The 144,179-nt window shown below is 43.6% G+C and overlaps 7 protein-coding genes, 3 long non-coding RNA genes and 1 gene segment (V, D, J or C); 6 read left to right on the top strand and 5 right to left on the bottom strand.

Annotated features, from left to right (window-relative positions):
• Nucleotides 1–3,780: 3,780 nt before the first annotated feature.
• On the bottom strand, nucleotides 3,781–7,917 carry LOC125722694 (kelch-like protein 10). The gene is made up of 6 exons (XM_048998897.1): nucleotides 7,786–7,917; nucleotides 6,762–7,251; nucleotides 5,773–6,384; nucleotides 5,114–5,263; nucleotides 4,124–4,480; nucleotides 3,781–3,990 (listed from the first exon to the last, which is right to left on the bottom strand). Exons 1-5 carry the CDS (start codon nucleotides 7,914–7,916, stop codon nucleotides 4,175–4,177), a joined length of 1,689 nt encoding a protein of 562 aa, XP_048854854.1. The 5' UTR covers nucleotide 7,917; the 3' UTR covers nucleotides 3,781–3,990; nucleotides 4,124–4,174.
• Nucleotides 7,918–24,940: 17,023 nt separating this feature from the next.
• On the top strand, nucleotides 24,941–27,353 carry LOC125722735 (uncharacterized). Its single transcript, XR_007386557.1, has 3 exons — nucleotides 24,941–25,216; nucleotides 26,347–26,439; nucleotides 26,847–27,353. It is a non-coding gene; the product is annotated as an uncharacterized LOC125722735 (long non-coding RNA).
• Nucleotides 27,354–37,863: 10,510 nt separating this feature from the next.
• LOC125722682 (uncharacterized) lies at nucleotides 37,864–41,763 on the top strand. Its single transcript, XM_048998881.1, has 6 exons — nucleotides 37,864–38,085; nucleotides 40,239–40,318; nucleotides 40,478–40,506; nucleotides 40,683–40,773; nucleotides 40,846–40,984; nucleotides 41,638–41,763. The coding sequence occupies exons 1-6, from the start codon at nucleotides 37,864–37,866 to the stop codon at nucleotides 41,761–41,763; spliced, it is 687 nt and encodes a 228-aa protein (XP_048854838.1).
• An 8,411-nt stretch (nucleotides 41,764–50,174) lies between these two features.
• On the top strand, nucleotides 50,175–66,151 carry LOC125722681 (uncharacterized). Its single transcript, XM_048998880.1, has 7 exons — nucleotides 50,175–50,190; nucleotides 50,662–50,724; nucleotides 50,818–51,003; nucleotides 53,615–53,755; nucleotides 59,879–60,094; nucleotides 60,648–60,718; nucleotides 66,089–66,151. Exons 1-7 carry the CDS (start codon nucleotides 50,175–50,177, stop codon nucleotides 66,149–66,151), a joined length of 756 nt encoding a protein of 251 aa, XP_048854837.1.
• Nucleotides 66,152–70,020: 3,869 nt separating this feature from the next.
• On the bottom strand, nucleotides 70,021–70,975 carry LOC125722714 (serine/threonine-protein kinase PLK3-like). Its single transcript, XM_048998934.1, has 4 exons — nucleotides 70,828–70,975; nucleotides 70,539–70,662; nucleotides 70,314–70,446; nucleotides 70,021–70,131 (listed from the first exon to the last, which is right to left on the bottom strand). Exons 1-4 carry the CDS (start codon nucleotides 70,972–70,974, stop codon nucleotides 70,122–70,124), a joined length of 414 nt encoding a protein of 137 aa, XP_048854891.1. The 5' UTR covers nucleotide 70,975; the 3' UTR covers nucleotides 70,021–70,121.
• A 4,037-nt stretch (nucleotides 70,976–75,012) lies between these two features.
• Nucleotides 75,013–78,042, top strand: LOC125722696 (serine/threonine-protein kinase PLK3-like). Its single transcript, XM_048998899.1, has 10 exons — nucleotides 75,013–75,697; nucleotides 75,820–75,915; nucleotides 76,013–76,129; nucleotides 76,212–76,341; nucleotides 76,523–76,601; nucleotides 76,704–76,799; nucleotides 77,037–77,235; nucleotides 77,401–77,524; nucleotides 77,617–77,749; nucleotides 77,932–78,042. Exons 1-10 carry the CDS (start codon nucleotides 75,491–75,493, stop codon nucleotides 77,939–77,941), a joined length of 1,191 nt encoding a protein of 396 aa, XP_048854856.1. The 5' UTR covers nucleotides 75,013–75,490; the 3' UTR covers nucleotides 77,942–78,042.
• A 12,496-nt stretch (nucleotides 78,043–90,538) lies between these two features.
• LOC125722718 (Ig kappa chain V region K29-213-like) lies at nucleotides 90,539–91,827 on the bottom strand. The segment is given in 3 exon segments: nucleotides 90,539–91,071; nucleotides 91,620–91,669; nucleotides 91,790–91,827. Coding segments are annotated over 3 exon segments (453 nt in total).
• A 1,836-nt stretch (nucleotides 91,828–93,663) lies between these two features.
• On the bottom strand, nucleotides 93,664–97,410 carry LOC125722734 (uncharacterized). The gene is made up of 2 exons (XR_007386556.1): nucleotides 94,510–97,410; nucleotides 93,664–94,030 (listed from the first exon to the last, which is right to left on the bottom strand). It is a non-coding gene; the product is annotated as an uncharacterized LOC125722734 (long non-coding RNA).
• Nucleotides 97,411–97,759: 349 nt separating this feature from the next.
• LOC125722716 (serine/threonine-protein kinase PLK3-like) lies at nucleotides 97,760–98,516 on the top strand. The gene is made up of 3 exons (XM_048998937.1): nucleotides 97,760–97,813; nucleotides 97,921–98,011; nucleotides 98,250–98,516. Coding segments are annotated over exons 1-3 (330 nt in total). The 5' UTR covers nucleotides 97,760–97,812; the 3' UTR covers nucleotides 98,488–98,516.
• Nucleotides 98,386–100,775, bottom strand: LOC125722728 (uncharacterized). 2 transcript variants are annotated; one of them, XR_007386544.1, is made up of 5 exons: nucleotides 100,532–100,775; nucleotides 99,679–99,744; nucleotides 99,148–99,189; nucleotides 98,709–98,836; nucleotides 98,386–98,520 (listed from the first exon to the last, which is right to left on the bottom strand). It is a non-coding gene; the product is annotated as an uncharacterized LOC125722728 (long non-coding RNA). The 2 variants fall into 2 exon arrangements; XR_007386543.1 differs by having other exon boundaries at nucleotides 98,709–99,189; nucleotides 100,532–100,772.
• Nucleotides 100,776–140,507: 39,732 nt separating this feature from the next.
• LOC125722707 (kelch-like protein 10) overlaps nucleotides 140,508–144,179 on the top strand; it is a 3,729-nt gene continuing 57 nt past the window's right edge. Inside the window, exons 1-6 of one of the 6 annotated variants that reach the window (XM_048998923.1) lie at nucleotides 140,543–140,680; nucleotides 141,218–141,709; nucleotides 142,134–142,242; nucleotides 142,752–142,901; nucleotides 143,535–143,891; nucleotides 144,028–144,179. The exon at nucleotides 144,028–144,179 is cut by the window's right edge and continues 57 nt beyond it. In XM_048998923.1, the coding sequence (XP_048854880.1) occupies nucleotides 141,612–141,709; nucleotides 142,134–142,242; nucleotides 142,752–142,901; nucleotides 143,535–143,840 (663 nt within the window). In that variant the 5' untranslated portion in view covers nucleotides 140,543–140,680; nucleotides 141,218–141,611 and the 3' untranslated portion in view covers nucleotides 143,841–143,891; nucleotides 144,028–144,179. The other 5 variants (XM_048998922.1, XM_048998924.1, XM_048998919.1 and 2 more) reach the window with 5 other exon arrangements.

The following is a 144,179-nucleotide window of genomic DNA, read 5'->3' as shown; positions in this document are numbered from 1 at the left end:
CCGCCGGCGGCTGGCCCCACCAGAACAGACCAGGCCCTGGGCCCAGAGATCCAAGGGCCCCCCCACCCCCCAGCAAGGGCCCGACAGAGCCAGGAGGGCCAAATCCCGCCAGGCAACCGCCGAGGGCGAGCCAGCACCCACCCGAGCACCCAGCCCCAGACTTCGAGAACCACCAACGCACCAGCGGCCGGGGGCCCCATCCACCGGCAGGGAGTGTGGCGGGGGGGAATAGAGCCCGAGATGTTATTTCGGGTGGAGTCTAGGACCCAACCTGACATGCGTATAGACAAACAGGCACACATACACAAGCATACGTTCCTACCCTCATGCACACATAAACAAATATTTACACATTCACCCAACATAGAGATACACAGAAATGAACGCCGTACACATACTCTCACTCCCCATATATACTCTATGTGGACCCCATTTTTGTCCTCTGGCGAGGAGACCAGAAGACCACCCCAGACCCCGCAGCAGCCGAGAAGCGCACCAGCCCAGACCCCGACCAGACGGCCAGATCAGTGGCCTTTCAAAGTCAGATTGTGGACTTTTATCGTCGAGATCATATATGATCTTCAGTACATCACTGATAATTGGCCTGCACGCCGCATTGGCCTTCACCAGATCGTTGTTTTTCACAATCTTCATAAAGTACTCCGGATCCATACGAGCCATGCAAACCTACACAGGAAACAAGAATGAGAGAATTCCCATGAGTTCCTTAGTGCTTTCTGTGAATCTCTGGAGATGAGCAATTCCTAACATTAAGGATACAGCAGTAAGTGCAAATTTTAATTTCTTTAGCTGAAGCCATTTACTTTGAAAGTCTCACATGTGTCAGCTAACACTTATTTCATGTAAGACATCTGAGTGTTTTGTTTTCCATTATTTGTTACACTCTCCTCCCAGGTGTAATACCTGGAAGCCTTGGTTGTAGACTCATGGGACATGGAAATGGAGGTTCAGTCTCTAGCTACAGTAATAAGGACTTCACTCAATGAGCATTCTATTGTTATATACACAAGTCAATGCGAACATAGTATAACTATACTCACCTTGGGCAACAGAGCTGAAATGTGGGCCTCTCGGGTGGCAGGCTCGTGCTCGATCCACTGGATGATGCCGTCAAACACCGCATCCTCTTGTCTGACATTCAGCTCATCCTGCTCTATGATGTCAGAAAGTTGTTCCAGGGTGAGTTCTGGGAACTCGTTTGATGTGATGGCAACCTCCTTGAAGTTTTTTAGGATGAAGTCGAATGCAGACTGGCACAGCTCGTTTAGGCAGTAGACATCTCCAATTTTGAGAAGCCCAACACAGTTGTCGAGGCAGAGCTGCTCATACAGAAAGTCACAGCAGCGCTGCACGATGCCTAGGACACTGAGATGATCAGCAGTTGCCAGGAGGTTCTCCACATTGTCAGATGTGATGACCACAGAGTACGTGTTGGCGTACTCGATGATCTGCTGCATCGTATCTGGGGAAACGCCAGGGAATTGGTACTCTCGCTTTCCCGAATACTTCCAGTCACCGGCGAACAGAGCCCTGAAAACAATCCAGATGTGACTCAGAATCAGCTTTTTGGCTGATCACACAAGGAATTTGTCTCCAGTTTGTTGTCACTCTCAGTGAACTTTAACAGGAGACATACAAAAAATAAAAAACAGGACCACAACGGGACTCATTTAATAATTTAAGAACTTAAGAACTAGGGTCAGGAAGGGCTTTAATCTTATTTTTCCAGCAGTGGCTCCCTAAAAATATTTTTCACTTAGACTAGAGGGCAGGTACCCCGGAATATTATTTTTGCCACTGATTGACGTGGTCCACTTTTTGTAATATTTTTACACAGCTATTATATGCCAAAAGTTAAGGTGGTACCTTTAATAACTGTAGCTCAGAAATATTTTTGCTAACCCCGTAGTATACTAATATAACACAATAATTGTCATGACCTGTGCGTCCAGCCCTTGCATGTACTCAGAATGAACCTGCTGTCATCTGTGAAAAGCACAGGGTGCCAGTGGCAGGCCTGCAAATTCTGGTATTGTATGGCAAATGCCAATCGAGCTCCATGGTGCTGGGCAGTGAGCACAGGGCCCACTAGAGGACGTTGGACCCTCAAGCCACCCTCATGAAGTCTGTCTCTGACCAAACAATCAGAAACATTCACACCAGTGGCCTGCTGGAGGTCATTTTGTAGGGCTTCAGCAGTGTTCATCCTGTTCCTCCTTGCACAAAGGAGCCAATACCGGTTCTGTTGATGGATTAAGGACCTTCTACGGCCCTGTCCAGCTCTCCTTGAGTATCTGCCTGTCTCCTGGAATGTCCTCCATGCCCTTGAGACTGTGTTGGGAGACACAGCAAACTTTCTGGCAATGGCACTTATTGGTGCACCATCCTGGAGGAGTTGGACTACCTGTGCAACCTCTGAAGGCTCCAGGTATTGCCTCATGCTACCAGTAGTGACACTGACCGTCGCCAAATGCAAAACTAGTGAAAAAACCGTCAGAAAAGATGAGGAGGGGAAAATGCCAGTGGCCTCCACCTGTTAAACCATTCCTGTTTTGGGGGTCGTCTCATTGTTACCCCTCTAGTTCACCTGTTCATAATTTCATTAACACCAAAGCAGCTGAAACTGATTAATCACCCCCTCCGCTACTTAACTGACCAGATCAATATCCCAGAAGTTTAAAAGACTTGATGCTATACTCTAATTAAAAAGTGTTCCTTAAATTTTTTTGAGCAGTGTATAATCGTAGCATCACTTCCCTTGTCTTAAACTCCACACACCTAGACTTGTAACCCAACATCCTATTGGCCTTTTTTATTGCTTCCCCACACTGGCGAAAGTGGGACATAGAAGCATCAAGATACACATCGAGATCTTTCTCATAATCAGCTACCTTTATTTCAGTGGAACCCATAAAATACAAGTACTTTATATTTCTGCTCTCTGCATGATTACCTTACATGTATCTACTGTATGTTAAATTTCATCTGACAGGTATCAGCCCAGTCGCTAATTAAATCCAGATCCCGTTGTAGCCTCTCCGCTGCTAGATCAATATCTGCTACGCCACCCACTCTGGTGTCGTCTGCAAATGTAGCCAGTTTCCTGTATGTATTGCTGTCAATATCATTAATGTAAATTAGGAACAGTACTGGTCCTAAAATTGAACCCTACAGTACCCCACTATGAACACAGACCCACTGTCATGCCCGGCTCATACGATCGTTGTGTGCCACGCCCCCTGATTATCCACGTGTTCTTCCCCTATCATGCCTAGCTGTACCTTGTCGTTTTGCCATGTCTTTTGTCTATATCAGTCCACATCTTGCCCTGTCCGATGTCCGTCATTGATGTTAGTGCTGTTGTCATGTCCCGTTCTGCCCATAGCCGTCTTCCCCCTAATAAAACCCCAGTTTTCCCCGTATTCTACCTCCCTGCTTCGTCCTTCCCTGCCTCCTTCCTGCCAGCCTGCCCATCCGCACCCGCAAACTCTGATACCCACAATATAATAATATTGTGTACAGTACATACTGTAATCAATGCAGAGGTAACATCCCTTCTCCAAATTCAAGTTGCTGGCTATGTTTACTGTAGGTCCCAGGGGAAGGGGTTGCACTAAACCAGTATTTCAATTGATTACGAAAAACCTTAGTGCTTAATTAGCAATCACCGATGGTTGCAGCGGAATTTCTGAAGAGAACCGTCAAACGAGAACAACGTTTATCCAAAATGGGAAATTTATGACGCTTTCACAAACTAGATAATATGAAAAAGAGAACTTTATTTTAAGTATGCAATGTCAGGAGAAGATTCAACTCCGACCTCCAGCAGAGCTTCTCCCATGTCCTGGAGGACGCAGGGGACATTGAGTCCGAATGGGCCTTGTTCCATGCCTCCGTTGTGGAGGCGGCTGACTGGTGCTGTGGCCGTAAGGTGGTCGGTGCCTGTTGTGGCGGCATTCCCCGAACCTGCTGGTGGACAGCGGTGATGAAATGATGGAATGCGGATTCGGCGGTCGTCGAGGCAAAAACTCAGGTGTGGGAGGAGTTTAGCGAGGCCATGGAAAATGACTTCGGGGTGGGGGGTGTAAATGAGGTTACGTACTGGGCATGCTGTTGTGGGCAGATGGGTTTCCTCCTTGGTGGCCATCAGGGACTAACGAGGTGAAGCGTATTTTATGATGCGGGGGTGCGCAGGCACTACGCAGCAGCTGAAGTGTTTTCTGGCTCTGCTCATGTCCTGCGCACGATACCAGCTGCCTGTCCCCGCATCATAACACTCCACCTTGTTTGTTACCCTAAACCCATCATGGCCGCCCATCACAAACAGGAGGTCGTCCACCACTGCGATGCCAAATTCACTGCGTGGTGTAGACATGGGGGCCACAGCATGCCAGCGGTTTGTGGTATGGTCATAGACCTCCATGGTCTGCAGGTGATCAGACCTGTTGATACCGCCCACCTGAGAGATGCCAAAGATTCATTATCACTTGCTTGCCAAAAGGATGGGCAAACATCAACTTTCCCAAAGTCATGAACTCTTAAGCAATTTTCACCCTATGAAAGCAGGCTCCTTAGAACCTCCCATTGTCTATAAATGACACAAGCTTATATACACATGTCAACCTATATGCAATGAAAACATGGATTTGGGCAACAGAAAACTTGTATGATTCGGTGAAAACTGTGAGCCATCAAAAATGACTCCTTATGCTAATATATTTTGCTTTTTTATTGTTATTACTTAAAACGAACACTTGAAGCTAATCAGACACTGAAAAAAACAACAATCTGACCAATTATATCTAGAACTAGAGAAAATAATTAATAAAAAATCTAAACTTTACAGCCCGAGCTAGTAGCAGAGACCCCCAGCAGATCCATTTATAACCCAGAAATGAATGCAGGGAGGCTAAAGAGGGTAGCATATATGTTTTTATGTGTATTAAGATAAGCCTTTGCAGCAGGTATTTCTGGCATTTAACTGTTATGTTTGGTTTAAATGCATCACAATGAAAGACACAGCAGCAAAGACAAAAAAACCATGAGTCTTACAGGTAAAATGTGAGATTTGACACAGAAAGGAATCACTCACCGCATAGATCTTCCCTTTATACGCCGTGACTCCAAGGCTGTGACGGGGAGTGCTCATTGGAGTGATCAAGCTCCATTCATTAGTGAGTGGGTCAAAGCACTCCACTGTAGAAAGGCTCTCTGTTCCACTGTGGCCCCCACAGATGTATATCTATGAAAAACAATTTAACTGTGAACACCGTTATACTGTATATGACTGGGGTTTGGAGGTTACAGATGAAGTTCATTGTGACTCAAAAATAAAAGTATGTGCTATGCATAGTGTATGACAGGGTTCCCCAGTTCCGGTCCTGGCGGAACACAGTTTGCAGATTTCCCTTCTCAAACGCACCATAATCAGCTAATTTTCAGGTTTAGTATGGCTGTTTGAAAAGGGAAATCTGCAAAGAGTTTTCAATTCTGCTCCCCCAGGAACAGAATAAAGGAAACCTGACATGGGAACACCATTTCATCTATCTCACAAGTCTTGGATATGACACCACAGCACTACCCAATATGCCCCTAATGGAGACCAATAATGCATTTATCCAAATGAACTAAATGAATTATCCAAAAAAACTCAGTAATCTGAAGAGAAAGAGAACTCATGACTGTGTAAAATACTCAATTTCAAGGGGAAGATGAGGGTAAACACAGTCAGACGCCCTCCCATTACCCTACCTTGCCATTCAGGGTGGTGGCACTGGCATCGCTTCTCCTCTCATTCATGGGCTCGATCTGGGTCCATTCGTTGGTTACTGGGTTGTACCGCTCTACTTTATTGAGGGGCCTGAAAACAATATGGCCACCCATGGCGTAGATGAACCCATCGAGCACAACCACACTAACATTACAGCGATGCCAGTGCATGGGGGCCATCTGCTGCCATTCTCGTGTTATCGGGTCATATCTGCGCACGGAATTAATGAAGTGTTGGCCATCAAACCCCCCAATGCAGTACACAAATCCATTATGGTACACCATGCCATGACCAGCTAAGTTGCTCTGCTCCTCCTGCGTGATATCCACCCAGCGGTCGGCCCGTGTGTCATACGCATCAATGCAGTTAGTAGTGCCCATGTTCCATCCACCGACAGCCAGCAAAACGTCAGAGGGCAAGCGTGGGCGGATCAGCGGGTTCTCAAAGTCAGAGAGTGGACTTTCATCATCAAGATCATAGATGACCTTCATGACATCACTGATAATTCGCCTGCACGCCGCATTGGCCTTCACTAGATCGTTTTTTTTGACGATCTTCATGAAATATTCTGGATCCATACGAGCCATGCGAACCTACACAGGAAATAAGAATGAGAGAATTCCCATGAGTTCCTTAGTGCTTTCTGTGAATCTCTGGAGATGAGCAATTCCTAACATTAAGGATACAGCAGTAAGTGCAAATTTTAATTTCTTTAGCTGAAGCCAGTTAAGACATAGAAAGTCTCAGATGTGTCAGCTAACACTTATTTCATGTAAGACATTTGAGTGTGTTGTTTTCCATTATTTGTTACACTCTCCTCCCAGGTGTAATACCTGGAAGCCTTGGTTGTAGACTCATGGGACATGAAAATGGAGGTTCAGTCTCTAGCTACAGTAATAAGGACTTCACTCAATGAGCATTCTATTGTTATATACACAAGTCAATGAGAACATAGTATAACTATACTCACCTTGGGCAACAGAACTGAAATGTGGGCCTCTCGGGTGGCAGGATCGTGCTCGATCCACCGGAGGATGGCGTGAAACACCACATCCTCTTCTCTGACATTCAGTTCATCCCGCTCCATGATGTCACAAAGTTCTTCGAGCGTGAGTTCTAGGAACTCGTTTGAGTTGATGGCAACCTCCTTGAAGTTCTTCAGGAGGAATTTCAATGCAGACTGGTGCAGCTCCTTGAGGCAGTAGACATCTCCGATTTTGACAAGCCCAACACAGTTGTCAAGGCAGAGATGCTCATGCAGGAAGTCACAGCAGCGCTGCACGATGCCCAGGACACTGAGATAATCAGCAGCTGCCAGGAGGTTCTCCACATTGTCAGATGTGATGACCACAGAGTACGTGTAGGCGTACTCGATGACCTGCCTCAATGTTTCAGGGGAAATGCCTGGGAGTTGGTACTCCCGCTTTCCTGAATCACTCCAGTCACTGGAGAACAGAGCCCTGAAACACAATCCAGAAGTGACTCATCTAATAAATATGGGTTTTGCAGGCAAAGTTAAATAAGGGGTTTTCTAAATCTTCTGAACCAGGGACCCCCAAATGGAAATAAACCAGAGATAAGGACGCCCCGCTACAGATGATCACATAGGCATCTAAGAACTAGGGACCAGGGGCTTTAACTCTTATTTTTCCAACATTAGCTCCCCCTATAATATTTTTCACTTGGGCTGGTGGGCAAGTGCCCCGGAATACTTTGTTTTTGCCTGATGGACATGGTCCCCTTTTTATATATTTATACCATTATTATTATTATTATTATTATTATTATATGTTAAACGTTAAGGTGGTACTGTATACTTAAAAATATTTCTGATCAGCACTGACCTACATTAACATAATTTAATATAATATATATTAATATAAACTTTCTGTCATCCTAGAGCCTTATTGCCAAGGAGAAGTCATTGCTAACGAGAGAAAAAAACGGACTCCTTGCTGTTTTGGCATCGTCATATATGAGCCACAGCAACTTACTGGAAGTAGGAGCTACAGCCACACAGAATCACTCTATGGGCGTTGAACTGAACACCGTCTGCGATGAGGACCACGTCACAAAGCTGTCCTGCGAGCCGAAGCTTGTTGAACACTTCGAAAGCCGGGGACATCAGTACTCGCTCCATGTCGTGTGCCATCATTATTCAAAAATGTGGATGTCTCGTCTCTTTCTCCTTTTTATACCACTCGAAATGACGTGTTCTAATACGCAAAAACCGCACTTTTGCGTCACAGTGTTCTAAGATACCGTAACGTTTATTTTTAAATCTATATTTGAGATTCGAAATTGATTGGGGGGAAAATATTTTCTATGCGCAATCAGCTGTACAAGAAGAACAAGTTCAATGTTTTTAACATCACTTTTGGTAAATGTATACCGTGCTTATCTTAGCATTTACGTTTTGTATTATGTGTGAATTGTCAAATCACGAATTCCCGAAATAAATAAAATAGTTCCTTAATTAATAAAAAAATGTTTTCATATTTTTTCTCCTCGGCTACGTTTCTAAAAATGAAAAACAAAAAGGGTCCTTTACATGACTGTCAGGAACGAGGCTAAAGTTCGTATCTTATTCCCTAGTTTCCACCTTAAACATGAGCCACTGAGCAACAAATGTCCACAGGACATTATTTTATGGGCTAAATCTGGTCGGCCCGTTGTGGCCTTTATTTAGAACAAAAATGGTCCTTGAAAATTGGGCTGCGTAGTCCGTCTGTTTTGGTCCACATTTAGCACAAGGCGGACGTATTTTTCGGACCGCAAATATCCCCAATACAGTCATGAAAACATATTGCAGCAAGTGTGGAATTATCACAATGATTATTGTGCTGTGTACAGTACACTTCACCCAAATCCTGAACACTATTGCATATAATCGATTATATATTATAGAGCAGTTATGTTACAATCAAGGTACAGTGTGCAATATCACTCCATGAGCTATTGACCATTTTCCTGTTTTATGATCTTTTCTTGAGAAATCGTTTTTTTTTTTTTTTAATTCCTCACTTCTGCCGACTAACTTTAGTTTAATATATTTCCGTGCAGGTTTTTAAGTTTGTTTTCCTGCAGCTTCGCGGCACCCATCGTTCTTGCGCACCTCCACACAGATGGACGAGTTAAGTTAGAAGTGGATGGGAGTAGCGGCAGGACAGATATTCCGAGGGCACCCATTGAACGATGTAAGTAATTATTATTTCTCGTTAGAATTCTCACTTAACACAGAATGTTGTGTTTGGCTGAAGTTTAAACAGTCGAGCTGAATTGTGGCAAGATAAGCTGAAGCTGTTCGCGTCCGCAGCTAATGCTCGCGCCATGACTAGCCAGCACATAGTGAAATGGCGAATGGATTTGGCGACATTTTCCGTTTGAATTGAGCACAGAGACGTAGGTGGTGTTTTATTTGTGGCCCTGCTTTTACAATGGACGTGTAGCAAAGTGAAGTTGGGATCAGCTTGCGTCTTTTGCAGCTAACATCACACTCGATATAGCCTAGCGCAGTGTATGGTGGAATCGTCATTTTTGGTGTACACAACGCAAGAGCGCACGAGTGTTTTATATATTTATATATATATATATATAAACAATTATACTCTGGCTGAGTTTTTTTATTATTATTATTTTTCATGCTATACTATATACAAACGTTGTACAAGTACATCTTAGGATATAGTTCACTGTGACAATATAAATGGTAGGAGAGAACTGAAACAGCAACGACTGTGTTTATGTAATTATTTAGGTCTGTGTATAATATCTTACTGTATCTAAAATCCCAAAGTAAATTAATTATTTTTACCCACCCACACACACACAAGACATATTAAGGATTGTACATTAACATATTTTATCGTAAAAAAAACTGTTGTCCGAACCATACTGAATTTAACTGGATATAGATATATATACACACACAAACAAACATAATAACTAACATATAAATTGGAAGAAATATAACTTTACATATAAAACAAGCACACACAGAAGTCAAAATATGACATACATATAAAATGTATGGTCGGTTGATTGCCAGTTTCTCACCGGTACTTGTGACTAGTGACATGGTGTATTGCAACAGCAATAAAGGGTTCTCATCATCATCTCATCATCAAATAGAACTTTAAATATAAAACAAGCACGCACAGAAGTCAAAATAAGACATACATATAAAATTATTATATTAAATAAGTATAAAAGGCAGATACAATTAAAATGAGGCATTCCTAAATGACACAATTAACATGATTGCACTTCGCACAACACACAGTGATATGAAATAATTGTCATCTAAATCAGGACCTTCCTTGCCTTCCTTGATGCAAAGTCATCAATAATGTCATATGAAATCTGGCCAGCAATTGCATGATTAATGCTGATGATGGCAAGGCCAGTGAGGCGTTCCTGAGACATAGTGGACCTCAGATATGTCTTCACAAGTTTCAGCTTTGAAAAGCTCCTCTCTGCTGAAGCCACAGTTACAGGTAGAGTAACTGCAATTCTCAGAGCAATGCACAAATTTGGGTATATTTCTGAGAGTTCACTGTCATGCACAAAGTTCAGCAGCTCAAGACAGGTCATAGATTTTGATGGTAAGTCAGACGAATTCTTAATCTCCTGTGCAAGCTCTCCGGCATCCAAGTCTGATTGGTCCTGAAAAAGCTAAGTAGCACCGAAGGTCTTACACTGTTCAGTGAGGTCATCATTTGAGAGATTTGGAAAATGTGTCAGTCCTCCAGATTTCTCTCCCACATTTTCCAATGTGGTGAATCTCTCTTGGATGGAAGACACTGCAGCATCAACAACAACATTAAAAAAGGTCACCTCCAGCTTCTTTAAGTCATCACTCAATGGCTCATCAAATGATTTGTGAGAGAAGTGCCGCTTTGTAGATCTCTGTCTTTTCTGCTGTAGAACAGCCTCTACGTTCATGTCCTCACACATATCCTTGGCTGACATTTGTGCAGATGCAAAGCCTGTTGCCCTGTAGTTGCGAGAGAATTGAATGATAGCAGTGAGACGAGTCAGCGCCGCTTTCCATCTTATTTTCTCAGCCTGCAGAAGTGCCATCTCTTGTTTGTTAATTGTTTCACCATTTTTAATCCTCACTACCATCTCTTTCCATGCTTTCATGGAGTTATGGTGTTCAGGACTATTGTCACGTGAGGTGAGAAGAGAACTGGCATGCTTCCAATCTATCAGCCCAGAACTTGTTAAACTGATGTGTCTTTTAGAAAACAAAAAAAAGCAAAAAAGGCTGTTGTTTTTCTCAGAATATACTAGCCAGCTTTTAGGCATCTTTTCACCGCTAACTAGTGTTTTCTTAAAATACTGCTGGTGGCAACTTCTTCCATCACCCTCATTTCTAGGAAAAACAAAGTCAGGTGCTACCTTACTTGGTCCTTTGCAAACCAGCTGTATTCGAATGCTGTCAGTGATATCTGAAGGCCAGTTTGCAGGTTTTGTAGGCAGGAGCTCATCCTCAGGGGGTTGAGCTCCAGGCATTTCTATGAGCATATATTTGCATTAGTATACACAAGTTATTTTGAATACACAGCATTCATCGTGCCGGAACAGTCGTTGCAAAATATTTTGCGACACACCCACACACTCAGGCTACGCACAATCACACCTGAAGTGGTTGCTATTGGCTCTTCATCCTCGGGATCCGACATTTGTGGAGACACATATGTGGCTGAGGAGGTGGACGGCTCCTCATCTTGGGCGGTGGCAGTGGCAGAGGGTGCTCCAAAATGTTTCAGAAGTGCCCCTGAATAGAAACCCACTATAAAACTCTGATACATGCATGCATCATTTTCATGTTTAAAACAAACATATGATTTTGCCCAATTTATCAAATATTCAGAATTATATGTATAACAAGCATTTAATTGAATAGTCTATCACAACATCGCTGTTTGGAAGCAATGCATTACTCTGTAATTACACTAAGGTGACTTTCCTAAATAATAAAAAAATAATAATAATAATAATCCTTATAGTGTAAGAGATTTTTTTTGCTAAGTCAGCTAGACTACAACAGAATTCTGTCGTCCGGTTTTCGCATAAGATAGTATGCAAACGGCTAACAAACAGCCATTATAATTCGTCATACACTGAGAATAGGACACAAATCAAAAGTACTTGTCCATCTTCCATCTGTGTTAATTTTGCACTCCAATATCAACACCCATCCCCCAACCCGAGAGTCTGGTGCTTTTGTGTTTGTTTCTTCCGTGTTTTTGGGTTACACGATCAATCTCGTCCCCCACCTGCAAATTTTATTTGTTCAGACCAAATGTGCCAACTTGAGTGAGGATTGATAGTTTGATCAATGAAGCCATGCATCTCCAGGTAATGGGGGCACATTACCTGCATTGTGAGGGATTGTCAGTTAGGGCACTACGGCCATGTGGCGCGTTTCCCTGAGGGTGATCCGGGTCGCAGGATCCTCATTGCTGAGGACCCAAGCGGCTGGACCAGACCAAGGGGACGCCCACGTACATGTAACACCTACTGTAGCTGTGGCAGATGGATGGCCGATGGATTGGTAGAACTGGACCGTGTATTTGCCTGGGGGATCGCCGGCCAGGATCCCGAGGAGATTCGCTGTGTGGTGGTTGACTTCATACATACAGATTCGATTTTATATCTTACATGAAATGCAAAACACAACAATAATCCTGATGTAGTTTTCTGAAAATCTGTAACAATAGAGTGAAGGAACTGATCAAAGGCTGGGTTACTCATATATGGTATGATGAATATAATTAAGTGTTTGTTTAACCCTTTAGCTAAAAAACACACACACAAATTCCATAGCACAGCTGATTATATATATATTTTATATTTTAATCATTCAGCGATATTGTTTAACATTGTTTCGTTGTTCACATTTCGTGGTGTGTCAACAATGATCAATGAAAAACAAATTAAATTGTTGTTATTCCAGTCCTCCTGCCTGTCGTCTGCCTCAGTCTGTCTGTGGCTGAAGGAGCACAGATGCCCTCCCCAGCTTCCAGATGTCTCTGTATGGTAAAGTGCAGCAGTGTCTATTGGTATCATGGTCTCAGAAAAGAACAGCAGAAAATGACAGGAACAAATGTCCATCATCTGATACTCGGACTCCTGGTGACAGACAAGTAGTCTCTTCCCGCCTCCCAGCCCAGCATTCACCAAATAGCTATAGAGACACTGTTGCATATGCATGAGCTCCCACATAATTATTAGACTGAACATGTTTCCTTTGTGTGGTTACATTGCAGCATTCTTAGAAAACTAAGAAAGTATCCCAGTGTTCTGTAAGCACTATACATTTTAGGGAAAGAATTTGAGGGGGGGTGTACTTGAGGTTACCCACCAGGCAGGTGGGTTTATCTCCTCCTGGGTGGCCATGGGACTACCGAGGTGCAGCGTGCTGTACGATGCGGGGGTGCGCAGGCACTACGCAGCAGCTGAAGTCTCTGTTGGCTCTGCTCATGTCCTGGGCGCTAAACCAGCTGCCTGTCCCCGCATCGTAACACTCCACCTTGGTTGTAACCCAGACGTCATCAGAGCCGCCCATCACAAACAGGAGGTCATCCACCACTGCGATGCCAAAACGGCCTCGTGCCGTGAACATGGGGGCCACAGCACGCCAGTGGTTCATCGCAGGGTCATAGGCCTGGACGCTCCGCAGGTAATGTGACCCGTTGGAACCGCCCACCGGGGAGACACCAAAAGCAAGTGATCACTCAGGTACCAAAAGGATAAGCAAATATCAGCTTTACCAAAGTCACAAACTTTTCAGGAATTTTAGTCCTATGAAAGCAGGCTTCCATTGTCTCACAAGCTTATAACTCATTTGTGTTAAAGACACGTGAACCTAACTGTACCAAAGACAGGGATTAGGGTGGAGGGAAAACCAGCAGAATTAGGGGAAAATCATGAGCCTTCAAAAAAGACTCCTTATGCTCATATATTTTGCTTTTATTATTATTATTACTAAAAATGCCATTTGTAGTTAAACAGACTCTGACAAAAACAACAATTATGTCTGGAACTGGAGAATATAAAACTGTGATCAGAAATCGAAACTTTACTACCCGAGCTTGTAGCAGAGTCCCCCAACATATTCGTTTATAACCCAGAAATGAATGCAGGGAGGCTAAAGAGGGTGGTATATATTTTGTACATGCATTCAGATAAGCCTTCACAGTGAGTTATTCTGACAATGAACATTTTGTTTGGTTTAAGGGAATCACAATCCATGACAGTAGCAAAGACAGATAGGTAAAACTTGAAACTTGTCACCTATGGTTCAAGGTGCAAGAAAGGAGTCACTCACCACATAAATTTTCCCGTGATAAGCAGCGACCCTAAGGCCACGTGGGCGAGTGCTCATGAGAGCGATTATGGTCCATTCGCCAGTGAGTGGGTCATAGCACTCCATAGTAGCATGTGTATCAGCTCCATTGTAGCCGCCACAGATATATATCTAAGAAAACCAATTCAAAAGTGATGAGTGTCATGATGTACATGATTGAGATGGAGATCCAGAAAGTACAGGGTCGTAGTGAAGCTGGAGCCGACCACAGGAAGCACATGGCACAAGGTAGGAGATTTACAGATAAAGTTCACCGTGACACAAACATAGAAGTATGTGCAATGGATAGTGTAGGACAGGGTTCCCCAATTTCCGTACTAGCGGGCCAGAATCCAATGAGCTACAGAGCTGCACAATGCCCAGGATGTTCAGCTGATCGGCGGCCGCCAGGAGGTTCTCCACGTTGTCAGTCGTGACGAGCACAGAGTACGCGTAGGCGTACTCGATGATCTGCTGCATCGTATCTGGGGAAACGCCTGGGAAGTGGTAGTCCCGTTTTCCTGAATCCTTCCAGTCACCGGTTAACAGAGCCCTGAAGGACAGTACAGATGTGAGTCATTTAATTAAAAATAGGGTTTGCAGACAAAGTTAACAAGGGATTTTCTAATTCTTAAGTTGAGGAACCTCCACTACAGATAATCACATATGTACTTAAGAACTAGGAACCAGGACAGAAAGGGCTTTAATATTTTTTTTTTTGCGGCAGTGGGTCCCCATTAAATTTTTCACTTGGATCTGTGGGCAGTCCCCTGCAATATTAGTTAGTCCCATTTCAATATTTTTATACTACTACTATAATAATAATAATTATTATACTAATAATTTTAAGTATTATTTTTTGTCACGATCGGGGTGCAGCGAGCGCGGCGATCGTGCGTGTAAGGAGCAATGAGCAGGCAGACAGGCGAATACGGGGCAAAACGGGAGTTTACTGGGGAAACAGGGACCAGGAAACAGCTCACGCTTACCAACATTAGGAAACACCAATGACGGACAACGCTAACAGGTAAGACCAGGACTTAAAACCAGACAAGACTAATCAAAGTAATCAGATACAGCGGGGTACAATCAGGGAAATACACGTGGGAAGGCAGGGGGCGTGGCACACACGAGGAGCGGACGAGCCGGGCATGACAGAGCCCCCCCCCAAAGGCGCGCTTCACCGGGCGCGCCCAGGAGGAGGCGACGAACGGGACGAGGGGACCAAGACCTGAAAAAACAAAACCCAAAACCAAGAACAAGAGACCGGGAATTAAACAGAGAGACAGAACAGGCACAAAGACAGGACCAGGGACAAAACCTGACAGAGGACGGGGAACACGGACCGACAGAGAAAGAGAGGGGACACAGAAGGAACCGGCGGGACACAAGGGCCAGGAGTGAACAGAGGGCACAGAGGAGGACGGGTAGCAAAGACAGGAGGAATACGAGGAGCAGAGACGGGCGGAACGAAGGGACGAGCAGAAAACGAAGGGGCAGAGACAGGCGGGACAAAGGCAGGGGCGTAGGGAGACAAGGAGGGGGAACAAAGGGGAGCCCGAGGGAGCCCAAGCGGGTGACGGGAGGCAGCCAGAGGGGCCGCAGGCGGCCGGGAGGCCGGAGCCGGAGGGGACCTCGGAGGGGCCGAGGAGGCAGGGCAAGGGACCCGCGGAGGGGCCAGGGAGGGAGCAGGAGGGAGCACCGGGGAAGGGGACGAGGGAGCAGGAGGGGCCCACGGCGAAGGCCCGGAGGAGGGGGGAGCCGCAGCAGGCGGCGACGTCCGGTGGAGGGCCGGAGGTAGAGGCCCCGCAGGCAACCGAGGAGCCGCCGTCGGGGAGCCCGCAGGCGACCGACCAGGCTCTGGAGAGGGGAGCGAGGCGGGGCGACGAGGCACTGGAGAGGGACCCGCAGGCGACAGCCGACCCGGAGGGCCAGGACCCGCAGGCGCCAGCCGAGCCAGAGCGCAGGCGAGGGAGGGCGAGCCAGGGGGCAGGGCGGGCGGGACCCCAGCCCTGCGTCTGTGTCCCCTTCCCCTGCGGGACACAGACAGGCCGACCCTAGTTCGGGGTCGAAGTCGCCGGGGCGAGGGACAAGGGGTTACAAGTTCTGTCCCCGAGGGGTCCCATTCCAGCTCCTCCACCTCCGAAGAGGGAGGAGCCAAGATGGAGTTGTCCAGGACCACCTCGGGGACTAGGACAGGGACTGGAGCTGCAGCAGTCGGAGGGGGCGCCTCTGGAGCTGCTGCAGTCGGAGGGGGCGCCTCTGGAGCTGCTGCAGTCGGAGGGGGCGCCTCTGGAGCTGCTGCAGTCGGAGGGGGCGCCTCTGGAGCTGCTGCAGTCGGAGGGGGCGCCGGGACAGGAACACGGTCAGGCGGCCGGGGCATCAGCCCGGAAACTGCAGGACGCTGCAGTGGGGACCTCGGCCCAGGTGCTGCAAGCCGCTGCCGTGGGGGCGCCCGCCCGGGAACTGCAGGACGCTGCAGAGGGGGTGCCGGCACGGGCGCTGCAAGCCGCTGCCGTGGGGGCGCCCGCCCGGGAACTGCAGGACGCTGCAGAGGGGGCGCCGGCACGGGCGTTGCAAGCCGCTGTCGTGGGAGCGCCCGCCCGGGAACTGCAGGACGCTGCAGTGGGGGCGCCGGCCCAGGCGCTGCAAGCCGCCGTCGTGGGGGCGCTCGCCCTGGAACTGCAGGTGACTGCAGTGGGGGCGCCTTGGAAGCGGCTGTAGCAGGCGGGGACAGAAGCGTCTCAGAAGCGGCTGCGGCGAGATCAGGAACTGGGGCGAGATCAGGAACTGGGGCGAGATCAGGAACTGGGGCGAGATCAGGAACTGGGGCGAGATCAGGAACTGGGGCTGCAGGCAATTGCTGTGGGGGCGCTCGCCCGGGAACTGCAGGGGACTGCAGCGGGGGCACCTCAGGAGCGGCTGCAGCAGGGCGGTCAGGGACAGGAGCGCAGTCAGGGACAGGAGCTGCAGCAGGCGGCTGCAGTGGGGGCGCCTGCCCGGGAGCTGCAGGTTGCTGCAGTGGGGGCGCCGGCCCGGGAGCTGCAGGTGGCTGCAGTGGGGGCGCCTGGACAGGAACAGGAGCGCGGTCAGGAACAGGAGCGCGGTCAGGAACAGGAGCGCGGTCAGGAACAGGAGCTGGCTGCAGTGGGGGCGCCTGCCCGGGAGCTGCAGCAGGTGGCTGCAGAGGGGGCGCCTGCCCGGGAGCTGCAGCAGGCGGCTGCAGAGGGGGCGCCTGCCCGGGAGCTGCAGCAGGCGGCTGCAGAGGGGGCGCCTGCCCGGGAGCTGCAGCAGGCGGCTGCAGAGGGGGTGCCTCTGCAGGAACTGGAGCGCGGTCAGGAACTGGAACACGGTCAGGAACAGGAGCTGGCTGCAGTGGGGGCGCCTGCCCGGGAGCTGCAGCAGGCGGCTGCAGAGGGGGCGCCTGCCCGGGAGCTGCAGCAGGCAGCGAAGGCGGCTGCGCAGGCGGCGGCTGCGCAGGCGGCGGCAGCGGCGAAGGCGGCTGCGCAGGCGGCGGGGTCCGCCGGCAATGGCGGCTGCACGGGAGCGGGGTCCGCGGGCAATGGCGGCTGCACGGGAGCGGGGTCCGCCGGCAATGGCGGCTGCATGGGAGCGGGGTCCGCCGGCAATGGCGGCTGCACGGGAGCGGGGTCCGCCGGCAAAGGCGGCTGCACGGGAGCGGGGTCCGCGGGCGGCAGGAGCGGAGGGAGCTCCTCGGGTCCGGCCGTTGCAGCGAGCAGCGGAGGGAGGTCCTCTGTACCGGCGATCGCCGGTCTCCTTCTCCCTCGCTGGCGCCTAGCGGTGGCGGGAGGCGGCGCGACGTCCGTAAAAACGGACGGCGGAAGAAAGGCCTCCGGCTCCGGGTAAGGGTAGAGGAAGGGCTCCTCGTCCTCGTCCTCACTGGAGAACCAGTATTTCCACACGGGATCGGGGTCGCGTGTGGTCAGCCTCCGGGCTGGAGGTAGGGCGGGTACTTCCCTTTCGTCCCCTGTCGGGAGCCAAAGCCTGGAGAGCGAGCAGGCGCCGAGACGGATCGTCTCCTGCGGGACTCTCCTCCTCCCTGTCCGCTTCTTTTTGTGGTCCGTCATTCTGTCACGATCGGGGTGCAGCGAGCGCGGCGATCGTGCGTGTAAGGAGCAATGAGCAGGCAGACAGGCGAATACGGGGCAAAACGGGAGTTTACTGGGGAAACAGGGACCAGGAAACAGCTCACGCTTACCAACATTAGGAAACACCAATGACGGACAACGCTAACAGGTAAGACCAGGACTTAAAACCAGACAAGACTAATCAAAGTAATCAGATACAGCGGGGTACAATCAGGGAAATACACGTGGGAAGGCAGGGGGCGTGGCACACACGAGGAGCGGACGAGCCGGGCATGACAATTTTTATTATCATTATATGTCCAAAGTTAAGGTGGTTCACTTAATAACTAGCTCAGAAATATTTCTTATTAGCCCTGTACTCTAATTTAACACAATTATGCATTTATGAAACTTTCTGTCATCACAGACGCTCATTGCCGGGGACAAATCATTGCTAAAGAAACAAAACTAACATTGAATGTAAGAAAACAATATATGTGATGTTTAGTAAATTCATTTGAGTTAAAATACCATTCTTTTCATGAATGGTACATGGAGCAGACGTATTGCATGGTGCTCTGTAAAATTGTGTTAAAATTTGTAACACCGATGTTTAAAGGGACTTTAAGGGACTAGTTCATATGTATGCACGGAGCGTATTTTGTGACAAATGTTTTATCACCTTTGGAAAAAGAAATAAAGTACATGTATAATTAAAAGGTTTTAGATTTTTCCTATAGGCTTTTCCTTTGAGTAAAAAAAAGCAGTGAAAACGGGCTTTCAGGTAATTTACCTGGAAAAATAAAGTTTAAATAAATGAAATAAATGCTCTAATAGTACACGTAAGTTAGTGGTTTATTTATTGTTAGTTACTGTAATGTTGTGCTGCTTTATTTGTTTAATCGTTTAGTCTGTGAGGAAGGCATTCAAGTACGAATTGCAATGTATTTTGTACATGACAATAAACTCTTAATCCTTGGAATAAATGTATTTGATCTTTTTCCTGGCAACTCTCTTTTTATACAGGGCCATTATATACAATAGTTAATTTTTTTCACTGCTGAGAGTTTGTATCAGGACTTGGTTATTGTAAATTTAATGTGCATGCAGGTGTTATTTGTATAGATTCATCTACACCCTTCTGGCAGTGCTGCTATCGCAGTCAGGTCTCGCACACTTCGAGCAGTAGTTTTTACTCCACCCCTGCAGTCGCCGGCAGATGGCGCTCCACGTCCCGTCAGCTGCACACAGACCTAAGTCCAAGTCGTTAGTCCAACGCACCCATAGTCTTGTGATGACATGTGATTGAGAAAATGTCATCAGGTGGCTGTTTAGTGGTTCAGAGGATTAGCTGGACTTGATTTTGACTGAATGACACCTGGAGGAAGTTTTAAGGGTAGAGGACCTTGTTTAGAAGCAAGAAGGGGAGAGAGACGGCGGGGTTGTTTTGTGAGGCAGGGACGGTGTTGGACGCTCAGTTGACAAGAAAGGATGTTTTGTGCCATGTTGGATTGACTTTCGGATGGAGTGACCAGCGAGGGACGTGTGGAAAGACTTTGTGTGCGTTTTCGGTGGGCTTTTGGGACGCAGATACCCACAGACTGATCTACGGACATACGGGATGGTCTTGGCGGCTACTGGACAGAGGGAAGTTCGGTGGTTGTTTTAATCTTAGATCCTGTGAGTGTGTGTGTGTGTGTGTGTGAGAGAGAGAGAGAGAGAGAGAGAGAGGGGGGGGGATTAGGGAGGTATATTTACCATGGTTTAGCGTGGAAAGTGGGTGGCTTATTGGGAGTGTTTTATGTATTGAGCATTTATTTATGCATAATAACGAGGTATGTTAAAGTCTAACCTATCCCTGCTTTAGACCTTTTGGGGGGTGTGCAACACTGCATGATGGTGGGTGCATGAAGCTGCTGACTTGGTGCTCCGTAGGTTACATAGCATAACCCGTATTCCTGCCTGCATTCACTTAAACCTGGTATCTTTTATGAACAGTATATTTAGTAAAGAATAAAGGAAAGTGTATTTGTTACCGTGTTCTGTGTGGGTTTTTGTGAGGAATCTGGGGACGACGACCTGACCGGTTAAAAGAGGCGGTGGCAGCGTAAGGAAATTGCTGTGACATTACAGTCTATTGGGTGGGTTTCCTGGTAACGGTGACTCTTAGCATCTTGCGAAGACTTCAAAGGTAAACCTTACAACGAGAACACGTGTGTACTTTTCTAGGCGTGCTTCCAGAACAATCCCATAAGACGTTGCTTAAGGGACAGCTTGACTGCGGAATGAAAGAATGTGGTGTTCTCTGTAAATACAACACTGCAGGAAAGCTTCACAATCAGGATTGAGGAGAGCCTAAAAATGAGACGCAATTTGAATAATCTAACTGTAAATTAGATTTTCGCTGATCGGGTGCAGGATCCCGCCTGCCCAGCTTGTAGTATCACAGCTTTTTATTTGTATGCATACGTTCTTTAAAATGCCTGGTGCGCATGTCATTTGTTTTTGGGATGAGCAATGCCACAATAGCCGAAATATTGTGTTACTGTTATAACGTAAAAGAATGTACAATGTGCGTTGATTACCTCATTAGTACTATTCCAGGGTGCTTTCTTAGGGAAAATATATTAAACTTGTATGAAATGAACCTGCAGTGTCGACTCAACCTTATCAACCAAAGTTTTGTTATACCGCGACAAGGCTGAAGTTGTCTTCTAATTCTCCGGCTTCTTCGCAGGATCCGTGCCTCCTTAAAAGGGGATGCCGTTTCGACCGAATCCACTAGAGGGTTTCTATTGAAATTGAAGACTCCATAAATGTATTCCTTATGTCTGAAATTTGTTCTTTTAAATTAAATTTGGAATCTGAGCTGTGTATTTGATTTCTCAGATATTATTTGAAGATACGTCACTACAATTTTCAGTTTAATTCCCTCTGAAATTGGAAGTCTTTCATTAAGATGTACTGCACAAGCTGCAGTTTCTGTAACTTGTCGGATTTAAGGTACCGCAGTTTAAATTGACTTCATATTCGTTCACTTACATTTTGCCCAGACTACCTCAAATTCGACAAGATACCCCGATAAGCCAGTAACTCCGCTTCGTAGTACAGGCCGCTGTTCTCGTCTAGCTCCATTTATTTTTGTTCCTTGTTGTCCCAGTGTAGTCTTCAGAGTTAGTGGTTTGTGTTTTCTAGGGTCAGTGCCTGGTAATTGTTCCAATCGTTGCTCGTTGTCCTGCACCCTCTGTGATTGGTCGATTGTCTGATGTCTCACACTTTGATCCTCTTATTAGCCCAGTTGGCTTGTTTAACTGCCTGCCTCTGCTCAGCTTTTTACTCGGTCATTGTGTGTTCATGTTGCTGTGTGTTTTATAATCCTGCTCCCTCTGTTATATCTCATCTGTGTATATGTATGTGTGTGCGCCGAGACACATTAGGGGATGACAAGAGGTTCAATATTTATTAACTTCAGCTCCGGGTCTAACGCACACACACTCAACTTCACTGTGTTGCCGCCTTCGACTTCCCGCCTGTGCTGCCATAACTATATGCTACTACTGCCCTCTCGTGGTTGAATCCAAGCTATTACAGTATCTATGTATGTGTGTATTTATATGTATGTATATATAATATAGTGTGTGTGTGCAGGAATATTTCAAAGACAAGTCTGGTGGTACCTGAAGCACAGCCGTCTCTGTGTTGCACAGTTGGTTTCAGTATCCAAATGTCCCTTCAATTACAGTACGTGCTTCATTCTGATAACGCGAGATATTTTTAATGATACGGTTTGTTCTTTATAAATGTATATAATTTTATTTCGGTATTTCATTAAACAGTATGACTGAGTGAAAGGACCAGATGCTATAATAAAACATATATTGACCAGTTCTTGTCTTTTTATCAATCTTGGAGGGACTTCCAGTTCTTGGTGACTCTGCGGTGTGTTTCATGGTATCTAAGGCCGTGGAAACTTGCCCTTCCTGCTGACACACCTTTCTGCAATATGATCCTTTTCATGTTTTTTTTAAGCTTTCTGTGAAATATGACTTTTGGTGTAAGATACAACTGAGTAAAGGTCATGAGAGAACCTACCTGGACAGCTGAGCTTTATTTGGGGTTAATCAGTCACTTAACTGATGGCAGGTGTGTCCCCAAAAAGCCTGAATGCTGTAATTAAATCAAAAGCTGCTCCAACATAATATTAGTTTATGGGTGTGCGCACTTAGCTAGCTTATGTACTTTTCTTGTTTAAAATTTTTTCCCCCCAAACACATTTTTGTTTTTCGGTTGAATTGTATAGATTTTAGGTCACGTTAAAAGTGGAAAAAGTTTTGAAATGACTTATTGTGGTCAAATTATTTTTTTTTACATCATGAAAACCTGGCATGTTAACAGGGATGTGTACATTTTATCTCCACTGTACCAGGGCAACAGTGTGGAACAACTAAAATAACCAATCAGCACAGGACAACAAGAAGCAGACGGCGTAACAAGGATCGAAAGTAAGAAACCTTAAACACTAAGGGTTAATAACGCTAGAGAAGACTTGGAATAAGAGTCTAAGCAGAACAAAGTTAGACAAGGCACAAGCAGGTTACACCTTAAACAGGGACACAAAGAGAGACAAAAGATACTAAGGAAACCAAAAACCAATAAAACCTTAAGAGGTGAACTCATGACTGGAGGGGTTTAGCCTCTAAGCCATGTACTCAACCCACTGAGCGACACCTGCTGATCAAAAGGACACAAGACACACAGGACAGGATCGGACAGGTACTGGCGCAAACGTTCAATTGTCTGGTAAAATTTAACTTCATAGAGGTTTAGGAACTGAAGTGGTGTCCATTTAGCCATCCAACAAGATATCAGTAACTTTTTGGAGAACAGAACAAATTCTTGTTAGTTTTTGTTTTACTATTTTTTTTTCTGAGCATTTTACTACACTTTCTAGCCACATAAATAGTTTTAAACATTTTCTTTGACTGCCTACGACTTTTCTTCAGTACTGTGTATGCGTCTACATGCATTTCTTCAGACAGAAAAATGACCTGGAACATGTCGTCCTTGGTTAAATTTGAGGCATTTCTGTATGCGATTAGCAGGTAATCTGGGTGTTTAATGTCATTGCATGCTTGTTGATTTTGACTCCACTCTTCTTTGTACACATTATTCTCACAAATAGAACATGACAGCTGTACAGCCAAAGGATTTATAGCATCTGCTTTACCCTGAGACACATGGGGCTCTGAGGCTCACAGCTGGGACTCAAAATGCTAAATGAGAATCACTGAATATTTACTACCACATGTATGTATGCCCTTATTCTTTTAAAAGTTGCACAATTTCATTTTCGTAAATACATTAATAAAACAAACCTGAGCAATTTCATAATAGGAAATAAATGCTTTTGCATGATTATTTGTCCAGCTATGGACATTCAGTGGCACCCCCAGAAAATATAGATTTAGATCCTTCCCTGAAGACACCCACAGCGTGAGGACCAGAAATATTACTCTTAAGGAGGAAAAGTTGCAACTACTTGAAGCTAGTCCATAGCCATACTAACAACTGAAGCATACTTTATGTTCCTCATTGGAGTTGGTACGTTCCAGCGGTCTCTCCTGCAAGCTCAGTCAGTGATGCAAACAAGAGATGTGATTAGTGCGGATATTTCTGGATGTTTGGCGCAGATTATGGTTGAGTTTCGATACAGAGGACTGTCTATACAGCATGCCAGTTACTGATGGAAGAAATCACTGAGCCATTTCTCCAGTTTATTTTAGGAACCTTGGTTCCTGTTTCTGACCTGTGTGTTCCTAGTTTGCATGTTCTCTCTCTCACGCACGGATCTGGCAGTTCTAGATTCCACCTGCAGTCCAAAGACATACAGTGAGGCTGATGGGTATCTCCAAAGTGCCTGGAGGGTGGTTTGCCCCATGATGGTCCCGGGTGAACCCAGCTTTGTGCCCTGTGTTGCCTGATAGACTGTAGTCCAGTGTGTAGTGCTGCACTGTATTCCGTGGTAGGAAGGAAGAAGTGGGGTTTGGTTAGGCTTCAGAAATATTGCATAGAGGTTATAAAAAAACGCAGCCTTGCACAGATGGCACAGAAGGGTGCAGGGGCATGTCAGATGAGCCGTGGTACCTCCTCAATGCCAGTTCTAGTGACCAGTTATCAAGCCCAGTCAAGCGGGCAGAGAGGAAATGATTCTTATTCCTCCATAAAAGTTGGTGCTCTCCTCCATGCATGGATGGATGGATGATTGCAGGAGCCCGACCATGACCTGTAGCAGCAGCATTTGTCACCACTCAAATCACACGTTTGCCTGTGGCCCCCTGTTGGCCAGAAGCAGTTACTACACTAAATATTATGTATACACATTCCATCCATCCATCCATCCATTTTCCAAACCGCTTATCCTACTGGGTCGCGGGAGGTCCGGAGCCTATCCCGGAAGCAATGGGCACGAGGCTGGGAACAACCCAGGATGGGGGGCCAGCCCATCGCAGGGCACACTCACACACCATGCACTCTCACATGCATTCCTATGGGCAATTTAGCAAGTGCAGTTAGCCTCAGCATGTTTTTGGACTATGGGGGGAAACCGGAGTACCTGGAGGAAACCCCACAGCGACATGGGGAGAACATGCATGGCTCTCAGCGGAGGCGGTCGCACTTCTCTCCTTCTCCCTCCCCTTATCTTCCCTGCTTCGCTCCTCTCGTCTCGTCTAGTATACTTGAGAGACTCTCTCAGCCCTGCTCTCCAAACTACGTAAAACGATGGATTTGATCAGCTGGTCTCTCAACGCAATTGACACCATCTTCTCGATGAGAAGCCTAGGTTCGGGGGAACCTGTCTGGCAGGAACGTATGCTGCTGGCTACACGATGGACGGATGGGAGCGGTGGAGGGTCGTGTGCCTGGCAGCTCTTTCCGTGGAGGACATTGAAGACATCTACCTATTCGGAACCATGATTACAGGTATTATGCTGATTGGATTAGGCATTGCCCTGGTTTATCAAAGATTGAAGAAGACGGTGACAGCCGCTCAAAGCCCCACTAGGCTGGCCGGAATGATTGATGGAGTGGGCAGAGCTGTTAGCACTCAGACTGTGAAACTGGATAACATCATGGAGAAGCTCACAGCTTTGCAAAAATTATTGGATGGCGGAGACCAGCGTGGACATTAGGGGAGTTGGAAATTACAGCTTCTCGCCCGGAAACCCAAACAACCCTATTCTATCAGGTTTTGGCTCCCCCCAATCAGCACCGGCCTCGGCCAAGGCCGCTGCTGAACTAACAACTCCCCCAGAAGAACCAGACAGTGAGACTCTCTTGCATTCCTCTCCCCCAATCCCACGGACTGACCGCACCCTCCCCCCATCCCACGCCTTCGCTGCTTCATACCCCCAGTGTGAACAGGCGGGTCTGTGACCAGCGCCCTCGTGGCTGCAGGACCGGATGGCTGTCTGTCTGTGCTGGACTACCTCCACCTCCCCATTTCCCTCACCTGTTGCAAGTTGTGTCATTTTATGTTGTAAGGTGTAGTGACCATGTGCTTATGTTGCTGAGGTGTTTTTTTCGGTTCCTACAATGTCCTCCCCACTGGAGTACAGTCTGGGGGCTGTTTTTTAATTCTCCTCCTCTCTCCTCACGTTATTCTGTTTCTTTTCTTCTCTCTGTTTGCCCCTGTCTCCCGACCTGTCTACCCCCTACTGTGATGTTTGTGTATATGTATGGTCGGGTTGATGGCCTGTTTTTCGCTGGTACTCGTGACTAGTGACATGGTATATTGCAACAGCAATAAAGGGTTTTCATCATCATCATCGTCATCACTTTCGTTTTACTGTAATATTTTATGGGTTTTTTGTTATTTCAGTCTTAGTTATGATAATCTATCTATTTATATATTTTGTTTTTCCCAGAAGCTGGTGAAAAAATTATTTTGATGCGCATATGTACAGTGTATGTTAGTATATGACATGTAAAATTCCCGGATGGAGTAATGATTAATGATATATACATGTAGACTAAATGAAAATGGAAAAATGGAAATTATATAACGGGGACATATGTGCTGTAAGTGAAAATGTAAATGTTTTATGAAACAGGCCTGGGGGCTGAAGCTAATTCAGTGGTAAAGACATGAGCTCGTCTCTTGGAGGTCGACGTGAGGAGGTCTGCACTGGAAAAGACCACACTGAGTGAGTGTACCCTTATTGGTAACTGAAGGGTAACAGCGGGAAGCTGTTACCCTTCAGTCAACTTCACTATCCAATGTTGTGTCAATAGTCATGATCAGCAAGGAACATTCTTAGATATTAAAGTCGTTTACTCTGGTATTTGCGCTCTGGCTGTGAATGCAGCAGCTGTCCACAGTGTAACAGGCAGGCAGGTACACAGACAGACTGACTGGCAAGCAGATAGATAGACAGACAGATGGAGAGGCAGGCAGGCAAGCAGGTAGAGAAATAGAGAGACAGGAAGGTAGATAGACAGGCAAGCAGACAGACAGGCAGGTAGATAGACATGTCTAGGAGGGCAGAATGAGGCTGTGAGACCCTGATAAATACTCCTGCTTCCTGTGAGGTTTTATGTATTTCCTCTCCAGGACCAAACAGCTGTCTCCCTTCCTCCATCTCTGAGCTACAGGATGGTATGTGTCACCTAACCTCTGCACACTGCACGCAGTGATTTGCATATGCCATAGGATGCTTGGCCCTTTGCCTCCTTCCTGATCCAAACTTCTAGGGTCTCCATGGGTAACCAGCATCCTGATGCCATGAAGAGGGTGTTGAGGAAGAGGAGAAGCTTCATGGTGTAGTAATACCAGCCACATTTAAATCAACATGTAGGAAAAAAAATCACCTGAGCTGCAAAACACATAGCAATCCAGTGGGGGCGCTGTTTGGCTCATTGAGTTTGGATGCTATGTCTATGATGGGAAGGTCACCTGTTCAATGTCACTACTGGGCCCCTCCGTAAGGCCCTTAACCCCCCGTTACTCCAGGCACTGTTTGGCCCTGCTTTCTCAAAAATGTCGCTTTTTATGAAATTGTCTGTTAAATCTAACATTCATTTAATTGATAGAAATGTGCATCACTGGTGAAAGGTAAGCAAGTACTTAACAGTGATAAATTCAGTGTCTTACTTTTAACAGGGTTCTAAATACATATATAAAGCAAGCTGTGATTGGAAAGCAGTTCATACCCAAAATGGTACAATGGCCAAAAAAATCCATCCGTCTGTGTCTGCACTCGTTCTGCCGTCTCATTTGAAACCAAAGTGGGTCGTACCTCCCACTTCACCTGGTGTCAGTCAGAACCATCCATCCATTTTCCAAACCACTTATCCTACTGGGTCGCCGGGGGTCCGGAGCCTATCCCAGAAGCAATGGGCACGAGGCTGGGAACAACCCAGGATTGGCAGCCACCAGAACATTCTGGACACTCTTTGGATGCTTTTCCTTTCCTCTCCAATCCATCCCAAACTGTGTCAGCTGGGTTTGGCCCAGGTGACTGTGCTGGCTGGTTCCATCACTCTCCTCACATAGCCAGGAGACGTGTTTTGGGTCACTGTCCTGTTGATTAACAAAGAACAGGAGGTGTGTCCAAACTTTTGAACACTGTATGTAACAGAGCTACGAATCCTGAGCCTTCTGATTCTGATATACAGAAGCCCCCCCCCCCCCCCCCCCCCCCACCAAGCCCAAACCATTGCCATGCGTGTCAGCTGCATGCGTGTAGTACTGGCTGTAACGACTTGCCTGGTGACAATGTCTGTACTAGACTCACGGCCCTTGACCCCGACCCTCCTTGGTGACACAGTGGCTGGTATGACAAGAATCTCTGGTCTGTTCTTCCTATACTTGGCCAAGTCTAACCCCCCGCCTCCCCAATTCAACGCATTGACCCCATGGTCATGTGTGAAGTACCCAGTGTCTCATTCCAGGACCTAAAATATGCACCTTGGCCGTCCAGGGAGTCATGCTCCGCAAAACAGTGTTTATGTCATAGCTATGTCATGGGGGAGAGCCATTAAATAAAATGAGTTATTGTCAGACACAATTTCTAAATGATTTTAATTAATGATCCACTTTAAAGAACAAGAAGAACTACAAGAGCCTCTTTCCAGAAAATACTCAAATTGGACTTCGGCTGTGTTCAAAACGTCCGCTTGTTTGCTCATTCACTCACTCTATAGTTTTCGCTACATAGAACATTCGCTAGAGGATAAAGGCAGATAACGGTGGATGTACTTCGTACACTAGGGGGATGTTATTTTGTAATTTTTCTACATAATTATGCACCAGAAATTTGTAATTGCTATCTCTGTCACAGAAACAAATGCCAGAATATCCCAATATATAGTGTGAAACTACAACGCTGAAAAATGTACTTGTTGATTTGTTATATATTTTGTGATAGTACTAGTTGTACTAATTGTAATACAAAACACACCAGAACATGGGCACCAACGTTGCTATTTTTGGACAAGTCCTCATTGTAATTGACATTCATTCACAATGCTTAAGTAAAAATAAAATAAAACTTTATAATGCAAATTTGTACATGTAACTCTGTTATTAATGTACTTGACTGCACTGTATCCACCTACACAAGCACGATGGGGACTGCAGCTGTAACTATGGTATTTTATATTAATGTTCAACACTATATTTATTGTGTGTTAGCTTTGCCCATGTAAAGCAATCAAATACAATAAAATGAGTTTTTAAGGCAGTGGTAGCCCTACCACTATGTAAGCACACATGCAAGTATTTAATGTGCAAGCTACTTAACAACGGTTAATGGTTATAATTCAGACCGTGAAAAGTTTCTCAAATATGGTTTCAACACTCACGTGACAGGCCACAATGCATGATGGTCTAAGTCGACAGACGTAGGGTACAGTTTCTATACACTGCATTTTGGTGTGCCTCACACTGTTTTGCAGTGCACTGTAAAGTGGGTGAAATATATAGTTGAGAATTTGAGCAGCATTTCAAAATGACTAACTATATAGTGGACGAGTGGACATTTCAAACACAGCCTTTGATGGTGATGGTGATGATGGTGAGGATGTCTCCACTTTGCCCAGGATAGTGTGTGCATATTCCCTGCAAAGGCTGCTGCCAAGTGTGGAAAGTCAAACAGCATTAGTCTAATGAAAACATACAGAACCTCATCTTTTAATCATTCCATAAGTATGGGTTTTATCCATCCATCCATTTTCCAAACCGCTTATCCCATTGGGTCGTGGGGGGTCCGGAGCCTATCCCAGAAGCAATGGGCACGAGGCAGGGAACAACCCAGGATGGGGGGACCAGCCCATCTCAGGGCACACTCACACACCATTCACTCTCACACGCACACCTACAGGCAATTTAGTAAGTCCAATCAGCCTCTGCATGTCTTTGGACTGTGGGGGGAAACCGGAGAACCCGGAGGAAACCCCACGACGACATGGGGAGAACATGCAAACTCCACACACAGGTGACCCAGGTGGAGATTCGAACCTGGGTCCCAGAGGTGTGAGGCAACAGTGCTAACCACTGCACCAGCATGCTGCCCCCATGGGATTTATATGTAAGCTAATTATATGCAAAAACTTTTGCTATCAATAAACTGATCTTTTGTTGTTGTTGTTGTTTGGTCGTTACACAAACGCATATTTCAGACATTTTATAGATGCTGCACACTTTCTGCCTGAAGGTTAAACAGTAGAGCATAGGGATTTAACATTCCATTTCATTATAACCTTCACCCTTCTGACACGACACATAAACCTGCCATTGTTATTCTCAGACGAACGATGCCTGAAGCCTGCGGAATGGCACAGGTGTAATATTCACTGTCAAGGTGTCACTTTTCATTCATGTTGTAATTATGGAGGCCCCAGCTGCCTTACTGTGAGGTCAAAGCGAAACGTGGCTTTCATGGGTTTTTCAAATGTTGCCACACGAATGCAGCAGTGCTATTACCTGTCAAAGTTTACAGGTTTTCAGTGACTGACATTTCAGTCACATTTAACTGATTTTACTGGGTCACATGATCGGGGGCGGGGCCTCAGGATTGCATTTCTCTCCACAGTGGGATTTCAGTCACTACAGTCATTGATAAAACAAACACCCAGCAAAGTATTTTTATTCTGTTCTTCAGCTGTATGATCCACTGAGGTGAAATATCGTTCTCGTTGGTTATAGAGCAAATGGAATGATAAATAGAATATAAATAGACATATAAACGTGATATTTTAAGACATAGATAAATAAAATGCAGTTGAGCCACCTGAGTTACTAGTCCTTAAAACAGACCCAGTCTTAGACTTGAACTCTCAACAAAGACACTGTGCTTTCTGTGAACTTTCCGAGGGAACCCTGGGCTTTGAGTTAAAGCCAGCGGTTCATTTTCAAATAATGCCAGATAAAAATAAATTCCCCCATGCCCACTGGCCCCCTGCTCCTCAATCACATCAATGCAGTGTAACGGCAGTAAGCTTTATTACAGTGTTGGCGTTGTGATGGGAAGCATACTCAAACTGCAGAATCATGTGTATGCTCCCCCACCCCCACACACAAAAACCACCCCCTGCCCTCCAAAGTATTTACTACTCAGCAACCCAAAAAGGCCAACCTCAGACAGCAGACATATCACTCAATACTGACTCTGAAGGCAAGAAGGGCCACGAGAGAGGTGAGTGGACTTTCCTTTCTGTTGCAGTGGCGAAGAACGTGCTGTAACATCTGTGTGATTTGGCTACGCTGAGCAGTAGGTTGCTTCCAGGTTCAAAATTTCTGAGACAGCAGTACCCAGGAACAATTTGAGGAGACACTGGGAACGACCAGAAACCAGCCAGGTAAAGGGTGGAAGCGACATTCTAATGGCAGAGATGACCGTCAACTTATCCGACAGGTTCTCATGAATCGTAGGAAGACATCAAGTAACCTTCAAAAGGAACGGGAAACAGTGTTTGTGTGTGTATCACTAATGTGCCAATATGAGAGAGTACAGTGTGAAAATAGAGCAAGAGGTAATACATTAAATTCTAGATTTTTTTTGTCTTCAAAATCAATAAAAAAGACATTGAAAGTCATTATTGTCAATTATCTGTCCGTCAAATAGTATCTCATCACAAGCCTTTTAAAGGCAAATCCTCATTTTTTTCTAATTTCTTATGTGTGCTGATTAATGGTGGGTCAGGAGGACAGCGGCAGTGAGCTTCATGTGATTACCGTACATCTCAGATCTCAGAGTGAGGAGAACAGAGGGACAATTTTCCTCCAGTGATATGAAGTCACAGCACAAACTCTTGGTGTGAAAGGTGACCGTCGAGGGGTGTGCTGCTGTGCACCTCAGTGGGTCAAGATGCTATGCCTGTGATCAGAAGGTTGCTGGTTCAACTCTCACTGCTGGCAAAATGACTTCACCCTTAACCCCATACTGCTCAGGGACGGGCTGCCCTTGCTAACTCAGAAAAAGCTGTTATTTTGTATAAAATAATTTGCTATGTAAATTAAGATGCCCTTTTACTTCACTGGAACATCACATGAACATTCATGTCTTACTGTGTAATCTTACTGGGACAGCTAAGTACAGCTACACAAGCTACAAAGCTACTGTACACATATAACAGCAAGTATTACCTAATTAACAGTTACTTACTAAGGTGTTCACTAACATTTACGTATACGGCTTTAAATTATACCTTACTGGTTAAAATATTTGTTGATTTATTACAGTTAAGTGACGCCTTGATCCGGAAGCACAAAAAATGCTTTCTCTCACAAACTTTTTTATCAACAAATATCAGAAGTTTGTCACTTAATCGAGTTTCTAAGACCATCTTTTACTGCACCTGTCTATGTATGATGTATTAGACTAGCACAAAATAATTATGAAGCTTATAAATAGAAATGAAAATTCCTATGAAACCGGAAACATAAGCTTGCCGGCAGCACTGTGTCGCACGGCACACAATTTGCTCATTTTTAATTTGATTTCTGCCTCTACTGACACATCCCTTTTTGGCTGTGTCACCCTGGCATCGGGCTCCGATTGTGGGTCACTTATATAGTGGGTGTCACTCTGTCACTCTGCTTCCTGGTGAGATGGAAGCCAGCGTGACTGTCAGGTAAAAGAGAGTCAGGTTCTGAGACAGAGAGCCTCAACCTGCGTCTAAAACGGGGAGCCTCCATCCATTTATAAAACAGAGCCTCCGCCTTCCTATAAATCAGAGAGCCTCCATCCATTTATAAAACATCCTCCGCCTTCCTATAAATCAGAGAGCCTCCATCTACCTCTAAAACAGAACCTTTACCTGCATGCCTCTAAAACAAAGAACTGCCCCCAATTTATTAAACAGAAAGCCTCCATCTACCTGTAAAACAGAAGGCCACTATATTTGTCAAGGGTGACCTCGGCAGGTCTTTGTCCCATCCGCTAGCAATGACATGTGGCAGTATATAAAACCATAAAAACATTCCTTCCAAGTGCAGTTTAATTTTCTGTATACAGTAACAGTGGTAACAGTGAAACAGTGCCCCCTAGGGTGGTATCACGGTAACTACAGAGCTGGGTTTCACTATCCTGTTCGATGCTCTCATAAATACCACAAAGTTGAGAAAATCAATACAATTTCTACCCAACCCACCTTGGACACAAACTTGTTACACCTCTGCCATCTGGTAGATGCTGCAGAACCCTGTACGCAGACACAAACTGGCTGAGGAACAGTTTTTACCTCACATCCATCACACTTCTGAACTCACAGCACTGATCTCAAACATTCTGATGCAATACCCCACATGTGCAATATCCATATTTATGTGCATTTAAAACACTTGATAAGCTCTACTTCTGTGAATTGCTCACCCACCAACTTACCAGCACCGTATTGTGTGTGTGTATGATTCTATACATGTACAGTGTCTGTACATCATTTATTTTCTGATTCTGTTTTATGCCTCGGATTCTATTTAAATGTAAGTTTACTGTGCATCTGCTGGCGTGTTCCAAACTAAATCTCATTGTACTTACAATGACAATAAAGCATCTCTATCTTCGTCTGTATATAAACTAGGCAACAGTAACACTGTTGCCTCACCAGTCAAGTTAAAAGGGTTAAAATTCCACCTCTGCTGACCGTGGCGTGGGTTTCCTCTGGCAGTCCAATGGCATGTACACAGGCTGCGTGGTACCTTTAATAGCCTAGAAGTGGACCTGCATCCTGTCCTCCAGTGCTGTGCCTCTTGGGATGGACTCCAGCACCTCAAAACCCTGACAAGCATAAGTGGCTAGAAGCTGGATGAATGTGCACCTGAAGACACAGCTCAGATATTTTACATCGCTGGATAAAGTATGAATAAATCTGTACCCGCTGAAAGGCAAACTCTGTTGATGTCCATCTAAGAATAAGGATTATTTCTCTGAGCCTCAGTGTTTACTTCTGTCTCTGTTTTTGTCTACAGCGAGGTGCCTGAGTACAAAACCTCAATGACAATACACTGACATTAGGTTTATATTTGTCTTTGTTTTCTTCACCCATTGGCCTAGTCTACTTTTTGTTCCTGGGAAAAGGATTTGCATTCTTAAGTTCATTTCACACCGTTAATCTGGAATGTTGGTATAAGCTATATCAATGAATAGTTTCCCAATAATAGCAGGAAAATCTATTTCCCATAATTTGGCAGCATTTGGTGATTGGAGACGTAAATTCAGTAATTAAGCAGTGTGGGGGTATACTGGTGTTAATTAATAATATGTTCTATATTGTTACAGATTCCAAGGGCTTCCTCAAGATTATTTGGACAGTATTGCAGATGTCCTTAAAAACACAGTCCGCTACCTTGAGAATCCAATTCTTGACGACAGTGATTTTATTTACTATAGAATAGAACAGATAGAAACTACTCTAATCAGATCTTTTCTGAAACGTGAAACTGATTTAGTTTTAGAAAACTTGTCAAGAGCAAAGCTGCTCTTGAAGTGTGAACCCAAAAATGTCTGCACAGGTTTTGTTGTAACACCAAGTCATACAGGTACTAGAGGTCAACCTAAAATGAATGTCACCAAAGATCAGCTGGAGTTTTTCCTGGACCATAACTTCTCAGTTCCACAGATAGAAGAAATGTTGGGTATTAGTACAAGAACTGTCCACAGAAGAATGGAAGAACATGGACTTTCAATCCATAGCACTTATCAATATCTGAGGAAGACCTGCATAACCTGGTGACAAATGTGATCACAGAGTTTCCAGATTCAGGCTACAATAACGTGTCAGGGTTTCTTTGCAGTATGGGAGTGAGGTAAGTTTTAGATAAATCTTAAGCATCAACCATATTTGTCTATAATCAAACAACAAATTTAGTTTTTTATAAATATATATATATTTGCTTGCCTCAGAACGTATGCAGGTAACTGCAGCACATACTGTACATTCACTACTGTCTGTAGTAATTTGAATTACCAATTCATCTTTTTTATGTCTTTCAAAATTTAGGGTGCAGAAAAAGAGGCTAAGGGAAGTTATGAGGGCTGTCAATCCCATTGGTGTTTTCTTAAGGGGCCTGACAATTAACACCATCAAGTGAGGAGGCTATAGTGTACCATCGCCATGGGCACTCTGGCACATTGATGGCAATCACAAGTTAATCAAGTTAGTAATAAACAATTTACATAAATATTATGAACATTTCTATTACTGAAAATCAAACTGCTGCTTCAATTTGACCAGATCATCTTAATATAGTTACAAAATTAATATAAAATATATATATATTAAATGATTTCTTTATTTTTTAATAGGTGGAGGATTATAATCCAAGGAGGAATTTGTTGTGATCGCCGGTGAAGGGGGTGATCGCACGGGCAGGCAGACGGGCAGGAAGCAGGCAAGCAGACGGAATACGGGGAAAAACGGGAATTTATTCACGGTACAGGGACCAGGAAACATCTGACATCGACTAACATCCATGACGGACAAGACATGGACTGAAATAGACGGGACTGGGCGACACAGCTGGGCAAGATCAGGGAAGCACACGTGGATAATGAGGGGGCGTGGCACACACGAGGAGCGGACGAGCCGGGCGTGACAGAATTGGTGGATACAGCAGAAAAATCATGTATCTAAAAGCTGGCACCAATAACAAAGCCTCAGTTATTAAAAACTTTCTTGAATCTGTGAACCAGTAGTGTTAGTGAAGAATACTGCTGGGCTTTAAACTGTAAAAATTTCATACAATGCAACATCAACTACGCGTAAACAAGCCATTCCAAAACCAGGCGAATTCTTAATTCCAAAGTCCATGTCGCATTTGAAATCTCCATATGAGGCATGGCATGATATTTTTAAGATGTTTGAACAAGTGCTGGCTTGAGGGAACCTTGAAGAATGATGAAGAAAATCAAGTGTAGGTGCAGGGTTACAGCCAAGAGCTGGAATGCTGTCACTTCCGGTGGCAAAAATAAGGATGTCCTCCAGTGTCCGTAAAGGCTGGCTGCTTTTGCCAGGCTTCATGTATAAAGTAAATAAGGCTGAATGGTACTTAAATATATGTGGTTAGAGTGCTGATAGGGGGCGGCATGGTGGTGCAGTGGTTAGCACTGTCGCCTCACACCTCTGGGACTGTCGTGGTTATTTCTCCTTCTCCGCCAAATCAGAAGTCAGAGGTCCGCTTGTGCAGTATCCAGAATTCAGTCTTTATTGCAACAATGAAGTTACAACCAAGGCTAGACACGTAAAAGTGTGTCCAGTACTGTTTTACACAAATTTTTATAAGTTCTTATCATTTAACAATATCTCGTCACTTAAGCATCATCATTCCTTCAGCCATTCACAATAATTGTTTTTTCCCTTAAATCCACACCCCTAGGTGATAAGTTTGTCCATCATTTCTTTTACCGTTTGGTCTCTCGGCTGAACATAATGGTGGCGTGAGCAGCTCCACTTGGTTTTTTAAAAATACTCAGCCGTGAACTCAGGCGAATCCCTTCCTTCAGTAGTAAACCTAGGCAGTTTCAGCCTTTTACACATTGTCTAACTAAAAGGTTGATAATATATTTGTCCTTTAACATAGTGATAAAATATACGCTAATAAAAGTGAATATTCATAGATTCAGGACTAACATAATGTAGCTAACAGAATCTCAGACTAACAAAAGGTGCAAATACATACTCAGTTGATTACATTGTGTTGATTACATTATAATGTTTATATTGTAATGATTACATCATGGATATTTGGCATACTTTTTAATAATATCATAATACTTGTATTCTACGTTATATAGTACTAAATAATATTCCATAGGACCCGGGTTCGAGTCCCCGCCTGGGTCACATGTATGTGGAGTTTGCATGTTCTCCCCATGTTGTCGTGGGGTTTCCCCCCACAGTCCAAAAACATGCTGAGGCTAATTGGAGTTGCTAAATTACCGATAGGTGTGCATGTGTGAGTGAATGGTGTGTGAGTGTGCCCTGCGATGGGCTGGCCCCCCATCCTGGGTTGTTCCCTGCCTCGTGCCCATTGTTTCCGGGATAGGCTCCGGGCCCCCCGCGATCCAGTAGGATAAGCGGTTTGGAAAATGGATGGATGGATGGATAGAGTGCTGATTTTATGAAGAATTATCATTCTTTAGAATTCCACATCCTTCTAAGTTTGGTTCTAATTGTGGTTGAGGAATACTTACTCTTAGCATCCAAGAGATAGTCTCCCCAATGGCAGATGGCTTCATTTTCGTATGTGTCGCTCCCTCGCTCAGACCTTTGTTCTGTAAACAGCTGTTCAATACTCTCAAGCTTTTCGTTGATCTTTGTAAATACTGTTCTGAATACGCCTGGATGGCTCTGGATAGCATCCAGTAGTCCACGGCAACAAAGACCATCCTGGAACCTATAAAATAGGGAAAAAAAACACTAATTTTGAATGGCCTAAAAACTTTGAACATGGATAATACATAATGATGAACACACCTTTCAAAGTGTGTCCTTGTGCTGAAGGACAAACCAATTAATGATGTCTTGCACCAGTTCGTTTTTATTGCTGACAGTGATGCTTTGCAGACATCCAGCTAGTATCAGGAGGTTCTCACATCTTTCAACAGCTTTGTCCAGGTTTTCCTTAAACTCTGAAGCCACAATCTGATATTGGATTGAAAACATTTATTTTTACAGTGAATTATTTCTTCATCCAAACATTAATATAATATCAAGCTTTTCAAAAACGCACGAGCTGAATATCTCATAAGGAGAACTGACAAGACTTACTAAGTTGTCACGCCCAGCTCGTACGATCCTCATGTGTGCCACGCCCCCTGATTATCCACGTGTGCTTCCCTGATCGTACCCAGCTGTGTCTGATTATGTTTGCCCAGCCTTGTGTATTTCAGTCCGTGTCTTGCATTGGTTCCTGGTCTGTCACTGATGTTAGTCTGCGTCAGATGTTTCCAAGTCCCCGTTACCGAAATAAATCCCCGTTTTTCCCCGTATCCTGCCTGCCTGCCTGCCTGCCTGCCTGCCTTGCCTGTTTCCTGCCCGTCTGTCTACCTGTTCGCCGCACCCGTTAACCGCCGATCCTTACAGAATGACGGACCACAAGAAGAGAAAGCAGAGGAGAAGGAGACCCGATGAGCCGACGATCAGCCTGGGAGCTTCCTCTCTCGTCAGGCTTCCTCCTGCTCCATGAACGGGAGCCGGTTACCGAGGAGCTGCAGCCACCCCTCGAGCGGTATTACTTCCGGCCCGAGAGGCTGGCTAATAGAGGGGCCAGAGTGGTGCGGGACGCTATCCCGCGGGTGCCCTGCACCCTTAAAGGGGCCACGCCCGTCTCTCCTGTGCGGGACCTGGAGGTCCCGCCGCCTGCAGCCGCCCAGCCCGAGGCACTCCCTTCTCCTCTGCCAGCTGCAACCGCTGCGCCTCCGCTGGTGGTTCCAGTTACGCACGCGGCCCTCGCGAATCGATACTTCACCCTCCAGGGACTTTATTGGAGGGTAATGGACGAGCCGGCCATACAAGGCTCCCAGAGGTGGACCAGCCCTGCTACGAAGCTCGAGCCGCCGCCTCCTCTGCCCGCGGCTCCAGCGCAGCCCGAGCAGGCGCTCCCTCTGCCCGCGGCTCCCGAGCAGGTGCTCCCTCTGCCTGCCTAAGCGATCACCCGCTCCCCAGCGCCCGCGGCGAACCTGACACTAAAGAATATGTAAACATTGCTATAGACACTATTTTAAAATTGTACAGCTGTCTGAAATACAATTACACATCTTCTTCCCCTACCTCTGACAGCAAGCTTTTTATTTCATGATCATGAATGTCAATGTCTCAATGTCAAAGTAAGTTCATTGTAATGAGCAACTGTTCTTTCAACATTTTGAGATGTCAAGTTTGCAGCATTTAAGTGCTATTTTTGTGACAGTGCATTTACATGCTTGAAAAGATATGCAAATCACCAAATTAACCCAGAAAGGGGCTTCAAGGTGGAGAAAGGAGCAAAAAGACAAGCTGTGAATTCAAATGTTCTGTCTCTTATTTCACAAATAGCTGACTTTGAGTGGAGGGAGGAGCATAAGTTGCCCTCACAATGCGATCTCTGAACATTGTGAATAACAAAAGTGATGGATGGATGCACACAAGAAGAATTTTGCTATCTTTTAAAAACTGCATGCTGTCATTATATATGTAAAAACCTACTTAATTTGTCTGTATATCCATCTATCCATCCATTTCCCAAACTTATCCTACTGGGTCGCGGGGGATCCGGAGCCTATCCCGGAAGCAATGGGCACGAGGCAGGTAACAACCCGGGATGGGGGGCCAGCCCATTGCAGGGCACACTCACTCTCACATGCATTCCTACGGGCAATTTAGCAACTCCAATTAGCCTCAGCATGTTTTTGGACCATGCGGGGAAACCAGAGTACCCGGAGGAAACCCCACGACACCATGGGTAAAACATGCAAACTCCACACACATGTGACCCAGGCGGAGACTCGAACCCAGGTCCCAGAGGTGTGAGGCAAGAGTGCTAACCACTGCACCACCATGCCACCCCAATTGATAAATCAACCTGTTTATTTCAAGGCAACATAACTTTTAAATGGGAATATTTTACATTATTGATTTAATTTTAATAGAAAGATCCCAAAGCTGGTATCAGTATCAAAGTCAAAATTTTGGTATAAATCCATCTCTAATGTGATGTATTCATGACATGCAAAGTCTATACAGACAGGCACAGAGGCACACACACACACAGAACATGGCTGGGGTTCGAGTGGCCTGTATACCTGGAAATGGGAGGCCACCATGCCAACACTATATACTATATGGTTCTTATTTTTAATTATTGAAAATTATCTAGTTATTTATATGGACCATAACAGTGTATGCAGAATTCTACTCGTATGTGGCATTAATGGCTGATATAATAGGTATGGAATACATACTGTAGGAGACTGTTGCAACAAGTTGTCAGGTGCCTGACCAAGCCTCTTCTCAAAGGAAAATCGAGAGATTATGAGCTTAAGGGCCAATAAGGCACAGTTTACGTCTCTGCAGTGTAATTAAGGAGAAGCAACTCTCAGCATTATTACTGTACATGCGATGTAATGATCGTGGGCAGCATGGTGGTTAGTGCTTCTGCCTCACAAGAAGAAGGTTCTGGGTTTGGTCCTGGGTCCTCTCTGTGTGGAGTTTGCACACTCTCCCCATGTGCATGGGGGTTTTTGCCAGGGGCTCCAGTTTCCTCCCACAATCCAAAAGCGTGCAGGATAGGTTGACTGGTGAGTCTAAATTGGCTCCGCGGTGTGTTGGCAACTGCTCAGGTTTGGTTCCTGGGATCGGTCATTATGAGCTTAGCTGAACCTGCTTATGTGATTTATTTTATTTTGTTATTCACTCTTGAAAAAAAAAAGGCAAAGTATAATATCGGCAGATTTTGGGGTGAAGGATGGTATCTGAATACACAAATCACGAGTAATGCCACTATTTACTGCTGTTTGCTGCGCAGGGAGAACATGCTGCTTCGACAACATCTTTCCTCAGTGGAAGAATCGGCCAGAAGATCTTCTGTACCCGTTTCTGCCTGCTGTATGTTTAATTTTTTTATTTTTTTTGTGAAACTGTGCAGCTGAATTGATTGTTATATAAATTAATTCATTAAAGACTCTTCCCACCTGTAGATGGCAGCAGTGAGCTGCTAGGGAAGGTTGAAACTGACCCTCCGACAGAGGGGTCCTCTTGCTGCAGGAGGTCATGCAAGAAAACAGAAGACTGCAGTGAGTGTGTCCATTTGCCGCTGTTGTTTTATCTGCTTTATCAATGTTTTTCCAGTAGCATATTACGTCATGCGTTTCACTAACACCTATTAGTTCAAATAAAAAAAAAGTTGACTCAGTTTCCTACCTGTGTTACTGCGACCAGACCCCTAACCAATACTTAACATATGCACCAGAGAGTGGAAAAGGGAGCATTACTCAACCGCATCCAGTCCTCCAAGCAACAGGGGGCGCAACAGTGCTGCACAAACTGGACGAACTGCAAAGGTTTGATACGCCTGTGATCTGTGTTGTCTCACCTCTAACCACATGTTGTAAAAGTGTCTGCTGCATGTGCAGGTTCATATCGGGCACCGCACACGCCACCAGCTGCTGCTCGGATCCATCGCTGTGTGGGCGAGCTGCTCTCTGCAGCCTGCAGTGTGTCCATCATCAGCTGCCAATGGCTGTCATCAGCCCCCTGCACAGATGCCGTGCTGTGAGTGTCTGCATGTCAGGACACAGGAGTATTACAGTTATGATCTGGGTCACATAGCACCCAGACACCAAACTGTTTGACATTTTACTAGAATGATTAAGGTGCTGTTTCTGAGAATATCAATATTCTGTCAGCTGTCCCAATGTAATTTAACAGGTAAGTTCAGCTTTTAAGTAGACTGTGTGTGTGTGTGTGTGAGAGAGAGAGAGAGAGAGAGAAAACCTGTTACTTTGACCTTGTGAGGACATTTTTCCAGTTCCCACAATGGAAAACTCAATGTTATAAAAAGTCTGTCCATGCAATTGATGAACTAAAATACCAAAAGTCCCGTATTACTTATGGTTAAGGTTAGGGCTGGGTAGGGGTTAAGGTTGTCATAGTTAGGATTAGGGTTTTGCCAATAGAAATGAGTCCCCATAAAGATATGAATACAAATGTATTGATATCTATGTGTGTCTCTGTGTGTGTGTTTCCCTAACATTTATAACACCGCCCCAGCCTGTGCGATACCTGTGTAATTAAGCAGTTCAAGTGAAATTTCCATTCCAGTTTCTGAGAAATACACACTTAATATTTAATGACCTTCACGACTGGTCAGGACTGCTGTAAGATTTGATGCACCTTTCATCTCTGCCATACCTCTGTTTTGCCAGTTGGTGGCACTGCCTCCTCTCTGGGCCCTGCAGGCTGTTGCCTGTGGGGAGAAATATCCAGCCCAAACTGAAATTCAGAGTGAGCCTCCCAGTCAGAGCGCAGGACTTCATGGACAGAGGAGGTGAGATTGCCTCTCCAAATATCAGCTGTCATAATATCAGAATATTTAGCAGCTTATATGTATGTTTAACATGACGTGTATGTTTATGCACATAAGTGTTTAACACCACATGTGTGTTTATGTACATGTATGTTTCACGCGACATATGCTGTGTGTGCCCAGCTCATGGGACAAAAAATCAAAACCGAAATACTAGGAATATAGACTTTATACTCTTTTCCTTGCCTGTGCCATGTTATGCTATCACAGAAAAAACAAGACACAAGCAGGATACACCAAAAGTCAAGGATAAAATAAAACCCTAAAACAAAGAGGTGAGACAGACCAAAGTCCAGCCTTCTTCCATGACTGGAAGGGTGTCAACTTTTAAGCTGCTCAAACAACCCATTGAACTACATAGCAGGCCAGGGAATAAGGATTCCCTGTCATTACACAAATAAATCACTCCAGGTAATAGCAGACGCTATAGCGATGGAGGTGAAAAAAGACAAAAGAAGAGATGGAGGAGAGGGGAGAGAAAGCAGAGGAGTCTGAGATCAAGAGACGAGAAAGAGAGAGTGAGCTGGGGCATTTGGGGCAGCAGCTGCAGAAGCTGAGGCGGTTGGGGCATTAGGTGTAGGAGCAGTAGTAGGAATAGTGGGTGTAGCTGTGGGGGCTTTGGCTGCAGCAGGAGCTATAGGAGGGAGGTTGAAGGAGCCAAAGATGCAGCCAGAGCAGACAGTGTAGGAGAGGCTGCAAAAAATGAAGCTGAAGCTGTGGCAGAGATATCAGGAAAAACTGCAAAAGAAACTTGGGAATTAGGGCTGACAAAAGCAAAGGAAACACCTTATAAAAAACTGTAGTAGATCAAATGTAAGGGAGCATCTGCTTCTGTGAGAGATGCAAGTAAATAGCTGCTACATTTATTAGATGCAAGGAAAGAGCCGCTTCATTAATTAAGCCGCATGGGAGTCAGGACTATCTACTGTGACAGAAGTGTGGGGAGCGACACAAAAACTAGTCAGACCTGGAGAATAAGCTGACACACAGCTTCAGCAGAGACTCTGCTAAGACAGGATGACTCCTCCCAGCATGAATGCAATCAATTGTGATCAAATGCTGCATGGGAATCGGGGGGTTTAACCGTTATCCTACCCACATATTTACATACATGGGCTACCGACTGGGGGCATCAAGAACTAAAAACAAACGCTAGTGTTAAAGCCCTGCGCAGGACTGTTTTTTTTTTAACCCGCTCTCACAGGCTGTCTCTGTCACTCCCACCCGCCCCCGCAATATTTCTGTCCAATCCCGCCCGCACCCGCAGATCCATTAACGGATATACTGTATGATTAAATAAGTTTATATGCATTCAATTCTTATTCCAGCAGAACAAGAACTGAATAAATAAAACAAATTCAACAAAAAATCACGAAAAAATGTAAACTGAGCCCAAAAACTAATCAAATGTGCAAATATCTGCAGTTATTAAAAAAAACAATAACCAAATTGATACAACAAATGTTTAAATATCATTATAAACAAACAAGATCAGCTTAAAAACAAAAGATAACCCTGAACCCAATTTCAAAGAAATACATTCAAACTAGCTGAACATCACAACTTAATACAATGGCTCAGAACAAACACGAATATATAACACAAAATAAATTACATCAGTTACATTCTCCATCCTGCCAATAATCTTGGGATCCGCTGTCTATTTTTAGCCGCCCGCTCCCGCGAGATTTCCGTTGGGGCCCACGGGGTCCCAGCACCAATGCAGGGCATCCATATGCATAGCAAATTATTTTACAGTGCTATCTTGTATAATAGGACATAAACAGTGAATTTGACAGTTATCTTTTATTTTCACATCTGAACACAACACACGGACATTAAGGGATTGTTTGCATTTGCAACCAACCCCTCTGCAAAACCAAGCTGGAAGGCGGTACTGCTTCATGTTCACATGAGCTAGATGGCTAGTTAGGATGGATTCAGAATGCACTGTACTACAACTATAAATGACGTAACGTGATATAGTAAAACAATTACTAACCGGCAATGCACATTTGCATTACTTTAAACGACAACTTTACCTGTTACTTACCAGAGTCGCCTATATCTTAGCCGAATGACAGCAGGCAAGAAGGCGGCGCGTTTTCAGTAAGATACCGGAGTTAAACTTATTTGCAGACACTTTTAACACAAACACTGGCAGCCATTAACTCATAGGTGGCAGTAAAGCTGAAATGACTCTTTCTGTGTTAAAAAAATGCAACACTGTCATTTTGATACTTTTTTTGTTTGTCTTTTACTCCCATTTGTCTGTCTCTGGTTATTGACGTTTAGGAGAGTGCCAAACACATTAACGATGCACATTTTTCAAATAAAGACAGACACAACACTAAAGAGATGAGAAAGACACAGTTGAATATGTAACATGCGTTTTATGCAGAAAAATAGTGTAGTTAAAACCATCTGGGATTTAAGAGGTTAAACTCAATTGGCTTGAGTGAAGCCACGCCCTCTCATAAGTGAAGAACAGGAATATTCCGGTTTTTCCAGGTTGCCTGAAAAAATGTAGTCACGTAGTTTTCTTAGACGGTGAACAAGCTGTATTACAAAGAGCAAAAGGTTTTTTCTTTTGGAGATACACCGAAATATTAAAGAAATATTCAGAGAGCGAGACAACATTGGTTGTGATGGCTGAACGTTTTTTCCTGCTACTAGTCACCCATGAGGCACGGAGCAGCCGCGTGAGCACATTTTGACCAGAGGTACATTTTCCTTATTCGCTAAACGTGTGTGCAGTAAAGAGGCACAATTTAGTAATTTGGTTTAGAAATATGTGTATTTTGAGTGTATTATATAATTCAATACATTTCGGTATTGAAGTGAATGTACAATTCTTTATGCTGTAAAAGAAAGGTAACTAATACTTATCTCTCCGGAGTACCTGTTAAAGAAAGGTTATTTGTTGATTAGCCCACTTAAAAAAAAAAATTGGTTCTCGTACTTGTTTGTAGATTTGCATTTTGTAAATTCCTCGTGTTTCAACATGTTTTAATACACGTTCTTTCTAGATATATATTTTAAAATCTTGGTTGTTCATTTAGAATGGAAATGACAAACAGAATATTGGTTTCAAATAGTATCATTTTTATATTCACGAATGAAACATCAGTATCCAAATCCATGGTTAGGAAGGCATTTATGAGATGCACATGGATCAAGGAATTTACATTCTTGTACTTTCTTACATTTAATATATTTGAAACGCAACAAACTGGAAGAACTGAGGAGGCGTACTAAGTAGGTCTGCTCTCTTCGGTATGTATTTTCAAATATGTATTTTCTTACATATTTGAAAGTTCAAACAATCAATCAAATAAAAAAAAAAATCCCTCCCCCCTGATCCACCCCCTCCAAAAAAAAGGACATTATGTGTAAAAGTATTTTCTTTGATATAGTGTCATATATTTGATTAATTATAACTGTAATGATTAGACAGAGTGACTGATATAGTAAATATTGTAGTGTATTATAATACCTGTTTGCTTACGCAGGTCAGGTCCTTTTAGCGGGAACCTAAACTTCCTGGAGCTGCATTCGAATATCGTTGGATGCCGATGGTGAGTCACCCAAGGAACTAAACCGATTCTTGTGTTGACAACTCATATTCATTTAACTACCGGATTTGTGGTAGGACTGTTAAATTGTTTTATGCAGTTTACGTAACTAATTTGTATTTCATTTAAGTTGTTATATACTTACCCTTTCTTCACCTGAGTGGAGTTGGACTAAGAAGGGTAATCAAAAAACATATTGGAACTGGTGAACCTAAATCTAAAAACATCCCTAAGTCTAATCTACGGCCAATTACAATTTAATCTTGACATAATTGGTTATTGATTCTAAATTTAGCTATGAAAGTCTAAACATACAGTAACTAAACCTAAAATAGGGTAAATTGGTTAAAGAGGAATTTAAATCTAGTTTTAATCAGAGAAACTAAGGGTATAAAACTGAAGCTCACAGATTCAGTTAATGTGTATTTTATGTTTGGTTGTGCATTTTATTTTCTGTGTATGTCTTTCCATTTTTCATCCCTATCCATAAAGCTGGAACTGGCGTGAACAGGAAGTTGGGGGAGGTACTCAATGGTAGGGCTTCACTGCACTTACTCAGTACTTCCTCTACAGCTTGTAGCAGGTGCATGAACCAGTTGAAAATCTTCACAAATCGATTTACTGCTTTAAGCTGCGGCGCTTTATCACAGCTACTAGCTGGCAGTGCCTTTGGAGTGAAACCCTAGGGTGTTGGTTTAACATGCATCAGTTAAGCAAACCAATCCCATACATCCATCCATCCATCCATCCATCCATCTTTTGTTACTGTAATTTTATAGGAAGGGTAAATACCAGTGACCTCAGCAGACCAGCTAATCATCCACATCCCACCAGTTTGCAAGTGGACCAACCTTTGTGAAGAACTTGTGGCCACGGATATTCTGCGGTGACGGGCGATCCCGTGGGTCGATTTGAAATATTTTGCCCATCAGTTTCCCAGCTTCAATACCGAGGTTCTGGGGTAGAATAAATTTAGCTTCTTTGATGTTCTTTATCATTTCACAGCGATCGTCGTGATCGAATGGGATTTCCCCAACCAGAAGCTGGTACCTGTAGTAAGAAAGGCAGCAAAGGTGTTTGAGGTCTTTCACATTTGACATAAAAATGCTGTGCTTCCAAAAGAGCAATTCCTCTCAACTGTGTGCCAGTATTCATTTTTCTTTTCTATTTCAAGTAGAAAAAAAAAACATATTTATGTATGTTAGACGCATGTCTTCTTAAAATGTTAGACAGATTTTATTAGCCATGCTGATCTTTGGCCGGGAGGAGGGTTGATAGGGTATACGTACATGACACAGCCCAGTGCCCAGACTTCTGCTTCCGTTCCATGGCCCTCTCGTTTCCACACTTCTGGAGCCATGTAACATGGAGTACCACACACTTTTCTACAACACACACAAATGGAAAACGTTAAGCGCACATGTGCTTTAGCTTGCTGTATAAACAAATTTGAAAGCTTAGCCAGGAATTCTGCAAAAAACACCTACTTGTCCCTCGGCTCCAGCTTGACCGCCAGTCCAAAATCCCCGATTTTCAGTTTCATTTTGTCACTGACAAATAAGTTTTCTGAAAGACAAACAAATTTGCATTAAGGATAGACTCAAATACTTTGCCAAACTGCAGACTTTACCAAATTGATAAATGAACACTACACAGAAATCCAGACGAGCTACACTCGCAATGCCATGTGAAATGCCAGCATTATTAAACAGAGAATTGAGTAAAGCGTGAGTGCATGTACACATATCGAACTAGATTTCCCTATGGACATAATATTGCCGGTAGATGTGTTTTATCCCCGATATCAGCTGTTGAATGTAATAGCGGACTTCGGGGTCAATCAGAGTCCCGCGAGCTTTCAGGATGTCACCAAGTGTCTGGGCAGGGAGAAACAGGGGCAGCCTGATCCATCACAAAGTCTTTGCCTTAGTAAGACGTCTATAAAAGTCAGGGACTCACCTGCCTACTGCACAACTCCATGAAAATATACATGAACAGATCGTCTTCAAAAGAATGGGAGAAGCCCACAACGTTCTTGTGCCGTGGTTTTTTTCAAAATTTCCACTTCTTGACACACCTGAGTGAAATATCAAACACACCATCTCATCAAGTACTGTAACAGGGAAATGCAGATAAACTGCAAAGAGGGATGACATTAAGCACAATCCATACCACATACCTCCTCCAGTCCCCAGGAATGTGGAGGTATGACCATCACAGCAAAGGTGTCACCACTTTCAAGGTCGGTCATCTTGTAGCACTTGCCACAAGCACCCTAAAGAACATGTCAATAAAGGGCATTTCTGACTGACCCTGTTCAAGCATCTCCTCTCCGCAGAAAAAGATCAACTGTAATCACTTTCAACAACAACTTTGTGGTGCACACCTGTCCCAAAAGCGGCCAAGACAGCTGGGCAATTTGAACTTGCTAGATGGATTACATCACCACATTGAAAATTCCATGGACGGAAAAAGAGGTGAACTTGCTAAGACATTGCAACAAAACACGGATAAAAACTTTCATTACAATCAACTTCATTGAAGAAAAAAAACCCATCTCCGTTATGTACACCAAACATTCAGTTTCGGTAATGCAGTAACACATGCTCAGGAATAAAGACTTTTATGTAGTGTGCAGTGACTATCACATCATATGTTACTGCGGCTCTTTAGGCACTCAGCTATCGGTCTCACTTTGTCATACAGAACAGGGATTCATTTCCTGGTGAAAAACTTCCTATGTGGTATGTGATACCTCAGCTCCAAGATGTGGAGCAGTTATCTATTACACCGTAAGGCTGGATATTTTTACAAATAAAGGCAGCAATGGTGTCGGTTATTGCCTTAGAACGAGCTGTTAGCTGGCAGGGTGTGAAAATTAGGGCGTTTATTTTTTTTAAAGAGTTTTGTGTTATTTGAAAGCATTGTGAAATGTAAAAAAAAAAACAGTAATGATATGATGAAAATGGGAATACTGACGTTGACAATGCCAATATAATATTTTGGTATGTTAAGGCATGTTTGTTCTCTGCTTTAAAGAAAGGGGGATGTGTTGATATGTAGTGCAGTACCTTTGGTGACCAGCAGAGAGACCTGGAGGGTTGGGAGGAGGTAAAGACAAGGGGTAGGGAGACCGACGGCACAGAGCAGGTTGTGGGTTTGCATGGAAGATGTTGGTGGTTAAATAAAAGTTCATTGTTCATGAAACAAGGTCTCTTCAATGACATATGAACAACACAATGTATCTCTTCCTTCTCATGATAATCTGACTCGCCAAACATGCCTCCAGCTCGCGCGACGTGGCCGAGGGACTTGAGGAGAATTATACACTGACAGCAGTGGAGATGAGAGCGCACTTGAAATTATCAAGTAAGAGAGGGTTAATCGAGCAAAATGTACAATTATTGGTCAGAAAATGTCGGTCAAATTTCTAAATAATTATGGCGTACGAATAATGATATATCCGTAAATCGTATTTTACCGATTTAAAGATGTTCATTATTCATTGTATTGTCACGCCCCCCTCGGGAGAATGCAGCGGCAGCAGCCACACCTGAGTTACGTCAACTCCCTGTTTAGTTCTGCTTGGCGCTGCATTATATGCAAGGTACTGTTGAGGGTTTTCATAAGAAGTACAGGGCGGTCTTCCTCCTGTCTACCCCGATCCGGTCCATCTGCCTGCTTTGCTGCCATCCCATCCCATCCCATCCTGATCCACCCGGACCTCTCCCTTGTACTTGTCCTGCGTCTCGCATGCCACCTGTAGAACTGGCTTTTGGACTCGATTGTACTTGCTGATTCCAGTCCTGTTTGCGTGTTCCCAACAATAAACCCCGTACAGTACGTTGCCTTCTGTGTCTCTACCATCCTCCGGGGTTGCATGTTGTGCAATACTGTAGTAGCTTGGATTCAACCATTAGATGGCAGTAGTAGCATATAGTTGGAGGGAAGTAGAAGAAGGCAAGAGAGGGAAGTTGAGTGTTTGTGCGTTGTTCCCGGAGCTGATAAGTTAATAAATATTGAACCTCTTGCCATCCCCAAATGTGTCTCGGCTGACTCTCAATATATCAAAAGTACATACCGTCTATTTATTTATGTCTGCCCTTCAAACCGCTAGATTCCTTCACTAAGCAGGAAGTTTGTCACGACAGCTGACACCAAATCTCCTGCTGAGCTGGTTCAGACAGAACTATCCTCAATTCACCACGAGGGGGTGCCAACGCAGCAGCTTAGTTCTATTGTTTCGCTTTTTCAAAGACAGTTTTTCTCTTCACAAAAGGACAACTTAACTGAATAATGCACTTTCATAGTAATTGTTTTTAATCCGTGTTAATGTTCTGAACAATGACTACTAAAGGTTCTGTAAGGTTGTCCCACATACTATGGATTTTAAGTTTTTTATCAAGGTGTTAAAACGTACCATCTATTTTCTGCTGAAAGTTGCCAGTCCTGTGTTTTATGTCTAGCAATTTGTACAGTTTCTTCAGTATGGCACATAAACACATGCCATCATCTACAGTATGAGAATCTCCTCCAGAACTCTGCATTTCCTCAAGATTTTTTTGTAATATTACATAGGTGCATCTCATGAACCTTAATTTGCCAAGCATGTATTGACTGGGCACAGTACAGTGGTGCAATTTCTGACAATGAAAGAACATCATGGACCCCTACTCCCCATTCCTTAACCCGATCGAGGGGCTCTGCTCAGCATGGAGTTAGAAGGCTTACGATCGCTAGCCACATGCTCAGATGGCCCTGCTGGCTGACATGAATGCAGCATGTGAGGACATTACAGCAGATGCCTGCAGAGGCAGGTAAGACATTAGAAAAGATTCCTTTTTTTCTTATATTTTATTCTTTCTGTTTTTTCTTATGTACAAATACATAAGTGCACATTAGGATGCTTTTTCACTATTACGTAAGTTCCCATGTGAACAGCCAATCAGATCAGCCTGATGTGTGTCTTGTTCCTCTCTGTTTCCTGCCCTTTCATCCCGACCACGACCATGATCTCTCACTTAGCAGCAGAGCAGTTTATTCTAAACAGTGGAACCGCAAAGATGTTCAGACTCTTTGGTCTTCTCATTTTCATTAGTAGGGTTCTATACTATTAAATCATATTTTGGGGGGATTTTTATATATCCTGTACAATGTGATTAGTGTAATAAGTATTTGGCCATTTAATCTTCATCATATGTAATAGGTATTCTGATTATTATTATGATATTTATTTATTTGTTTGTTTGTTTGTTTGTTTATTCATTTGTGTTTCTCTCTTTTTCCAGACACTTCACTGGCTGTGGATGTTGTTCAGCCCAGCTACCTGATGAGGGTCCAGCATGGAGACAGTGTGACCCTGACATGCTTCCGTCCAGAAGATATTTCTTTTGCAGTTTGGTTTTAGCAAGCTGCTGGTCAGAAGCCCCAGCTCATCGCGAAAGCACTTCTCTACGTACCTGGTGAATTTTACAAGGAATATAAAAACATAAAACGTTACTCCTTACTGAATGCAGAGGGGAGTTTTAACCTCACTATTTCTAACGTGGAGCCGTCAGATTCTGCAGTGTATTATTGCGCTGCTCTGTTCTATAATGAAATCGCATTTGGAAATGGAACCTTTGTCATAATCACAGATAAATGAGATTCCAACTATTTTCATATTTGCTTTATTAAAGTGTCAATAATATTGTCCTTTGACAAACATTTTTGACAGTTGAGCTCTGTGTCAATATAAAATTAACCAACATAGTTGATGTAGATTGCGAGCATTGGTCCTTGAATGTTTTTCTATATACAGCATTAAACAAAAACATTTATAAAAGCTTTCCAATTAGAATTATAAACTTTTTATTATTATTACACGCATAAATAGCTGAAATATGTAAAAATAAGTATACAAGAATACAAATTAATAGGAGGCATTAAGTATCATCTTACTTGTGTGAAGTGGATTTAGTTATGTGTATACAGTTATGTGTTGGACCCCTCCTGATGTTACATTTATACATGAACATGCACTGCATCACATCATTATACAGTTTGTTACATTTATACATGAACATGCGCTGCATCACATTATTTCACAGTTTGTTACATTTTGCTTGCTGTCAGAAATCTTCAGCCATATGGAATCTTCAGATTTGGAAAAATGTTACACATTGCAGCCTCTTTCAAATAAATTAAAGGAAAATGTTTACATTTCAGTTTTGAGTTGATATATATATTACTGCGTAAAAGTCTTAGGCGACAAAGAAAATATATTCTTAAAATTTTTTAACTCAACAGTCAGTGTATATTGTCTCAGAAAGACATGCTATAATATAAGAGTCGGATATGCACCATTCAGAACTGGTTTGAGAATGGACCTTAAATTTCAATTAATTTTGTTCATCTGAAATAAAGTTGAATCGCTGTTGAAAACAGGATGCAGAATTACAATTCATTTTTGAATTTAAGGAAGCAGAATGAATACGTATTTGAATTCAAATAAATTCATATACATACAGTACATATAGCTACAATATAGCTTTTAGCTATACAGCCAAATATTTAAATATGAATTACACATAAGCACATTAACATTGTTGTGTATCACTATTATAATTTTATTCAGAATGAAATAATGCAACATTTGAAGTGTCACCTAAAACAATAATTATACTGTCATTTTGTGCACCATGGTGGATCTGCTCATAGGAAGAGCTGAGTGTCTCTCCTTAAAAGTCAGTGTTGGCTGCAGTGACTGCAGTTTCTAACCTAAGAAACGTCCCAAACACTTTTCCTGCATCAAAAGTCAAACTAGTGCCTATTCCTGCCATGAAAGCTTCACATAATGTCACCGATACCTGAGCCAACCATGTTTATCAGAGGATGCCAACCCTTTGGCTGCAGCTTTCTCTGCACAGGCTGAGAGAGTTTTCAGTGTAGCAGGAAAAGATTTCAGGCCAGACGATTGCAGATTAAATCATGAAACCTTTGAAGATATTATGCTAATCAACTGTAATATAATAATAAATGTAATCATGTTTATTTGAATAAAGCATAATTGCATTTGCCATGATGTCTTGCTTTTTGCTGTAGTGCTATGGTAGAAAGGAAAAACTTTCCTTTCAACACACAAGAAAATAAATAGTAGAAACCGCATGAAACCAAGTAATTCCTTTTGCGGTGCACACTTCTTATTTAATGTTTAAAAAATAGACAAACAAAATGGTCAACATAAGCCAGAGGGATATTGATAGTCACGAAAATCATGAAAATATAAAATACACTTTACACACTTCATTTCTTTACATTGAAATTAATTAAATTCATCTACCTTCATGCACTAACATGAAACATATGATTATACAATTATAATGTTTGTTCTTATCATATAATGTTTGTTATTGTCATGCCCATGCAGGCGGAACCCACCGAATAGCCCGTCTCGATCACGCCCACATGGGCGGGACCAGCCAGGTGCTCCGTAGAACGCTTAATGACGGAATGGATTTAAGCACTGAGCTCCATCGGGACATTGCGAAGTATTGAGCCATGCTATTGAGCCATACCGAGCAATCTATTGTCTATCGTCTACCCGTTGCTTCCTACCTGTTCCGTCCGCCCAGTGTACTTACCTTGTCTGTTCCTCTTCCTCTTCCCAGACCCGTTCCCGAACCTGAACCTCTTGCCCCGCTGAGACCGGCTTCTCCTGGTACTCTTTCCCTGTGTTGTCGTGTCCCGTGTTTGTTCCTCTTTCGGCTTCGGACACATGCTTCTGCCCCTCGACCATTCTCCTCGCTTAGCCCCTTTCATTGCTACGTACTAGTGCTGCCAATAAAACTTCTGGCTGCGTGCAAATCTAGATCTCCGTTCCACTTCTTGGGCCAGTGTTACAGTTATAATATAATCTTTGTTATCATATAATGTTATCAATGTATATTAAAGCTGTTAAGGTATGTTAGGATATTAAGGTATACGAATTACATGGTGATTATGAATGTTATATGAATGCATTGTAAATGTATAATGTAGGTGCAGTTAATGTAAAGTGTTACTGAATATATACTAATAAATAGTTATACAACAAAAAGAGACAAGAATGTCAACTATTCTCCAAGAAGTTACTTATTTTATGGATGGATAGAACAACATGACATCCATTCCAAAATATTTCTAAAATCGGCAAGAAATATTTTTCAGGATCTGTGTTTTCCATTGTGACTCTCAAAGCGCTGTCATCATCAACATTTTGCTTTTCAGGTAAAGACTCCAACAGCAAGACTGTGGTACAGCAGCCTGTGTCTGACACTGTGTCTGACACAGACTCTGTGAGTCTGCAGTGTACGATAGAGACTGGGAGCTGTGCAGGAGAACACAGTGTTTACTGGTTCAGACATTGTTAGAGTGTATCTGTGTATTTTATCATATTATTATCCTCCTATATGTGTACGTGCAACCCTTAACAACTAACCCATGGCCCAGAAAGGGTTGCAGACAAGATGTCCTCACAGGGGCCTACCAGATTGTGACGCAGGAATAAGAGACCTTGAGAAAGGAAACAGATTCTGTCAACATAGCAGGGGGCCCACCTTGAGATATGTAATGCTTTGTATTAACCCTGTTTCACGGAGGCCTCACACAGCATTGACTAGTTTAAAGACAAGACCCATGTAACCCCTCCCCTACCCTATAAATAAAGAAGCCAAGGGACTGTCCGGTGTGACACTCAACAGAGGCGCAGATACTGTCTGTTGCACCTGAAGTGGGCACCCTTGCGCAAGTAAAACAGAAAGACGTGTGCTGTCTCGATTATTCCTGGGTCCTAGAAGTGGAAGTGTGTGAGTGGTAAGCTGCGGCGCTTCCTCACACAGGAGATTGTAGGAGTGAAAGCTACGGCGCTTTCTCCAACATAACTAGATTGTAGGAGTGAAAGCTACGGCGCTTTCTCCAACATAACTAGATTGTAGGAGTGAAAGCTACGGCGCTTTCTCCTAACATAAATTGGTCCTTCGAGCCGGATCCGGAGAGAGATACCAGAGGGCGCCGACCAGTCCGCCGACGAACGACACCGAAAGCTGTCGACAGTCTCGCTCATAGGGAGTGAGTGAAAGACCTGCGACGTGAATTCGCCACAGGCCGGTGGTTAGAACTGTTCCCGGACGGCTGGGCTGGCGCCTGACGGGTCCCCGGACAAGAACTAGAACCACTTCGTCATAAAGGAAGGACCAGGTGAGAAGCACGACGCTGCAGCAGGGAAAGCGGGTGTGAGTGAGAGGGCATCAGCGGCCCCATACACCCGACCTAGGTGCAACAACATACTGGTGACCAAGGGAAAAAGGACGGATTTCACCCCTGAAAACTGACACCGCTGTCTCTTTAGAGGACAATAGAAGGCCGTGCCAGTGTCCTCCCGAGGTCTCATGCCAGGGACTTGCACTTAGGGGTTATTATTTTTTGTATATAAAAAAAAAATGGGGCAAAGTCAAAGCAAGGTAGAATTAGCGGGTGATGAGAAATTCATGGAAAGGTATAAGGAGGGGGCAGGAATAATAAGCAACCAAAAATGGCGGAAAAAGCATGGGTTTTCAGGAACCCTGAGTACAGAAAATATTCTGAGATTACAGACAGAATTGAAATTAGAAATGATGTCCGGCCGCTGTACAGGCAAGGACAAAGTACAGAAAAGACGAGAATATGTCTTATCCGATGTTTGGTTAGAACAAAGCAAACTCCGTGATATAGCCAGAAAAAAGAAACAGGAAAAGAAAAAGGAGACGCTGCAAGCGGCCCTTGTTAACATAGACGAGGAAACACCGCCGTCTGCTCCCCCGCAGACACCAACGGACGGCCCACCAGTACTACAGCATCCCCCACCATAGCATAACATGCCAGACCCCCCACTTCCTGCTGTGCGGGGAGCTGAAGGAGGGAGTGCAAGGCCACACCAAACGAGAGCGACAGACCCGCATTTACGAATGCGAATAAATCCCGAGAATAAAAAAAACACAATGGTACCGTTCGGATTCCGAGGATGAATCTGAACTGCTTGCTCCCATGGTAGAAGTTGCAAACCCCCGTATAGCCCCTGGCGAAGGAGGCCAAGCCTCACCAGCAACAATATTAGTATACCGCCCCTGGACAGCGGAAGATAGGGCTGCTGCCCTAAAAGGCATTCCACCCATAGAGGATGGAGTACCTGAATTCTGGTCCGCCATGACTGAGTTGCAGGTCAGTTTTCACCTAAATGGAAGAGAGCTGTTCCGCTGTTTTAGACAATTACTTAATCATAAATGGGGCCGGGTGGCTGGAGACTTTACTGGACAAGGAGCAAACAATTTGCCCCTCGGTCACGATGACCCACAATTACAACAAGCATTGGGCGACTTGAGACAGAGACTAGAAACAACATTTACAAGACGAGTTGATTACGGGAGAATAGCCCAATGTAAGCAAAAGGAAGGCGAAGAGCCAGAGGATTTCTTGGACAGGGTACGCCCGTTGTTCAGGACAAACTCTGGGATTCCTCATGGGGAGGACGAGAACGGGGTGTAATAACAACAATTAAAACGGGCTTTCCTAGCAGGGTTAAAACCTGAAATAAAGAAGTATATTGATAAATACTGGGTCCATCAAAACACAGGTACAGTGCAGCAAGCCGTTGAGTATGCCCAACACGCTCAGAAAGCTAAAAAAAACTAAACCAGAAGCAACATTCGTAGCCCGAGGAGATCAAATAGTGGCGTATGCAAAACAGAAATACAGGAACAGACAAAACCTCGCGCTGATATTGCACTAACTCCAATTCCAAGCGCCATAACCTTATTTGTCGATGGCTCTGCAGCCAAAGACAGATACGGGGAAAATAAGGTTGGATACGCAGTTGTGACTAAAGACAAAGTAATAGAGGCAGGAGCCTTACCATCCACATGCTCAGCCCAAGCAGCAGAATTATACGCTGTTATCAGAGCCTGCGAGATATATGAAGGGCAACAAATTACAATATATACGGACAGTCAATACGTGTTTTCTGCAGTACACCACTATGCAGCAGTATGGAAAAATAGAGGATTTAAAAGCTCCCAAGGAACAACCTTGACACACGCAGCACTTCTACTTCGATTGTTAGACGTTGTACAAAAACCAAAGACACTCGCGTTATGTAAATGCAAAGCACACCAGACTGATAATTCAGAGGAAACGAAAGGCAATGCGTTTGCTGACCAAGCCGCAAAGGCAGCAGCCCAGCAAACGCCAGAAAAAACAGAGAAGGGGTTATTCCTTATAGAACAAGATGTACTATATGATGCACAACAACAAGCTCCTACGTCAGAGAAAGACAAGTGGATTTCGAGAGGAGCCACACAAGAGAAAGACCTATTCAAATTAGACGGAAAACCTATCTTACCCCGCAGCCTGTATAAAACCGCCGTGGTTGTGAGTCATGGGGTAACCCATGTCTCAACAGGAGGGATGGTACATATAATACAACAACATTTTTACACTATAAATTTTTCCAATTTTGCAAAAAACTACTGTAGAGCATGCCTTATATGTTGTAAACATAATGCGCAGGGCAATCTAAGACCCAAACGAGGCCAATTCCCTAACCCTACACAACCGTTTCAGGCAATACATATGGACTTTGTGGAATTAACATGGTCACAGGGAGTGAAATACTGCCTAGTGATAATAGACACTTTTTCAAAGTGGGTGGAGATATACCCAGTAAAACACTGTGATGCAGTCACAGTGGCCAAGTGTCTGGTGTCCCATTTCTTCCCCACATATGGAATACCGGAAGTAATACGGTCAGATAACGGATCTCATTTTGTGAACAAGGTGCTAGATTTATGCTCACAAACATTGGGTTTTGTATTAAAAAATCACTGTGCATATCATCCGCAAAGTGCAGGTTTGGTGGAAAGAACAAACGGGACAGTAAAAAATAGATTGAGAAAAACTATGGAAGAAACAGGCAGACCGTGGCCAGAATGCTTAGCATTAGTAAAACTGTGGATGAGAATAACACCCAGCACCCTGGCAATCTGCCAGAAGCGTCTGTGTCTACTTTACAGGAGACGGTGAAGCCTGGGGATTGGGTGCTGATAAGAGTACTACAAAGGAAAGACTGGACCTCACCTCGGTGGGACGGGCCATACCAAGTCCTCCTGACGACACCAACAGCCTTGAAAATCGCGGAAAGACCTTCCTGGATCCACAAGAGCCACTGTAAGCTCATTCAACCCTTACCAGATGCCTCATTCGCGGAGTAACAGTGGAAGTCCGCTACAAAGGCACGAAGAAACAATAGGTTTTCGTTGTCTCAACCCGGTGAAGAAAACAGCTGAACTGTACTCCTTTAGGATGGCTCTGGTAGGGTGTCCGTGGTGGGCTAAGGGAATATTGGGAAGTCTTTTCTGTCTTATGGTAATGTTGATTCTATGGCTGGTACCAGACACTGAGGTGCAGGAGAAGAAAAGGTGGACTCCGGACGGAGTGAACCTCACTAGCATAAAAGGAGACGAAACCCATCCATTCCTACGGAACTATTGGTATCGATATGTATATGATGTGGTATCCAATAAGAATTTGACTAACTGCTACGTTTGTTCTGTCATGCCACACCACAGCGAAGGACCGACCCTATATGGGGCTACCATGAACATATCACAAGCTAAGTGTGCTTCTTCATTCGGTGGGGTCGGATATCAACATTCTGGCATAAAGATAAATGACACAGACACATATGCTCCCGGCCTACGCAATGGCACATGTGACCGATTATTTTGGATAGATTACAATGTGACAAAAACCAATGTTACGTTCCCCTTTTCTGTTCTAATGAATCGCGACCCAGCAACTTTTAATCACACTATATGTTTTAATCAAATGAACGGTACTCGCCTTATGGGGAACACCACAAATTGTAATCAGATATTCATTTCAGGAGAAGGCGCCCCAAGCAGGTTGTCAGACCCCAGCAATGGTACTTACTGGGTGCAAGGAGTGGCCTGGCTATGCGGAAATAGAGCATATTTTGTGTTGCCGCCCAATTGGTTCGGAGTATGCACACCCATCTTTGTATCAGACCATACGTTTGTAATAGTACCCCAAGAACAGAACTCGCGTGAGAAACGACACGTCTCGGTTGAACCACATGACAGTGTGTGGGGAACAGATGTCCCCGTAGACCAAAAACTCTGGACCACAGGAGGGAAAGTGACGCTCTCCCTCTTTCCCAATGTGGGTGTTGGAAAGTTGCTACTCCGTACTGAAACCCTAGCCTATAGGCTAGGTCTTTTCATGAACGCCTCTGTTATCATAGATCAACAACAAAATGAAGAACTAGATATAACCAGGCAAATGGTGATACAGAATCGCATGACGCTAGATCTCCTCACTGCAGCGCAAGGAGGAGTGTGCGTGCTGTTGAACCAAACCTGTTGTACATACATTCCTGACAATGTGCATTCACCCAACATGACTAAGGCAATGCAAAGGCTGAAGGACTTGCAAATTGCTATGACCACCGACACAAGGACGCAGAACGACTATTGGATGTCCTGGTTCACTACCGGGGCTTGGTGGTCCATATTACTCAAATTGAGTATACCATTTTTTGCATTCTTTGTGATGTTCTTCTGTTGTTGTATCACAGTGATACCTTGTTTTCGTATAATGATTAATTCTGCCCTGAGCTCTGCTTTCCGAGCCCAGGAGAATATGTTTTTGTCCCTCACCCAAAACATGGAAACAGATGCAGATGAAGAGGAGCAGGGGTGGATGCATGACGCACCATGACGGACGGGCCGAAATCCTCACCGGCATGGCCCAGTCCCGAAGTTTAGAGATGCTACACCCTTGTCTCTTTTTATATCACAGCAAATGTATAATTAACATGATAAACAGGAGGGACTGTTAGAGTGTATCTGTGTATTTTATCATATTATTATCCTCCTATATGTGCACGTGCAACCCTTAACAACTAACCCATGGCCCAGAAAGGGTTGCAGACAAGATGTCCTCACAGGGGCCTACCAGATTGTGACGCAGGAATAAGAGACCTTGAGAAAGGAAACAGATTCTGTCAACATAGCAGGGGGCCCACCTTGAGATATGTAATGCTTTGTATTAACCCTGTTTCACGGAGGCCTCACACAGCATTGACTAGTTAAAGACAAGACCCATGTAACCCCTCCCCTACCCTATAAATAAAGAAGCCAAGGGACTGTCCGGTGTGACACTCAACAGAGGCGCAGATACTGTCTGTTGCACCTGAAGTGGGCACCCTTGCGCAAGTAAAACAGAAAGACGTGTGCTGTCTCGATTATTCCTGGGTCCTAGAAGTGGAAGTGTGTGAGTGGTAAGCTGCGGCGCTTCCTCACACAGGAGATTGTAGGAGTGAAAGCTATGGCGCTTTCTCCAACATAACTAGATTGTAGGAGTGAAAGCTACGGCGCTTTCTCCAACATAACTAGATTGTAGGAGTGAAAGCTACGGCGCTTTCTCCTAACAGACATGGATCAGGAGAATCCCTTCCTGGAGTCATTTACAGCCACGGAAACAGCAGTGATGAGTGTGAGAAGAGCCCTGAGGCTGGATCTCCTACACGGAGCTGCGTCTACAGCCTCCCCAAGGGGAACCTCAGCCTCTCCGATGCTGGGACTTACTACTGCGCCGTGGCCATGTGTGGGGAGATGCTGTTTGGGAACGGCACACAGCTGGATATAGATGGTAACACCCAGCGTGGGGAGATGCTGTTTGGGAACGGCACACAGCTGGTTATAGACGGTAACACCCAGCGTGGGGAGATGCTGTTTGGGAACGGCACACAGCTGGATATAGATGGTAACACCCAGCGCGGGGAGATGCTGTTTGGGAACGGCACACAGCTGGATATAGATGGTAACACCCAGCGTGGGGAGATGTTGTTTGGGAACGGCACACAGCTGGATATAGATGGTAACACCTAGTGTGGGGAGTATATCTGCTTCTGTTTTGCTTTTTTTTTTGCTATTTGGACGTGAATTTATTTCTTATACTATTTGAAGTAATGTAATTCCTAATTTAAGTGTATATGCACTTACATTTAATTACATAATTGTTAATTTAATAATCTTGAATATATTAATAAATGTTAAAATGCTAAATATAAAAAAATGTGCTAAAAATGGATAACTTCTATCTACTTTAATTTATTATCGATTTGATGTTTAAGTAATGTAATGTAAGCAAATGGGAAATGTGTCTCTATATCATTATGCTGAAATCTATCTCTTTGTTACAGGCTTTCAGAAGCTGCTGGATCCTCTTCACTCTGGCTTGCTGATAGTTTTATCTTGCAGCATTATTCTGAACGTTGCTCTCATTTATATAAGATGTAAACTGACCTGTACACACTGTGCAGGTACGCTGCCCGGCTTTATGCACTCAGAAGAAGGACAAAATGTAGTTTTTAACAAAGACTCATGTGCTTATAACAGAGTAGAATTGTTTAATACTAGATACAATTTTCGTATTGGAAAACCACTGGGTTACCCTCTAAAATCGCTTATAAAATCTTTCCTTATGTATTTAAAGATTTTTGTAAGATCTTTGTGTTTTCTTATTAAATCTTTAGTATTTTGCTAAATATACTGAAATATACAACACATGTTGCAGTAAGTTGCATATAAATAACATTTATTAGTCTGCCTGGCCCTCCTGTCCCCTCCCCAGTGTGGCCCTAATGAGCCACTCCATTACTCGTTGTCCCATCGTTAGTTATTGTATATGCCTGTCACTGTGCCTGTCACTGTGCCTGTCACTGTGCCTGTCACTGTGCTCATCTTCCCGCATCTTTCTCTGCCCCTGGGTCTTTCCCCTGCTTGTTCCCTGTTCTCCTGTTTGGATCCCTCGTGGTTGCATTTGGTTTTCCCAATAACTGTCAAAGTTTTGCCTCAAAGTTTTGCCCTCTCCGTTCACCTTACTCCAGTCCACAGGTTGTTCCTTTCCTTGTTGTGACACTTCAAATCTCTTGAAATATTTGTATAGCTTTTCTACTATACATAACATATCATACAGTACTAAACAACACATATCCAAACATACACTGAAATTGACAGAAATAATTTTTACTAAGTGTTAATTTCCTCCCAAAATTAGGAATATTATCCTACCATTGAATTGTTATATTGTGTGAAATTATATATGTTAATTTATTGTATATTTTAAACAGATCAGAAAAACAGTGATTTATCAAAAGTGGAATGGTCACATAAGCAGGTATGGTATCAAAATCAGCAAAAAAATTCCAACTGACTTCCATCCTGGGATCAGCATTTAAGAGCAATTTGTACATGTAAGTGATAGCAAACCGAATTGATCCATCCAATTCTGCCATCTTTGTCTCCACAGTGCTATGACGAGGACACACTGAATTACGCTGCCCTGAACCTTAAGAAGCCAAAACCCAGGAGACAGAAGAAAGACGGGAATAATGACACTCTGTATTCTGACCTCCGCTACAGAGATTATGAATAAAGATGCTTCTCATTCATGTCAGTCACACAGAGTGTTCAGGGTGTAGCTTTAATAATGTTCAGAGGAGGGCAGGGGAGCCAGTGCTTCTGAGACTGAATCATGGGATTTTACGGAGCCCGATCCTCGTGTGTGCCACGCCCCCCTGATTATCCACATGTGCTTCCCTGATTGTACCCAGCTGTACCCTGTTGTCTTGTCTATTTCAGTCCCAGTCTTGAAAAGTGACATACAGCTGTAAGCTGTTTTGGTTTGTTTGTCTGCTGAGTGCTTCTCTGCAGTGCTGCAGATGTTTCCACTGGTTAGATGCAGCTCAGGAAGACTGACCCACTGACTGCACTGTGTTGGGCTCACTTTGCAAAGAGTAAAAACCACACAGAGAGAACAATACCTGCTTCATGTTAGACCCTGTTTGATCTCTACCTCACCCAGGTCACGCTTTGAAGTAGCCCTAGATATCCAAACAATGTACCATTTTCATTGACGCAGTACACCTTTGACACATGAGTACTACACACAACAGACCCTGTACATTGAATATAGAATGTATAGCTTTCACAACAGAGCACACCATTTATATTATTTATATATTGTTCCCATTTCTAATGGCATGCTTTTGTCTGCATGTTGAAAAACTCCATTCATCTATCTTCCAACATATATGATGGTCAGGGAGAAGTACTGATAGGGATCTAATATTGATAAACATGTAATATTGGCCAGCAATAATGACCATGATTGACACATACTGATATTATCGTGTCCTGCAGGATGGGGCTGGCCAGTTAGTAACAATTAGCACCTATCTCCAATAGGGTATCTCTCTCCCCTAGGATTGTCTGTTCTCCGTGTCCTGAGGAGGCTTATGTCCACGTACATCACAGCATGAGGTCTCCCCCATTACCCACCCCATGCACAGCGCATGGGCCCAGCATGAGGTCTCCCCCATTACCCACCCCACACACAGGACATGGACCCAGCATGAGGTCTCCCCCATTACTCACCTCACACACAGCGCATGGACCCAGCATGAGGTCTCCCCCATTACTCACCCCACACACAGCGCATGGACCCAGCATGAGGTTGCCCACGCGATCTCCCCTTTACTGCTCGAGCAGAGCACACGCACATCAACAAATGTCAAGGCATTAAGTGCATTCAAACAACTTCTCAGGACAGTTATAGGCTTGTCAGAACTCGCCCTCTAGTGGTTTGGACACAAACATCCAAGTTTTTAATAGAGTAAAAGGACCTCCAATAGAAGAAACAAACGTGTAAGATCAAACAAAAACCGCTTGTTAAATTCCAAAAAAGACAAAACACACATTTTCCCATAAAAATGACTGTCATGCTCTCAAATAGCTTGCTCACTCATCGCAGAAAAATGTCAGTTAGCATTCTGTAAACACGTGCTGTTTTTCATCTCCAGAGTTTTTGAAGAAAACCACTGAATGAAAAGTTACCCTCGTTTGAAAGCTTGATCTCCTATGTATACGAATCAATCACTGTCATTCTTCGTTGTCAAGTATTTTTAAAATATACGCTCTGCTTCCCTGCAAGCATATCAATTTTTACGCACTGAACCTTTGCCCATGGTTATGTTTCACTATAATAAACTTTTTGTATGAACATCAAATTACAGTGTCACTTGTTCTGTCCAATAGAGGTGTGTCTAAGGTTTGAGAAATGGTATGGGATGTGCTGATTCGCCATTGTTAATCGCACTGGGGACAGAAACGCGCAAATGCTTCTCTGCCGGCGCAGTATCTGTGGGAGTGTCTCGAGTTCGCATTGCTCAGATAATCTCGGTGAGTTTTCCCAATTATTTTCGCACAACATTTTTGAGTGAAGAAAAATGGCTCGGAAGACGTTCATGTTTGAGGAAGCACAGAAGAAGATTTTGGAAGTGAGGCATCCATCGCTGACTCCGTTGATTCGATGGAGGTGGACGCTTTTTTGCACGGAGAGGATGCAACATTTTGCTCTTCAATTCTATAGATTTTTATAATTCTGTGATTCAGCAATTCATAATTAACATTTGCTTTGGTGATAATTGTATTGTGGTACATTGGGAAAAGTTACGCATCGCCTTTGTCGGGCTTTGTTTGGGCAAAGTTACGTGGGGCATTTGTCGGGCTTCGTTTGCATAAAGAAAATGTACATATTTTTGTTGCCAAGATCCTAAATATTTTTCCTTTTTCTTTGTTTTAGCCCCCAAAGCTTCATCATCCTTACAGTCATCGCCAGAAGAGGCAGAGGCCTCTCACACAGAAACGCTTTCGGGCGCAGCAGGACACAGCAGCAGTGCTTCCAGAGCCACAGAAGCAGATGTGCGTCCCAGTGGCCATCACTGACACTTCTGTTGTGGACTCCAGGCTGAAGGCCACACAGGGCAGGAAGTATTGTGTGCAATGCCACTCCGAGAAGCTAAGCCACAAGACAATTTACAAATGCTTAGCATGCATTGTGCCACTCTACATAGTTGCAGACCGAATCTGTTTCACAGAGTGGCATTTGCAGAAAAACACATAGAGGTTGTGGCAGTGCAACTTGAAATTTCTTATGGTGTTTTGTGTGTGAATAATAGTTTTTTTCCCAGCATGTGTGGTGATGTTGTGTGACAAAATGTTTCTTATGACCCATGGGTGGTAATGCATTTATAAATAAAGAGGCTATCCCAAGAAAGTTTTTCTGAATTGCTAAAACACATTTCCTTAAATCTCCTCTCCTTTAATCAAACCACTAAGCACAAACGCTCAAATACAACTCACAAAACCTTACACTCGTCCTGCAAAATCAAACAATCTTCTCAAACCTACAGTATATTATCTTTGCCCAAAGACAAACACTGCTTTCAGATCATACATCAAGCCTATGGCTTAAATAAACACTACTGAACAGTCATTACACACTAAAGGACAAAGCCAAAAAGTAAACAAACGAGAGGCATATTACAGTAAAATGTTGTGCAACTGCCAAGCCAGAGTCACAGAAGAATATTCATTCTGCTTCATCACCATGTCTCAGGGCTGGGACTAGCGATGCTATCCCTTCTTGGGCGATGCAGAAGGTATCCTCTGTGTGACCCATTTGTACCTTGATGTCGAATTTCAACTCCAATTCACCTATGGCATGTATTCTATGTTCTAGTCACTGTTTGGCTTCTTCAAATGTTTAGAAGTGTGTGCGAACAATTTTAAGTTATTGTGTTTAAATGTTTAAATTAACCTTGGCATATTTTTAGACTGGGGGGGAAAGCAGAGGAAAGCCCTTGACAACACATGGAGAACATTCCAGGCTCGGCCCACTGTCAGGGTCCATGGCTGGCATAGTTCATGAACTACAAACACTCAGATTCAGATCCCACCTATAGTGGGATCGTCGTAAAGTAGTGGAGAGGATTGCCGTATAATGAACTCCCATAGATAAATGGGGAGGTTAACTGTTAGGCTGAAGAAACTGTTATTAATCATTTTGTTATCACTCCTGTATGATCAGCAATGAATGTAAATATGTATATACATTATTTTGTTTTCCTCTACCCTCATTCTTTAGATTATATTAATAATAGCATTCCCACCTTAGCAAAACCAGAACTTTCTCTTCTTGTTCTCACCTCCCTATTCTGCGTGACTCTTGCGCCTCCCACTGACTATAAATAAAGGAGCCAAGGGGAACCACCCTTTGTAACACATTCTGCTGTAGTTTGCATTGCAGTGAGTGTGGGTACCCTTGCAAGTAAAACTATAAAGTGTGTGTCTCGTAAAGTGTGGAGTTGGCGTGGAAACGCCGGGCGCTTTCCCCAATATTAACTGATAGTGCTGCAGTCCAACATCCATAACATACACTTCTTCATGATTCTACTCTTTCCAGCTGTCGGATTAGGCCGTGGTGGCTTTATGGTTAGGGAAGTGCACTTGTAGTTGAAACACTGTAGGTTCGAATCCCCGACCAGCAAAGCCTCACTGAGATACTGACCCCCAAGTACTGCTCCCTGGGCGCTGAATTTGCTGCCCCCTGCCATGTCACATATGGGTTAAATACAGAGAACGCATTTTTTAGTGTGCACCATGTGCTGTGGTATGTTGACAATTAATTGCTAAATTCTAATTCGAAATTAGGCAGTCAATCCCTGCAGTTCCTTCATGTTGCAATTTTGCAGGCAGGGCATTGTCAGCGATGTCTTTTCCTTTTCTGTGTTGGATCCAGGATCTCGTCGTTTCAGACGGTCCTCCCACCACCTTTGACATGGCAGCTGTTGTCACATGTTGAGACAGAGCTCTGCTCACTAGGGTGACGACTAAAGGATCTACACAGCAGAAGATTAGTATCAGAGTCAGATTAATCACAGCTCCTAAGAAAAGCCCTTTCATAACAGCTTGCTGCCAACCTCCCCACATATCATACCACCAATCCAAACATTCCTGTGTGTTGACCTGCATCTCTTGCCATTTCACCCTGAATCCCCTGTGATTTAACACGCGGAGGTGTACTCGGTCTGCTGGGGAGATGACTGGCTCCCCCTGGTCGGTGCTGTCTCTTGTCATCTGTGCTGCCTCCTTGTCCTGTTTGAATATAGCTTTATATATTTCGGTTAGACTCCTTATGTACTTCAACTCATGCAAATCTGAAGACCATCCATTGTGAAAATGTCAACCGGTGACTGAGGTGCTTCAACAGTAAAGGAGAGATCGCATGCAGAGCTGATATTCTATAGCTTCTTAGTCTAAGTAAAAATAAAATTTTCTCGTCATATAAGAACCAAGTCTCTGGCTGGAAATTTCCACAAAACAGCCATTTAGTTATTTCTAGAAAAATATACAGAGCCAATGAAGGAACCAGATGTCACAGTAACACAGGTCTGCCCTGGTGCCTTAGGATACGTCTGTCTAAACATGAGTGAGGAGATGGATGCACAGTTCTATAGAGGCCTCTGAAGAGAATAAATGATCCCAATATTATGTTGAGAGAGATGGTTAATTCCGTTTTAATCCAGACTGGGTTCAGTGCACCTGTTCTGCCGTTGATCTTTTGCATGCGTGTTACCATGTATTAGTTTACTCTGAATTTTGATTACTTGGCAAACTAAAACATTTTTGGTCGTATTTTTTTATTCCTAAATTTAAAGTAATTGTACAGTACAATAATATGTTTTCCCCGCCATGCTTTGTCTTGCTTCTGCAGGTTATGCTTGCATTGAACTTGCTTTGTAGAAAATAAGTGTCATGCCCGGCTCATACGGTCCTCGTGTGTGCCATGCCCCCTGATTACCCACGTGTGCTTCCCTGATCATCTCCTGCTGTGTCCGATTACTTTGATTAGTCCCGTCCTATTTAAGTGCTGATCTTACCTGTTCCCCGTGTCCGTCATTGTAGTTTGTTGTGGATCTTGTGTGGTTTGATGTTCCCTGCTCCCGATTCCCTAATTAAACCCCGAGTTTACCCCGATCTCGACCTGTCTGCCTGCTCCTTTCACGCCTGCCCACACGATCGCCGCTTACCGCCGTCCTGCTCGCAACCGCTACGCCGTGATCGTGACAGGGGCCATTCGCGAATCAGTTCTGAATGGTGCACAACCTTAGTTCTTATGTTAAATCATGTTTTTTTTTTCTGACAGCCCAGATAAATGAAATAAAAAAGAATTTTCTTTTGTTGCTTAAGAATTTTGCACAGTCCTATATACAGTATAGCAATTTTTAAAGCTTTTTTTTTTCATTTCTTTTAAAGAGGCTGCAATAAGTAGCATTAACATCTGTATAAAGAAAAGGCTAAGCAGAAATGTAACAAACTGCATAATGTGATGTAGTGCATGTTCATGTATAAATGTAACAAACTGTATATGATGCAGTGCATGTTCATGTATAAATGTTTAAATGTAACAAACTGTATAATAATGTGATGCAGTGCATGTTCATGTATAAATGTAACAAACTGTATAATAATGTGATGCAGTGCATGTTCATGTATAAATGTAACAAACTGCACAATAATGTGATGCAGTGCATGTTCATGTATAAATGTAACAAACTGTATAATAATGAGATGCAGTGCATATTCATGTATAAATGTAACATCAGGAGGGGTCCATCACAGCCCCACCACCATCTCTTGTTCAAACCCTTTGGTCTTTTCATTTTCATTAGTAAGCTCCCGATCACCGTAACTGATCTGCATTTGAGACATTTTTCCCGCATCTCATTTTCACAATAAGCTGATAATACTAATAATACTACTGTAATGATAGTATTACAGTAGACTTACTCTTTAAAGCCAGATGGCAGTGGTCACATACTGATGAACGGTTGGGCAGCAAATGCATTTAATGTGGCTAGATAGCAAATAAACTGATTCACCATTTACTCTCATTTGCATCAATTAAAATGTTTGCTGGAAATGTAAATGTAAGCAGTAAAGCTACATTTTACGTTCTTTAAGAAAGTTTAAGAAAGAACAGTTAAACTGTATTTTGAGTGTGGTTAGAAGATCCAGTATTTCAGAAAACTTAAGAATTGTGTAATATGAGAGACTAGCGAGTCTAATATCAGACTGACTGCGCTGAGCTTGTCTGAGAGAGATGATTAGCGAATGGCCTCCCACAGTGTCTCAGCACTCCGTACAAAGAACTTCATATGCTCAGCATATGTTCCTGTTTATCTAATTGTTCTTATTTTAACTGGCTGTGAAGGAGTAAATGAATAAACTTTGCCTGTAGAGTGAACTGGTTACTATGGTTCGGGGCAGCTTTTATTAGACATTGTAGACACCACGTTAGTCTATCAAGAGAGTAAGACCGATCGCTAAGGGTGTCATCTGAGTAAAAACAAAGTTACCTCAAAATAGCCAACCAATCACGAGCCAGTACGCATCAAGGCCAACATCTGATTGGAATGCACCATTACTATGCGGTGAAAGGTTAATAGCTAATCACTGATAAACTCAAACACGAACAGCATGCCAAGCAGACTATCTGTTCCCTTCCCTCCATGTTGTCCTTCCAACTGATTGCTCAATGACAATATTTTAAAATGTGGACTTCCTAATTACTATAACATAATTTCTATTTGTTAGATTGTTGTTGCGATTACTTATTTATTTACTTACTTATTGTTATTGAATGTCATATTTATTTATTTATTTATATGTTATTCTTGTTATTTTATTTCTTATTGATTAAAAACAAAGTCATTGAGAAAGTTTATGAAATTCTGTATTTTTTCTATTTTTAGATATTCATTATCTTACAGTCGCATGAATGAATGAATATTCATTCATTACTTTACATCTTACAGTCCCAATAAGAGTTAAAACTGCAACCCCCCACCCACCCATCATTCTTTCTTTACTTTCCAGCCCAAAATAATTTCTACAACATAAGTAAAGGACAACTATCAGTAACACGTAGGTACATGTAGGATTTTCCGTTGTTAGTTGTCCTGTACATACGAAAGTAGTCTTCCAGCTCCTGTCAAGCGCTCATTTTCAGACACAAAATACATTCTGTGTGACAAAATGCATTATTCAATGACAAAATCAAGTAATGCCTTGAATTTTGTCCAGAGAAAGACATACTACAGTTACATTTTGTCCACAGAAGCATAAATACATTACTGTCTTTGGTGCCCCGAAATCAACAGGAATGTTTCATTTTGTACACAGAACTGATATTAGCACCTAGCATATCATGTTCAGAAGGTTGAATGTATCTGCTTTCGTGAATGAAAAAGGGCATTTCATCCACAAAATGCATTTTGTCAAAGAAACAAGTTCATTGCGTGCAGGAAATGCACTTTGTGAGTGAAAGAAATGCATTTAGTAGAGGGGCGTAGTACCTTCCAATAACCAGGAGGTGGAGAGCCAACTTTGATTTTGGTAATCCCAATTGACTTTGGCACATATAGGAAAATATAATTTTCAAAATAACATGAGTCTTATGCAATTTACCCAAGTAATACAAGCTCTTTAGGTGACACACAAAGAATCAATTCCCATCAACATAGTGTCAGAACACATATACTCAGTGACCAAACAATTAAGCAGAACAGACTGAGTGGTGAAAATGAAATCTGCATGAGATTGTCTAGTGTGTTCTTGGTATGAATGTGGCCATAATCATACAAGAAAAAAACTGAATCCATGCCTGAATGCTTGAAACACAAAAGAACTTTATTGAAACAGGAGTGGACAGGGAGCTGGGGGAGGCACTCAGGTGTGGGGCGTCACTGCACTTGCTGAGTACAGCCTGCCTACAGGTCCCTGTGTAGAAAAATAGAGGTTTTCAGTTAACATGGCATTCACTAGAGTTCAAGGACGACTACACCAATATTCAATATACCCCAGCTTTATCCATGCAAATCACCAAGACAAGCTTAAGCTACAGAATGGTAACAGAGATGGAACAGGACAAGGATTCACTATTGTGAACAGCATATCTTTACCTCAACCACTTTGACCAACTGGACCAGGTCAATTTGTTCATTGGTCTGTTGACATCCTCTAGAACACGGAGTGACTCCACAGGCTGGGGGATCTCAAGTCCACTCTGCTCGGCATCCTCCCGTAAAGGCTCAACTGCGAGAAAGCATGGATTTGCCAAGTCATGCATCTGAGCCTGAGGAACTGAGAGATGATCTACTAGTAGGATTTATGTCGATGGAATTTACCTCTGGATCGCTTTTTTCGTATCAGGCGCATGAAACGGTTGAAAATCTTTTTGAATGGGTTGACTGATTTATGCTTTGGTGGTGTATTGCAGCTACTAGCTGGCAGTGTCTTTGGAGTGAAGCCCTAGGGTATTAGTTTAATATGCATCAGTTAAGCAAACCAATTCCATACATCCATCCATGCATCCATCCATCTTTTGTTACTGTAATTTTAAAGGAAGGGTAAGTACCAGTGACCTCAGCAGACCAGCTAATCATCCACATCCCACCAGTTTGCAAGTGGACCAACCTTTGTGAAGAACTTGTGGCGACGGACATTCGATAGTGACGGGCGATCCCGTGGGTCGATTCTAAATATCTTGCCCATCAGTTTCCCAGCTTCAATAGAGAGATTCTGCGGTAGAATAAATTTGGCTTCCTTTATATTCTTGAGCATCTCCCAGTAATTGTCGTAGAATGCGATTTCCCCAACCAGAAGCTGGTACCTGTAGTAAGAAAGGCAGCAAAGGTGTTTGAGGTCTTTCACATTTGACATAAAAATGCTGTGCTTCCAAAAGAGCAATTCCTTTCAGCTGTGTGCCAGTATTCATTTTTCTTTTCTCTTTCAAGAAGAAAAAAAAAATATTTATGTATGTTAGACACGTGTCTTCTTAAAATGTTAGACAGATTTTATTAGCCATGCTGATCTTTGGCCGGGAGGGGGGTTGACAGGGTATACGTACATGACACAGCCCAGTGCCCAGACGTCCGCTTCCCTTCCATGGCCCTCTCGTTTCCACACTTCTGGAGCCATGTAGACGGGAGTACCACACACTTCTCTACAACACACACAAATGGAAAACGTTAAGCGCACATGTGCTTTAGCTTGCTGTATAAACAAATTTGAAAGCTTAGCCAGGAATTCTGCAAAAAACACCTACTTCTCCCTCGGCTTCAGCTTGACCGCCAGTCCGAAATCCCCAATTTTCAGTTCCATTTGGTCATTGATAAATAAATTTTCTGAAAGACAAACAAATTTGCATTAAGGATAGACTCAAATACTTTGCCAAACTGCAGACTTTACCAAATTGATAAATTAACACTACACAGAAATCCAGACGACCTACACTCGCAATGCCATGTGAAATGCCAGCATTATTATACAGAAAATTGAGTAAAGCGTGAGTGCATGTACACATACCCAACTTGATGTCCCTGTGGACGTAACCTTGCCGGTGGATGTATGTTAACCCTGAAATCAGCTGGTTAATGTAGTATCGCACTTCGGGCTCAGTCAAAGTCCCCCGAGCTTTTAAAATGTCACCGAGTGTCTGGGCAGGGAGAAACAGGGGCAGCCTGATCTATCACAAAGTCTTTGCCTTAGTAAGACGTCTACAAAAGTCAGGGACTCACCTGCCCACTGCACAACTCCATGAAAATATACATGAATTTGTCATCTTCGAAAGAGTGGGAGAACCCCACCACATTCTTGTGCCGCAGTGTTTTTAAAATCTGTACTTCTTCACAGACCTGAGTGAAATGTCAAACACACCATCTCATAAAGTAAAAGGGAAATGCAGATAAACTGAAAAGAGGGATGACATCAAGCACAATCCATACCACATACCTCCTCCACTCCCCAGGAATATAGCCGGATGACCTTAACAGCATAGGTGTCGCCAGTTTCAAGATCGGTCATCTTATAGCATTTGCCACAAGCGCCCTAAAAAACATGTCCTCAATATGTTAACAATAAAGAACATTTCTGACTGACCCTGTTCAAGCATCTCCTCTCTGCAGAAAAATATCAACTGCGATCACTTTCTACAACATTGTGGTGCACACCTGTCCCAAAAGCTCATCCCTGCCGTAGGACCTTAATGTCTTGGGATCTACCAGAATCTCAGGCACTTCCGATGCCATCTGAGCGCGGGAAGGTTCACTGACAGACATGATTTCACCAGAAGAGAAGCGCGATCCGTAACTAACCCGTGGAATACTCGAAATGGGTAGTGAGCGCTCGCGTTCTAAATTACGTGTACACTGCGTCATCAGTCTTAGAACGCGGCCAAGGCAGCCACGCGATTCGAACTTGTTAGATGGATTACGTCACCACATTGAAAATTACATGGATGGAAAAAGAAGTGAACTTGCTAAGACAATGCAACTAAACACGGATAAAAACTTTTATTACAATCAACTTTATTGAAGAAAAAAAATGTGTACACCAAACATTCAGTTTCGGTAATGCAGTAACACATGCTCGGGAGTAAAGCCTTAGAGCAGAGGCCAGGCGGACCGCGGTCCGGGTCCGTACCCAGAAGCTGTCCCATACGGAGCTGGACCGATAGTCAAAACAAAAGGTTATGATTTAGAACCTGACTGGGCGCTTTTATTTTGTCGGCGCAGCTTTTATAGTCTTTTCGGTAGCGGTTTAGCACTAGAACCGCCGTTTCCCACGCCAACGAACGTTAACTGCCAAGCAAGACGCAACTCGCCGTATGCAGCCCTGTCTTTGCGCTAATGTGCCATTAGTGTTAATAGCACCAGCGAAGCTACTGGTGTTCCTTGTTCCTAACAGAGTGGCTTTTCTGTCCTGAAATCGTAAAGCTTTCAAACACAGCATGTATTATATAACATGTTGTTTATTGGTGATTTCATGCTCGTCGAAGTTTCCGCTTTTTAACAACTGTATAAAGTAATGTTATTTATTATATAAATCAACTCAGGTGAAACAAATGTACGTTTCCAGGGTCGCCGAACCTCGTGTATCTGGCGTGAGACTCACGCTTTCAGACTCACGCAGGAAATCTTACCGCAAATCTATATTATTTCATTATAAACCAAAAATGTTATACGTCAAAAATGTAATTACACGATTAGATACCTGAAAAAGTCAGATATCGGTTACATGCAATGTTTATACAACTAATAGGCTACTAAAATATACCACATTAAATAGTTAGACATTTTGATCTTCTGAACCTTTGCTTCAAGAATTTTCTCTAACTGGATGTCTTTACATTTTAGTTGAATACCCCTGCCAAAGGCAGTTGGCTTAATACAATTTTAGTTTTTCTTTTTTTTCTTAGAATAGTAAACGGAAGATCGTACACGCTCTTGCTGCAAGGTGCTGCAGCCTAACGCATCGAAACAAACTATATTACACTAAAGACCGCACTATTCTGCGCGGTCGTGCTGTTAATATAGGCTATTGTACATTCTAAGCAATTGCCCAGGAAACAAAAAAAAACTGACCTTTTGTATGAAAGCAAACGTCCAACAACCGCTTTCTTTACTTCCGTCCCTCTTCCCTCTCTTTATTCCCTTTTCGTTTTTGAAATCCCGACTTGTGTCGCACACTGTTCACGTGTAGCATATATCTAGCCAGATAGCTAACGTACTTTGTAAGTAGGTAAAGTCTAAGCTGCTCCAACATTCGGGCTTGGTGAAGTAGGTTGATATCTTGTCTTCCTGAAGAAAGACGCCGATTTTCACCACGCAGGAGGGCTACATTGAGATCAGTCCCACTTTCAGCTGTTTACATTTATTTACATCCATGCACATTGTTGTAACGGAATGTAAAGTGCGGCACCTGACAGACAGGTGAAATGCGCACCAGAAACGATAGGTAAAAACTCATTTTATACACGTGGATAGGACAAGGTTACCTAAACTACGCTCCTTTGGAAACCATATATAAATTATCTCTATGGTATATATATGGGAATGATCTCAGTGTAGGAGACCCTCTTACGTGGTGAAAATCGGTTTAGTCCAGATTCGGGGCCTTTCTTCAGGAAGACAAGATATGAACCTAGTTCATTAAGCCCGAATGTTGCAGCAGCAAACTTAACGGCTTAGACATTACTTATACAGTACGATATGCTTGTTAGCTAGCGGGCTAGATATTTGCCACACGTGAACAATGTCCGCCCCAATTCGGGATTTCAAAAACGAAAAGGGAATAAAGAGAAGGAAGAAGGGCGGAAGTAAATAAAGCGGTTGTTGGCCGTTTACTTAAAATTCTTGAAGCAAAGGTTCAGAAGATCAAAATGTCTAACTATTTAATGTGGTATATTTTAGTAGCCTATTAGTTGTATAAACATTGCATGTAACCGATATCTGACTTTTTCAGGTATCTAATCGTGTAATTACATTTTTGACGTATAACATTTTTGGTTTATAATGAAATAATATAGATTTGCGGTAAGATTTCCTGCGTGAGTCTGAAAGCGTGAGTCTCACGCCAGATACACGAGGTTCGGCGACCCTGGAAACGTACATTTGTTTCACCTGAGTTGATTTATATAATAAATAACATTACTTTATACAGTTGTTAAAAAGCGGAAACTTCGACGAGCATGAAATCACCAATAAACAACATGTTATATAATACATGCTGTGTTTGAAAGCTTTACGATTTCAGGACAGAAAAGCCACTCTGTTAGGAACAAGGAACACCAGTAGCTTCGCTGGTGCTATTAACACTAATGGCACATTAGCGCAAAGACAGGGCTGCATACGGCGAGTTGCGTCTTGCTTGGCAGTTAACGTTCGTTGGCGTGGGAAACGGCGGTTCTAGTGCTAAACCGCTACCGAAAAGACTATAAAAGCTGCGCCGACAAAATAAAAGCGCCCAGTCAGGTTCTAAATCATAACCTTTTGTTTTGACTATCGGTCCAGCTCCGTATGGGACAGCTTCTGGGTACGGACCCGGACCGCGGTCCGCCTGGCCTCTGCTCTAAGGCTTTACTCCCGAGCATGTGTTACTGCATTACCGAAACTGAATGTTTGGTGTACACATTTTTTTTCTTCAATAAAGTTGATTGTAATAAAAGTTTTTATCCGTGTTTAGTTGCATTGTCTTAGCAAGTTCACTTCTTTTTCCATCCATGTAATTTTCAATGTGGTGACGTAATCCATCTAACAAGTTCGAATCGCGTGGCTGCCTTGGCCGCGTTCTAAGACTGATGACGCAGTGTACACGTAATTTAGAACGCGAGCGCTCACTACCCATTTCGAGTATTCCACGGGTTAGTTACGGATCGCGCTTCTCTTCTGGTGAAATCATGTCTGTCAGTGAACCTTCCCGCGCTCAGATGGCATCGGAAGTGCCTGAGATTCTGGTAGATCCCAAGACATTAAGGTCCTACGGCAGGGATGAGCTTTTGGGACAGGTGTGCACCACAATGTTGTAGAAAGTGATCGCAGTTGATATTTTTCTGCAGAGAGGAGATGCTTGAACAGGGTCAGTCAGAAATGTTCTTTATTGTTAACATATTGAGGACATGTTTTTTAGGGCGCTTGTGGCAAATGCTATAAGATGACCGATCTTGAAACTGGCGACACCTATGCTGTTAAGGTCATCCGGCTATATTCCTGGGGAGTGGAGGAGGTATGTGGTATGGATTGTGCTTGATGTCATCCCTCTTTTCAGTTTATCTGCATTTCCCTTTTACTTTATGAGATGGTGTGTTTGACATTTCACTCAGGTCTGTGAAGAAGTACAGATTTTAAAAACACTGCGGCACAAGAATGTGGTGGGGTTCTCCCACTCTTTCGAAGATGACAAATTCATGTATATTTTCATGGAGTTGTGCAGTGGGCAGGTGAGTCCCTGACTTTTGTAGACGTCTTACTAAGGCAAAGACTTTGTGATAGATCAGGCTGCCCCTGTTTCTCCCTGCCCAGACACTCGGTGACATTTTAAAAGCTCGGGGGACTTTGACTGAGCCCGAAGTGCGATACTACATTAACCAGCTGATTTCAGGGTTAACATACATCCACCGGCAAGGTTACGTCCACAGGGACATCAAGTTGGGTATGTGTACATGCACTCACGCTTTACTCAATTTTCTGTATAATAATGCTGGCATTTCACATGGCATTGCGAGTGTAGGTCGTCTGGATTTCTGTGTAGTGTTAATTTATCAATTTGGTAAAGTCTGCAGTTTGGCAAAGTATTTGAGTCTATCCTTAATGCAAATTTGTTTGTCTTTCAGAAAATTTATTTATCAATGACCAAATGGAACTGAAAATTGGGGATTTCGGACTGGCGGTCAAGCTGAAGCCGAGGGAGAAGTAGGTGTTTTTTGCAGAATTCCTGGCTAAGCTTTCAAATTTGTTTATACAGCAAGCTAAAGCACATGTGCGCTTAACGTTTTCCATTTGTGTGTGTTGTAGAGAAGTGTGTGGTACTCCCGTCTACATGGCTCCAGAAGTGTGGAAACGAGAGGGCCATGGAAGGGAAGCGGACGTCTGGGCACTGGGCTGTGTCATGTACGTATACCCTGTCAACCCCCCTCCCGGCCAAAGATCAGCATGGCTAATAAAATCTGTCTAACATTTTAAGAAGACACGTGTCTAACATACATAAATATTTTTTTTTTCTTCTTGAAAGAGAAAAGAAAAATGAATACTGGCACACAGCTGAAAGGAATTGCTCTTTTGGAAGCACAGCATTTTTATGTCAAATGTGAAAGACCTCAAACACCTTTGCTGCCTTTCTTACTACAGGTACCAGCTTCTGGTTGGGGAAATCGCATTCTACGATGACAATTACTGGGAGATGCTCAAGAATATAAAGGAAGCCAAATTTATTCTACCGCAGAATCTCTCTATTGAAGCTGGGAAACTGATGGGCAAGATATTTAGAATCGACCCACGGGATCGCCCGTCACTATCGAATGTCCGTCGCCACAAGTTCTTCACAAAGGTTGGTCCACTTGCAAACTGGTGGGATGTGGATGATTAGCTGGTCTGCTGAGGTCACTGGTACTTACCCTTCCTTTAAAATTACAGTAACAAAAGATGGATGGATGCATGGATGGATGTATGGAATTGGTTTGCTTAACTGATGCATATTAAACTAATACCCTAGGGCTTCACTCCAAAGACACTGCCAGCTAGTAGCTGCAATACACCACCAAAGCATAAATCAGTCAACCCATTCAAAAAGATTTTCAACCGTTTCATGCGCCTGATACGAAAAAAGCGATCCAGAGGTAAATTCCATCGACATAAATCCTACTAGTAGATCATCTCTCAGTTCCTCAGGCTCAGATGCATGACTTGGCAAATCCATGCTTTCTCGCAGTTGAGCCTTTACGGGAGGATGCCGAGCAGAGTGGACTTGAGATCCCCCAGCCTGTGGAGTCACTCCGTGTTCTAGAGGATGTCAACAGACCAATGAACAAATTGACCTGGTCCAGTTGGTCAAAGTGGTTGAGGTAAAGATATGCTGTTCACAATAGTGAATCCTTGTCCTGTTCCATCTCTGTTACCATTCTGTAGCTTAAGCTTGTCTTGGTGATTTGCATGGATAAAGCTGGGGTATATTGAATATTAGTGTAGTCGTCCTTGAACTCTAGTGAATGCCATGTTAACTGAAAACCTCTATTTTTCTACACAGGGACCTGTAGGCAGGCTGTACTCAGCAAGTGCAGTGACGCCCCACACCTGAGTGCCTCCCCCAGCTCCCTGTCCACTCCTGTTTCAATAAAGTTCTTTTGTGTTTCAAGCATTCAGGCATGGATTCAGTTTTTTTCTTGTATGATTATGGCCACATTCATACCAAGAACACACTAGACAATCTCATGCAGATTTCATTTTCACCACTCAGTCTGTTCTGCTTAATTGTTTGGTCACTGAGTATATGTGTTCTGACACTATGTTGATGGGAATTGATTCTTTGTGTGTCACCTAAAGAGCTTGTATTACTTGGGTAAATTGCATAAGACTCATGTTATTTTGAAAATTATATTTTCCTATATGTGCCAAAGTCAATTGGGATTACCAAAATCAAAGTTGGCTCTCCACCTCCTGGTTATTGGAAGGTACTACGCCCCTCTACTAAATGCATTTCTTTCACTCACAAAGTGCATTTCCTGCACGCAATGAACTTGTTTCTTTGACAAAATGCATTTTGTGGATGAAATGCCCTTTTTCATTCACGAAAGCAGATACATTCAACCTTCTGAACATGATATGCTAGGTGCTAATATCAGTTCTGTGTACAAAATGAAACATTCCTGTTGATTTCGGGGCACCAAAGACAGTAATGTATTTATGCTTCTGTGGACAAAATGTAACTGTAGTATGTCTTTCTCTGGACAAAATTCAAGGCATTACTTGATTTTGTCATTGAATAATGCATTTTGTCACACAGAATGTATTTTGTGTCTGAAAATGAGCGCTTGACAGGAGCTGGAAGACTACTTTCGTATGTACAGGACAACTAACAACGGAAAATCCTACATGTACCTACGTGTTACTGATAGTTGTCCTTTACTTATGTTGTAGAAATTATTTTGGGCTGGAAAGTAAAGAAAGAATGATGGGTGGGTGGGGGGTTGCAGTTTTAACTCTTATTGGGACTGTAAGATGTAAAGTAATGAATGAATATTCATTCATTCATGCGACTGTAAGATAATGAATATCTAAAAATAGAAAAAATACAGAATTTCATAAACTTTCTCAATGACTTTGTTTTTAATCAATAAGAAATAAAATAACAAGAATAACATATAAATAAATAAATAAATATGACATTCAATAACAATAAGTAAGTAAATAAATAAGTAATCGCAACAACAATCTAACAAATAGAAATTATGTTATAGTAATTAGGAAGTCCACATTTTAAAATATTGTCATTGAGCAATCAGTTGGAAGGACAACATGGAGGGAAGGGAACAGATAGTCTGCTTGGCATGCTGTTCGTGTTTGAGTTTATCAGTGATTAGCTATTAACCTTTCACCGCATAGTAATGGTGCATTCCAATCAGATGTTGGCCTTGATGCGTACTGGCTCGTGATTGGTTGGCTATTTTGAGGTAACTTTGTTTTTACTCAGATGACACCCTTAGCGATCGGTCTTACTCTCTTGATAGACTAACGTGGTGTCTACAATGTCTAATAAAAGCTGCCCCGAACCATAGTAACCAGTTCACTCTACAGGCAAAGTTTATTCATTTACTCCTTCACAGCCAGTTAAAATAAGAACAATTAGATAAACAGGAACATATGCTGAGCATATGAAGTTCTTTGTACGGAGTGCTGAGACACTGTGGGAGGCCATTCGCTAATCATCTCTCTCAGACAAGCTCAGCGCAGTCAGTCTGATATTAGACTCGCTAGTCTCTCATATTACACAATTCTTAAGTTTTCTGAAATACTGGATCTTCTAACCACACTCAAAATACAGTTTAACTGTTCTTTCTTAAACTTTCTTAAAGAACGTAAAATGTAGCTTTACTGCTTACATTTACATTTCCAGCAAACATTTTAATTGATGCAAATGAGAGTAAATGGTGAATCAGTTTATTTGCTATCTAGCCACATTAAATGCATTTGCTGCCCAACCGTTCATCAGTATGTGACCACTGCCATCTGGCTTTAAAGAGTAAGTCTACTGTAATACTATCATTACAGTAGTATTATTAGTATTATCAGCTTATTGTGAAAATGAGATGCGGGAAAAATGTCTCAAATGCAGATCAGTTACGGTGATCGGGAGCTTACTAATGAAAATGAGAAGACCAAAGGGTTTGAACAAGAGATGGTGGTGGGGCTGTGATGGACCCCTCCTGATGTTACATTTATACATGAATATGCACTGCATCTCATTATTATACAGTTTGTTACATTTATACATGAATATGCACTGCATCTCATTATTATACAGTTTGTTACATTTATACATGAACATGCACTGCATCACATTATTGTGCAGTTTGTTACATTTATACATGAACATGCACTGCATCACATTATTGTGCAGTTTGTTACATTTATACATGAACATGCACTGCATCACATTATTGTGCAGTTTGTTACATTTATACATGAACATGCACTGCATCACATTATTATACAGTTTGTTACATTTATACATGAACATGCACTGCATCACATTATTATACAGTTTGTTACATTTATACATGAACATGCACTGCATCACATTATTGTGCAGTTTGTTACATTTATACATGAACATGCACTGCATCACATTATTATACAGTTTGTTACATTTATACATGAACATGCACTGCATCACATTATTATACAGTTTGTTACATTTATACATGAACATGCACTGCATCACATTATTATACAGTTTGTTACATTTATACATGAACATGCACTACATCACATTATGCAGTTTGTTACATTTCTGCTTAGCCTTTTCTTTATACAGATGTTAATGCTACTTATTGCAGCCTCTTTAAAAGAAATGAAAAAAAAAAGCTTTAAAAATTGCTATACTGTATATAGGACTGTGCAAAATTCTTAAGCAACAAAAGAAAATTCTTTTTTATTTCATTTATCTGGGCTGTCAGAAAAAAAAAACATGATTTAACATAAGAACTAAGGTTGTGCACCATTCAGAACTGATTCGCGAATGGCCCCTGTCACGATCACGGCGTAGCGGTTGCGAGCAGGACGGCGGTAAGCGGCGATCGTGTGGGCAGGCGTGAAAGGAGCAGGCAGACAGGTCGAGATCGGGGTAAACTCGGGGTTTAATTAGGGAATCGGGAGCAGGGAGCAGGGAACATCAAACCACACAAGATCCACAACAAACTACAATGACGGACACGGGGAACAGGTAAGATCAGCACTTAAATAGGACGGGACTAATCAAAGTAATTGGACACAGCAGGAGACGATCAGGGAAGCACACGTGGGTAATCAGGGGGCGTGGCACACACGAGGAGCGTATGAGCCGGGCATGACACTTATTTTCTACAAAGCAAGTTCAATGCAAGCATAACCTGCAGAAGCAAGACAAAGCATGGCGGGGAAAACATATTATTGTACTGTACAATTACTTTAAATTTAGGAATAAAAAAATACGACCAAAAATGTTTTAGTTTGCCAAGTAATCAAAATTCAGAGTAAACTAATACATGGTAACACGCATGCAAAAGATCAACGGCAGAACAGGTGCTCTGAACCCAGTCTGGATTAAAACGGAATTAACCATCTCTCTCAACATAATATTGGGATCATTTATTCTCCTCAGAGGCCTCTATAGAACTGTGCATCCATCTCCTCACTCATGTTTAGACAGACGTATCCTAAGGCACCAGGGCAGACCTGTGTTACTGTGACATCTGGTTCCTTCATTGGCTCTGTATATTTTTCTAGAAATAACTAAATGGCTCTTTTGTGGAAATTTCCAGCCAGAGACTTGGTTCTTATATGACGAGAAAATTTTATTTTTACTTAGACTAAGAAGCTATAGAATATCAGCTCTGCATGCGATCTCTCCTTTACTGTTGAAGCACCTCAGTCACCGGTTGACATTTTCACAATGGATGGTCTTCAGATTTGCATGAGTTGAAGTACATAAGGAGTCTAACCGAAATATATAAAGCTATATTCAAACAGGACAAGGAGGCAGCACAGATGACAAGAGACAGCACCGACCAGGGGGAGCCAGTCATCTCCCCAGCAGACCGAGTACACCTCCGCGTGTTAAATCACAGGGGATTCAGGGTGAAATGGCAAGAGGTGCAGGTCAACACACAGGAATGTTTGGATTGGTGGTATGATATGTGGGGAGGTTGGCAGCAAGCTGTTATGAAAGGGCTTTTCTTAGGAGCTGTGATTAATCTGACTCTGATACTAATCTTCTGCTGTGTAGATCCTTTAGTCGTCACCCTAGTGAGCAGAGCTCTGTCTCAACATGTGACAACAGCTGCCATGTCAAAGGTGGTGGGAGGACCGTCTGAAACGACGAGATCCTGGATCCAACACAGAAAAGGAAAAGACATCGCTGACAATGCCCTGCCTGCAAAATTGCAACATGAAGGAACTGCAGGGATTGACTGCCTAATTTCGAATTAGAATTTAGCAATTAATTGTCAACATACCACAGCACATGGTGCACAACTACAAAATGCATTCTCTGTATTTAACCCATATGTGACATAGCAGGGGGCAGCAAATTCAGCGCCCAGGGAGCAGTACTTGGGGGTCAGTATCTCAGTGAGGCTTTGCTGGTCGGGGATTCGAACCTACAGTGTTTCAACTACAAGTGCACTTCCCTAACCATAAAGCCACCACGGCCTAATCCGACAGCTGGAAAGAGTAGAATCATGAAGAAGTGTATGTTATGGATGTTGGACTGCAGCACTATCAGTTAATATTGGGGAAAGCGCCCGGCGTTTCCACGCCAACTCCACACTTTACGAGACACACACTTTATAGTTTTACTTGCAAGGGTACCCACACTCTCTGCAATGCAAACTACAGCAGAATGTGTTACAAAGGGTGGTTCCCCTTGGCTCCTTTATTTATAGTCAGTGGGAGGCGCAAGAGTCACGCAGAATAGGGAGGTGAGAACAAGAAGAGAAAGTTCTGGTTTTGCTAAGGTGGGAATGCTATTATTAATATAATCTAAAGAATGAGGGTAGAGGAAAACAAAATAATGTATATACATATTTACATTCATTGCTGATCATACAGGAGTGATAACAAAATGATTAATAACAGTTTCTTCAGCCTAACAGTTAACCTCCCCATTTATCTATGGGAGTTCATTATACGGCAATCCTCTCCACTACTTTACGACGATCCCACTATAGGTGGGATCTGAATCTGAGTGTTTGTAGTTCATGAACTTTGCCCAAACAAAGCCTGAGTAATGCCCCACGTAACTTTGCCCAAACAAAGCCTGAGTAATGCCCCACGTAACTTTGCCCAAACAAAGCCTGAGTAATGCCCCACGTAACTTTGCCCAAACAAAGCCTGAGTAATGCCCCACGTAACTTTGTCCAAACAAAGCCTGAGTAATGCCCCACGTAACTTTGCCCAAACAAAGCCTGAGTAATGCCCCACGCAACTTTGCCCAAACAAAGCCTGAGTAATGCCTAACGTAACTTTGCCCAAACAAAGCCTGACAAAGGCGATGCGTAACTTTTCCCAATGTACCACAATACAATTGTCACCCAAGCAAATGTTAATTATGAATTGCTGAATCACGGAATTATAAAAATCTATAGAATTAAAGAGCAAAATGTTGCATCCTCTCCGTGCAAAAAAGCGTCCACCTCCATCGAATCAACGGAGTCAGCGATGGATGCCTCACTTCCAAAATCATGTTCTGTGCTTCCTCAAACATGAACGTCTTCCGAGCCATTTTTCTTCACTCAAAAATGTTGTGCGAAAATAATTGGGAAAACTCACCGAGATTATCTGTGCAATGCGAACTGGAGACACTCCCACAGATACTGCGCCGACAGAGAAGCATTTGCGCGTTTCTGTCCCCAGTGCGAAAAACAATGGCGAATCAGCACATCCCATACCATTTCTCAAACCTTAGACACACCTCTATTGGACAAAACAAGTGACACTGTAATTTGATGTTCATACAAAAAGTTTATTATAGTGAAACATAACCATGGGCAAAGGTTCAGTGCGTAAAAATTGATATGCTTGCAGGGAAGCAGAGCGTATATTTTAAAAATACTTGACAACGAAGAATGACAGTGATTGATTCGTATACATAGGAGATCAAGCTTTCAAACGAGGGTAACTTTTCATTCAGTGGTTTTCTTCAAAAACTCTGGAGATGAAAAACACAGCACGTGTTTACAGAATGCTAACTGAAATTTTTCTGCGATGAGTGAGCAAGCTATTTGAGAGCATGACAGTCATTTTTATGGGAAAATGTGTGTTTTGTCTTTTTTGGAATTTAACAAGCGGTTTTTGTTTGATCTTACACGTTTGTTTCTTCTATTGGAGGTCCTTTTACTCTATTAAAAACTTGGATGTATGTGTCCAAACCACTAGAGGGCGAGTTCTGACAAGCCTATAACTGTCCTGAGAAGTTGTTTGAATGCACTTAATGCCTTGACATTTGTTGATGTGCGTGTGCTCTGCTCGAGCAGTAAAGGGGAGATCGCGTGGGCAACCTCATGCTGGGTCCATGCGCTGTGTGTGGGGTGGGTAATGGGGGAGACCTCATGCTGGGTCCATGCGCTGTGTGTGGGGTGAGTAATGGGGGAGACCTCATGCTGGGTCCATGCGCTGTGTGTGGGGTGGGTAATGGGGGAGACCTCATGCTGGGTCCATGTACTGTGTGTGGGGTGGGTAATGGGGGAGACCTCATGCTGGGCCCATGCGCTGTGCATGGGGTGGGTAATGGGGGAGACCTCATGCTGTGATGTACGTGGACATAAGCCTCCTCAGGACACGGAGAACAGACAATCCTAGGGGAGAGAGATACCCTATTGGAGATAGGTGCTAATTGTTACTAACTGGCCAGCCCCATCCTGCAGGACACGATAATATCAGTATGTGTCAATCATGGTCATTATTGCTGGCCAATATTACATGTTTATCAATATTAGATCCCTATCAGTACTTCTCCCTGACCATCATATATGTTGGAAGATAGATGAATGGAGTTTTTCAACACGCAGACAAAAGCATGCCATTAGAAATGGGAACAATATATAAATAATATAAATGGTGTGCTCTGTTGTGAAAGCTATACATTCTATATTCAATGTACAGGGTCTGTTGTGTGTAGTACTCATGTGTCAAAGGTGTACTGCGTCAATGAAAATGGTAGATTGTTTGGATATCTAGGGCTACTTCAAAGCGTGACCTGGGTGAGGTAGAGATCAAACAGGGTCTTAAATGAAGCAGGTATTGTTCTCTCTGTGTGGTTTTTACTCTTTGCAAAGTGAGCCCAACACAGTGCAGTCAGTGGGTCAGTCTTCCTGAGCTGCATCTAACCAGTGGAAACATCTGCAGCACTGCAGAGAAGCACTCAGCAGACAAACAAACCAAAACAGCTTACAGCTGTATGTCACTTTTCAAGACTGGGACTGAAATAGACAAGACAACAGGGTACAGCTGGGTACAATCAGGGAAGCACATGTGGATAATCAGGGGGGCGTGGCACACACGAGGATCGGGCTCCGTAAAATCCCATGATTCAGTCTCAGAAGCACTGGCTCCCCTGCCCTCCTCTGAACATTATTAAAGCTACACCCTGAACACTCTGTGTGACTGACATGAATGAGAAGCATCTTTATTCATAATCTCTGTAGCGGAGGTCAGAATACAGAGTGTCATTATTCCCGTCTTTCTTCTGTCTCCTGGGTTTTGGGTTCTTAAGGTTCAGGGCAGCGTAATTCAGTGTGTCCTCGTCATGGCAGGCAGACATGGATGGCAGAATTGGATGGATCAATTCGGTTTGCTATCACTTACATGTACAAATTGCTCTTAAATGCTGATCCCAGGATGGAAGTCAGTTGGAATTTTTTTGCTGATTTTGATACCATACCTGCTTATGTGACCATTCCACTTTTGATAAATCACTGTTTTTCTGATCTGTTTAAAATATACAATAAATTAACATATTATATAATTTCACACAATATAACAATTCAATGGTAGGATAATATTCCTAATTTTGGGAGGAAATTAACACTTAGTAAAAATTATTTCTGTCAATTTCAGTGTATGTTTGGATATGTGTTGTTTAGTACTGTATGATATGTTATGTATAGTAAAAAAGCTATACAAATATTTCAAGAGATTTGAAGTGTCACAACAAGGAAAGGAACAACCTGTGGACTGGAGTAAGGTGAACGGAGAGGGCAAAACTTTGAGGCAAAACTTTGACAGTTATTGGGAAAACCAAATGCAACCACGAGGGATCCAAACAGGAGAACAGGGAACAAGCAGGGGAAAGACCCAGGGGCAGAGAAAGATGCGGGAAGATGAGCACAGTGACAGGCACAGTGACAGGCACAGTGACAGGCACAGTGACAGGCATATACAATAACTAACGATGGGACAACGAGTAATGGAGTGGCTCATTAGGGCCACACTGGGGAGGGGACAGGAGGGCCAGGCAGACTAATAAATGTTATTTATATGCAACTTACTGCAACATGTGTTGTATATTTCAGTATATTTAGCAAAATACTAAAGATTTAATAAGAAAACACAAAGATCTTACAAAAATCTTTAAATACATAAGGTAAGATTTAATAAGCGATTTTAGAGGGTAACCCAGTGGTTTTCCAATACGAAAATTGTATCTAGTATTAAACAATTCTACTCTGTTATAAGCACATGAGTCTTTGTTAAAAACTACATTTTGTCCTTCTTCTGAGTGCATAAAGCCGGGCAGCGTACCTGCACAGTGTGTACAGGTCAGTTTACATCTTATATAAATGAGAGCAATGTTCAGAATTGTCATGCCCGGCTCGTCCGCTCCTCCTGTGTGCCACGCCCCCGGATTACCCACGTGTTCTTTCCCGATTGTACCCAGCTGTGTCTGCTTCTTTTCAATCAGTCCAGTGTATTTCAGTCCGTGTCTTACCTTAGTCCTTCGTCCGTCATTGATGTTGTCGATGCCCATGTCCTGTCCTGCCTTGCCTTCATTAAATCCCCGTATACCCCGTACTCTGTTTGCCTTGCCTACTTCCTGCCCGCACGATCGCCGCTCTGCCCGCGATCGCTGCCGTCTCCCGTGACAAGAATAATGCTGCAAGATAAAACTATCAGCAAGCCAGAGTGAAGAGGATCCAGCAGCTTCTGAAAGCCTGTAACAGAGAGATGGATTTCAGCATAATGATATAGAGACACATTTCCCATTTGCTTACATTACATTACTTAAAGATCAAATCGATAATAAATTAAAGTAGATAGAAGTTATCCATTTTTAACACATTTTTTTATATTTAACATTTTAACATTTATTAATATATTCAAGATTATTAAATTAACAATTATGTAATTAAATGTAAGTGCATATACACTTAAATTAGGAATTACATTACTTCAAATAGTATAAGAAATAAATTCACGTCCAAATAGCAAAAAAAAAGCAAAACAGAAGCAGATATACTCCCCACACTAGGTGTTACCATCTATATCCAGCTGTGTGCCGTTCCCAAACAACATCTCCCCACGCTGGGTGTTACCATCTATATCCAGCTGTGTGCCGTTCCCAAACAACATCTCCCCACGCTGGGTGTTACCATCTATATCCAGCTGTGTGCCGTTCCCAAACAACATCTCCCCACGCTGGGTGTTACCATCTATATCCAGCTGTGTGCCGTTCCCAAACAACATCTCCCCACGCTGGGTGTTACCATCTATATCCAGCTGTGTGCCGTTCCCAAACAGCATCTCCCCAATCTGGGTGTTACCATCTATATCCAGCTGTGTGCCGTTCCCAAACAGCATCTCCCCTCACTGGGTGTTACCATCTATATCCAGCTGTGTGCCGTTCCCAAACAGCATCTCCCCAATCTGGGTGTTACCATCTATATCCAGCTGTGTGCCGTTCCCAAACAGCATCTCCCCACGCTGGGTGTTACCCTCTATATCCAGCTGTGTGCCGTTCCCAAACAGCATCTCCCCACACTGGGTGTTACCATCTATATCCAGCTGTGTGCCGTTCCCAAACAACATCTCCCCACGCTGGGTGTTACCATCTATATCCAGCTGTGTGCCGTTCCCAAACAGCATCTCCCCAGTCTGGGTGTTACCATCTATATCCAGCTGTGTGCCGTTCCCAAACAGCATCTCCCCACACTGGGTGTACCATCTATATCCAGCTGTGTGCCGTTCCCAAAGAGCATCTCCCCACACTGGGTGTTACCATCTATATCCAGCAGTGTGCCGTTCCCAAACAGCATCTCCCCTCACTGGATGTTACCATCTATATCCAGCTGTGTGCCGTTCCCAAACAGCATCTCCCCTCACTGGATGTTACCATCTATATCCAGCTGTGTGCCGTTCCCAAACAGCATCTCCCCACGCTGGGTGTTACCATCTATATCCAGCTGTGTGCCGTTCCCAAACAGCATCTCCCCTCACTGGATGTTACCATCTATATCCAGCTGTGTGCCGTTCCCAAACAGCATCTCCCCACGCTGGGTGTTACCATCTATATCCAGCTGTGTGCCGTTCCCAAACAGCATCTCCCCACGCTGGGTGTTACCATCTATATCCAGCTGTGTGCCGTTCCCAAACAGCATCTCCCCTCACTGGGTGTTACCATCTATATCCAGCTGTGTGCCGTTCCCAAACAACATCTCCCCACGCTGGGTGTTACCATCTATATCCAGCTGTGTGCCGTTCCCAAACAGCATCTCCCCACACTGGGTGTTACCATCTATATCCAGCTGTGTGCCGTTCCCAAACAGCATCTCCCCACGCTGGGTGTTACCATCTATATCCAGCTGTGTGCCGTTCCCAAACAGCATCTCCCCACGCTGGGTGTTACCATCTATATCCAGCTGTGTGCCGTTCCCAAACAGCATCTCCCCACGCTGGGTGTTATCACCTATATCCAGCTGTGTGCCGTTCCCAAACAGCATCTCCCCACAATAGGTGTTACCATCTATATCCAGCTGTGTGCCGTTCCCAAACAGCATCTCCCCACAATAGGTGTTACCATCTATATCCAGATGTGTGCCGTTCCCAAACAGCATCTCCCCACAATAGGTGTTACCATCTATATCCAGCTGTGTGCCGTTCCCAAACAGCATCTCCCCACACTGGGTGTTACCATCTATATCCAGCTGTGTGCCGTTCCCAAACAGCATCTCCCCACGCTGGGTGTTACCATCTATATCCAGCTGTGTGCCGTTCCCAAACAGCATCTCCCCACGCTGGGTGTTATCAGCTATATCCAGCTGTGTGCCGTTCCCAAACAGCATCTCTCCTCACTGGGTGTTACCATCTATATCCAGCTGTGTGCCGTTCCCAAACAGCATCTCCCCACAATAGGTGTTACCATCTATATCCAGCTGTGTGCCGTTCCCAAACAGCATCTCCCCACACTGGGTGTTACCATCTATATCCAGCTGTGTGCCATTCCCAAACAGCATCTCCCCACGCTGGGTGTTACCGTCTATATCCAGCTGTGTGCCGTTCCCAAACAGCATCTCCCCACGCTGGGTGTTACCATCTATATCCAGCTGTGTGCCGTTCCCAAACAGCATCTCCCCTCACTGGGTGTTACCATCTATATCCAGCTGTGTGCCGTTCCCAAACAACATCTCCCCACGCTGGGTGTTATCATCTATATCCAGCTGTGTGCCGTTCCCAAACAGCATCTCCCCACACTGGGTGTTACCATCTATATCCAGCTGTGTGCCGTTCCCAAACAGCATCTCCCCACACTGGGTGTTACCATCTATATCCAGCTGTGTGCCGTTCCCAAACAGCATCTCCCCACGCTGGGTGTTACCATCTATATCCAGCTGTGTGCCGTTCCCAAACAGCATCTCCCCACGCTGGGTGTTACCATCTATATCCAGCTGTGTGCCGTTCCCAAACAGCATCTCCCCACGCTGGGTGTTACCATCTATATCCAGCTGTGTGCCGTTCCCAAACAGCATCTCCCCACGCTGGGTGTTACCATCTATATCCAGCTGTGTGCCGTTCCCAAACAGCATCTCCCCACGCTGGGTGTTACCATCTATATCCAGCTGTGTGCCGTTCCCAAACAGCATCTCCCCACGCTGGGTGTTACCATCTATATCCAGCTGTGTGCCGTTCCCAAACAGCATCTCTCCTCACTGGGTGTTACCATCTATATCCAGCTGTGTGCCGTTCCCAAACAACATCTCCCCACGCTGGGTGTTATCATCTATATCCAGCTGTGTGCCGTTCCCAAACAACATCTCCCCACGCTGGGTGTTATCATCTATATCCAGCTGTGTGCCGTTCCCAAACAGCATCTCCCCACAATAGGTGTTACCATCTATATCCAGCTGTGTGCCGTTCCCAAACAGCATCTCCCCACGCTGGGTGTTACCATCTATATCCAGCTGTGTGCCGTTCCCAAACAGCATCTCCCCACGCTGGGTGTTACCATCTATATCCAGCTGTGTGCCGTTCCCAAACAGCATCTCCCCACGCTGGGTGTTACACTCTATATCCAGCTGTGTGCCGTTCCCAAACAGCATCTCCCCACACTGGGTGTTACCATCTATATCCAGCTATGTGCCGTTCTCAAACAGCATCTCCCCTCACTGGGTGTTACCATCTATATCCAGCTGTGTTCCGTTCCCAAACAGCATCTCCCCACGCTGGGTGTTACCATCTATATCCAGCTGTGTGCCGTTCCCAAACAGCATCTCCCCTCACTGGGTGTTACCATCTATATCCAGCTGTGTGCCGTTCCCAAACAGCATCTCCCCTCACTGGGTGTTACCATCTATATCCAGCTTGGTCCCATTGCCAAACAGCATCTCCCCACACATGGCCACGGCGCAGTAGTAAGTCCCAGCATCGGAGAGGCTGAGGTTCCCCTTGGGGAGGCTGTAGACGCAGCTCCGTGTAGGAGATCCAGCCTCAGGGCTCTTCTCACACTCATCACTCCTGTTTCCGTGGCTGTAAATGACTCCAGGAAGGGATTCTCCTGATCCATGTCTGAACCAGTAAACACTGTGTTCTCCTGCACAGCTCCCAGTCTCTATCGTACACTGCAGGCTCACAGAGTCTGTGTCAGACACAGTGTCAGACACAGGCTGCTGTACCACAGTCTTGCTGTTGGAGTCTTTACCTGAAAAGCAAAATGTTCATGATGACAGCGCTTTGAGAGTCACAATGGAAAACACAGATCCTGAAAAATATTTCTTGCCGATTTTAGAAATATTTTGGAATGGATGTCATGTTGTTCTATCCATCCATAAAATAAGTAACTTCTTGGAGAATAGTTGACATTCTTGTCTCTTTTTGTTGTATAACTATTTATTAGTATATATTCAGTAACACTTTACATTAACTGCACCTACATTATACATTTACAATGCATTCATATAACATTCATAATCACCATGTAATTTGTATACCTTAATATCCTAACATACCTTAACAGCTTTAATATACATTGATAACATTATATGATAACAAAGATTATATTATAACTGTAACACTGGCCCAAGAAGTGGAACGGAGATCCAGAATTGCATGCAGCCAGAAGTTTTATTGGCAGCACTAGTACGTAGCAATGAAAGGGGCTAAGCGAGGAGAATGGTCGAGGGGCAGAAGCATGTGTCCGAAGCCGAAAGAGGAACAAACACGGGACATGACAACACAGGGAAAGAGTACCAGGAGAAGCCGGTCTCAGCGGGGCAGGAGGTTCAGGTTCGGGAACGGGTCTGGGAAGAGGAAGAGGAACAGACAAGGTAAGTACACTGGGCGGACGGAACAGGTAGGAAGCAACGGGTAGACGATAGACAATAGATTGCTCGGTATGGCTCAATAGCATGGCTCAATACTTCGCAATGTCCCGATGGAGCTCAGTGCTTAAATCCATTCCGTCATTAAGCGTTCTACGGAGCATCTGGCTGGTCCCGCCCATGTGAGCGTGATCGAGACGGGCTAGTCGGTGGGTTCCGCCTGCATGGGCATGACAATAACAAACATTATATGATAAGAACAAACATTATAATTGTATAATCATATGTTTGATGTTAGTGCATGAAGGTAGATGAATTTAATTAATTTCAATGTAAAGAAATGAAGTGTGTAAAGTGTATTTTATATTTTCATGATTTTCGTGACTATCAATATCCCTCTGGCTTATGTTGACCATTTTGTTTGTCTATTTTTTAAACATTAAATAGGAAGTGTGCATCGCAAAAGGAATTACTTGGTTTCATGCGGTTTCTACTATTTATTTTCTTGTGTGTTGAAAAGTAAGTTTTTCCCTTCTACCATAGCACTACAGCAAAAAGCAAGACATCATGGCAAATGCAATTATGCTTTATTCAAATAAACATGATTACATTTATTATTATATTACATTTGATTAGCATAATATCTTCAAAGGTTTCATGATTTAATCTGCAATCTTCTGGCCTGAAATCTTTTCCTGCTACACTGAAGACTCTCTCAGCGTGTGCAGAGAAAGCTGCAGCCAAAGGGTTGGCATCCTCTGATAAACATGGTTGGCTCAGTTATCGGTGACATTATGTGAAGCTTTCATGGCAGGAATAGGGACTAGTTTGACTTTTGATGCAGGAAAAGTGTTTGGGACGTTTCCTAGGTTAGAAACTGCAGTCACTGCAGCCAACACTGACTTCTAAGGAGAGACACTCAGCTCTTACTATGAGCAGATCCACCATGGTGCACAAAATGACAGTATAATTATTGTTTTAGGTGACACTTCAAATGTTGCATTATTTCATTCTGAATAAAATTATAATAGTGATACACAACGATGTTAATGTGCTTATGTGTAATTCATATTTAAATATTTGGCTGTATAGCTAAAAGCTATATTGTAGCTATATGTACTGTATGTATATGAATTTATTTGAATTCAAATACGTATTCATTCTGCTTCCTTAAATTCAAAAATGAATTGTAATTCTGCATCCTGTTTTCAACAGCGATTCAACTTTATTTCAGATGAACAAAATTAATTGAAATTTAAGGTCCATTCTCAAACCAGTTCTGAATGGTGCATATCCGACTCTTATATTATAGCATGTCTTTCTGAGACAATATACACTGACTGTTGAGTTAAAAAATTTTAAGAATATATTTTCTTTGTCGCCTAAGACTTTTACGCAGTAATATATATATCAACTCAAAACTGAAATGTAAACATTTTCCTTTAATTTATTTGAAAGAGGCTGCAATGTGTAACATTTTTCCAAATCTGAAGATTCCATATGGCTGAAGATTTCTGACAGCAAGCAAAATGTAACAAACTGTGAAATAATGTGATGCAGCACATGTTCATGTATAAATGTAACAAACTGTATAATGATGTGATGCAGTGCATGTTCATGTATAAATATAACATCAGGAGGGGTCCAACACATAACTGTATACACATAACTAAATCCACTTCACACAAGTAAGATGATACGTAATGCCTCCTATTAATTTGTATTCTTGTATACTTATTTTTACATATTTCAGCTATTTATGCGTGTAATAATAATAAAAAGTTTATAATTCTAATTGGAAAGCTTTTATAAATGTTTTTGTTTAATGCTGTATATAGAAAAACATTCAAGGACCAATACTCGCAATCTACATCAACTATGTTGGTTAATTTTATATTGACACAGAGCTCAACTGTCAAAAATGTTTGTCAAAGGACAATATTATTGACACTTTCATAAAGCAAATATGAAAATAGTTGGAATCTCATTTATCTGTGATTATGACAAAGGTTCCATTTCCAAATGCGATTTCATTATAGAACAGAGCAGCGCAATAATACACTGCAGAATCTGACGGCTCCACGTTAGAAATAGTGAGGTTAAAACTCCCCTCTGCATTCAGTAAGGAGTAACGTTTTATGTTTTTATATTCCTTGTAAAATTCACCAGGTACGTAGAGAAGTGCTTTCGCCATGAGCTGGGGCTTCTGACCAGCAGCTTGCTAAAACCAAACTGCAAAAGAAATATCTTCTGGACGGAAGCATGTCAGGGTCACACTGTCTCCATGCTGGACCCTCATCAGGTATCTGGGCTGAACAACATCCACAGCCAGTGAAGTGTCTGGAAAAAGAGAGAAACACAAATGAATAAACAAACAAACAAACAAACAAGCAAATAAATAAATATCATAATAATAATCAGAATACCCATTACATATGATGAAGATTAAATGGCCAAATACTTATTACACTAATCACATCGTACAGGATATATAAAAATCCCCACAAAATATGATTTAATAGTATAGAACCCTACTAATGAAAATGAGAAGACCAAAGAGTCTGAACATCTTTGCGGTTCCACTGTTTAGAATAAACTGCTCTGCTGCTAAGTGAGAGATCATGGTCATGGTCGGGATGAAAGGGCAGGAAACAGAGAGGAAACAGAGAGACACACATCAGGCTGATCTGATTGGCTGTTCACATGGGAACTTACGTAATAGTGAAAAAGCATCCTAATGTGCACTTATGTATTTGTACATAAGAAAAAACAGAAAGAATAAAACATAAGAAAAAAAGGAATCTTTTCTAATGTCTTACCTGCCTCTGCAGGCATCTGCTGTAATGTCCTCACATGCTGCATCCATGTCAGCCAGCAGGGTCATCTGAGCATGTGGCTGGCGATCGTAAGCCTTCTAACTCCATGCTGAGCAGAGCCCCTCGATCGGGTTAAGGAATGGGGAGTAGGGGTCCATGATGTTCTTTCATTGTCAGAAATTGCACCACTGTACTGTGCCCAGTCAATACATGCTTGGCAAATTAAGGTTCATGAGAAAAAATCTTGAGGAAATGCAGAGTTCTGGAGGAGATTCTCATACTATAGATGATGGCATGTGTTTATGCGCCATACTGAAGAAACTGTACAAATTGCTAGACATAAAACACAGGACTGGCAACTTTCAGCAGAAAATAGATGGTACATTTTAACACCTTGATAAAAAACTTAAAATCCATAGTATGTGGGACAACCTTACAGAACCTTTAGTAGTCATTGTTCAGAACATTAACACGGATTAAAAACAATTACTATGAAAGTGCATTATTCAGTTAAGTTGTCCTTTTGTGAAGAGAAAAACTGTCTTTGAAAAAGAGAAACAATAGAACTAAGCTGCTGCGTTGGCGCCCCCTCGTGGTGAATTGAGGATAGTTCTGTCTGAACCAGCTCAGCAGGAGATTTGGTGTCAGCTGTCGTGACAAACTTCCTGCTTAGTGAAGGAATCTAGCGGTTTGAAGGGCAGACATAAATAAATAGACGGTATGTACTTTTGATATATTGAGAGTCAGCCGAGACACATTTGGGGATGGCAAGAGGTTCAATATTTATTAACTTATCAGCTCCGGGAACAACGCATAAACACTCAACTTCCCTCTCTTGCCTTCTTCTACTTCCCTCCAACTATATGCTACTACTGCCATCTAATGGTTGAATCCAAGCTACTACAGTACTGCACAACATGCAACCCCAGAGGATGGTAGAGACACAGAAGGCAACGTACTGTACGGGGTTTATTGTTGGGAACACGCAAACAGAACTGGAATCAGCAAGTACAATCGAGTCCAAAAGCCAGTTCTACAGGTGGCATGCGAGACGAAGGACAAGTACAAGGAAGAGGTCCGGGAGGATCAGGATGGGATGGGATGGAATGGCAGCAAAGCAGGCGGATGGACCGGATCGGGGTAGACAGGAGGAAGACCGCCCTGTACTTCTTATGAAAACCCTCAACAGTACCTTGCATATAATGCAGCGCCAAGCAGAACTAAACAGGGAGTTGACGTAACTCAGGTGTGGCTGCTGCCGCTGCATTCTCCCGAGGGGGGCGTGACAATACAATGAATAATGAACATCTTTAAATCGGTAAAATACGATTTACGGATATATCATTATTCGTACGCCATAATTATTTAGAAATCTGACCGACATTATCTGACCAATAATTGTACATTTTGCTCGATTAACCCTCTCTTACCTGATAATTTCAAGTGCGCTCTCATCTCCACTGCTGTCAGTGTATAATTCTCCTCAAGTCCCTCGGCCACATCACGCGAGCTGGAGGCATGTTTGGCGAGTCAGATTATCATGAGAAGGAAGAGATACATTGTGTTGTTCATATGTCATTGAAGAGACCTTGTTTCATGAACAATGAACTTTTATTTAACCACCAACATCTTCCATGCAAACCCACAACCTGCTCTGTGCCGTCGGTCTCCCTACCCCTTGTCTTTACCTCCTCCCAACCCTCCAGGTCTCTCTGCTGGTCACCAAAAGTACTGCACTACATATCAACACATCCCCCTTTCTTTAAAGCAGAGAACAAACATGCCTTAACATACCAAAATATTATATTGGCATTGTCAACGTCAGTATTCCCATTTTCATCATATCATTACTGTTTTTTTTTTTACATTTCACAATGCTTTCAAATAACACAAAACTCTTTAAAAAAAATAAACGCCCTAATTTTCACACCCTGCCAGCTAACAGCTCGTTCTAAGGCAATAACCGACACCATTGCCACCTTTATTTGTAAAAATATCCAGCCTTACGGTGTAATAGATAACTGCTCCACATCTTGGAGCTGAGGTATCACATACCACATAGGAAGTTTTTCACCAGAAAATGAATCCCTGTTCTGTATGACAAAGTGAGACCGATAGCTGAGTGCCTAAAGAGCCGCAGTAACATATGATGTGATAGTCACTGCACACTACATAAAAGTCTTTATTCCTGAGCATGTGTTACTGCATTACCGAAACTGAATGTTTGGTGTACATAACGGAGATGGGTTTTTTTTCTTCAATGAAGTTGCTTGTAATGAAAGTTTTTATCCGTGTTTTGTTGCAATGTCTTAGCAAGTTCACCTCTTTTTCCGTCCATGGAATTTTCAATGTGGTGATGTAATCCATCTAGCAAGTTCAAATTGCCCAGCTGTCTTGGCCGCTTTTGGGACAGGTGTGCACCATAAAGTTGTTGTTGAAAGTGATTACAGTTGATTTTTTTCTGCGGAGAGGAGATGCTTGAACAGGGTCAGTCAGAAATGCCCTTTATTGACATGTTCTTTAGGGTGCTTGTGGCAAGTGCTACAAGATGACCGACCTTGAAAGTGGTGACACCTTTGCTGTGATGGTCATACCTCTACATTCCTGGGGACTGGAGGAGGTATGTGGTATGGATTGTGCTTAATGTCATCCCTCTTTGCAGTTTATCTGCATTTCCCTGTTACAATACTTGATGAGATGGTGTTTGATATTTCACTCAGGTGTGTCAAGAAGTGGAGATTTTGAAAAAAAACCACGGCACAAGAACGTTGTGGGCTTCTCCCATTCTTTTGAAGACGATCTGTTCATGTATATTTTCATGGAGTTGTGCAGTAGGCAGGTGAGTCCCTGACTTTTGTAGACATCTTACTAAGGCAAAGACTTTGTGATGGATCAGGCTGCCTCTGTTTCTCCCTGCCCAGACACTTGGTGACATCCTGAAAGCTCGCGGGACTCTGACCCCGAAGTCCGCTATTACATTCAACAGCTGATATCGGGGATAAAACACATCTACCGGCAATGTTATGTCCATAGGGACATCTAGTTCGGTATGTGTACATGCACTCACGCTTTACTCAATTCTCTGTTTAATAATGCTGGCATTTCACATGGCATTGCGAGTGTAGGTCGTCTGGATTTCTGTGTAGTGTTAATTTATCAATTTGGTAAAGTCTGCAGTTTGGCAAAGTATTTGAGTCTATCCTTAATGCAAATTTGTTTGTCTTTCAGAAAATTTATTTATCAATGACCAAATGGAACTGAAAATTGGGGATTTCGGACTGGCGGTCAAGCTGAAGCCGAGGGAGAAGTAGGTGTTTTTTGCAGAATTCCTGGCTAAGCTTTCAAATTTGTTTATACAGCAAGCTAAAGCACATGTGCGCTTAACGTTTTCCATTTGTGTGTGTTGTAGAGAAGTGTGTGGTACTCCCGTCTACATGGCTCCAGAAGTGTGGAAACGAGAGGGCCATGGAAGGGAAGCGGACGTCTGGGCACTGGGCTGTGTCATGTACGTATACCCTGTCAACCCCCCTCCCGGCCAAAGATCAGCATGGCTAATAAAATCTGTCTAACATTTTAAGAAGACATGCGTCTAACATACATAAATATGTTTTTTTTTCTACTTGAAATAGAAAAGAAAAATGAATACTGGCACACAGTTGAGAGGAATTGCTCTTTTGGAAGCACAGCATTTTTATGTCAAATGTGAAAGACCTCAAACACCTTTGCTGCCTTTCTTACTACAGGTACCAGCTTCTGGTTGGGGAAATCCCATTCGATCACGACGATCGCTGTGAAATGATAAAGAACATCAAAGAAGCTAAATTTATTCTACCCCAGAACCTCGGTATTGAAGCTGGGAAACTGATGGGCAAAATATTTCAAATCGACCCACAGGATCGCCCGTCATCGCAGAATATCCGTGGCCACAAGTTCTTCACAAAGGTTGGTCCACTTGCAAACTGGTGGGATGTGGATGATTAGCTGGTCTGCTGAGGTCACTGGTATTTACCCTTCCTATAAAATTACAGTAACAAAAGATGGATGGATGGATGGATGTATGGGATTGGTTTGCTTAACTGATGCATGTTAAACCAACACTCTAGGGCTTCACTCCAAAGACACTGCCAGCTAGTAGCTGTGATAAAGCGCCGCAGCTTAAAGCAGTAAATCGATTTGTGAAGATTTTCAACTGGTTCATGTACCTGCTACAAAAGAAGCGATCCAGAGGTAAATTCCATCAGCATAAATCACACTAGTAGATCATCTCTCAGTTCCTCAGGCTCAGACGCTTGACCTGGCAAATCCATGCTTTCTCGCAGTTGAGCCTTTACTGGAGGATGCAAAGCAGAGCAGTCTTGAGATCCCCCAGCCTGTGGAGTCACGCCAAATTGACCTGGTCGAGTTGGTCAAAGTGGTTGAGGTAAAGATGTGCTATTCACAATAGTGAATCCTTGTCCTGTCCCATCTCTGTTACCATTCTGTAGCTTAAGCTTGTCTTGGTGTTTTGCATGGATAAAGCTGGGGTATACTGAATTAGTGTCGTCCTCCTTGGACCTTGTGAATGCCATGGTAACTGAAAACTCAATTTTTCTACACAGAGAGCTGTAGAGGAAGTACTGAGTAAGTGCAGTGACGCCCTACCATTGAGTGCCTCCCCCAACTTCCTGTTCACGCCAGTTCCAGCTTTATGGATAGGGATGAAAAATGGAAAGACATACACAGAAAATAAAATGCACAACCAAACATAAAATACACATTAACTGAATCTGTGAGCTTAAGTTTTATACCCTTAGTTTCTCTGATTAAAACTAGATTTAAATTCCTCTTTAACCAATTTACCCTATTTTAGGTTTAGTTACTGTATGTTTAGACTTTCATAGCTAAATTTAGAATCAATAACCAATTACGTCAAGATTAAATTGTAATTGGCCGTAGATTACACTTAGGGATGTTTTTAGATTTAGGTTCACCAGTTCCAATATGTTTTTTGATTACCCTTCTTAGTCCAACTCCACTCAGGTGAAGAAAGGGTAAGTATATAACAACTTAAATGAAATACAAATTAGTTACGTAAACTGCATAAAACAATTTAACAGTCCTACCACAAATCCGGTAGTTAAATGAATATGAGTTGTCAACACAAGAATCGGTTTAGTTCCTTGGGTGACTCACCATCAACATCCAACGATATTCGAATGCAGCTCCAGGAAGTTTAGGTTCCCGCTAAAAGGACCTGACCTGCGTAAGCAAACAGGTATTATAATACACTACAATATTTACTATATCAGTCACTCTGTCTAATCATTACAGTTATAATTAATCAAATATATGACACTATATCAAAGAAAATACTTTTACACATAATGTCCTTTTTTTTGGAGGGGGTGGATCAGGGGGGGGAGTGATTTTTTTTATTTGATTGATTGTTTGAACTTTCAAATATGTAAGAAAATACATATTTGAAAATACATACCGAAGAGAGCAGACCTACTTAGTACGCCTCCTCAGTTCTTCCAGTTTGTTGCATTTCAAATATATTAAATGTAAGAAAGTACAAGAATGTAAATTCCTTGATCCATGTGCATCGCATAAATGCCTTCCTAACCATGGATTTGGATACTGATGTTTCATTCTTGAATATAAAAATGATACTATTTGAAACCAATATTCTGTTTGTCATTTCCATTCTAAATGAACAACCAAGATTTTAAAATATATATCTAGAAAGAACGTGTATTAAAACATGTTGAAACACGAGGAATTTACAAAATGCAAATCTACAAACAAGTACGAGAACCAATTTTTTTTTTAAGTGGGCTAATCAACAAATAACCTTTCTTTAACAGGTACTCCGGAGAGATAAGTATTAGTTACCTTTCTTTTACAGCATAAAGAATTGTACATTCACTTCAATACCGAAATGTATTGAATTATATAATACACTCAAAATACACATATTTCTAAACCAAATTACTAAATTGTGCCTCTTTACTGCACACACGTTTAGCGAATAAGGAAAATGTACCTCTGGTCAAAATGTGCTCACGCGGCTGCTCCGTGCCTCACGGGTGACTAGTAGCAGGAAAAAACGTTCAGCCATCACAACCAATGTTGTCTCGCTCTCTGAATATTTCTTTAATATTTCGGTGTATCTCCAAAAGAAAAAACTTTTTGCTCTTTGTAATACAACTTGTTCACCGTCTAAGAAAACTACGTGACTACATTTTTTCAGGCAACCTGGAAAAACCGGAATATTCCTGTTCTTCACTTATGAGAGGGCGTGGCTTCACTCAAGCCAATTGAGTTTAACCTCTTAAATCCCAGATGGTTTTAACTACACTATTTTTCTGCATAAAACGCATGTTACATATTCAACTGTGTCTTTCTCATCTCTTTAGTGTTGTGTCTGTCTTTATTTGAAAAATGTGCATCGTTAATGTGTTTGGCACTCTCCTAAACGTCAATAACCAGAGACAGACAAATGGGAGGAAGTAAAAGACAAACAAAAAAAGTATCAAAATGACAGTGTTGCATTTTTTTAACACAGAAAGAGTCATTTCAGCTTTACTGCCACCTATGAGTTAATGGCTGCCAATGTTTATGTTAAAAGTGTCTGCAAATAAGTTTAACACGGTATCTTACTGAAAACGCGCCGCCTTCTGCCTGCTGTCATTCCGCTAAGATATAGGCGACTCTGGTAAGTAACAGGTAAAGTTGTCGTTTAAAGTAATGCAAATGTGCATTGCCGGTTTTACTATATCACGTTACGTCATTTATAGTTGTAGTACAGTGCATTCTGAATCCATCCTAACTAGCCATCTAGCTCATGTGAACATGAAGCAGTACCGCCTTCCAGCTTGGTTTTGCAGAGGGGTTGGTTGCAAATGCAAACAATCCCTTAATGTCCGTGTGTTGTGTTCAGATGTGAAAATAAAAGATAACTGTCAAATTCACTGTTTATGTCCTATTATACAAGATAGCACTGTAAAATAATTTGCTATGCATATGGATGCCCTGCATTGGTGCTGGGATCCAGCGGGCCCCAACGGAAATCTCGCGGGAGCGGGCGGCTAAAAATAGACAGCGGATCCCAAGATTATTGGCAGGATGGAGAATGTAACTGATGTCATTTATTTTGTGTTATATATTCGTGTTTGTTCTGAGCCATTGTATTAAGTTGTGATGTTCAGCTAGTTTGAATGTATTTCTTTGAAATTGGGTTCAGGGTTATCTTTTGTTTTTAAGCTGATCTTGTTTGTTTATAATGATATTTAAACATTTGTTCTATCAATTTGCTTATTGTTGTTTTTAATAACTGCAGATATTTGCACATTTGATTAGTTTTTGGGCTCAGTTTACATTTTTTCGTGATTTTTTGTTGAATTTGTTTTATTTATTCAGTTCTTGTTCTGCTGGAATAAAAATTGAATGCATATAAACTTATTTAATCATACAGTATATCTGTTAATGGATCTGCGGGTGCGGGCGGGATTGGACAGAAATATTGCGGGGGCGGGTGGGAGTGACAGAGACAGCCCGTGAGAGCGGGTTAAAAAAAAACAGTCCTGCGCACGGCTCTAACACTAGTGTTTGTTTTTAGTTCTTGATGCCCCCAGTCGGTAGCCCATGTATGTAAATATGTGGGTAGGATAACGGTTAAACCCCCCGATTCCCATGCAGCATTTGATCACAATTGATTGCATTCATGCTGGGAGGAGTCATCCTGTCTTAGCAGAGTCTCTGCTGAAGCTGTGTGTCAGCTTATTCTCCAGGTCTGACTAGTTTTTGTGTCGCTCCCCACACTTCTGTCACAGTAGATAGTCCTGCCTGCCATGCGGCTTAATTAATGAAGCGGCTCTTTCCTTGCATCTAATAAATGCAGCAGCTATTTACTTGCATCTCTCACAGAAGCAGATGCTCCCTTACATTTGATCTACTACAGTTTTTTATAAGGTGTTTCCTTTGCTTTTGTCAGCCCTAATTCCCAAGTTTCTTTTGCAGTTTTTCCTGATATCTCTGCCACAGCTTCAGCTTCATTTTTTGCAGCCTCTCCTACACTGTCTGCTCTGGCTGCATCTTTGGCTCCTTCAACCTCCCTCCTATAGCTCCTGCTGCAGCCAAAGCCCCCACAGCTACACCCACTATTCCTACTACTGCTCCTACACCTAATGCCCCAACTGCCTCAGCTTCTGCAGCTGCTGCCCCAAATGCCCCAGCTCACTCTTTCGTTCTCGTCTCTTGATCTCAGACTCCTCTGCTTTCTCTCCCCTCTCCTCCATCTCTTCTTTTGTCTTTTTTCACCTCCATCGCTATAGCGTCTGCTATTACCTGGAGTGATTTATTTGTGTAATGACAGGGAATCCTTATTCCCTGGCCTGCTATGTAGTTCAATGGGTTGTTTGAGCAGCTTAAAAGTTGACACCCTTCCAGTCATGGAAGAAGGCTGGACTTTGTTCTGTCTCACCACTTTGTTTTAGGGTTTTATTTTATCATTGGCTTTTGGTGTATCCTGCTTGTGTCTTGTTTTTTCTGTGATAGCATAACATGGCACAGGCAAGGAAAAGAGTATAAAGTCTATATTCCTAGTATTTCGGTTTTGATTTTTTGTCAAGTGAAAGTCTTTATGACCATATATATGTGTGAGTAATTTGGTGATTATTGGTGGCTGTTTTGGTAATATGATGAAGACTGATGAAGTACCAGTACAGACTCTGTTTTGGAAAGGGGGGGGGGGGGGGTTAATTGACGGAGACTGCTACATTCACTCACCTGGAGATAATGAGACTGAGGATTTAATGGGAATTCTGTCTTTTATCACGTGTGTATCTTCCTGGTCAGGATTGCGATGTTGATTGCTGTGTAGACTTTCTTATTGGTGCCGTGCTGTGATGAGCTGGAATGATTTATTGCTTTGAGAGCGTAACCTACCTTATTTCACGTGTGCTGTGCTGTTTTATCAGATGCCCTTAGTGTATGCGTGGGAATTGTGTGCTGCGAGGCATCCAACGTGAGCCCATTGATTAATGAAATAATTGAATAATAAAGTATTCTTATCGCCTCAGTTTCCCTGATTCTGAGTGGAGTATTCTGACCTACTGGACAAGACCGGGGTATAATTAAAGGTGGTGGCAGCTTAACCTGTTGTTTACCGAGGTTTAAATATCGCCCTCTAGTGGCAAGGAAAATCTATTACAGTACATTAAGTCACTTTAAGCCTTTTCCTTATAACATTTACATTTACAGTATTTGGCAGACACCCTTAGCCAGAGCGACTTACATAAGTGCTTCAAGACGCTGCGATGAATTTTTCCGATACTAGCTCAATAAGGACCCAAGCTATGAATACCATCTATCCGAACACTGTTAAGAAAGTGCAACAATTTTTTTTTTTTTGTACACATACACACACTCAAATGTGGGTTATAATGGGCATCAATGGAGGGGAAAACACTTAACGTAGTTTAAAGTCCATATTCCTAGCATTTAATATTTTATTTCTTGTCAAGTGAAAGTATTTATGACCAGATATGTGTGTAAGAATTTTGGTGTCGCTATTTTGATACATTAGACCACATTAACCCTTTTCACATTAAGGAACAGAAAGTGGAAACGCTGCTGCTTTGAAGAAGTCTACTGCCTAGAAAAGTTAAAATAATTGCGTTACATAAAATTCGCAGAAGGCACGTGCATGTGAACAGGAACCTTCATTCCCAATAACATGTGAAACAGCGACCCTGAAGTCACACGTTACGATGGTCACAAAATACGGTGCAACACCTGCAAGGAGCTACCCAGCTCCGCCTGGACCCTTTGGAAATGCCAGACGGCGTTTTGGCCAGAGCGCACCGCGTACGTTCTTTGTTGCTCTCGCAATTTTCATTCTGCTTCATATAAGTATCTGCTGCTCAACGGTTGCCCATCTTCTTGCCCGAAGCGGGGCGACGCTGCTACGCCCCCTGCTGACCGAGACAAGCCAAGAAATATGAGCGCAGGACCAGTGTCACCGACAGAGCGGTATCACCACCATCCTGCGTAAAATGTCAACGTAGATAATGTGAGAATCCTCAGCACTACAGCTAAATATACGTTGGGACCTCATTCAGACCGTGCATGTGATATACACGTATGCTATACTTACACACTCAGTTTTCTGGCACAGAAAGGGAGGCAGGACGCCAGGAAACAGGAAAATGCAGGGTTTAATTAAAGCGAAAAGGAATGAACAAGCAGCAAACACAGATTGACAATATAATGACTAGTCTGGGGAAACAAACTGAAACGGGAACTAAATACATTGAACTAATGACAGGAATGAACATGTGGAATCCACACGCTGATGAGGGGGCGTGGCCACATGGGAGGATCCGATGAGTGGGGAATGATACTTTCCCTCACAAAACGAATATGAAATTCTCTATTCTACTTTAAACAGGTGTGAGCTGAGGCCCAGCACTGTTTCAAAGTAAGAGATTTTTGTTGATCGTTTAATGATTAACAGTACTATAGTGCTTTTGAATAACAGTGATTGTTATGGCATCTGCTGCCAGGAAGGGTCTCAAGGCACTGGGTCCAGTGTATAACCACCCCTTTTCTTCCAAATATAACCTTTTTCTGTTGCTGTGCTGTATTTGGTGCCAGTTAATCTTTGTCAAGAAGATACACACACTGGCCACACAGTTGCAGCACATTTGTCTGCTGTACCCTCATGACCCTGGGGGCGGCATGGTGGTGCAGTGGTTAGCACTGTTGCCTCACACCTCTGGGACCCAGGTTCGAGTCTCCGCCTGGGTTACATGTGTGTGGAGTTTGCATGTTCTCCCCATGTTGTCGTGGGGTTTCCTCCAGGTACTCCGGTTTCCCCCCACAGTCCAAAAACATGCTGAGGCTAATTGGAGTTACTAAATTGCCCGTAGGTGTGTATGTGTGAGTGAATGGTGTGTGAGTGTGCCCTGCGATGGGCTGGGCCCCCATCCTGGGTTGTTCCCTGCCTCGTGCCCATTGATTCCGGGATAGGCTCTGGACCCCCTGCGACCCAGTAAGAAAAGCAGTTTGGAAAATGGATGGATGGATGTACAAATGAATTTAATTATTTTGGAAAATGAACAACAGAGAATAAAAAGGTATTATCTGCATTTTACTGTGGTGGCTAGTGAACATGCGCTCATAGTCATGTGATCAAATCTGGCCAAACCTGGCAGCTTCCCATGATTGTCAATCAGATCTGAATCTGCTGCTCTGGATGATAACAGGCCAGAGGATCTTTAGCCAGAGTCATTTTGCATTTATGGTTGATCTATGCAGGGACCAAGTGAGTTCAATGCAATGCAAAAACATGAACATTACATTTTAAGAGCCATATAGACATTCAAAATGATGATCTTTAAGGCTGCAAGCCATTATCACTGAAACATCACTGCGCTTTTCAGTGAGTTGTGGCTCCTTTGCTCAGTGCCGAGATGGAGGGGGGCACTCAGGAGCACCTTGATGGGAGAACTTCAGGACTGGGGCTCCACAGGCTGACCCCAAAGGGCCCTGCTGTCCCTCGGAGCCGGGAAATGCTGAACGTGGCCCCTGCTCTCAGTCCATGAGCTGGGCACACACAGCATATGTCGCGTGAAACATACATGTACATAAACACACATGTGGTGTTAAACACTTATGTGCATAAACATACACGTCATGTTAAACATACATATAAGCTCCTAAATATTCTGATATTCTGACAGCTGATATTTGGAGAGGCAATCTCACCTCCTCCGTCCATGAAGTCCTGCGCTCTGACTGGGAGGCTCACTCTGGATTTCAGTTTGGGCTGGATATTTCTCCCCACAGGCAACAGCCTGCAGGGCCCAGAGAGGAGGCAGTGCCACCAACTGGCAAAACAGAGGTATGGCAGAGATGAAAGGTGCATCAAATCTTACAGCAGTCCTGACCAGTCGTGAAGGTCATTAAATATTAAGTGTGTATTTCTCAGAAACTGGAATGGAAATTTCACTTGAACTGCTTAATTACACAGGTATCGCACAGGCTGGGGCGGTGTTATAAATGTTAGGGAAACACACACACAGAGACACACATAGATATCAATACATTTGTATTCATATCCTTATGGGGACTCTCCATTCATTTCTATTAAGAACATAAGAACATAAGAACTATACAAACGAGAGGAGGCCATTCGGCCCATCAAGCTCGCTTGGGGAGAACTAAACTAATAGCTCAGAGTCGTTAAAATCTTATCTAGCTCTGATTTAAAGGAACCCAAGGATTCAGCTTGCACTACATTATCAGGAAGGGTATTCCATACTCTGACTACACGCTGTGTAAAGAAGTGCTTCCTTAAATCCAGCTTGAAGTGTTCTCCCGCTAATTTCCACCTATGGCCACGAGTTCGTGTATTTAAACTAATGCTGAAGTAACTATTTGGTTGAACAGCATCCAAACCTGTTAGAATCTTATATACCTGGATCATGTCCCCCCTCAGTCTTCTTTGCTTGAGACTGAACAGATTTAGCTCAAGTAACCGTTCCTTGTATGACATTCCTCTAAGACCAGGAATCATTTTTGTGGCCCTACGCTGCACCTTTTCTAAGGCCACAATGTCCTTTTTAAGATATGGTGACCAAACCTGCACACAATATTCTAGGTGAGGTCTCACCAAGGAATTGTATAATCTTAGCATTACCTCCCTTGACTTAAACTCCACACACCTGGAGATATACCCCAACATCCTATTGGCCTTTTTTATTGCTTCCCCACACTGGCGAGAATGGGACATGGAAGCATCAACATACACACCAAGGTCTTTCTCATGATCAGCTACCTTTATTTCAGTGACACCCATGAAATACCTGTACTTTATATTTCTGCTCCCTAGATGGAGTACCTTACATTTATCGATGTTAAATTTCATCTGCCAGGTATCGGCCCAGTCACTAATTAAATCAAGATCCCGCTGTAGCTGCTGAGCCACTAATTCAGTATCTGCTACACCACCCACCTTGGTGTCATCTGCAAATTTCACCAGTTTACTGTATATATTGGTATCCATATCATTTATGTAAATTAGGAACAATAGTGGTCCTAAAATCGAACCCTGCGGTACCCCACTATGGACGCAGGCCCACTGTGACATTGTGCCTCTTATAACTACTCGCTGTTTCCTATCTGTTAACCAGTTATCAATCCAGGTCGCTACGGTACCTAAAATACCTGTCGCTTTGAGTTTAAGTAGGAGCCTCTTGTGGGGGACAACATCAAAAGCCTTTTGGAAATCTAAGTAGATGACATCATAGGCCTTCTTATCATCAACTTCCTGAGTAGCTTCCTCAAAAAACTCCAACAGATTTGTTAAACAGGATCTACCTCTCCTAAATCCATGCTGGCTATCCCGCAAAATGTTATTAGAGTCCAGGTAATCTACCATTTTCTCTTTGATTATAGCCTCCATAACTTTACCAGTTATACAAGTTAGACTGATTGGCCTATAGTTAGACAAATTACTTCTATCCCCTTTTTTAAAAATAGGCGTTATGAAGGCGTGCTTCCAATCAGAAGGTACCACACCTTCAGATAAGGATTTTTGAAACAGTAAAGTTAAGGGTCGGCAAATAATATCCCTCATCTCTTTTAACACTATAGGTAAGATGCCATCAGGACCCTGTGATTTATTTATTTTGAGCTTAGCTAGGCTTTGCAAAACATCTGCTTCAGTTATATATATATTAGCTATAGACAATGCTGGATAGGTAATAACTGGTAAATTACTAAGGTCCTCAACAGTGAATACCCGTGCAAAACTTTTATTGAACTCATTTACTATATCAATGTCGTTTACTATTATAAGACCCTTACTATCCTGCAGATTAGTAATTTCAGGTTTTATAGCTCTTTTAGAGTTAAAATACTGGAAGAAACTTTTAACGTCATCCTTAGCTTCCAATGCAACCATCCTTTCGACATTTCTTTTAGCTCGTCTAATATCATTTTTTAACTCAGTCTGTAGACTTAGATATTCCTGCTTAATTCTGTCATCGTCAGTTATTTTCCATTGCTGGAACAAAGCCATTTTCCTCCTTACTTTATGCTTTATTTCCCTAGTAAACCACCTAGGTTGCAATTTCCTAGATTTATTCTTGCTGGAAACAGGTATGAAGTCCTCTTGCACTTGCAATAATGTGCTTTTAAAAAATTCCCAGGCCTCTTCAACAGTTTTGTTATTTAACTCCATCCAGTTCACAGTTTCTAGTTTTAGTCTCATACACTTAAAGTCAGCCTTCCTAACATTATATATTTTTGATTTGGACTTAGCTCTTCGAACACTAAACTTAACCTCAAATTTGACCATGTTATGATCGCTACTGTCAAGTGGTTCTAAAACGTCTAATTTACCAATCCTGTCCTGGTTATTAGAGAGAACAAGATCAAGAATGGCATCTCCCCTGGTAGGGGTGTTAACAAACTGAGTAAAAAAACAATCCTGTACTAATTCCACCATCTCCAGTTCATTTTCTGAAGAGCCAGTGACAATGTCCCACTGCATTCCTGGTAGATTAAAATCACCCATAACTACCACATCATTTTTATTGCTCATAGTCCTAATATCACTGTATAACAATCTGCTTTCCTCAGCAGCTATATTAGGTGTTCTGTAACAAACACCGACAATTAGGCTATTTGAGTTTTTAGCATCTAATTTTACCCATATTGCTTCCGTAGTTTTATTTATATCAGTAAGTTCCCTTGCCTGCAAGTTTTCCTTTACATATACTGCAACACCACCTCCCTTTTTTCCTATACGATCCTTACGGAACAACGTGTAACCATCCATATTATATTCTTGTCCATCCTTTTCACTCAACCACGTTTCAGTTACTCCTATAATATCATAAGAGTCCGATGAGATAAAAACCTCTAAATCATGAATTTTATTCCTAATACTTCTGGCGTTTAAATACAGACAACAAAGGGTAGGCCTATTACGGTGCCCACTTACAATATGATTATTTGGGGCTTTCCGTTTCCCCCCACTGACATAGTTAACTAACCTCCCTGCCCCCCCAGTCCCTAGTTTAAACATTCCTCAACTACTCTACACATACGCCTCCCCAATACACTGGTTCCCCTCTGGTTCAGGTGCAACCCATCCGGCTTGAACAGGTCCCACCTGTTCCAGAAGGTCCTCCAATGCCCCATAAACCTAAACCCCTCTTTCCTACACCATCCTTTTAGCCACGCATTTAACTTCCTTATCTCAGCTAACTTAGCCTGACTTGCACGTGGCACGGGGAGTATTTCGGAGAATACCACCGTGGACGTTCTGCTTCTAAGCTTATTGGCAACTTCTATAAATTTATCCTGCAGAACAGCCCTTCTACCCTTGCCAATGTCGTTGGTGCCAACATGCACCACGACAACTGGATCCACCCCAGCTGGGGCCAAAAGCTTATCCACACGATCTGGAAGGTCTCCTACCTGGGCACCAGGCAGGCAAGACACCGTACGGGACCCTCTATCACGCGTGTACACATAACTGTCTACTCCCCTAATAATGGAATCCCCCACTACCACTGTCATGCCCGGCTCGTCCGCTCCTCGTGTGTGCCACGCCCCCTAATTACCCACGTGTGATTTCCTGATCCTGCCCAGTCGTGTCTTGTTTCCTGCTGCCTTGTTCCGTGTATTTAAGTCCTGGTCTCCCCAGTTTGCTTTGTCTGTCATTGATGTTAGTGGCGTTACATGTCTCCTGCTCCCCGTTACCTCATTAAACCCCCGTTTTCCTGTTATCCCGCTTGCCTGCCTGCTCCTTCCACGCCCTACCGCACGATCGCCGCTCTCCCCGCGCCAGATCGTGACAGAATGACAGACCAGAAGAAAAGGAGGAAGCAGAGGAGAAGGAAGCCCCTGCCTGAGCCCATCCGACTGGGCACATGCTCCCTCACCGACTCCTGGTCTTTCGCTGAGGACGAGAGAGAGGGGCTCGTCCTGGGCTCCGTCCCTGACCCGTTCCATAGGGGAGTCCACTTCATGGTGAGAGTCGGGGCTTCCAGCAGCGACGAGGAGGACATTCCTTTCTCGTATCCCGAGCTGGAGCCGTTCGCTCCGGATGAACTACCGCCCCTGTACCGGTATAATCACCGGCCCGAACACCTGGCTAATTGGGGAGGTATTAGGGCCGTAAGGGACTCGATACCCCGGGTCCCGAAGAGGACCGCGCCCGTCTCCCCCTCCCAGGACGTGCCAGTTCTGCCTGCGCTATCAGCGCAGCGCCAGCCTCTGCAACCTGCGCAGCCGGAGCAGCCATCGCCGCTGTCCGGTAGATCTGCGCAGCTTCCTCCACCTGCGGCTTGCGCTCCCGCGCAGCCGCCATTGCCGGCGGACCCCGCTCCCGTGCAGCCGCCATTGCCGGCGGACCCCGCTCCCGTGCAGCCGCCGCCGCCTGCTGCAGCTCCCGGGCAGGCGCCCCCACTGCAGCAACCTGCAGCTCCCGGGCCGGCGCCCCCACTGCAGCCACCTGCAGCTCCCGGGCCGGCGCCCCCACTGCAGCCACCTGCAGCTCCCGGGCCGGCGCCCCCACTGCAGCCACCTCCTGTTCCTGACCGCGCTCCAGTTCCTGCAGAGGCGCCCCCTCTGCAGCCGCCTGCTGCAGCTCCCGGGCAGGCGCCCCCTCTGCAGCCGCCTGCTGCAGCTCCCGGGCAGGCGCCCCCACTACAGCCAGCTCCTGTTCCTGACCGCGCTCCTGTTCCTGACCGCGCTCCTGTTCCTGACCGCGCTCCTGTTCCGGACCGCGCTCCTGTTCCTGTCCAGGCGCCCCCACTGCAGCCACCTGCAGCTCCCGGGCCGGCGCCCCCACTGCAGCCACCTGCAGCTCCCGGGCCGGCGCCCCCACTGCAGCCACCTCCTGTTCCTGACCGCGCTCCAGTTCCTGCAGAGGCGCCCCCTCTGCAGCCGCCTGCTGCAGCTCCCGGGCAGGCGCCCCCTCTGCAGCCGCCTGCTGCAGCTCCCGGGCAGGCGCCCCCACTGCAGCCAGCTCCTGTTCCTGACCGCGCTCCTGTTCCGGACCGCGCTCCTGTTCCTGTCCAGGCGCCCCCACTGCAGCCACCTGCAGCTCCTGACCGCGCTCCTGTCCCTTCTCCCCCTGTGACAGTTTCTCCCTCGCCCCGGCGAACTCGACCCCGACCTGGGGTCATGTCTGTGTCCCGTAAAGGGAGGGGACACAGATGCAGGGCTGGGGTCCCGCCCGCCCTGCCCCCTGGCTCGCCCTGCCTCGCCTGCGCTGGGGCTCGGTTGGCGCCTGCGGGTCCTGGCCCTCCGGGTCGGCTGTCGCCTGCGGGTCCCTCTCCGGTGCCTCGTCGCCCTGCCTCGCTCCCCTCTCCGGGTCCTGGTCGGTCGCCTGGGGGTTCTCCGACGGCGGCTCCTCGGTCGCCTGTGGGGCCCCTACCTCCGGCCCTCCCCCGGACATCGCCGCCTGCTGCGGCTCCCCCCTCCTCCGGGCCTTCGCCGTGGCCCCTTCCAGCTCCCTCGTCCCCTTCCCCGGTGCTCCCTCCTGCTCCCTCCCTGGCCCCTCCGCGGGTCCCTCGCCCTGTCTCCTCAGCCCCTTCTCGGTCCCCTCCGGCTCCGGCCTCCCGGCCGCCTGCGGCCCCTCCGGCTGCCGCCCGTCGCCCGCTGGGGCTCCCTCGGGCTCCCCTTCCTTCCCCCTCCTTCTCTCCCTTCTTTCCCATCTCTGTCCCGCCTGTCTTTTCTCCTCCTTCCGCCTTTGTCCCTCGTCCCTTCGCTCCTTGTGTTCCTCCTTCTCCCTCTGGCTTCCCTCCGTTCACTCCCGGTCCTTTTGTCCCGCCTGTTCCCTCTGTGTCTCCCTTTCTAATCTGTCTCTCCGCTTTCCCGGCCCTTTGTCAGCTCCTGTCCTATGTTCTGTCTCTTGCCTTGTTTTGTGCTTCGGTCCTGTTCCCCGTCGTGCGTTAATTCTGTTCTTGTTTTCCAGGTCCTGGTCTGCCTCGTCCCGTCCGTCGCCCCCTTCCTTGGCGCGCCCGGTGTAGCGCGCCTTTGGGGGGGGGGTTCTGTCATGCCCGGCTCGTCCGCTCCTCGTGTGTGCCACGCCCCCTAATTACCCACGTGTGATTTCCTGATCCTGCCCAGTCGTGTCTTGTTTCCTGCTGCCTTGTTCCGTGTATTTAAGTCCTGGTCTCCCCAATTTGCTTTGTCTGTCATTGATGTTAGTGGCGTTACATGTCTCCTGCTCCCCGTTACCTCATTAAACCCCCGTTTTCCTGTTATCCCGCTTGCCTGCCTGCTCCTTCCACGCCCTACCGCACGATCGCCGCTTACCTCCGCGACCGGTCGTGACAACCACAACCTCCCTCTTCCTAGGGGGAGGGGGCTCCTCAGTGCCCAAGGGCCCACCTGCCTCCCCAGTCCGTTCCGGCTCTAAAGCTGGAAGAACCTGAAACCTGTTCGACACAGTCACCTCAGGTGATGCCGCCTCTGCAACGTGTGTACGCCCCTTCCTGCGTCTACGACCTACGGTCACCCAGCTCTCTCGACCTCTCTGCTCTTCATTCTCCCCCCTCCCGGCTAGTGGCGTACACACCTTCTCCCTAAAAGGCGTATTAACTTGCTCCTCTAACTCACTGTTGCATTGGATGAGAGCCAGTTGCTCCTCAAGGCCGCGAACCTTGACCATGAGCGAGTCCACTAGCTTACATCGCTCGCAGATGAAGTCCGACTGGACACTAACGTCCAGAAGGGCAAACATGTTGCAAACGCAACACTGAGCCGGCCCCATAATTAACTAACTCACTATGACCCCGTACTCCCAGCCCAGTAAATTTACATAGCGTATTTAACTTTAAAGATTAAAGTTATTATTGGCAAAACCCTAATCCTAACTATGACAACCTTAACCCTTACCCAGCCCTAACCTTAACCATAAGTAATACGGGACTTTTGGTATTTTAGTTCATCAATTGCATGGACAGACTTTTTATAACATTGAGTTTTCCATTGTGGGAACTGGAAAAATGTCCTCACAAGGTCAAAGTAACAGGTTTTCTCTCTCTCTCTCTCTCACACACACACACACACACACACACACACACACACACAGTCTACTTAAAAGCTGAACTTACCTGTTAAATTACATTGGGACAGCTGACAGAATATTGATATTCTCAGAAACAGCACCTTAATCATTCTAGTAAAATGTCAAACAGTTTGGTGTCTGGGTGCTATGTGACCCAGATCATAACTGTAATACTCCTGTGTCCTGACATGCAGACACTCACAGCACGGCATCTGTGCAGGGGGCTGATGACAGCCATTGGCAGCTGATGATGGACACACTGCAGGCTGCAGCGAGCAGCTCGCCCACACAGCGATGGACCCGAGCAGCAGCTGGTGGCGTGTGCGGTGCCCGATATGAACCGGCACATGCAGCAGACACTTTTACAACATGTGGTTAGAGGTGAGACAACACAGATCACAGGCGTATCAAACCTTTGCAGTTCGTCCAGTTTGTGCAGCAACTGAGCATTTTCAAGTGACAGGAGCGCCCCCTGTTGCTTGGAGGATTGGGTGCGGTTGAGTAATGCTCCCTTTTCCACTCTCTGGTGCATATGTTAAGTATTGGTTAGGGGTCTGGTCGCAGTAACACAGGTAGGAAACTGAGTCAACTTTTTTTTTTTTGAACTAATAGGTGTTAGTGAAACGCATGACGTAATATGCTACTGGAAAAACATTGATAAAGCAGATAAAACAACAGCAGCAAATGGACACACTCACTGCAGTGTTCTGTTTTCTTGCATGACCTCCTGCAGCAAGAGGACCCCTCTGTCGGAGGGTCAGTTTCAACCTTCCCTAGCAGCTCACTGCTGCCATCTACAGGTGGGAAGAGTCTTTAATTAATTAATTTATATAACAATCAATTCAGCTGCACAGTTTCACAAAAAAAATTAAAAATTTAAACATACAGCAGGCAGAAACGGGTACAGAAGATCTTCTGGCCGATTTTTCCACTGAGGAAAGATGTTGTCGAAGCAGCATGTTCTCCCTGCGCAGCAAACAGCAGTAAATAGTGGCATTACTCGTGATTTGTGTATTCAGATACCATCCTTCACCCCAAAATCTGCCGATATTATACTTTGCCTTTTTTTTTTCGAGAGTGAATAACAAAATAAAATAAATCACATAAGCAGGTTCAGCTAAGCTCATAATGACCTATCCCAGGAACCAAACCTGAGCAGTTGCCAACACACCGCGGGGCCAATTTAGACTCACCAGGCAACCTATCCTGCACTCTTTTGGATTGTGGGAGGAAACTGGAGCGCCTGGCAAAAACCCCCACGCACATGGGGAGAGTGTACAAACACCACACAGAGAGGACCCAGGACCAAACCCAGAACCTTCTTGTTGTGAGGCAGAAGCACTAACCACCATACTGCCCACGATCATTACATCGCATGTACAGTAATAATGCTGAGAGTTGCTTCTCCTTAATTACACTGCAGAGACGTAAACTGTGCCTTATTTGCCCTTAAGCTCATAATCTCTCGATTTTCCTTTGAGAAGAGGCTTGGTCAGGCACCTGACAACTTGTTGCAACAGTCTCCTACAGTATGTATTCCATACCTATTATATCAGCCATTAATGCCACATACGAGTATAATTCTGCATACACTGTTATGGTCCATATAAATAACTAGATAATTTTCAATAATTAAAAATAAGAACCATATAGTATATAGTGTTGGCATGGTGGCCTCCCATTTCCAGGTATACAGGCCACTCGAACCCCAGCCATGTTCTGTGTGTGTGTGTGTGTGCCTCTGTGTCTGTCTGTATAGACATTGCATGTCATGAATACATCACATTAGAGATGGATTTATACCAAAATTTTGACTTTGATACTGATACCAGCTTTGGGATCTTGCTATTAAAATTAAATCAATAATGTAAAATATTCCCATTTAAAAGTTATGTTGCCTTGAAATAAACAGGTTGATTTATCAATTGGGGTGGCATGGTGGTGCAGTGGTTAGCACTCTTGCCTCACACCTCTGGGACCCGGGTTCGAGTCTCCGCCTGGGTCACATGTGTGTGGAGTTTGCATGTTTTACCCATGGTGTCGTGGGGTTTCCTCCGGGTACTCTGGTTTCCCCGCATGGTCCAAAAACATGCTGAGGCTAATTGGAGTTGCTAGATTGCCCGAAGGAATGCATGTGAGAGTGAGTGTGCCCTGCAATGGGCTGGCCCCCCATCCCGGGTTGTTACCTGCCTCGTGCCCATTGCTTACGGGATAGGCTCCGGATCCCCCGCAACCCAGTAGGATAAGTTTGGGAAATGGATGGATAGATGGATATACAGACAAATTAAGTAGGTTTTTACATATATAATGACAGCATACAGTTTTTAAAAGATAGCAAAATTCTTCTTGTGTACATCCATCCATCACTTTTGTTATTCACAATGTTCAGAGATCGCATTATGAGGGCAACTTATGCTCCTCCCTCCACTCAAAGTCAGCTATTTTTGAAATAAGAGACAGAACATTTGAATTCACAGCTTGTCTTTTTGCTCCTTTCTCCACCTTGAAGCCCCTTTCTGGGTTAATTTGGTGATTTGCATATCTTTTCAAGCATGTAAATGCACTGTCACAAAAATGGCACTTAAATGCTGCAAACTTGACATCTCAAAATGTTGAAAGAACAGTTGCTCATTACAATGAACTTACTTTGACATTGAGACATTGACATTCATGATCATGAAATAAAAAGCTTGCTGTCAGAGGTAGGGGAAGAAGATGTGTAATTGTATTTCAGACAGCTGTACAATTTTAAAATAGTGTCTATAGCAATGTTTACATATTCTTTAGTGTCAGGTTCGCCGCGGACGCTGGGGAGCGGGTGATCGCTTAGGCAGGCAGAGGGAGCACCTGCTCGGGAGCCGCGGGCAGAGGGAGCGCCTGCTCGGGAGCGGCGGGCAGAGGGAGCGCCTGCTCGGGAGCCGCGGGCAGAGGGAGCGCCTGCTCGGGAGCCGCGGGCAGAGGGAGCGCCTGCTCGGGAGCGGCGGGCAGAGGGAGCGCCTGCTCGGGAGCCGCGGGCAGAGGGAGCGCCTGCTCGGGAGCCGCGGGCAGAGGGAGCGCCTGCTCGGGAGCCGCGGGCAGAGGGAGCGCCTGCTCGGGAGCGGCGGGCAGAGGGAGCGCCTGCTCGGGAGCCGCGGGCAGAGGGAGCGCCTGCTCGGGAGCCGCGGGCAGAGGGAGCTCTTGCTCGGGAACGGCGGGCAGAGGGAGCGCCTGCTCGGGAGCCGCGGGCAGAGGGAGCGCCTGCTCGGGCTGCGCTGGAGCCGCGGGCACAGGAGGCGGCGGCTCGAGCTTCGTAGCAGGGGCCGGGGCTCTCCGGATCTGGATCAGCCTCCTGAGGCCCTCTACTAATCTCTCCAGATTCTCCTGCAGAGAGGCGGGAGGTGATGCAGCGAAGTCACGCTGTAGCTGCGCAGCGAGCTGGTCCTCCTCTGGGAGCCTTGTATGGCCGGCTCGTCCATTACCCTCCAATAAAGTCCCTGGAGGGTGAAGTATCGATTTGCGAGGGCCGCGTGCGTAACTGGAACCACCAGCGGAGGCGCAGCGGTTGCAGCTGGCAGAGGAGAAGGGAGTGCCTCGGGCTGGGCGGCTGCAGGCGGCGGGACCTCCAGGTCCCGCACAGGAGAGACGGGCGTGGCCCCTTTAAGGGTGCGGGGCACCCGCGGGATAGCGTCCCGCACCACTCTGGCCCCTCTATTAGCCAGCCGCTCGGGCCGGAAGTAATACCGCTCGAGGGGTGGCTGCAGCTCCTCGGTGACCGGCTCCCGTTCATGGAGCAGGAGGAGTTCCTCCTCCTACTTGCTCCCAAAGCCTGGCGAGAGAGGAAGCTCCCAGGCTGATCGTCGGCTCATCGGGTCTCCTTCTCCTCTGCTTTCTCTTCTTGTGGTCCGTCATTCTGTCAGGATCGCCGGTTAACGGGTGCGGCGAACAGGTAGACAGACGGGCAGGAAACAGGCAAGGCAGGCAGGCAGGATACGGGGAAAAACGGGGATTTATTTCGGTAACGGGGACTTGGAAACATCTGACGCAGACTAACATCAGTGACAGACCAGGAACCAATGCAAGACACGGACTGAAATACACAAGGCTGGGCAAACATAATCAGACACAGCTGGGTACGATCAGGAAAGCACACGTGCGTGGCACACACGAGAATCGTACGAGCTGGGCGTGACAATTTAGTAAGTCTTGTCAGTTCTCCTTATGAGATATTCAGCTCGTGCGTTTTTGAAAAGCTTGATATTATATTAATGTTTGGATGAAGAAATAATTCACTGTAAAAATAAATGTTTTCAATCCAATATCAGATTGTGGCTTCAGAGTTTAAGGAAAACCTGGACAAAGCTGTTAAAAGATGTGAGAACCTCCTGATACTAGCTGGATGTCTGCAAAGCATCACTGTCAGCAATAAAAACGAACTGGTGCAAGACATCATTAATTGGTTTGTCCTTCAGCACAAGGACACACTTTGAAAGGTGTGTTCATCATTATGTATTATCCATGTTCAAAGTTTTTAGGCCATTCAAAATTAGTGGTTTTTTTCCCTATTTTATAGGTTCCAGGATGGTCTTTGTTGCCGTGGACTACTGGATGCTATCCAGAGCCATCCAGGCGTATTCAGAACAGTATTTACAAAGATCAACGAAAAGCTTGAGAGTATTGAACAGCTGTTTACAGAACAAAGGTCTGAGCGAGGGAGCGACACATACGAAAATGAAGCCATCTGCCATTGGGGAGACTATCTCTTGGATGCTAAGAGTAAGTATTCCTCAACCACAATTAGAACCAAACTTAGAAGGATGTGGAATTCTAAAGAATGATAATTCTTCATAATATCAGCACTCTATCCATCCATCCATCCATTTTCCAAACCGCTTATCCTACTGGATCGCGGGGGGCCCGGAGCCTATCCCGGAAACAATGGGCACGAGGCAGGGAACAACCCAGGATGGGGGGCCAGCCCATCGCAGGGCACACTCACACACCATTCACTCACACATGCACACCTATGGGTAATTTAGCAACTCCAATTAGCCTCAGCATGTTTTTGGACTGTGGGGGGAAACCCCACGACGACATGGGGAGAACATGCAAACTCCACACACATGTGACCCAGGCGGGGACTCGAACCCGGGTCCTATGGAATATTATTTAGTACTATATAACGTAGAATACAAGTATTATGATATTATTAAAAAGTATGCCAAATATCCATGATGTAATCATTACAATATAAACATTATAATGTAATCAACACAATGTAATCAACTGAGTATGTATTTGCACCTTTTGTTAGTCTGAGATTCTGTTAGTTACTTTATGTTAGTCCTGAATCTATGAATATTCACTTTTATTAGCGTATATTTTATCACTATATTAAAGGACAAATATATTATCAACCTTTTAGTTAGACAATGTGTAAAAGGCTGAAACTGCCTAGGTTTACTACTGAAGGAAGGGATTCGCCTGAGTTCACCAGAAGTTCACGGCTGAGCATTTTTAAAAAACCAAGTGGAGCTGCTCACGCCACCATTATGTTCAGCCGAGAGACCAAACGGTAAAAGAAATGATGGACAAACTTATCACCTAGGGGTGTGGATTTAAGGGAAAAAACAATTATTGTGAATGGCTGAAGGAATGATGATGCTTAAGTGACGAGATATTGTTAAATGATAAGAACTTATAAAAATTTGTGTAAAACAGTACTGGACACACTTTTACGTGTCTAGCCTTGGTTGTAACTTCATTGTTGCAATAAAGACTGAATTCTGGATACTGCACAAGCGGACCTCTGACTTCTGATTTGGCGGAGAAGGAGAAATAACCACGACAGTCCCAGAGGTGTGAGGCGACAGTGCTAACCACTGCACCACCATGCCGCCCCCTATCAGCACTCTAACCACATATATTTAAGTACCATTCAGCCTTATTTACTTTATACATGAAGCCTGGCAAAAGCAGCCAGCCTTTACGGACACTGGAGGACATCCTTATTTTTGCCACCGGAAGTGAAAGCATTCCAGCTCTTGGCTGTAACCCTGCACCTACACTTGATTTTCTTCATCATTCTTCAAGGTTCCCTCAAGCCAGCACTTGTTCAAACATCTTAAAAATATCATGCCATGCCTCATATGGAGATTTCAAATGCGACATGGACTTTGGAATTAAGAATTCGCCTGGTTTTGGAATGGCTTGTTTACGCGTAGTTGATGTTGCATTGTATGAAATTTTTACAGTTTAAAACCCAGCAGTATTCTTCACTAACACTACTGGTTCACAGATTCAAGAAAGTTTTTAATAACTGAGGCTTTGTTATTGGTGCCAGCTTTTAGATACATGATTTTTCTGCTGTATCCACCAATTCTGTCACGCCCGGCTCGTCCGCTCCTCGTGTGTGCCACGCCCCCTCATTATCCACGTGTGCTTCCCTGATCTTGCCCAGCTGTGTCGCCCAGTCCCGTCTATTTCAGTCCATGTCTTGTCCGTCATGGATGTTAGTCGATGTCAGATGTTTCCTGGTCCCTGTACCGTGAATAAATTCCCGTTTTTCCCCGTATTCCGTCTGCTTGCCTGCTTCCTGCCCGTCTGCCTGCCCGTGCGATCACCCCCTTCACCGGCGATCACAACAAATTCCTCCTTGGATTATAATCCTCCACCTATTAAAAAATAAAGAAATCATTTAATATTTATATATTTTATATTAATTTTGTAACTATATTAAGATGATCTGGTCAAATTGAAGCAACAGTTTGATTTTCAGTAATAGAAATGTTCATAATATTTATGTAAATTGTTTATTACTAACTTGATTAACTTGTGATTGCCATCAATGTGCCAGAGTGCCCATGGCGATGGTACACTATAGCCTCCTCACTTGATGGTGTTAATTGTCAGGCCCCTTAAGAAAACACCAATGGGATTGACAGCCCTCATAACTTCCCTTAGCCTCTTTTTCTGCACCCTAAATTTTGAAAGACATAAAAAAGATTAATTGGTAATTCAAATTACTACAGACAGTAGTGAATGTACAGTATGTGCTGCAGTTACCTGCATACGTTCTGAGGCAAGCAAATATATATATATTTATAAAAAACTAAATTTGTTGTTTGATTATAGACAAATATGGTTGATGCTTAAGATTTATCTAAAACTTACCTCACTCCCATACTGCAAAGAAACCCTGACACTTTATTGTAGCCTGAATCTGGAAACTCTGTGATCACATTTGTCACCAGGTTATGCAGGTCTTCCTCAGATATTGATAAGTGCCATGGATTGAAAGTCCATGTTCTTCCATTCTTCTGTGGACAGTTCTTGTACTAATACCCAACATTTCTTCTATCTGTGGAACTGTGAAGTTATGGTCCAGGAAAAACTCCAACTGATCTTTGGTGACATTAATTTTAGGTTGACCTCTAGTACCTGTATGACTTGGTGTTACAACAAAACCTATGCAGACATTTTTGGGTTCACACTTCAAGAGCAGCTTTGCTCTTGACAGGTTTTCTAAAACTAAATCAGTTTCACGTTTCAGAAAACATCTGATTAGAGTAGTTTCTATCTGTTCTATTCTATAGTAAATAAAATCACTGTCGTCAAGAATTGGATTCTCAAGGTAGCGGACTGTGTTTTTAAGGACATCTGCAATACTGTCCAAATAATCTTGAGGAAGCCCTTGGAATCTGTAACAATATAGAACATATTATTAATTAACACCAGTATACCCCCACACTGCTTAATTACTGAATTTACATCTCCGATCACTAAATGCTGCCAAATTATGCCAAATAGATTTTCCTGCTATTATTGGGAAACTATTCATTGATATAGCTTATACCAACATTCCAGATTAACGGTGTGAAATGAACTTAAGAATGCAAATCCTTTTCCCAGGAACAAAAAGTAGACTAGGCCAATGGGTGAAGAAAACAAAGACAAATATAAACCTAATGTCAGTGTATTGTCATTGAGGTTTTGTACTCAGGCACCTCGCTGTAGACAAAAACAGAGACAGAAGTAAACACTGAGGCTCAGAGAAATAATCCTTATTCTTAGATGGACATCAACAGAGTTTGCCTTTCAGCGGGTACAGATTTATTCATACTTTATCCAGCAATGTAAAATATCTGAGCTGTGTCTTCAGGTGCACATTCATCCAGCTTCTAGCCACTCAACAACACACAAACACAGAACTAATACAACCTGCTAACGCCAATGGACACTATGGACACTCTCATGCACATCTACACTCACATCTGACCTCACATGGTCATGTTTACATCTGGACCCTTGCACAAAGTCACTTTAATAAGGCATCTTAAGGCACTTTTTTCATGCATACTTGCACACCATACTTCCTCCACCTAATTTCAATGTGAAAGAATTTCTATTGTACAGCATATTTCTATTTTTATTTCTATTATGTACAGTACACTTCTATTTTTATGTAAAGAATTCTCTTTTAGGTCACTGGCGGTCGTGTAAGCATTTCACTTCATATCGTACTGTGTACGACTGTGTATGTGACAAATAAAATTTGAATTTGAATTTATGCTTGTCAGGGTTTTGAGGTGCTGGAGTCCATCCCAAGAGGCACAGCACTGGAGGACAGGATGCAGGTCCACTTCTAGGCTATTAAAGGTACCACGCAGCCTGTGTACATGTCATTGGACTGCCAGAGGAAACCCACGCCACGGTCAGCAGAGGTGGAATTTTACCCCTTTTAACTTGACTGGTGAGGCAACAGTGTTACTGTTGCCTAGTTTATATACAGACGAAGATAGAGATGCTTTATTGTCATTGTAAGTACAATGAGATTTAGTTTGGAACACGCCAGCAGATGCACAGTAAACTTACATTTAAATAGAATCCGAGGCATAAAACAGAATCATAAAATAAATGATGTACAGACACTGTACATGTATACAATCACACACACACACAATAAGGTGCTGGTAAGTTGGTGGGTGAGCAATTCACAGAAGTTGAGCTTATCAAGTGTTTTAAATGCACATAAATATGGATATTGCACATGTGGGGTATTGCATCAGAATGTTTGAGATCAGTGCTGTGAGTTCAGAAGTGTGATGGATGTGAGGTAAAAACTGTTCCTCAGCCAGTTTGTGTCTGCGTACAGGGTTCTGCAGCATCTACCAGATGGCAGAGGTGTAACAAGTTTGTGTCCAGGGTGGGTTGGGTCGAAATTGTATTGATTTTCTCAACTTTGTGGTATTTATGAGAGCATCGAACAGGATAGTGAAACCCAGCTCTGTAGTTACTGCGATACCACCCTAGGGGGCACTGTTGCACTGTTACCACTGTTACTGTATACAGAAAATTAAACTGCACTTGGAAGGAATGTTTTTATGGTTTTATATACTGCCACATGTCATTGCTAGCGGATGGGACAAAGACCTGCCGAGGTCACCCTTGACAAATATAGTGGCCTTCTGTTTTACAGGTAGATGGAGGCTTTCTGTTTAATAAATTGGGGGCAGTTCTTTGTTTTAGAGGCATGCAGGTAAAGGTTCTGTTTTAGAGGTAGATGGAGGCTCTCTGATTTATAGGAAGGCGGAGGATGTTTTATAAATGGATGGAGGCTCTCTGATTTATAGGAAGGCGGAGGCTCTGTTTTATAAATGGATGGAGGCTCCCCGTTTTAGACGCAGGTTGAGGCTCTCTGTCTCAGAACCTGACTCTCTTTTACCTGACAGTCACGCTGGCTTCCATCTCACCAGGAAGCAGAGTGACAGAGTGACACCCACTATATAAGTGACCCACAATCGGAGCCCGATGCCAGGGTGACACAGCCAAAAAGGGATGTGTCAGTAGAGGCAGAAATCAAATTAAAAATGAGCAAATTGTGTGCCGTGCGACACAGTGCTGCCGGCAAGCTTATGTTTCCGGTTTCATAGGAATTTTCATTTCTATTTATAAGCTTCATAATTATTTTGTGCTAGTCTAATACATCATACATAGACAGGTGCAGTAAAAGATGGTCTTAGAAACTCGATTAAGTCACAAACTTCTGATATTTGTTGATAAAAAAGTTTGTGAGAGAAAGCATTTTTTGTGCTTCCGGATCAAGGCGTCACTTAACTGTAATAAATCAACAAATATTTTAACCAGTAAGGTATAATTTAAAGCCGTATACGTAAATGTTAGTGAACACCTTAGTAACTGTTAATTAGGTAATACTTGCTGTTATATGTGTACAGTAGCTTTGTAGCTTGTGTAGCTGTACTTAGCTGTCCCAGTAAGATTACACAGTAAGACATGAATGTTCATGCGATGTTCCAGTGAAGTAAAAGGGCATCTTAATTTACATAGCAAATTATTTTATACAAAATAACAGCTTTTTCTGAGTTAGCAAGGGCAGCCCGTCCCTGAGCAGTATGGGGTTAAGGGTGAAGTCATTTTGCCAGCAGTGAGAGTTGAACCAGCAACCTTCTGATCACAGGCATAGCATCTTGACCCACTGAGGTGCACAGCAGCACACCCCTCGACGGTCACCTTTCACACCAAGAGTTTGTGCTGTGACTTCATATCACTGGAGGAAAATTGTCCCTCTGTTCTCCTCACTCTGAGATCTGAGATGTACGGTAATCACATGAAGCTCACTGCCGCTGTCCTCCTGACCCACCATTAATCAGCACACATAAGAAATTAGAAAAAAATGAGGATTTGCCTTTAAAAGGCTTGTGATGAGATACTATTTGACGGACAGATAATTGACAATAATGACTTTCAATGTCTTTTTTATTGATTTTGAAGACAAAAAAAATCTAGAATTTAATGTATTACCTCTTGCTCTATTTTCACACTGTACTCTCTCATATTGGCACATTAGTGATACACACACAAACACTGTTTCCCGTTCCTTTTGAAGGTTACTTGATGTCTTCCTACGATTCGTGAGAACCTGTCGGATAAGTTGACGGTCATCTCTGCCATTAGAATGTCGCTTCCGCCCTTTACCTGGCTGGTTTCTGGTCGTTCCCAGTGTCTCCTCAAATTGTTCCTGGGTACTGCTGTCTCAGAAATTTTGAACCTGGAAGCAACCTACTGCTCAGCGTAGCCAAATCACACAGATGTTACAGCACGTTCTTCGCCACTGCAACAGAAAGGAAAGTCCACTCACCTCTCTCGTGGCCCTTCTTGCCTTCAGAGTCAGTATTGAGTGATATGTCTGCTGTCTGAGGTTGGCCTTTTTGGGTTGCTGAGTAGTAAATACTTTGGAGGGCAGGGGGTGGTTTTTGTGTGTGGGGGTGGGGGAGCATACACATGATTCTGCAGTTTGAGTATGCTTCCCATCACAACGCCAACACTGTAATAAAGCTTACTGCCGTTACACTGCATTGATGTGATTGAGGAGCAGGGCGCCAGTGGGCATGGGGGAATTTATTTTTATCTGGCATTATTTGAAAATGAACCGCTGGCTTTAACTCAAAGCCCAGGGTTCCCTCGGAAAGTTCACAGAAAGCACAGTGTCTTTGTTGAGAGTTCAAGTCTAAGACTGGGTCTGTTTTAAGGACTAGTAACTCAGGTGGCTCAACTGCATTTTATTTATCTATGTCTTAAAATATCACGTTTATATGTCTCTATTTATATTCTATTTATCATTTCATTTGCTCTATAACCAACGAGAACGATATTTCACCTCAGTGGATCATACAGCTGAAGAACAGAATAAAAATACTTTGCTGGGTGTTTGTTTTATCAATGACTGTAGTGACTGAAATCCCACTGTGGAGAGAAATGCAATCCTGAGGCCCCGCCCCCGATCATGTGACCCAGTAAAATCAGTTAAATGTGACTGAAATGTCAGTCACTGAAAACCTGTAAACTTTGACAGGTAATAGCACTGCTGCATTCGTGTGGCAACATTTGAAAAACCCATGAAAGCCACGTTTCGCTTTGACCTCACAGTAAGGCAGCTGGGGTCTCCATAATTACAACATGAATGAAAAGTGACACCTCGACAGTGAATATTACACCTGTGCCATTCTGACTGACACCAGGTGAAGTGGGAGGTACGACCCGCTTTGGTTTCGAATGAGACGGCAGAACGAGTGCAGACACAGACGGATGGATTTTTTTGGCCATTGTACCATTTTGGGTATGAACTGCTTTCCAATCACAGCTTGCTTTATATATGTATTTAGAACCCTGTTAAAAGTAAGACACTGAATTTATCACTGTTAAGTACTTGCTTACCTTTCACCAGTGATGCACATTTCTATCAATTAAATGAATGTTAGATTTAACAGACAATTTCATAAAAAGCGACATTTTTGAGAAAGCAGGGCCAAACAGTGCCTGGAGTAACGGTGGGTTAAGGGCCTTACGGAGGGGCCCAGTAGTGACATTGAACAGGTGACCTTCCCATCATAGACATAGCATCCAAACTCAATGAGCCAAACAGCGCCCCCACTGGATTGCTATGTGTTTTGCAGCTCAGGTGATTTTTTTTCCTACATGTTGATTTAAATGTGGCTGGTATTACTACACCATGAAGCTTCTCCTCTTCCTCAACACCCTCTTCATGGCATCAGGATGCTGGTTACCCATGGAGACCCTAGAAGTTTGGATCAGGAAGGAGGCAAAGGGCCAAGCATCCTATGGCATATGCAAATCACTGCAAATCACTGCGTGCAGTGTGCAGAGGTTAGGTGACACATACCATCCTGTAGCTCAGAGATGGAGGAAGGGAGACAGCTGTTTGGTCCTGGAGAGGAAATACATAAAACCTCACAGGAAGCAGGAGTATTTATCAGGGTCGCACAGCCTCATTCTGCCCTCCTAGACATGTCTATCTACCTGCCTGTCTGTCTGCCTGCCTGTCTATCTGCCTTCCTGTCTCTCTATTTCTCTACCTGCTTGCCTGCCTGCCTCTTCATCTGTCTGTCTATCTATCTGCTTGCCAGTCAGTCTGTCTGTGTACCTGCCTGCCTGTTACACTGTGGACACCTGCTGCATTCACAGCCAGAGCGCAAATACCAGAGTAAACGACTTTAATATCTAAGAATGTTCCTTGCTGATCATGACTATTGACACAACATTGGATAGTGAAGTTGACTGAAGGGTAACAGCTTCCCGCTGTTACCCTTCAGTTACCAATAAGGGTACACTCACTCAGTGTGGTCTTTTCCAGTGCAGACCTCCTCACGTCGACCTCCAAGAGACGAGCTCATGTCTTTACCACTGAATTAGCTTCAGCCCCCAGGCCTGTTTCATAAAACATTTACATTTTCACTTACAGCACATATGTCCCCGTTATATAATTTCCATTTTTCCATTTTCATTTAGTCTACATGTATATATCATTAATCATTACTCCATCCGGGAATTTTACATGTCATATACTAACATACACTGTACATATGCGCATCAAAATATTTTTTTCACCAGCTTCTGGGAAAAACAAAATATATAAAAAGATAGATTATCATAACTAAGACTGAAATAACAAAAAACCCATAAAATATTACAGTAAAACGAAAGTGATGACGATGATGATGATGAAAACCCTTTATTGCTGTTGCAATATACCATGTCACTAGTCACGAGTACCAGCGAAAAACAGGCCATCAACCGACCATACATGTACACAAACATCACAGTAGGGGGTAGACAGGTCGGGAGACAGGGGCAAACAGAGAGAAGAAAAGAAACAGAATAACCCATTGCTTCCGGGATAGGCTCCGGACCTCCCGCGACCCAGTAGGATAAGCGGTTTGGAAAATGGATGGATGGATGGATGGAATGTGTATACATAATATTTAGTGTAGTAACTGCTTCTGGCCAACAGGGGGCCACAGGCAAACGTGTGATTTGAGTGGTGACAAACGCTGCTGCTACAGGTCATGGTCGGGCTCCTGCAATCATCCATCCATCCATGCATGGAGGAGAGCACCAACTTTTATGGAGGAATAAGAATCATTTCCTCTCTGCCCGCTTGACTGGGCTTGATAACTGGTCACTAGAACTGGCATTGAGGAGGTACCACGGCTCATCTGACATGCCCCTGCACCCTTCTGTGCCATCTGTGCAAGGCTGCGTTTTTTTATAACCTCTATGCAATATTTCTGAAGCCTAACCAAACCCCACTTCTTCCTTCCTACCACGGAATACAGTGCAGCACTACAGACTGGACTAGAGTCTATCAGGTAACACAGGGCACAAAGCTGGGTTCACCCGGGACCATCATGGGGCAAACCACCCTCCAGGCACTTTGGAGATACCCATCAGCCTCACTGTATGTCTTTGGCCTGTAGGTGGAATCTAGAACTGCCAGATCCGTGCGTGAGAGAGAGAACATGCAAACTAGGAACACACAGGTCAGAAACAGGAACCAAGGTTCCTAAAATAAACTGGAGAAATGGCTCAGTGATTTCTTCCATCAGTAACTGGCATGCTGTATAGACAGTTCTCTGTATCGAAACTCAACCATAATCTGCGCCAAACATCCAGAAATATCCGCACTAATCACATCTCTTGTTTGCATCACTGACTGAGCTTGCAGAAGAGACCGTTGGAACGTACCAACTCCAATGAGGAACATAAAGTAAGCTTCAGTTGTTAGTATGGCTATGGACTAGCTTCAAGTAGTTGCAACTTTTCCTCCTTAAAAGTAATATTACTGGTCCTCACGCTGTGGGTGTCTTCAGGGAAGGATCTAAATCTATATTTTCTGGGGGTGCCACTGAATGTCCATAGCTGGACAAATAATCATGCAAAAGCATTTATTTCCTATTATGAAATTGCTCAGGTTTGTTTTATTAATGTATTTACGAAAATGAAATTGTGCAACTTTTAAAAGAATAAGGGCATCATACATACATGTGGTAGTAAATATTCAGTGATTCTCATTTAGCATTTTGAGTCCCAGCTGTGAGCCTCAGAGCCCCATGTGTCTCAGGGTAAAACAGATGCTATAAATCCTTTGGCTGTACAGCTGTCATGTTCTATTTGTGAGAATAATGTGTACAAAGAAGAGTGGAGTCAAAGTCAACAAGCATGCAATGACATTAAACACCCAGATTACCTGCTAATCGCATACAGAAATGCCTCAAATTTAACCAAGGACGACATGTTCCAGGTCATTTTTCTGTCTGAGGAAATGCATGTAGACGCATACACAGTACTGAAGAAAAGTCGTAGGCAGTCAAAGAAAATGTTTAAAGCTATTTATGTGGCTAGAAAGTGTAGTAAAATGCTCAGAAAAAAAAGTAAAACAAAAACTAACAAGAATTTTTTCTGTTCTCCAAAAAGTTACTGATATCTTGTTGGATGGCTAAATGGACACCACTTCAGTTCCTAAACCTCTATGAAGTTAAATTTTACCAGACAATTAAACGTTTGCGCCAGTACCTGTCCGATCCTGTCCTGTGTGTCTTGTGTCCTTTTGATCAGCAGGTGTCGCTCAGTGGGTTGAGTACATGGCTTAGAGGCTAAACCCCTCCAGTCATGAGTTCACCTCAAAGTTTTATTGGTTTTTGGTTTCCTTAGTATCTTTTGTCTCTCTTTGTGTCCCTGTTTAAGGTGTAACCTGCTTGTCTAACTTTGTTCTGCTTAGACTCTTATTCCAAGTCTTCTCTAGCGTTATTAACCCTTAGTGTTTAAGGTTTCTTACTTTCGATCCTTGTTACGCCGTCTGCTTCTTGTTGTCCTGTGCTGATTGGTTATTTTAGTTGTTCCACACTGTTGCCCTGGTACAGTGGAGATAAAATGTACACATCCCTGTTAACATGCCAGGTTTTCATGATGTAAAAAAAAAAAAAAATTGACCACAAGTCATTTCAAAACTTTTTCCACTTTTAACGTGACCTAAAATCTATACAATTCAACCGAAAAACAAAAATGTGTTTGGGGGGAAAAAATTTTAAACAAGAAAAGTACATAAGCTAGCTAAGTGCGCACACCCATAAACTAATACTATGTTGGAGCACCTTTTGATTTAATTACAGCATTCAGGCTTTTTGGGGACACACCTGCCATCAGTTAAGTGACTGATTAACCCCAAATAAAGCTCAGCTGTCCAGGTAGGTTCTCTCATGACCTTTACTCAGTTGTATCTTACACCAAAAGTCATATTTCACAGAAAGCTTAAAAAAAACATGAAAAGGATCATATTGCAGAAAGGTGTGTCAGCAGGAAGGGCAAGTTTCCACGGCCTTAGATACCATGAAACACACCGCAGAGTCACCAAGAACTGGACGTCCCTCCAAGATTGATAAAAAGACAAGAACTGGTCAATATATGTTTTGGTCCTTTCACTCAATCATACTGTTTAATGAAATACTGAAATAAAATTATATACATTTATAAAGAACAAACCGTATCATTCAAAATATCTTGCGTTATCAGAATGAAGCACGTACTGTAATTGAAGGGACATTTGGATACTGAAACCAACTGTGCAACACAGAGACGGCTGTGCTTCAGGTACCACCAGACTTGTCTTTGAAATATTCCTGCACACACACACTATATTATATATACATACATATAAATACACACATACATAGATACTGTAATAGCTTGGATTCAACCACGAGAGGGCAGTAGTAGCATATAGTTATGGCAGCACAGGCGGGAAGTCGAAGGCGGCAACACAGTGAAGTTGAGTGTGTGTGCGTTAGACCCGGAGCTGAAGTTAATAAATATTGAACCTCATCATCCCCTAATGTGTCTCGGCGCACACACATACATATACACAGACGAGGTATAACAGAGGAAGCAGGATTATAAAACACACAGCAACATGAACACACAATGACCGAGTAAACAACTGAGCAGAGGCAGGCAGTTAAACAAGCCAACTGGGCTAATAAGAGGATCAAAGTGTGGGACATCAGACAATCGACCAATCACAGAGGGTGCAGGACAACGAGCAACGATTGGAACAATTACCAGGCACTGACCCTAGAAAACACAAACCACTAACTCTGAAGACTACACTGGGATAACAAGGAACAAAAATAAATGGAGCTAGACGAGAACAGCGGCCTGTACTACGAAGCGGAGTTACTGGCTTATCGGGGTATCTTGTCGAACTTGAGGTAGTCTGGGCAAAATGTAAGTGAACGAATATGAAGTCCATTTAAACTGCGGTACCTTAAATCCGACAAGTTACAGAAACTGCAGCTTGTGCAGTACATCTTAATGAAAGACTTCCAATTTCAGAGGGAATTAAACTGAAAATTGTAGTGACGTATCTTCAAATAATATCTGAGAAATCAAATACACAGCTCAGATTCCAAATTTAATTTAAAAGAACAAATTTCAGACATAAGGAATACATTTATGGAGTCTTCAATTTAGCAGCGCCCTCTAGTGGATTCGGTCGAAACGGCATCCCCTTTTAAGGAGGCACGGATCCTGCGAAGAAGCCGGAGAATTAGAAGACAACTTCAGCCTTGTCGCGGTATAACAAAACTTTGGTTGATAAGGTTGAGTTGACACTGCAGGTTCATTTCATACAAGTTTAATATATTTTCCCTAAGAAAGCACCCTGGAATAGTACTAATGAGGTAATCAACGCACATTGTACATTCTTTTACGTTATAACAGTAACACAATCTTTCGGCTATTGTGGCATTGCTCATCCCAAAAATCAATGACATGCGCACCAGGCATTTTAAAGAACGTATGCATACAAATAAAAAGCTGTGATACTACAAGCTGGGGAGGCGGGATCCTGCACCCGATCAGCGAAAATCTAATTTACGGTTAGATTATTCAAATTGCGTCTCATTTTTAGGCTCTCCTCAATCCTGATTGTGAAGCTTTCCTGCAGTGTTGTATTTACAGAGAACACCACATTCTTTCATTCCGCAGTCAAGCTGTCCCTTAAGCAACGTCTTATGGGATTGTTCTGGAAGCACGCCTAGAAAAGTACACACGTGTTCTCGTTGTAAGGTTTACCTTTGAAGTCTTCGCAAGATGCTAAGAGTCACCGTTACCACCCACCCAATAGACTGTAATGTCACAGCAATTTCCTTACGCTGCCACCGCCTCTTTTAACCGGTCAGGTCGTCGTCCCCAGATTCCTCACAAAAACCCACACAGAACACGGTAACAAATACACTTTCCTTTATTCTTTACTAAATATACTGTTCATAAAAGATACCAGGTTTAAGTGAATGCAGGCAGGAATACGAGTTATGCTATCTAACCTACGGAGCACCAAGCCAGCAGCTAGCGCCACCCACCATCATGCAGTGTTGCACACCCCCCAAAAGGTCTAAAGCAGGGATAGGTTAGACTTTAACATACCTCGTTATTATGCATAAATAAATGCTCAATACATAAAACACTCCCAATAAGCCACCCACTTTCCACGCTAAACCATAGTAAATATACCTCCCTAATCCCCCCTCTCTCTCTCTCTCTCTCTCTCTCTCTCACACACACACACACACTCACAGGATCTAAGATTAAAACAACCACCGAACTTCCCTCTGTCCAGTAGCCGCCAAGACCATCCCGTATGTCCGTAGATCAGTCTGTGGGTATCTGCGTCCCAAAAGCCCACCGAAAACGCACACAAAGTCTTTCCACACGTCCCTCGCTGGTCACTCCATCCGAAACTCAATCCAACATGGCACAAAACATCCTTTCTTGTCAACTGAGCATCCAACACCGTCCCTGCCTCACGAAACAACCCCGCCGTCTCTCTCCCCTTCTTGCTTCTAAACAAGGTCCTCTACCCTTAAAACTTCCTCCAGGTGTCATTCAATCAAAATCAAGTCCAGCTAATCCTCTGAACCGCTAAACAGCCACCTGATGACATTTTCTCAATCACATGTCATCACAAGACTATGGGTGCGTTGGACTAACGACTTGGACTTAGGTCTGTGTGCAGCTGACGGGACGTGGAGCGCCATCTGCCGGCGGCTGCAGGGGTGGAGTATAAACTACTGCTCGAAGTGTGCGAGACCTGACTGCGATAGCAGCACTGCCAGAAGGGTGTAGATGAATCTATACAAATAACACCTGCATGCACATTAAATTTACAATAACCAAGTCCTGGTACAAACTCTCAGCAGTGAAAAAAATTTACTATTGTATATAATGGCCCTGTATAAAAAGAGAGTTGCCAGGAAAAAGATCAAATACATTTATTCCAAGGATTAAGAGTTTATTGTCATGTACAAAATACATTGCAATTCGTACTTGAATGCCTTCCTCACAGACTAGACGATTAAACAAATAAAGCAGCACAACATTACAGTAACTAACAATAAATAAACCACTAACTTACGTGTACTATTAGAGCATTTATTTCATTTATTTAAACTTTATTTTTCCAGGTAAATTACCTGAAAGCCCGTTTTCACTGCTTTTTCTTACTCAAAGGAAAAGCCTATAGGAAAAATCTAAAACCTTTTAATTATACATGTACTTTATTTCTTTTTCCAAAGGTGATAAAACATTTGTCACAAAATACGCTCCGTGCATACATATGAACTAGTCCCTTAAAGTCCCTTTAAACATCGGTGTTACAAATTTTAACACAATTTTACAGAGCACCATGCAATACGTCTGCTCCATGTACCATTCATGAAAAGAATGGTATTTTAACTCAAATGAATTTACTAAACATCACATATATTGTTTTCTTACATTCAATGTTAGTTTTGTTTCTTTAGCAATGATTTGTCCCCGGCAATGAGCGTCTGTGATGACAGAAAGTTTCATAAATGCATAATTGTGTTAAATTAGAGTACAGGGCTAATAAGAAATATTTCTGAGCTAGTTATTAAGTGAACCACCTTAACTTTGGACATATAATGATAATAAAAATAATACTTAAAATTATTAGCATAATAATTATTATTATTATAGTAGTAGTATAAAAATATTGAAATGGGACCACGTCATTCAAAGGCAAACTAATATTGCAGGGGACTGCCCACAGATCCAAGTGAAAAATTTAATGGGGACCCACTGCCGCAAAAAAAAAAATATTAAAGCCCTTTCTGTCCTGGTTCCTAGTTCTTAAGTACATATGTGCTTATCTGTAGTGGAGGTTCCTCAACTTAAGAATTAGAAAATCCCTTGTTAACTTTGTCTGCAAACCCTATTTTTAATTAAATGACTCACATCTGTACTGTCCTTCAGGGCTCTGTTAACCGGTGACTGGAAGGATTCAGGAAAAGGGGACTACCACTTCCCAGGCGTTTCCCCAGATACGATGCAGCAGATCATCGAGTACGCCTACGCGTACTCTGTGCTCGTCACAACTGACAACGTGGAGAACCTCCTGGCGGCCGCCGATCAGCTGAACATCCTGGGCATTGTGCAGCTCTGTAGCTCATTGGATTCTGGCCCGCTAGTACGGAAATTGGGGAACCCTGTCCTACACTATCCATTGCACATACTTCTATGTTTGTGTCACGGTGAACTTTATCTGTAAATCTCCTACCTTGTGCCATGTGCTTCCTGTGGTCGGCTCCAGGTTCACTACGACCCTGTACTTTCTGGATCTCCATCTCAATCATGTACATCATGACACTCATCACTTTTGAATTGGTTTTCTTAGATATATATCTGTGGCGGCTACAATGGAGCTGATACACATGCTACTGTGGAGTGCTATGACCCACTCACTGGCGAATGGACCATAATCGCTCTCATGAGCACTCGCCCACGTGGCCTTAGGGTCGCTGCTTATCACGGGAAAATTTATGTGGTGAGTGACTCCTTTCTTGCACCTTGAACCATAGGTGACAAGTTTCAAGTTTTACCTATCTGTCTTTGCTACTGTCATGGATTGTGATTCCCTTAAACCAAACAAAATGTTCACTGTCAGAATAACTCACTGTGAAGGCTTATCTGAATGCATGTACAAAATATATACCACCCTCTTTAGCCTCCCTGCATTCATTTCTGGGTTATAAACGAATATGTTGGGGGACTCTGCTACAAGCTCGGGTAGTAAAGTTTCGATTTCTGATCACAGTTTTATATTCTCCAGTTCCAGACATAATTGTTGTTTTTGTCAGAGTCTGTTTAACTACAAATGGCATTTTTAGTAATAATAATAATAAAAGCAAAATATATGAGCATAAGGAGTCTTTTTTGAAGGCTCATGATTTTCCCCTAATTCTGCTGGTTTTCCCTCCACCCTAATCCCTGTCTTTGGTACAGTTAGGTTCACGTGTCTTTAACACAAATGAGTTATAAGCTTGTGAGACAATGGAAGCCTGCTTTCATAGGACTAAAATTCCTGAAAAGTTTGTGACTTTGGTAAAGCTGATATTTGCTTATCCTTTTGGTACCTGAGTGATCACTTGCTTTTGGTGTCTCCCCGGTGGGCGGTTCCAACGGGTCACATTACCTGCGGAGCGTCCAGGCCTATGACCCTGCGATGAACCACTGGCGTGCTGTGGCCCCCATGTTCACGGCACGAGGCCGTTTTGGCATCGCAGTGGTGGATGACCTCCTGTTTGTGATGGGCGGCTCTGATGACGTCTGGGTTACAACCAAGGTGGAGTGTTACGATGCGGGGACAGGCAGCTGGTTTAGCGCCCAGGACATGAGCAGAGCCAACAGAGACTTCAGCTGCTGCGTAGTGCCTGCGCACCCCCGCATCGTACAGCACGCTGCACCTCGGTAGTCCCATGGCCACCCAGGAGGAGATAAACCCACCTGCCTGGTGGGTAACCTCAAGTACACCCCCCCTCAAATTCTTTCCCTAAAATGTATAGTGCTTACAGAACACTGGGATACTTTCTTAGTTTTCTAAGAATGCTGCAATGTAACCACACAAAGGAAACATGTTCAGTCTAATAATTATGTGGGAGCTCATGCATATGCAACAGTGTCTCTATAGCTATTTGGTGAATGCTGGGCTGGGAGGCGGGAAGAGACTACTTGTCTGTCACCAGGAGTCCGAGTATCAGATGATGGACATTTGTTCCTGTCATTTTCTGCTGTTCTTTTCTGAGACCATGATACCAATAGACACTGCTGCACTTTACCATACAGAGACATCTGGAAGCTGGGGAGGGCATCTGTGCTCCTTCAGCCACAGACAGACTGAGGCAGACGACAGGCAGGAGGACTGGAATAACAACAATTCAATTTGTTTTTCATTGATCATTGTTGACACACCACGAAATGTGAACAACGAAACAACATTAAACAATATCGCTGGATGATTAAAATATAAAATATATATATAATCAGCTGTGCTATGGAATTTGTGTGTGTGTTTTTTAGCTAAAGGGTTAAACAAACACTTAATTATATTCATCATACCATATATGAGTAACCCAGCCTTTGATCAGTTCCTTCACTCTATTGTTACAGATTTTCAGAAAACTACATCAGGATTATTGTTGTGTTTTGCATTTCATGTAAGATATAAAATTGAATCTGTATGTATGAAGTCAACCACCACACAGCGAATCTCCTCGGGATCCTGGCCGGCGATCCCCCAGGCAAATACACGGTCCAGTTCTACCAATCCATCGGCCATCCATCTGCCACAGCTACAGTAGGTGTTACATGTACGTGGGCGTCCCCTTGGCCTGGTCCAGCCGCTTGGGTCCTCAGCAATGAGGATCCTGCGACCCGGATCACCCTCAGGGAAACGCGCCACATGGCCGTAGTGCCCTAACTGACAATCCCTCACAATGCAGGTAATGTGCCCCCATTACCTGGAGATGCATGGCTTCATTGATCAAACTATCAATCCTCACTCAAGTTGGCACATTTGGTCTGAACAAATAAAATTTGCAGGTGGGGGACGAGATTGATCGTGTAACCCAAAAACACGGAAGAAACAAACACAAAAGCACCAGACTCTCGGGTTGGGGGATGGGTGTTGATATTGGAGTGCAAAATTAACACAGATGGAAGATGGACAAGTACTTTTGATTTGTGTCCTATTCTCAGTGTATGACGAATTATAATGGCTGTTTGTTAGCCGTTTGCATACTATCTTATGCGAAAACCGGACGACAGAATTCTGTTGTAGTCTAGCTGACTTAGCAAAAAAAATCCCTTACACTATAAGGATTATTATTATTATTATTTTTTTATTATTTAGGAAAGTCACCTTAGTGTAATTACAGAGTAATGCATTGCTTCCAAACAGCGATGTTGTGATAGACTATTCAATTAAATGCTTGTTAAACATATAATTCTGAATATTTGATAAATTGGGCAAAATCATATGTTTGTTTTAAACATGAAAATGACGCATGCATGTATCAGAGTTTTATAGTGGGTTTCTATTCAGGGGCACTTCTGAAACATTTTGGAGCACCCTCTGCCACTGCCACCGCCCAAGATGAGGAGCCGTCCACCTCCTCAGCCACATATGTGTCTCCACAAATGTCTGATCCCGAGGATGAAGAGCCAATAGCAGCCACTTCAGGTGTGATTGTGCGTAGCCTGAGTGTGTGGGTGTGTCGCAAAATATTTTGCAATGACTGTTCCGGCACGATGAATGCTGTGTATTCAAAATAACTTGTGTATACTAATGCAAATGTATGATCATAGAAATGCCTGGAGCTCAACCCCCTGAGGATGAGCTCCTGCCTACAAAACCTGCAAACTGGCCTTCAGATATCACTGACAGCATTCGAATACAGCTGGTTTGCAAAGGACCAAGTAAGGTAGCACCTGACTTTGTTTTTCCTAGAAATGAGGGTGATGGAAGAAGTTGCCACCAGCAGTATTTTAAGAAAACACTAGTTAGCGGTGAAAAGATGCCTAAAAGCTGGCTAGTATATTCTGAGAAAAACAACAGCCTTTTTTGCTTTTTTTTGTTTTCTAAAAGACACATCAGTTTAACAAGTTCTGGGCTGATAGATTGGAAGCATGCCAGTTCTCTTCTCACCTCACGTGACAATAGTCCTGAACACCATAACTCCATGAAAGCATGGAAAGAGCTGGTAGTGAGGATTAAAAATGGTGAAACAATTAACAAACAAGAGATGGCACTTCTGCAGGCTGAGAAAATAAGATGGAAAGCGGCGCTGACTCGTCTCACTGCTATCATTCAATTCTCTCGCAACTACAGGGCAACAGGCTTTGCATCTGCACAAATGTCAGCCAAGGATATGTGTGAGGACATGAACGTAGAGGCTGTTCTACAGCAGAAAAGACAGAGATCTACAAAGCGGCACTTCTCTCACAAATCATTTGATGAGCCATTGAGTGATGACTTAAAGAACCTGGAGGTGACCTTTTTTAATGTTGTTGTTGATGCTGCAGTGTCTTCCATCCAAGAGAGATTCACCACATTGGAAAATGTGGGACAGAAATCTGGAGGACTGACACATTTTCCAAATCTCTCAAATGATGACCTCACTGAACAGTGTAAGACCTTCGGTGCTACTTAGCTTTTTCAGGACCAATCAGACTTGGATGCCGGAGAGCTTGCACAGGAGATTAAGAATTCGTCTGACTTACCATCAAAATCTATGACCTGTCTTGAGCTGCTGAACTTTGTGCATGACAGCGAACTCTCAGAAATATACCCAAATTTGTGCATTGCTCTGAGAATTGCAGTTACTCTACCTGTAACTGTGGCTTCAGCAGAGAGGAGCTTTTCAAAGCTGAAACTTGTGAAGACATATCTGAGGTCCACTATGTCTCAGGAACGCCTCACTGGCCTTGCCATCATCAGCATTAATCATGCTATTGCTGGCCAGATTTCATATGACATTATTGATGACTTTGTATCAAGGAAGGCAAGGAAGGTCCTGATTTAGATGACAATTATTTCATATCACTGTGTGTTGTGCGAAGTGCAATCATGTTAATTGTGTCATTTAGGAATGCCTCATTTTAATTGTATCTGCCTTTTATACTTATTTAATATAATAATTTTATATGTATGTCTTATTTTGACTTCTGTGCATGCTTGTTTTATATTTAAAGTTCTATTTGATGATGAGATGATGATGAGAACCCTTTATTGCTGTTGCAATACACCATGTCACTAGTCACAAGTACCGGTGAGAAACTGGCAATCAACCGACCATACATTTTATATGTATGTCATATTTTGACTTCTGTGTGTGCTTGTTTTACATGTAAAGTTATATTTCTTCCAATTTATATGTTAGTTATTATGTTTGTTTGTGTGTGTATATATCTATATCCAGTTAAATTCAGTATGGTTCGGACAACAGTTTTTTTTACGATAAAATATGTTAATGTACAATCCTTAATATGTCTTGTGTGTGTGTGGGTGGGTAAAAATAATTAATTTACTTTGGGATTTTAGATACAGTAAGATATTATACACAGACCTAAATAATTACATAAACACAGTCGTTGCTGTTTCAGTTCTCTCCTACCATTTATATTGTCACAGTGAACTATATCCTAAGATGTACTTGTACAACGTTTGTATATAGTATAGCATGAAAAATAATAATAATAAAAAAACTCAGCCAGAGTGGAATTGTTTATATATATATATATATATATATATATATATATATATATATATATATATATATATATATATATATATATATATAAATATATAAAACACTCCTGCGCTCTTGCGTTGTGTACACCCAAAATGACGATTCCACCATACACTGCGCTAGGCTATATCGAGTGTGATGTTAGCTGCAAAAGACGCAAGCTGATCCCAACTTCACTTTGCTACACGTCCACTGTAAAAGCAGGGCCACAAATAAAACACCACCTACGTCTCTGTGCTCAATTCAAACGGAAAATGTCGCCAAATCCATTCGCCATTTCACTATGTGCTGGCTAGTCATGGCGCGAGCATTAGCGACGGACGCGAACAGCTTCAGCTTATCTTGCCACAATTCAGCTCGACTGTTTAAACTTCAGCCAAACACAACATTCTGTGTTAAGTGAGAATTCTAACGAGAAATAATAATTACTTACATCGTTCAATGGGCGCCCTCGGAATATCTGTCCTGCCGCTACTCCCATCCACTTCTAACTTAACTCGTCCATCTGTGTGGGGGTGCGCAAGAACGATGGGTGCCGCGAAACTGCAGGAAAACAAACTTAAAAACCTGCACGGAAATATATTAAACTAAAGTTAGTCGGCAGAAGTGAGGAATTACAAAAAAAAAAAAAAAAAAACGATTTCTCAAGAAAAGATCATAAAACAGGAAAATGGTCAATAGCTCATGGAGTGATATTGCACACTGTACCTTGATTGTAACATAACTGCTCTATAATATATAATCGATTATATGCAATAGTGTTCAGGATTTGGGTGAAGTGTACTGTACACAGCACAATAATCATTGTGATAATTCCACACTTGCTGCAATATGTTTTCATGACTGTATTGGGGATATTTGCGGTCCGAAAAATACGTACGCCTTGTGCTAAATGTGGACCAAAACAGACGGACTACGCAGCCCAATTTTCAAGGACCATTTTTGTTCTAAATAAAGGCCACAACGGGCCGACCAGATTTAGCCCATAAAATAATGTCCTGTGGACATTTGTTGCTCAGTGGCTTATGTTTAAGGTGGAAACTAGGGAATAAGATACGAACTTTAGCCTCGTTCCTGACAGTCATGTAAAGGACCTTTTTTGTTTTTCATTTTTAGAAACGTAGCCGAGGAGAAAAAATATGAAAACATTTTTTTATTAATTAAGGAACTATTTTATTTATTTCGGGAATTCGTGATTTGACAATTCACACATAATACAAAACGTAAATGCTAAGATAAGCACGGTATACATTTTCCAAAAGTGATGTTAAAAACATTTAACTTGTTCTTCTTGTACAGCTGATTGCGCATAGAAAATATTTTCCCCCCAATCAATGTCGAATCTCAAATATAGATTTAAAAATAAACGTTACGGTATCTTAGAACACTGTGACGCAAAAGTGCGGTTTTTGCGTATTAGAACACGTCATTTCGAGTGGTATAAAAAGGAGAAAGAGACGAGACATCCACATTTTTGAATAATGATGGCACAGGACATGGAGCGAGTACTGATGTCCCCGGCTTTCGAAGTGTTCAACAAGCTTCGGCTCGCAGGACAGCTTTGTGACGTGGTCCTCATCGCAGACGGTGTTCAGTTCAACGCCCATAGAGTGATTCTGTGTGGCTGTAGCTCCTACTTCCAGTAAGTTGCTGTGGCTCATATATGACGATGCCAAAACAGCAAGGAGTCCGTTTTTTTCTCTCGTTAGCAATGACTTCTCCTTGGCAATAAGGCTCTAGGATGACAGAAAGTTTATATTAATATATATTATATTAAATTATGTTAATGTAGGTCAGTGCTGATCAGAAATATTTTTAAGTATACAGTACCACCTTAACGTTTAACATATAATAATAATAATAATAATAATAATAATAATGGTATAAATATATAAAAAGGGGACCATGTCCATCAGGCAAAAACAAAGTATTCCGGGGCACTTGCCCACCAGCCCAAGTGAAAAATATTATAGGGGGAGCTAATGTTGGAAAAATAAGAGTTAAAGCCCCTGGTCCCTAGTTCTTAGATGCCTATGTGATCATCTGTAGCGGGGCGTCCTTATCTCTGGTTTATTTCCATTTGGGGGTCCCTGGTTCAGAAGATTTAGAAAACCCCTTATTTAACTTTGCCTGCAAAACCCATATTTATTAGATGAGTCACTTCTGGATTGTGTTTCAGGGCTCTGTTCTCCAGTGACTGGAGTGATTCAGGAAAGCGGGAGTACCAACTCCCAGGCATTTCCCCTGAAACATTGAGGCAGGTCATCGAGTACGCCTACACGTACTCTGTGGTCATCACAGCTGACAATGTGGAGAACCTCCTGGCAGCTGCTGATTATCTCAGTGTCCTGGGCATCGTGCAGCGCTGCTGTGACTTCCTGCATGAGCATCTCTGCCTTGACAACTGTGTTGGGCTTGTCAAAATCGGAGAAGTCTACTGCCTCAATGAGCTGCACCAGTCTGCATTCAAATTCCTCCTGAAGAACTTCAAGGAGGTTGCCATCAACTCAAACGAGTTCCTAGAACTCACGCTCGAAGAACTTTGTGACATCATGGAGCGGGGCATGAACTGAATGTCAGAGAAGAGGATGTGGTGTTTCACGCCATCCTCCGGTGGATCGAGCACGAGCCTGCCACCCGAGAGGCCCACATTTCAGTTCTGTTGCCCAAGGTGAGTATAGTTATACTATGTTCTCATTGACTTGTGTATATGATGATGATGAAAGTCCACTCTCTGACTTTGAGAACCCGCCGATCCGCCCACGCTTGCCCTCTGACGTTTTGCTGGCTGTCGGTGGATGGAACATGGGCACTACTAACTGCATTGATGCGTATGACACACGGGCCGACCGCTGGGTGGATATCACGCAGGAGGAGCAGAGCAACCTAGCTGGTCATGGCACGGTGTACCATAATGGATTTGTGTACTGCATTGGGGGGTTTGATGGCCAACACTTCATTAATTCCGTGCGCAGATATGACCCGATAACACGAGAATGGCAGCAGATGGCCCCCATGCACTGGCATCGCTGTAATGTTAGTGTGGTTGTGCTCGATGGGTTCATCTACGCCATGGGTGGCCATATTGTTTTCAGGCCCCTCAATAAAGTAGAGCGGTACAACCCAGTAACCAACGAATGGACCCAGATCGAGCCCATGAATGAGAGGAGAAGCGATGCCAGTGCCACCACCCTGAATGGCAAGGTAGGGTAATGGGAGGGTGTCTGACTGTGTTTACCCTCATCTTCCCCTTGAAATTGAGTATTTTACACAGTCATGAGTTCTCTTTCTCTTCAGATTACTGAGTTTTTTTGGATAATTCATTTAGTTCATTTGGATAAATGCATTATTGGTCTCCATTAGGGGCATATTGGGTAGTGCTGTGGTGTCATATCCAAGACTTGTGAGATAGATGAAATGGTGTTCCCATGTCAGGTTTCCTTTATTCTGTTCCTGGGGGAGCAGAATTGAAAACTCTTTGCAGATTTCCCTTTTCAAACAGCCATACTAAACCTGAAAATTAGCTGATTATGGTGTGTTTGAGAAGGGAAATCTGCAAACTGTGTTCCGCCAGGACCGGAACTGGGGAACCCTGTCATACACTATGCATAGCACATACTTGTATTTTTGAGTCACAATGAACTTCATCTGTAACCTCCAAACCCCAGTCATATACAGTATAACGGTGTTCACAGTTAAATTGTTTTTCATAGATATACATCTGTGGGGGCCACAGTGGAACAGAGAGCCTTTCTACAGTGGAGTGCTTTGACCCACTCACTAACGAATGGAGCTTGATCACTCCAATGAGCACTCCCCGTCACAGCCTTGGAGTCACGGCGTATAAAGGGAAGATCTATGCGGTGAGTGATTCCTTTCTGTGTCAAATCTCACATTTTACCTGTAAGACTCATGGTTTTTTTGTCTTTGCTGCTGTGTCTTTCATTGTGATGCATTTAAACCAAACATAACAGTTAAATGCCAGAAATACCTGCTGCAAAGGCTTATCTTAATACACATAAAAACATATATGCTACCCTCTTTAGCCTCCCTGCATTCATTTCTGGGTTATAAATGGATCTGCTGGGGGTCTCTGCTACTAGCTCGGGCTGTAAAGTTTAGATTTTTTATTAATTATTTTCTCTAGTTCTAGATATAATTGGTCAGATTGTTGTTTTTTTCAGTGTCTGATTAGCTTCAAGTGTTCGTTTTAAGTAATAACAATAAAAAAGCAAAATATATTAGCATAAGGAGTCATTTTTGATGGCTCACAGTTTTCACCGAATCATACAAGTTTTCTGTTGCCCAAATCCATGTTTTCATTGCATATAGGTTGACATGTGTATATAAGCTTGTGTCATTTATAGACAATGGGAGGTTCTAAGGAGCCTGCTTTCATAGGGTGAAAATTGCTTACGAGTTCATGACTTTGGGAAAGTTGATGTTTGCCCATCCTTTTGGCAAGCAAGTGATAATGAATCTTTGGCATCTCTCAGGTGGGCGGTATCAACAGGTCTGATCACCTGCAGACCATGGAGGTCTATGACCCTACCACAAACCGCTGGCATGCTGTGGCCCCCATGTCTACACCACGCAGTGAATTTGGCATCGCAGTGGTGGACGACCTCCTGTTTGTGATGGGCGGCCACGATGGGTTTAGGGTAACAAACAAGGTGGAGTGTTATGATGCGGGGACAGGCAGCTGGTATCGTGCGCAGGACATGAGCAGAGCCAGAAAACACTTCAGCTGCTGCGTAGTGCCTGCGCACCCCCGCATCATACAATACGCTTCACCTCGTTAGTCCCTGATGGCCACCAAGGAGGAAACCCATCTGCCCACAACAGCATGCCCAGTACGTAACCTCATTTACACCCCCCACCCCAAAGTCATTTTCCATGGCCTCGCTAAACTCCTCCCACACCTGAGTTTTTGCCTCGATGACCGCCGAAGCCGCATTCCATCATTTCATCACCTCTGTCCACCAGCAGGTTCGGGGAATGCCGCCACAACAGGCACCGACCACCTTACGACCACAGCTCCAGTCAGCCGCCTCCACAACGGAGGCATGGAACAAGGCCCATTCGGACTCAATGTCCCCTGCGTCCTCCAGGACATGGGAGAAGCTCTGCTGGAGGTCGGA

The sequence above is a fragment of the Brienomyrus brachyistius genome, unplaced genomic scaffold, assembly GCF_023856365.1.
Source record: "Brienomyrus brachyistius isolate T26 unplaced genomic scaffold, BBRACH_0.4 scaffold41, whole genome shotgun sequence".
In the NCBI taxonomy this organism is placed as follows: Eukaryota; Metazoa; Chordata; class Actinopteri; order Osteoglossiformes; family Mormyridae; genus Brienomyrus; species Brienomyrus brachyistius.
This window is presented reverse-complemented; position numbering and strand designations above follow the sequence as displayed.

Excerpts from the sequence above, each read along its gene's own strand:
- LOC125722696 (XM_048998899.1), top strand. The coding sequence starts at position 75,491 with ATGACGCAGTGTACACGTAATTTAGAACGCGAGCGCTCACTACCCATT. Across the intron at positions 75,916-76,012 it reads ATTCCTGGGGAGTGGAGGAG|GTCTGTGAAGAAGTACAGAT; the intron begins GTATGTGGTATG and ends CATTTCACTCAG. Across the intron at positions 77,236-77,400 it reads GCCACAAGTTCTTCACAAAG|GGCTTCACTCCAAAGACACT; the intron begins GTTGGTCCACTT and ends CTAATACCCTAG.
- LOC125722714 (XM_048998934.1), bottom strand. The coding sequence starts at position 70,974 with ATGCTCAAGAATATAAAGGAAGCCAAATTTATTCTACCGCAGAATCTC. Across the intron at positions 70,663-70,827 it reads GCCACAAGTTCTTCACAAAG|GGCTTCACTCCAAAGACACT; the intron begins GTTGGTCCACTT and ends CTAATACCCTAG. Across the intron at positions 70,447-70,538 it reads ACGAAAAAAGCGATCCAGAG|TTGAGCCTTTACGGGAGGAT; the intron begins GTAAATTCCATC and ends GCTTTCTCGCAG.
- LOC125722682 (XM_048998881.1), top strand. The coding sequence starts at position 37,864 with ATGAGCCGACGATCAGCCTGGGAGCTTCCTCTCTCGTCAGGCTTCCTC. Across the intron at positions 40,319-40,477 it reads TGTACCCGTTTCTGCCTGCT|GAGGTCATGCAAGAAAACAG; the intron begins GTATGTTTAATT and ends CTCTTGCTGCAG. Across the intron at positions 40,507-40,682 it reads CAAGAAAACAGAAGACTGCA|AGAGTGGAAAAGGGAGCATT; the intron begins GTGAGTGTGTCC and ends CATATGCACCAG.
- LOC125722716 (XM_048998937.1), top strand. Across the intron at positions 98,012-98,249 it reads TGGGCACTGGGCTGTGTCAT|GTACCAGCTTCTGGTTGGGG; the intron begins GTACGTATACCC and ends TTCTTACTACAG.
- LOC125722694 (XM_048998897.1), bottom strand. The coding sequence starts at position 7,916 with ATGTCCCCGGCTTTCGAAGTGTTCAACAAGCTTCGGCTCGCAGGACAG. Across the intron at positions 7,252-7,785 it reads GGCTGTAGCTCCTACTTCCA|GGCTCTGTTCTCCAGTGACT; the intron begins GTAAGTTGCTGT and ends ATTGTGTTTCAG. Across the intron at positions 6,385-6,761 it reads TTTCAGTTCTGTTGCCCAAG|GTTCGCATGGCTCGTATGGA; the intron begins GTGAGTATAGTT and ends TTTCCTGTGTAG.
- LOC125722681 (XM_048998880.1), top strand. Across the intron at positions 50,725-50,817 it reads GAGGGTCCAGCATGGAGACA|CACTTCTCTACGTACCTGGT; the intron begins GTGTGACCCTGA and ends TCATCGCGAAAG. Across the intron at positions 60,719-66,088 it reads CTTGCAGCATTATTCTGAAC|GATCTCGTCGTTTCAGACGG; the intron begins GTTGCTCTCATT and ends TGTTGGATCCAG.